This window comes from Chionomys nivalis, chromosome 3 (assembly GCF_950005125.1).
Source record: "Chionomys nivalis chromosome 3, mChiNiv1.1, whole genome shotgun sequence".
In the NCBI taxonomy this organism is placed as follows: Eukaryota; Metazoa; Chordata; class Mammalia; order Rodentia; family Cricetidae; genus Chionomys; species Chionomys nivalis.
The window spans coordinates 48,649,732-48,793,910 of NC_080088.1; the positions used below are offsets into that span (position 1 = coordinate 48,649,732).

General features: G+C 38.1%; 1 protein-coding gene across 3 annotated transcripts; it reads right to left on the reverse strand.

The window, feature by feature from the left end:
- Nucleotides 1–3,449: 3,449 nt before the first annotated feature.
- Nectin3 (nectin cell adhesion molecule 3) lies at nt 3,450–113,414 on the reverse strand. Of its 3 annotated transcripts, XM_057764180.1 has the most exons (10): nt 113,039–113,414; nt 77,900–78,241; nt 72,178–72,474; nt 70,541–70,658; nt 67,243–67,394; nt 50,800–50,938; nt 48,782–48,816; nt 47,943–48,027; nt 9,464–9,526; nt 8,543–8,648 (listed from the first exon to the last, which is right to left on the reverse strand). In XM_057764180.1, the coding sequence occupies exons 1-10, from the start codon at nt 113,196–113,198 to the stop codon at nt 8,639–8,641; spliced, it is 1,401 nt and encodes a 466-aa protein (XP_057620163.1). In that variant the 5' UTR covers nt 113,199–113,414; the 3' UTR covers nt 8,543–8,638. The 3 variants fall into 3 exon arrangements, with proteins under 3 accessions (XP_057620162.1, XP_057620163.1, XP_057620161.1); XM_057764179.1 differs by lacking the exon at nt 48,782–48,816 and having other exon boundaries at nt 3,450–8,648; XM_057764178.1 differs by lacking the exons at nt 8,543–8,648; nt 9,464–9,526; nt 47,943–48,027; nt 48,782–48,816; nt 50,800–50,938 and adding an exon at nt 55,246–61,514.
- Between the last annotated feature and the right edge of the window lie 30,765 nt (nt 113,415–144,179).

Below are 144,179 nucleotides of genomic sequence, written 5' to 3' on the forward strand. Positions count from 1 at the left end.
CCGCCAAGCAGGAGTGGGGGTGTTCTTTGTATTCACAGCAGAGAAGGGTACAGTGGTACCATTTCTCACCTTTAACTACAGCACACAGGAGAGGCTGAAATGTGCAGACGGTGGTGAAGCATGAGGCCGTTTTCTTTTAGTCCCCATCTTCACACTCCCATCTCAAGCCCTGAAGTTTGGAGTAGGGCAAAGGGTGCAGACTCTGGGGGTTGAACCCACTGTAGTGGGGCCTGGTCTGAGAGGCTCCTATGGGGATAAGCAGGCTGATTTTGGAACAACTGGCCATTCCTGGAAAATCCTGGAAGCCTGTTGGATCACAGCAGGGGACGTCTGTGTCAGGACATTTTTTTGCATGTTAGTAAAGGCTCTGCTTTTCCTTTAGCCAGGAAAGAAGTCAGAGAGCTGCTTCACACAGCTCACAATTAGTCACAGCACGCTCAAGTCTCAGTCTCTATATGCCTGTGTGGGAAATCTCCAGTTGGTGATCTGGCAATGGGGAGCTGTCAATATCCATATGCCTTTCTGCAATTAAGAAGACCATCCGTGCCAACCTATACAAGGTAGGGAGGGAGCACAGCAGCATTGCTGCTTAGCAAAGCTGCTGCTTTCTTTGCTCTGCTTGGAGCAGACAGATGCATGGGCAAAGGAGGGAAACCCTCACTGAACTCTGGGCCTTACCACTAGCAGGAGGGAAAGGATTTCGAGAAGAGAGGTGCCCAGGACACCGTGGAGAAGAAAGCACGGATGTACTTAGATATAGTACACAAAGCAATGCCAAGTGGGAAATGTTAGACCAGAATTGCAGGATTACAGAGGGCTATTTAAGGTCCAAGTTATGAACTGCTTATTTTCTGGGTGATTCATCTAAATATAGAAGGGAATCCCCTGTCCCCTGACACAACCCCTTGTATATAATTTGGTGGAAACAGAAATCTAAACTTGAGGCTAAAATTCAGGCATTACTTGGAACCTCTAGAGTGAAGAACAGAGAGGCCCAAACATTTGATCATGCATTGCATGCATGTCTAACCACTGAGACAGGTCATTTGAATTTTGTGTTATCATTTACTGTTTTAAATTTGCACAAGTGGTCCATGTGTGTGGAACATGTCTGTGTCTCGGTTTGCATGACCGCCTCTCAACCACATAACCTCCAGCTAAATGCACTTTCAGGGAACTTTTCTGGGGTGGGTGTCAGAGTGTGGTCCTTCTTGTTTTTTATTCTAAAGCGGATTTTTGTTTGTTTGTTCTTACATTTTGAGCATTATAAATGTTCATGTGATTAAAAAAAATGAGACTAACTGGCTATGATTCTAAGGTACAAGAACTGACTGAGAAACAGTGAAAGGTTGTGATAGTCTAGTGATACAATGAAAGGGGCAAATATTTGCCTTTCCTCTGGGCATTTGTAGAAGACCTAGAATAGCTGTGTAGATATTAGTTGTATTTACTGGCTACCATGGGTCATAAAGAGGCGGGTGACATCAGGGATTTGTGGGAGGAGCTGGCTCCAGCTCACAGAGTGCAGGGTGCAATCTTTCTAACGACCAGGCTCAGCAGCATCACCTCGGGAGCTTAAAATGGGCCGCAGTAACAGTACATACATGTGGGACTCAGGCTGCAGTTATCATACATACATGAGGGAACCAGCAATTGACACAGACAAGTGTTTTGTTTTTTTTTCCAGATAAGCCTTTTTTTTTTTTTCTTTTTAAGCCAATGTCTTGTGTAGCCAAGGTTGGCCTTGAACTTGATATGTAGCTGATGATACCTTTGAAATCCTGATACTTATGCCTCTACGGTCCAAGTGATAGGATTACAGGGGTATACCACAAGCCCAGCATGTAGTGAGGTAACGTATTAACTCTCTTATATATTTTCTTTAATCTTCCACGTCAGTTAATTGCTCACGCTTTCCTCTATGTTCTTCAGCATACAAAGAGTGTGTGGGATGCTTGTTTCCATGCATTCGTCCCCTAAGTCTACACTTCCAGTGAGAAGTCCAATTCTGGCAGGCATATAGTCTGTAGACTTTCTATGCTGTTCATGGGCTAGGAATGGAATTTCCTCCTTAAAGAGTTGCAGTAAATAAGGAAACATTGAGAGACAGCAGGAAAAGCCCAGCAACAAAAACTCTAGGGTTCATATCATCACCAAGACTCAAAATAATTATGGTAGTGAGAATGGTACAATAGCATTGGAAAAGCCAACAATTAAACTACAGAGATCACATGACCTGTAGGTCCACTCTTCGGTATGCATCCAAGGGAAGCTAAACCATTCCACATGGAAACTGTACACACATGCTCACAACAGTATCATTCACAATTCATAATTACTTCCCAAAGGCAACTGCTCTAAATGTCCCATGCTAAAGGGTACAATCTGTTATGGTGACCCTGCTTTAGGAATGAGAGAAGTGCAGGAAGCAACAAGATTATCTTTGGAAGCATGAGGCAAATGAAAGATACGATCACCAAGGACCACCTATTGGATAATGCTGAACATATGTAATGCCCAGAACAAGCAGCTAACAGGGACAGGACAATGTGGTTTCCAAAAGGCCAAGTCAGGAGCTTCTTAGAAGAAAACTCTAATGTGTATAAGTTTACTCTGGAGAGCATGAATAAATTTGAAAATTTACTGTGGTAATGATGGTTCATAACCCTATAAATATACTAAAGCCTATGGAATTTAATACTTTTTATAAAGATGAATTATAGATCTTAATAAAAGGTTACTTTTAAAATGTGGTTCCTAGATTTTGAGATTTTGGAGACTAGTAAGGAAAATTCTGGAATTTACCATAGTTACCCACTGTGTTCATTTGCTTTTGATAAAGAATACGCTAAATAATACCACTTAAGGACCACTAACAAAGGTACTGATATAATTTACTAAGAAGAAAGTAATTTTATTGATTAAAAGAATCAAGAAATGATGAACTATTTGCTAACTGGAATAAATGCAGCTTCATTTAAAAAGTAATATGGGACCTGAATGAATGGCTTAGTGGTTAAAAGCACATAGTGCTCTTTCGGAGAACCTGAGTGTGGATCTTAGCACTCCTAGCAGGGCTGCTCCCAAATGCCTAGAAGTCCAGGTCTAGGGGCATCTGATGCCTCTTAGCCCCCAGTGTACCTGCACTCACATACACATAACCACACTACATACATATACAAATAAAAAATCATGTGATTTTTTATAAGTAACTACAACAATACTAACTTTTCCTTTTTATACTGTTTGAAGTATGCACCGCTCTTGTTATTACTTTGAAATTCTTCTAGGAAGGCCTCAAGCATAGAAATGTTTCAGATTGTTTGCAGTTGTACATTCCATGGTCATGTTAGTGACTTCATATACATTTTGGTAATTTATTTATTGATAAATGAAAAAACCTTAAATGATTAAAAAAAGACTTTATTTATATCTAAAAGGTCATATAATCCAAAACTACAAAAATAAAAGACAATTTCTGGAAACTTAAGGACTGTCTTTAAACCACCACAATAACACTTACTATGTAAAATATAATATCAAAGTCTAAGCAGATATTTATGCTTCTTTCTATAGTCTACAACATCTGAGCTAGAATTTTCTTCTTGGAACTACACTGTTGACTTTCAGTTCTAATGCTTAAATTTATAACTTGGGTCTTTTCTCACAAGCAGGAACACATAGCATAAAACCCTTTCTACACAACGAAATAAAAATAATTAAAAAAGCAAGCAATGGATTTCTACTATAAGAAGACAGAAAGGTATGTTTCTTTTGCAAACATTGCGGGTAAAGGGATTCCAAATCCAGCTAGATCACACCTACTTGAGGGCTGTCTAGATTACCCATTTGAAGAACAAAGTGTAAAATGCTTCCACTATTTATTAGCCAGGAATCAATATCCAGATATTGGGAAGCAATACCTCGGTTTACATATGAGGAAGTAAGGCTTGCTGTGAGGCCTAGACTGAGCCAAAGCGAGGCCTCACTGGCTTCCTGTGGGAAAAGCTAGAGATTTCTTTGCAGAAGACATCATTATTTTTTAATAGCAGTATAAGAGATGGGGTTTCCACTGAGAGACTTAGTTTTGGGTCAGAATAAGAAGTTCAGAGCACAGACAAGGTGGAGATTTCAGGGTGAGGGGGTTAACAGAGGGAAAGTTAAAACCAGGATAAAGCCTCCTTTCAGAAAGAGATCACTTTGCCAAGTAAAAATAGCAAAACAAGAATAGAAAAATATAATAGCTAGAGAGTTTCTCATTTCTAAGCCCAGACGCTTTTGTAAAATCACTTTGAAAGAAGGCGCTCTCTTGAAGATAGTCCTTAGCCATCTTATTCCCTGCGATCATGGGTCCAACCCCTGTGAGGTAGAGAGCACTGACTTGAAGGGACAAAGCTGAGAAGTAGGGATGGTGAGAGGGGAGGGCCACGTGGAGGTGGTTTATTGCATAGCACTGGGTTAGAGGTAGAAACAGTGAAAAAGTGGGCAACAGGAACTTTTACTGATGGACATGTGGAATAGTCCGGGGATCTAGGAGCAACATCAGCTACTGATACTTTTATAGACAATTTGGGATTTCATGTATAAAGATGGTGGACACTGGTATGGATACTGAAGCACTCCGGTCAGGTCAAGGACATCTTTGCAGTTGTATCATAGGAGAGTGTGTGAGAGCCCATGGGTACTGAGCAGTGGTGTGGACTGGCATAAACTAGTGCATACACTACAGACTTGCTGCATCTAGTTAAAATATAGTGAACACTGGGCTACGCATACCATTTCAGGGAGGAGTTTAGTTTGATCAATACACTAGGGTGGATTTAAAAATCCTGCCTGTTCCTGAAAAGAATATTGAAAACCAAAACAATGGTGTCTAGTCACTTGGAAAACTGTGTGCAACTCTGGGCTTCACAGATCTACTGTGTTTCATTAAGGGAAATTAACCTTGGAGGAAGACAAATAGCACATCTCTTCATGGCTGTCAGACACATGGTAGGACAGGGCTCAGTTCTAAGTCACTGTAGCAAATCCAATGTTCTGGGTTCCCATGGAGGATTTCCCTCTGGCTTGCCTTTAATCACCTTCCACAGCCAAATTCCATGTCATGGAGATAAACCCAACCCAGGGTAGGTCACAACACTGGCCATTGTGTTGAGCCTAGGAGATCTGATCCTAGAAACAACAGTGGAGTCATAGGAAGTTCTGTTTGAGAGAACTCAGAGTTCTCACCCACCATTCCCCAGTGTAATTCTTACCTCAGTTCTGAGAGGTTGACGGGGAAGGTCTCTACATTATGGATGGGGACAGCTGATACGCTATATAGTTTGTTTTCCTTAGTTTTTAAAGTTATGGGTAAAGCTGGGTATTGACCTGTCCTGTTGACTCTGAAAACAACGGGGGATCCTCTAATTTCAAGGCAAGCTATATATTATAGTAAGAATACCACCAGTGAATGCAAGAAAAGAAGAGCAACAAACTTTTTGAAATTTAGACTTCTACAAAAGACAACTTGGGGAGAAGGACTTGGTCTTGTTTCTCTGAGCAAATAGGACTTATAAAATAATAATGTTGACAACCTGGTCACTTACTGGGGATTTCTTTTGTCTCCTGTGTGTGTATGGGTGTGTGGGTGCACACATATTCACCTGTTATACAGATGGTTAGCATGGATAAGAGTTTAATATACTCCAAAGAGCATAGAAATGTCTTCAAATATAAAGCATACAAAATGTCAGGCTGAAAGGAACTCTCATAGAAGACATAACAAATCATTGCTGTTTGCATTCTTACTTCATTAAGTCAGACTGTTCCTAGCTAGTACACATGCTTCACTGTAGTGAGATGCAAAAAATCTGGGTCTGCTACTGCAGCCACAATGCTGGCAGGTAAAATAGGCAGTGGAGGCTGGGAGGAGAGTGAGCATGTACCCGTCTCCTTGGAATGCACAGTGGCAGCAGTACACAGGAAATGCCATACAAATTTACTCCTGTTTCAGTGAACTTTGACAGAACAGTTATGGGCAAAACATGAACAGCTGTGAACATGTCCCTCAACCTCACTTACTGACCTTTAGAGTCTAACTTCCAAATTTAAATGGCACCATCAAGTCTTCTAGGCTCCAAATTCAGAAGTTCAAAAATTAGCAGACTAATTTTGGGTGGCAATATTTGGTTGTTGTGGGGACTGTTTAATCAACCCCCTTTAAAGCTGTTCTGTATTTGGCTAACTTTTTAATAGCAGACAGGAGATACTAGAATAAGTTATTATGAAGCTTATGTGACTGTCTGGGGCCAACAACTATCAAACATAGCAGTATGTCTAAGAAATTTCATAGCCAACAGAAAGGCACAGACGATAGTGAACTAGCTGACTGCATGAGAATACCCACACCCTAAAATAGCCTTTTCATAACAATACTAAGATTCGTTGAAAGGTAGCCAGTGGGTTCCTCGTGGGAGGATGCAAAGAAGACAACAAGAGGCGTCCAGATCCTTTTCTCTGGCACGAACAATGCCATTCCCCTTCCCTCCCTCTGGGTCCACAATGAGCTTTTGTGAAGTGGACTCTATGACCTGCTTCCCAACAGGACTCTAGCAACTCTCTTCTGTGTTAAGATATTTAAAGCCTTCTAAAGCAGGGGTGCTCCGCAATCTGGTCCCTAACATTGAGGTCTAATGAAATGTTCACTACCCAAGACAACTATACCATCTATCTAGTGGAAACCCACCCCAAGGAATCCTGTAACTGGAGGTACACTGACTCAGTGCTGGCATCCTGAGCAATGAAGTTGATCATCGTCCTTGCTATAAAGGCAGTAAACTACACCCAGAGCAGCACAGTGGTGGAGCAGTGAAGACCAGGGGAACTCAGGGTGCTTTGCAGCTGTAACCGCTAAAGGCGCCAATCCTAAACAAAGAAGTAGGATGGAATTTGAGTATTCTTGCTCCTAGAACTGCTGATAACGGGAAGTGGGTTGGGTGGTACACTGCTGCAGCAGAAGCACCTTCATGCCTCATCTGAAAGCCTGACAAACAACAAAAAGAAGCACAGGGGAACCAAGGCCAGTGTGGCATGAATAAAGTATCTTTGGTATTTCACTATAAATCTTGGAATGTTCTTATTTCCTCTGTGGTTTAGGCTGGAAATGTATACTGTTTATTCTGATGTTGATACTACTCTTTCTTAATATGTAACAAGTACATAGTGCTTTTTTTTTTTTTCAATTCCTGTGACATGCTCTGACCATCCAGGATACATAGTAAAGTGACATCCTCAAGATGTGCCCATGATCCTTTTGCCTTTAGGTTTCCTCCTGTGACCATTGTCAGTCTCAGTGATAGACAGTTGGCAGAGGGAGATGAGAGGACTCCGGGCAGACATGAGCAGGCATAACAGCATCACGGTGTAGCTGTTTACCCTGGCAGAGAGGCTCTGTATTAGAGAATCTCTTTAGGCTTCTTGACCAGGTGATGTGGGGAGGAGGAATAGAGGACATGCAGACTGAGTCAATATGTCATATTGAAGTAGTATTACAAAAAATAGTTTTCAAATTTTTCTCCTGGCTTTTAAGAGTGGGAGTTATTTTATGGTGATTTCCAGTAGGCTTGCTGGTTTGTTTGTTGAGGTAGATAAAGACAGGGAAGAAAAGTAAAGAATGCAGAAGAGTAGCTAGCTAAAGCCTGCGTGGAGGGAGACTGGCTTGAAATCAGTTTAAGAAGTGAAAGCTGAGCTTGACACGTTCGGAAAAAGAAGGGCAAAGCTAACGGAACTGCAGCCCATTTTGACAGGGATTTTAGGACTCAGTAAGTGGGAAACAGGCTGAAGCAACAAGGACAAAGTAGGAGACGTTGCAGACACAGCTAGTCATGAGGGGACAGAGGGCATACGGCCCTGTGAAGAAGCCCTTGGAGCCTGATGGCCAGGAAGGACACTTAGCACTAACACTGGTTCACAAGCACCCGGAGGCTTAAAGGTTCTCATTGCTTTTGTTGTTTGGAGAGAGGCAAGTCCACCTCTTTCCTTGGCCTCTGTACAAAGGTATTGTAATCGTACTGAAATGTTAGGGATATCTAAATCCCAGCTTAATAATTAGTGAACTGGATTTGGAGCTCCTTTTCCCACCCGTTTAAATTACAAACGAGCACTGCCTGAGACCCAAGCAGAGTGGCTGTCAGCAGCTGGGCCCTTTCTCTGCAGTCATCACAGGCAGATGCCGTGATTTCAAATGAACACGCCATTGTAGGCCAATGTTAGTAGTTAAACACCAGAGTTACAGAGATGCAAAGCTACAGGCAAGTTCACAAACACAGCTGGTGGCTAAGAAACCCTTAATGAAGCTAAGAAATCCACTAGTAGCTCAGAGCCATTCTTCAAGGTTCCAACACATTCAGTCTGAAACTGTTTAGATGCCTCAGTTTCTCTCTCAAGTCTAAGAACAAGCATTTGTTAGAACACGCGTTACAACAAGAGAAAAATCACACATAATGTTCTCGTGGGTGGATGTAGGGTCTCTCAGGGTTGCTTGAGTGATGTTTGTGAGGGCTCGGGTCTTGGTAGCACATCTGGTTGTAAAGGGGGTACATCTGCTGAGTTCCATCCTCTTGTACTGTGTTCTCATCTTCATAATCAAATCTGCTATTTAGTCCATTCTAAAAATTCAAACATTGCTTACATTAGCAGAGAAACTGTTTACATTCTTCTAGCACACTGACAAAAACAAGCAAAAGTTGAACTCATTAAAGTCCATGTCCCTGACTCACTATCCCACAAAGAGCTGGATGGCAAGACAAAGTTGAACAGCTCATCATGTTCCAGGCATTTGGTGTCCACCATATTCAAATAAGAGGTGTAACTACAAAGCCCCAACTAAGGGGGCTGTGAGAAATTTTAGGTTTTGAAATTTGGAATTGGTACCGAACCGATCAGGGTCGGCTAGAGAAGGGCATGGCTGTGACCTTCAGGAGCATTTCAAAAAGGGTCTCAGCTTGGAAGCAATATATGAGATATTCAGAGAATTAAATCAAACAAAACAAAAATAAACATCAAGATTCAGCACTGGGGGATTAGGGAACGGACAGAGCAAAGTGAATTACCATTTGACCATATGCTTGATCAAAGGGAGACTTAAAACTGCTGCCCAGACAGCTTCTCCTCTCCACCTTCCTCTGACTGTCCTGGAGCCGTAACTCACACTTAGTCTCGAATGAACTCCCTCTGATGCTCTCTGGTATTTCTGAAATGGCCCCTTCTGCCTGAGCATTTCAATCATCTGCAGACGACTGAAATGCTTCTGGGATTACTTAGAAGTGTTCTTTAGATTACTTGCAAGAGTAAGAAAGTTCAAGGACTTTTTCAAGTTATGTATAGACATGTAAACAGGGAGCAATGGATAAAATTAACTCTTATGGATATCCGACCAGACTTTCAAATGCACTTGGGTGGGCACAACATGAGCTTTACTTACAGAAGACTGAAGACAACCAGCTCCCTTCTCTTTGAACTGAGTCTGCAACGGCAAGTGTTCAGCCTGGAAGACATTAAAGGATACACACTATAAAGTACCAACCTATCAACCGATCAATACCTAGGAGACTCCTGTGTTAAAAGAGCTATCATGTCTTGTTAAATGTCTACCAATGAAGCAAAATATTCTCAGGAGGATGAAAAAAAAAAGCTCAGCTACACATTCTCTTTTTTTCTTCCCCCCCTCTCCCCTGGCTCCTGGCTTCTTCAGAGAAAAATAACCAGAACATCTGACACACAACAGCTGGAGCAAATTGTATGACTTGAGAGTTTTAGGTGTGCGGGTCTTGTCTTTCCCCAGTTGAACAGTTTGGTATTTTGAATCAGGTAAGAAAGAGTGGGCTGAACTGGCAATGATAAGCCTTTATCTGTGGCCACCCATGTGGCCACTCTTTTCTCCCTGATTTCTACCTCATGGGTCATAAAGGGAGCCATCATTTTGAACATAACCTCAGCTGCAAAGGCTCTTCCTTGGCTCCCTCTGCCTGCTACATTAGGCCCCCATTCAAATGTCACAGCCTCTGTAAAGCCCTGTAACATCCTCAGGTGGAGGCAGCCACCAGAGCATAGACTAGCAGGACCGTTTTCTCATCAGTCTCCTATCTGGGACTGAGAGTGCTGGAAGGAATCTTGTAAGCTTTCTCTTATCTAACCCTTATAATTCTATAAAGATGGTCCCCATTGGGAATTGAAGTTGTTGGGGTCAAGGAGATCACCACACTTATGTTAAAGATATAAAGCCAACAACTGACTTCATGACCACGAGAGTTTAAATGTTACAGACTAAAGTCAAATTATCTTCCTCGACTTTCAGTCACATTGGAAGCTATTCAGTGCTTACTCCTATTTGACTTAACATCCTGGTAGCTATAAAACCTGAAAAATGTATTCGTAGTTTCCCCTAACCCAGGGGATTGTCATCAAATAGTATCTGAAACCACATACATAGGGCATCCACCCAAGCATCTGGCAAATACTTTGATTTACAATTTTCTTCTGTAACCAATAAAATCTCATGTTACTGCTTCCACATTAGAACACAGGTTTGAACATAGAACATATGTTCCCTCATGATCAGGCCATGTGACTCCAGAACCAAGCATCTTTTATTCCCTTTGAAGCACAAACTGTGTTTTCCAATCAATACTATTTTACATGTGACTAAACCTGGGGGTTAGTGTGGTTAGGGTGCCTCATCTCACAGATGGTTAGTAGACTGCTACTCAAGCATAATTTTGTCAGATTCTAAGTTTTTGAGACTTATGCTCCCTGCTTCGATTTCTATGCAAATACAAGAGGAGGAAGACGGAATGTCCCGTGTAGCATATCTACCATGTCTTTGCTCCTGTTGTGCTTTGGTCTGGAGGGTTTGCCCCTTAAGCTCTGGTAGTTGATATCCCCTGCATATACGGTGGCCTGACTAGGGTTATTCTTCTTTTCCATGGAGCTTTCTCGCAATAGTCAATCCTTTTACTCCTACTTTCTCCATTGCTCTCTGCATGTCTGTCATGCTCATGTCACAGTTTGCATTGTCTGATAATCTTGAACATTTGTAATTTTCAACTCCAGTAAATATTGAGGCTGTCCTGTCTACTTTTGTGGCTTGAACATTTGGTTGTTAATAAGGGTTTACTGCTATGGATGCATCATTCTATCATTAAATACCTGATAGTTTCACTGTCACCCCAAGCCCTGGGCTCTGCCACTCAGATAGTTATGAGCCGCTATGTGGGTGCTGAGCATCACCCACAGGGCCTCTAGAAGGGTAGGTATTGAGTTACCTCTCCAACCCCTAATCGTCTTTGTGAAAACACACTCCATTTTCTTCAAGCCTTTTCCTATTGTGCTCTCTTTAGCCGCTAGCCACTGCAACCTAACTTTTCTCAGATTTTTCTGAGAATCCAGAACTGTCTCTGCTGCCATTCCATTGGTTAAGACCATACTTGTCTTCTGACAGAAGATTGGGCACTTATATCAATGCTTTCTGCTCTCAGCCTGTGCCATCATTTTACCCTGATGCTAAAACGATGACATCTTATATCCTCATCTTGCTTTTGGGTCTTTTTCATCATTCCAGAAGTCCCCATGCCTGTGAACATTCCCCCCCACCCTTTCAGATCCAGGCTCTGTAGCATGCTTACTTCTTTTTCCACCCATTTTCTTCAGCTTTTCTCAGCTGTGACCAACAGCTGACAGTAGCAGCTTGAAAGAGGAGAGATACATTTTGTCTCATAGTTCCGTTCCTGGTTGGCAGGATATCTGTTGGTTTGGACTTGCGCAAGGCAGAATAGTGTATGCTTCTGTGAGTGTGTGTCAGAGCAGGGTACTCACACCATGGTAGCCAAAAAGGGAAAAAAAACATGACTCTGCATGAAATCTTGTCTCCAGTTCTGATGGTCCATGGAACAAGAGTTTCAAACACTGGATAACTGTGTTGCACAGAGGTAAAATCCCAGAGAGTAAGCGCGCGCACACACACACACACACACACACAGTGTCTTTTGATAGTCCTGAATTTTCTGTCAGCTTCAGGAGAGGACAACTCAAGATGATCACAGTGTCTCACTGAACTCACAGGGAAGAGCTCCACTTTTAGGAAAGTTGAAGTATCTAGAATCTGGCGACGGGACCCAAAAAATGAGACACAGCTCAGCTACTGACACAGCGGGAGGTCATTTGGCTCAATTCTAGTCTGAGCATACACAAAACAGACAACAAGTGAACACGAGAGAAGGAGATATTCGCAGGGAACTATAATTGTAACCACTGCCAGATCTGGATTAAAGTTGAGAGATGCTAAATTTCTAACCAGCCAGAACAGAAAAGGCCCCTCTCAACATGATACTGAATTACTTCGTTATTGGTTACTACCTCAAGAAAAGAGATTGCCTTTGGCTGTCTTGTGAGTGTAAGAGAGGGGCTGCATGTAATGCTGGAGTTCTCACTGGCAGAGTCCTGAGGTAAACCAGGGAATCATATGGCAGGAGATAGGGAATGAACACAGGGGCATGTCTGGTTCCCCCTTCCTATGAAGCCACCTGTAAAGGATTTAGCTATGGGGATCATTTTTAATGGCCTTCTCTAACCCTAATCACTTCTCAAAAGCCACCTCTTAACAAGATAGTTGCACTAAGTTTCCACCCTCTTAATACAGTAAGGATTAAATTTCATCAAATAAAGTCTTAGTAGATATTGAACATATATTCAAAATACAAAAGAGACAAGACTTAGTCCTCCTTAGGGGTAAGGATAGGCTTCTAGAACAAACCCCCAAACTGAACATAAGCCTCTGGAAGACGAAGTCGAGTTTTAAGTTACCTCTGACAGAAAATAACCCAATTCTTATTAAGGAATAACATTAAAATTAAGTAAATTGATGAAACATTTACAATGTCCAGTGTTTAATTAATATTTATTGACCATGAAAAAAGGAGAAAAAATAAATCAACAGAAATTAACCTGAAAATGATAGATACAGTACAATTTGCTCACCAATACTTTAATATATCTATCATAAGCCAGACATGGTAGTACACAGCTGTAATTCCAGCACCTGAGATGCCAAAGCCAGAACAGTATTATTTCTATGGTAGCCATACTATAGAGTGAAACTTATCTCAAAAATAAAGCAAAATATGGCTATTATAAATATGTTTACAGCTACAAAGGAAATGGAAGTATTAATAATGATGAAAAAGAATCAAATAATTGTGAAAAAGTCTCCATGAGATTGTTATGTAGGCAAACCTGTGGGATATTTTCTTAACTAGTGATTGATGTGGGAGGCCCCAGTTCACTGTGGACAGAGCCCATGGTGGTCCTGGGTGCTATAAGAAAGCAGGTTGAGCAAACCATGAGGACTAAACCAGTGAGCAGCACCCCTCCATGGACTCTGCTTCAGCTCCTGCCTCCAAGTTCCTGCCTATATTCCTGCTCCACCTTCCCTCCGTGAAGTGTGACCTGAGAACTGTGAGCTGAAATACGCCTTTTCCGCCCCAAGTTGCTTTTAGTTACAGTGTTTATCACAGCAATAGACACCCTAACTAAAACAGTAAGTTAAAAATGAGTTTGCTGAGTGTTTGAGAAATCACAAAAATAGTAAAAATAAAAAGTATAATTAATAATTCAACAGAGAAGTTAATACCAAAAGACTCACCTAGTTAGGGAGAAGGCAGGGAAAGGATGAGGGATAAAGAAGAAAAGAATAAGAAACTTAAGATGATGAAGTTAGTCCTATTGTAGGACTAAGAATGGAATACACATAGCAATAAAAGACAGGAATTTATAGAGTGAGTACACTCATCAAACAGCACATGACTGATATACAAAGAGGTTAAAAACAAAAGGAAGCAGTGTGTGTGGGCTCATACCTGCAATCCCAGCACTTGAGAAGCTAAGGTAGGATTGCTGCAAATTCAAGGCCAGCCTGGGGTACAAAGCAAGACCTTGCTTCAACCCTCTCCTCTCTCACACCCACAAAATAAGAGGGGAGTCATACCAGGGAAACACAAGCCTCTAGAAAAGCATTAGAAGTGTTTAAAAACTGGAGTGATTATACTAATACCAGGCTGAGTGATCTCAGGACAAGGAAGGTTACTAGAAATAAGAGAACCTCCATAGATGCTGGCAGGATCAGCACTGTAGGGAATACTGCTCCTTTCAGAAGCTGTAGCTTATTAAACAAGAAGCCGAGTGCCCATGCTACAAGCTGTGAAGTCAGAGAGGCACAGAGTCCCTAAACCAATATGGATTATTGCCATTGCTGTTGGGTGTACATTAGAATTTGATGGTAAACCCTGTTGCTGAAGACACTACATACTCAGGTCACAGGACATGGAAAAATCAAGTTGGAACTGAGCTGGAAGCTTACTTTCCCCGGGCTTGTTTTCATAGTGCTAAAGGATTCCCTCCACAGGAGCGAATTCATACCTGGGACTGTAAACCTGGCTAAGACCCTGGGCTTGGGAGGTCACCCCCATAAAGAGAACCTTCTCTAACTGGTTTGCAAGTGGACATAGTAACAAACTGCTTTCTAAATACTTTCTATTCTTAGATCAGTACAGCTCTCAGCCTTCATCAGAGAAGTTTTTTTTTTTTTTTTTTTTTTTGGTTTCTTTTGTTTCTGCAGTGGACAGTGGTTAATGCAAAACTCAAAGCCAGTTAAACAGCAGAGAACTTGTGACTGTGCAGTGATCAGCACTAAAGGGGACACTGCTGTCACCCCTGTCACCAATCCCATGGCTCAAGGAACATCACGGAAAAGGGGGCAGAAAGAATCTAAGAGCCAGAGTTTGGGGGATTGCTGCAAAAGTGTGTCATCTGGGAAGGACATGGCTGATATGCATGAAACCTACTGTAGCTTTGGTTACCAGCCCAAGCTTAGTGCCCTGCATTTCATATGGAAGCAGGGAAGACTCATGAGGCCCCACTCCCAATAGAGGTAGGGTCTCCCTGAGTCCTATGACCTCCCCAGTCACAGGTTTACAGTATCAGGCAGGTATGAGTTCCCTCCTGTGGACTGAAGCCTCTGGCAGTATAAAGGAAGCCATTAGAGAGAAAAAGAGTAGCATTCATGAAGTCCCACCCCCTGTGGGACTATTGACAGACAACAGTGTCTGGAGGATGGGGTGTCATTTTCTTAGTGGTTTAGTCACTGACAAATTACATGTGCTTCAGTAAAATACCTCCCACCCATGTTCAGGCAGCAACCCTATTTATTTAAACTTAGTGAGTCACACAAACATCAAAGAGTCATGGAAGTAGGAGGGAGGCTTGTTGAGAAGTGTTTTAGCAGAAAAAGGAGTGGGGTAAAAAGAGGGAGAGGGCAAAAGTACTGAAATTTATTATATGCATGTATGAAACTGTCAGGCAATAATAAAAAAGGAGCATGGTATAGAGAAGAGACAGCAAAGCAATGCTCAATGCATATGTACCCAACAGGAGAATTACAAAATACACAAATAACTGACAGAGCTAAAAGGAGACACAGATACACTTGCATACACAGCTGAGACAAATCTTCCTTTCTTATCAACTGAACATCTGTATGTGACTGAAAGACTTGACCAACTCTCCTAACTACCTTGACCTAAGTGACATTTGTAGATGACTACAGTCAACCACACATAATGACATCTGCTGAGTTTAAAGTCTCAACATTAAGGAACTAAAATTCTATAGTCAATTTTATAGCCATTAATTCTCACTGAATACATATGCATATATCTCTAGAGAAATAATGGGAGGCTAATAATAAAATACTTGAAAAATTTACAGTATCTATCAATTTAAAAACATACTTCTAGCCTGGTGGTGCATGTCTTTAATCCCAGAATTTGGGAAGCAGAGGAAGGTGAATCTCTGTGAGTTTGAAACGAGCCTGGTCTACAAAGCGAGTTCCAGGACAGCCAGCTAGTGCTACACAGAGAAACTCTGACTCGAAAACCCAAAATATAAAAAACAAAAACATAATTCATTGATTGAAGGATACAATAAGGGAGACTAGAAACTGCAACCCCCCCTTTCTTTGTGTGTGCGTTTACACACTTATTTGTTGAGGTGCATATTTGGAGGCTAGAAGACAACCTTGTGTATCATCCTTAGAGACCCTGTCAACATTCTTTTTGACAAAGTTGCTAATGGGCCTGAAGTTCATCTATTAGGCCTGTGTGGCTGGCCCGGGAGTCTCAAGGAACCACCTGTCTCCCCATCCTCAGCACTGGGATTACAAGTGCATGCCACTAGATGCAACATTTTTCTTTAGGATTCTGGGAATCAAACCTAGGTCTTCGCACTTATAAAACTAATGACTGAACCAGTTCCCAGCCTCATACTCTGAATTTAATATAATAAAACTGTCAGTTTGAGATTTCAAAGAATTGCCAGTACTTAAGTGTTTATGCTAAAACATTTCTACTTTAAATGCTTATACTAGAAAACTCATATTAGAAAAAGAAAAACATCTTAATCATCTATAGTCTTTCTTTAAGGAAGAACAGCACCAAAATATCAAATTAAGCCTAAGGAATGAAATAGTAAGAATGGAAAATTAGTAAGAATGAACAGAGAATTTATGAAATCATAAACTGCCTCTCTGAAAAATTAGAAAATCCCAGAAAACATAAAGAAATCTGGGAATGAAAACAAATGGTACTAGTGTACTCATCCACATAAATTAATAGGATGAAAAGATACAAGCCAGCAATTCTCAACCTGGAAGTGGTGAACCCCAAAGGGGTTGCATATCACATATCCTGCATATCAGATATTTACATTATGGTTCATAACAGCAGCAAAATTACAATTATGAAGTAGCAACAAAATAATCTTATAGTTGGGGTCATAATAACATGTGGAATTGCATTAAAAGGTCATAACATTAGGAAGGCTGAGAACCACTATTATAAATTTGATCCTAATCAACAACCTAGATGAAATAGACAAATATCTTCAGGATACAAAATAAATCCTTTGCATAAGAAACTCCTATCTAGATGGACTCAATAATACCCGTCTGAACTCCTTCAAGAAATAAGGAGAAAAAAACATAGAACCCTCTTGTGATATTGGCATCAGGTGGGTTCCATAGCCATCATAAAAAAATCAGCTAATGAACTTTATCCACAGTTATTCCCAAACCTTAACTCCCAGACTTTAAAACAAAGCACTCCTCAACAATTAAGTAAATTTAAAAGTTTGTGAATTAGTAAGATATATAGTCATTCAATATGAATGAATCTTAAAAAATCATATTGATCAAGAGTATTGAATATAAAAGGGCACAGACTCCTTCCATGTGTGGGTCTTGACAAAAGACATACCTAATGGACTGCAAGAGAAACCACATCAGCGCGTGTGGAGAGAGAAGGTGCACGTGTGAGAGGTGGCGGTGATGATGGACACTATGTGAGAAATGTTTCAGGTCACTGAAATGGCCTTTGCTGGGGGAGGGGTTACAAAATGCATGCATCTGGCAATGTTTAGCAACGTTTACACTTAAAATGCAGCATTGTTATATAAGTTGTACTCAGTGAAGTTGACTTTTTAAAAGCTGTATTTCTCTTTCATCACAGTTCCCCCACTTAGGAGGAACTCAAGTAAAGAGATGAAGTAGACTGGGAAGTTATTCTGGCATCTGCCACAATAAAGCAAATTCTCAGTTATAACCTTGTCTGACACAGAACATTTTCTGTTAGTGTATCTGAATGTGTATTTGTATTTTAATGACTGAGTTGCTAATCTTTGCAGATGCTTTCTCTATGCTAATAGAGAAATACATAAAAACTAGTTACTATACATAATTCCTAACATACAGACTCTCCCAATATATATGATACTCTCCTGCCTTAAGCTCCCCTCTGAAAGAAAAGAAAACCTAGCTGGGTGTGGTGGAGTACATCTGTAATCTCAGCTACTTGAGAACGTGAGGCAGGAGAATGACTTGAACTGAGGAATCAAGGTTAGCCTGTACGTCACAGGGAGGCTCTGCCTCAAACCCAACAAAAACCCCAAAAAATAACACTGCTAGGAAAAGTTTCTTGTTCATTCCTTTTAGTTTTTACTTGAGAAGCTGATCATTCCGCAGGAGCAATATCCGTAAGGTAAAGTAACCGCTACACTCTCCTGACAGTTACCCAAACAGAAACTTACAGACCATCTCTTCATTTTCCAATAGGCCCTCAGTATCTTAAAGAATGGATGGCATCAGTTGCCAGTGCTCATAAATGATCGTAAGAGGTCTATGCCTGAAGATAAATTGTACTTTTGTTAAGACAACTGGAATCAAGACCAGAGATTAATCTTGATAGGATTAATCAATTAATTAACCACCAAGCTCAGTGACCACTCAATATCCAACCTTAGTTATTATTTTAAACTTTTCATGACATTTTTGTAAATACAGAGATATTTGGAGATGTGGGGCTTCTGAGAAGTTTGTAGAATATCTTCTGAATGTTTGGAGAAGTGTTGTGTTGCTAAGTTTGGACTTTTCCCCTTGTTTTATTAAAATTGCTTCTTGGTTCTTTGGCATCTGCAGGCAATCATGCTCACTGTAGACCGCCATCCCACATTATACACGTTAACTATGGAAAGTTTGTGTGGACTAGACAAATACTTGCGAATTCCTTACATAAAGCCCTTCCTTCTTTCCAAATGTCTGGTGGTTAAGGCTTACCCCTACGTTCATTCTGGAGGTCTCATCTCGTCAGCATTCGCCTTAGTTTTTTAGGAGCTTGGCAGAGGTTTCTCAAGCCTGACACAGAGCAGTGCACAATAGATCCTTGCAGAGCTGCTTTTGAGACACGGAATCTCTTCTGTGCCCCACTACTAGTAAGGGGTCCCCACAGACGACTGGGGCAGTAGACGACAGATAGTACTAGAAACCTTAAGTTCAGAATTACTTTCTGCAAAGATCAGGGGAGATAAAAGGAAAGAAACTCCATAAAAACAGGCTCTCAATCCTTGGTATTCCAAAGTATTATTAAAATAAAAACCAGGAGAGAAGAGAAAACAAAGGCTGGCTCTGTAGTGCCATTGATAAAAAGAGACATCACGAGACTTGGTGTGGTAAATGTACACACATAGTTTTTAAGGAACACAGAAAACTCTTCCTTTACTCTGGTCCTCTCCATTGCAATTCAAGACTAAAGGTTTAAAATGAAAGTTCTACACAAATAATACACCTATGCCAACAATTATGATCAAACAGGCCTTGAAAAAAAATCTAGATGTACATATTCTTACATTGTAGGTAATTAATATCGTTGTTATGTTATGGATGAAGAAATTGAGTCTAGAATGACCAAGTGATGCTTACATTTGTAGAGTAAATATTTAAATGCATTTTGGTGTAATATCAAAGTCTGTATCTTCAAGCATCATACGATACTGCCTGTCTCGAGAATACCTAGCTTTCTTAATTTGACTGCAGAAGACAAAATATGGAGGTGGAGATGGCAAATAATCCAAGGAAAGATCCGAAATGCTCAATCTTCTTTGCCAGTTCCTTACTTTTTCTGGTTCATCTTTATATGATCAGATAGAAGCTATGGCATAAGTGATGTCACAACACCTACTTGGCTATAGTTTCTGGGAGGAAGATACAGACAAAGCTTTTCATGAACAATCGTGAGCCTCATCCCAGGGGTAAATACAGAGTGGTTATCTGTTGTAGGCTAATGGTTTACAACAACTGGATTGGGGAGCATTTCTCTCTCTCTCTTTTGGACTGTTTGCTTATACCAGGAAGAGACACAGTTATTATCTTAAAGTTCAATACTCAATTCCCTAACTCAGGATATTACAGATTTTAATGAAATAGTAAAGGAAGAAATGACTTCATGGAAATATTTTTAAATATAAGCTTAAGTCATGAGGCTTATTTTCAAGATAGAAGTACATTATCACAGATGGTGGCATGGGACTTTTCTGAATTTGTCATAGGACTCTAGGACTTTAGGAGCTTCGTTGCTGCAAATGTCTTATCTAGAAGGAAGGCTGTGCTCCCACTTCTCTAGGGTAGATAAGTACACAACTTCTGCTGAGTAGACACCCTAGATTTTAATTTTTAAAGTAAAATTTGATAAGACATATTTTAATGAAATTTCTTATCTTGGGTTATAGTCTCAATCCTTGCATGAAAATACACAAGAGAGCAAAGAGTTTACTTAAGTTGCAATATGTATGCAAAGCAAAGTATCTGACTAAAGTGGACAGACTGGAAAAAGAGATAAAAAATTATTTGTAAGTAAACTAGTCACCCACATGCAATTCTAAGATGTCCTCCACCCAGGAACCCTAACCATTTCTAGAGAACAAATCAAGAGGATTTGTGTGCCCAGAGACTAGTTCTGACAATCAATATACACCACACATTTACATCAGAATGCTCTAAGATCTATGCTCTGAGTTGTTTTGCTCTTCATCCTCATATGCTAATCATATTCTTAATAAAGCATATGCCCCAAGATATGTCAGAGATGGCTTATATAGAATGGTGAAATTCTCTAACCTAAAATTAGAAATGACATCAGGTCCTCTCTGGAGATCATCAATTCATTAACATGAGCCTTACTAAACTTCACATATAACCAAGGATCTAAGTGTGCATATTCATGGACCCGAGTCAACAAGCCATACACTAAGACCAGATGTTTCCTCATGGTTCCTGAGAGGAACCATGTGCTGGAAGTTAGCTCATGAGTTAACATGAGACAGCAGCAGTGACTTGCATGAGAATACATACAATGTGGTTCAGGAGAAAAGTGACACCAAGGAGAGGAATTCTAGGGGACATAAGCTGTTTAGTAACAACAGGAACAAGTCAAGCAGTCTTACTTATCTTTGGCTCACCCTACAGCATTCATACTTGTTACATAGTGGCACTACTTTATTAGGTATTATTATTGCTGAGGCAAGAAATCCTGCATGCCAAGAATAAATGACAGTTTTTCCTTTTCATGCATACATCATTCATATGACCAAACAGTCAGAGTATTTCACTACTGGCTTCTAAGCGAGGCTACACAGCAAATAAGATCATTCACTTAGTCTGAGACTAGTAAATGCCCTTGCAAGATGACATTCCATTACTTGAGAGGAAAGAACTCAGTCATTCTGTTAGGATATAAGCATTTCCATTATTTAACAGAGAACTCTGAGCAACAAGTCAAGAATGCTTAGCGGAATACTCACCAGCAATTCAGTGCACCCCATTCCCTGCACAAGCTGGAACAGCCCTAGCCAGCAGATGACTCTGGATAGTATTGACCACACCAGGAGGCCTCCTTTGACATTAGGGATCCTGAAGCAGAAATAGCCCGAGCCTTAGTCCTATGCATATAGTACAAAAGACAAATGCTGGGATGTTTAGGGAATGGAGCTTGAGATAGGATATAAATGTTGGTTTTGTTATCTGTAAAATGAAAGCAATGAAAGGGAAGTAGCTTGAAAATTTATAGTTAATTGCCTACAAAGCCACACATTTGTAACATTCTACTAAGAGTGTTGAAGAGAACTCATGGGCCTGCGATCACCAGGAATGTATTAATCTGATTCTGATTCATGTAGGTTTTTTTTTTAAATAGTTATCAAAGATATTGTGGAAGTAAGCAATATGCTATTGTTATGCTCCTTCTTTTCCTCATTTATGATAGTACTCAGAACACAGTAAACCCATGATATCTAAAGCTATTAGGGCCAGATGTAATTGATAACTAGAAATATGTATATGTAACAATCGAATCAGTGCAATTAGTCTTTGTATTTAAATCTTCAAATGATTCAAACTTATAGTTATTTTTAAATATATACTACATTTTTACAAACTGTTGTTGCTCTGTTGTTCAGCAAGTGAGAACTCATTCTTCTTACCAAACTTCATGTTGGTACTGTTCAACTTTTCTTTTCAACTACATTAACACATCAACTGTTTTATAGTCTACTTATGAAATTTTGTCTTTCTGTTCCTGGCTTATTTCTCTTAATACTGTATAAAATAATCCCTGAAGGAGGCTGACCAATATTAGCAAGGACCCATTGGTGGAAGAGAGAAGCACTGGAAGCACTGGACTAGGTACAGTGGGCTCAGATCACACAGAGAGAGACTTTGAGACCCAAGCCCCCAGAATTACTCACATAGGGAGTTGGGGCAACAATCAGAGTAGGACCTGAGACTCTAGTCTGACTGATGTTGAAGATGATAATGGTGCTAATGGTTGTAACAGAAATAATTAGGTTCCCATCATCCTTCAGAATGCAAGATTGGATCACTAACAGCTGGGACTGGAGAAGGGAAAATAAGAGTAAGAAAACAAAAAACACCAAAGAACCTCAACCAACCCATGCAAGCAGGAGCCAAAGGAATGTGGAAAAATACTGACAAATGCAAACCTTTTAGTCTATTAAATAAAGGTTTACAGGGTCAAAGTGTATATATCAGTGTATCAACATAACAGAACTAATACTACAGATAAACTTCAGAGTAAGCAGGGTCAAGTTCCATCAAGGAACACAAAGGGAGAATGCCAGGTCAGTTGGAAGAGGGCTTGTACTGTGGGGCCCGGCTGCTGGGGAAATGACTAGTTCTCAGGAGGAGACAAAGGTGTGAAATCCCTGGGTTATGTTACAGGTACTGAAATAACTGTGAGGTTTAGAAGGAGGGGTAAAGGTCTTAGGCTGCCAGTGTATGAAAGAAAGAGTCAAGGTTTTATGGGCCCCATAGAAAAATCCTAATGAGAAAGATCACGTATGATTATAAGTGAAAAAAAAGATCCACAAGAGGTAAAAGCTGCCCACAGCCTGAAACATATCAGAATAGGTGAGGGCCTAAGTGTTATCACATGTGAAGAGTAGGGGCAGACACAGGTCCAGAAATAGACCTTCCTTGTTAATGGAGACAAGCATCTTGGACCAAAGAGTGATGGGTCTCTCCTTCCTAAGAGACCCACAGTGGGAAACACATCAAAGACAACATGCTCTATCTACGTACTGAGGGCATCATGCTCTGGCCAGTTGTTTCCCATTCTGCACCACTCCCCACAGAATATGGCATCTGTGGGCAAGCTGTTTGGAGCAGAGGAAGAAGAGGTCATATTCAATGTGAGAGGCTTTGAAAGTCACAAAAATTATCACCCTTCTCTCAAAATAGCTTTGAGTAGTTCGCTGAAAACCTGCTTTGGGAGTTGGAGAACATAATACAAGGACTCAGAGTAGTATAGAATTTCACCCTGGGATGCAGAGAAAACAGGAAGCTACTACCAATGTGTACGCAGCAGGGCAGATCACCAGGACAGGAGAAAGTGAAAAACATCCCCTGATGACTTGTGGGTGGAAAATTTTCTAATGAATATTACGGGACTATTCAGAATGAAGCCAAGTGATGCAAATATCTTTGTGTTAAATACAATTCAGGCTAACTTTGGACTCTTTTACTGTGTAAACATGAGAGGAAATAATTTTATTTTTGTACTTATGCTTCCTAATAGAAAATTTAAACATGTTCATGCTATCTCAATGTATTTTGATTTAGCAACATTTAAGATTCTGCATCAGAGTAATGAGGAGCCTGATGTGGAAGTCCCCTCTGTGTGCTGTGACTACCATTAATGAATAAAGAAATTGCCTTTGCCTGTTGATAGGGCAGAACCTAGGTAGGCGGGAAGACAGAACTGAATTCTGGGAGGAAGAAAGCAGAGTCAGAGGGATGCCATGAATCTGCTGCAACTTTGCTGGTAGGCTACAACCTCATGGTGATATACAGATTAATAGAGATAGGTTAAATTAAGATGTAAGAGTTAGCCAATAAGAAGTTAGAGCTAATGGGCCAAGCAGTATTTTAATTAATACAGTTTCTGTGTGGTTATTTCAGGGCTAAACTAGCTGAGTGGCCACAGTTTAACACAGCTTCTTGCTGTTTGCTGGCAGCTTGCCACAGTTCCTTTAAGAGAGATTTTCCTGATTCAGCCATAGCAGGAAAAAAGCTGGAGTCGTTTTAAAATGCTGGCTTTCTGACTATGCTGCCAGTGTGACCTCTGAAGCTTTTAGGAGACAGAGAATTTGAGTGGGGTTTATGAGCAGACTGCTGCAGCTTGCATAATGGCAGCATGTGCCTAGAGATGGGGCACTGTGAATGTCTCTCAGAGGCGGGAGCAGCTCTGCCAGGCTGGACTGTGCTGAGCGAGCAGGCAGTACCTTATATATCATAGTAACAGTGCTGCTTAAGTTTTAGACTGGGCAGGCAAGCAGGAAGTACTGTATATATCGTAATAATGGTGCACTTTAGGTTTTAAGAAGCACTTAGCATTTTAAAAGTACTTCTAGACAGTAAATAATTACAGGTATGCAATAAAGACAAATCCAGATAAAAAAGGCATATAAATGGGTCACAATGTTGGATAAGTGTACGTAGGCTTGGTAGAGAGAATAAAATGAGTATAAAGAGTTATAAAAAGAAGTAAATGGTTTTAAAAAAGACAAAGTCTTTAAAGAGACAGAGTACAGTTACAGATTAAAAGGAGTAAAGAAAAATAAGCCACGTAAAAATGGAAAATTCAGAGTCTGGATTATGTATATTATTATGTTATCTTTGAATTTTTTGACTGTGAATAAGCTAAGTACAGAGACACATGTCATTGTATGGGCTGTTAAGCTAAAGCAGCATGTATATTATAAAAGTATCTTGATTCCAAAATTTGAGTCTAAGGATATGTTGTTTTGGAAAAGAGGTTCTTCTTTTGTTTTCACAGAAGATGAGAACCTGTGGATTGCTTCCAGACCAACATAGTTTCATGCAAAAAGACCCCCTAAAAGGTCGCTGTGAACCCCCCAAAAATACCCTAAAAAATTACTTCACCCAATAAACAGCAGGAAGCAGTTTGGAGAGAAATAACTACGCCCATATTCCCAAGTACTGTCTATAAATGTTTGTTTATATTTAAAGGGTGATATGCTATAGAGATTTGCATTAGTATGGATCCTGGTTTACTGATACAAATATAAGGTCAATGTTTTGCTTAGCTATAATAAAAGAAAAAGTAGATATAAATATAGTAACTGTAATTATTGCTTGATATCTCTTTTGTTATATGTAATTTTTCTATGTTAAAGTTATAACCTTCCTTTTTAATTAAACAAAAATGGGAGGTGATGTGGGAATCCCCTCTGAGTGCTCTGATTATTATTAATGAATAAAGAAACTGCCTTGACTTGTTAATATGGCAGAACTTAGGTAGGCGGGGAAGATGGAACTGGATGCTGGGAGAAAGAAGGGTGGAGTCAGAGGGACGCCATGGATCTGCCATGGGAGATAGACGTGCTGCAACTTTGTTGGTAGGCCACAACCTCGTGGTGATATACAGATTAACAGAGATGGGTTAAATTAAGATGTAAGAGTTAGCCTTAAGAAGTTAGAGCTAATGGGTCAAGCAGTGATTTAATTAATAAAGTTTCTGTGTGGTTATTTCGGGGCTAAGCTAGCTGGGTGGCTGGGAAGAACAAGCAGCTCCCTCCAACAGGAGCCTGCATGATATTTAACATGTGTATGTGAGCAGCTCTGTGTGCTAAGCAGGAGGTCTAAGAGTAAGGGAGTATGGAAAGGAAGAAAGGAGATCATGGCAAGAAGCAGCTGCTACATACACAAGGGAAAGAGTTTAGGATTTAAAGCATCTACTGTAGGATGCATGGAGAAGCTCATAAAATACAGCCATGTAGCCAATGAGGCCTATAACAAAAACCTCACTATCTTCGCCACATTTTCTATTTCTTTCTTTCTTTTCTTTATCCCTCTCTTTCTTTCTTTTCTTCCTCCTCCTTCTCTCTCCACCCCCTTCCTCCTCCCCTCCTTCTCCTCCTCTCCTCCTCCTCTTCCTCCTCCTGCTCTTCTTCTCCTTCTCCAGATTTTAAATGCAAGAGCACACATATACCTGAATATATATATATAGCGTGAACATGCTTTGAGGACAGGAGAAGCCACCTGGAACTGGAGCTACAGGCAACTGGAAGACTATGGATGTGGGTGCTAAAAATTCTTAATAGTTAAACCTTCCCTCCAGCTCTGTCATTTTTTTTAACTTTTAAATGTTATAGTTACCCTATATTCAATTCAAAGAGAAAGCACCACAAAACATTAAACGACTAAATCAGAAAATCCAGAAAAATGCCTGTTTCCTAATTTTTTGAAATATATAAAATAAATAGCCTTAAGTATTTCACTACAAATCTATATAACAGACCTTTACCAAGGCAAGGAGAATGACCATGTGAATTTTTCTAAGAAAGTATGTGCCTTTACACTGGAACAGATGTCACAGACATGCATAGACAATTATACTGAATGTGCATGTCCACATGCATACATGTCAGTGTATTTTTAAAGAGTTTTTTTCCTTATGAGGGTCTATATTTGTGAACAATCAGTCATATGACATCCCTGACCAAAGAGCTTTCAGTGCCAACACACACAGTTACATAGAGCTGTGTCCCACAAAGAAGCTAGCCATGTGATACACTGGGAAAGGACATGCATTAAGTTGCAGCAGGAGGATATATTCTGGGGACAAACTCAGAAGGTGTGGGATGCACAGCAGCAGAGGTTCACAGCATCCTCAGTTGATGAATCAGAAGGTGCTCTCTCACACTGACCTTTTCATCTTGGCAATTCTAAAATATCAGTGCGAGAACAGCAGGACTTGCCTAGAAATGCCCCCAAGAATTACCTAGAAACAAGCGCCCTTTCTTCTTGTATGAGGAAATGGAGTCCCCGAGAGATAAAAGCATTTTGCTCAGGGTTCACCTCTGGAGACTAAACAATGAATCTAAATCCATATTCTTTGACTCACAAGGCAATGATTACAGCGTGGGCTCTGGCTGGGGTTCTACTCCCACTCTCCAGGTGGCTGACACTGACGAGATGGTATAACTCTAGGAGCTCACTCCTCTTAATACAATGGTCTGTGCTACACAAGGTGGTTATGGGGATTATGAGTTAATACATTTAAAGCACTTAGAACAACGCCTTTCATTTTAAATTGCAACATAAGTAGATGCTATAATTAGGATTAACATATGTTCTCTCAGTTGGTAGGTAGTAAGCACAAGAAAACCTCAAGCTCAGGAACTATCTCTTAGAGATGACCTTGGAAAAACTAACCCATCAGATTTAGCTTGACTAACCTTAAGCCTACTTTCTGAATCTTAGCTTACGTTTCTTTGTGTATGTCCGATATAATCCAGTTCTTCCATCCTTGTTAAGATAATCAAGCAAAATTTCTCACCCACTAATGAAGTGGTCCTCAACCTGTGGGTCATGACCCTTTTGGCAAACTTCTATCTCCAGAAATATTCACATTATGATTCATAACAGTATCAAAATTACAGTTATGAAGTGAAAACAAAATAATTTCATGGTTGGGGTCACCACAACATTAGGAACTGTATTAAAGGGTCGCAGCATTAGGAAGGTTGAGAACCACTGCTCTATTGTGTTAAATTGGATAGTCAGGTCCTCACCCTCCTTGCCTGGTTGTGTTTGATCCATCACCCATGCCTCACTTGAGCAAGAATCTCCTTGGGTCAGCTTTGCTAGGATCTTCCTTGTGCCTGTTTTCTCACAGTCACTTCCCCCAGCCTCTTCTTTCCTATGTTTCTCACCCTACTGTATTCATATTTATGCTAATTCTCTCCCCTGCACATACAGTTATAGTGGGACCTTCACATTCTCGTTGTGCTACCTAAACCTCTCTGTGCCACGCTTTAACATCTATTGCTGAATAGTTTTCTTTAACAGTCCTCAGAGTCTCAATTTCCTTACTGATAGGAAGACAATAATTCTGATCTGAGGATAAAATGAGACAGCTTATGTAAAACGCTAAAAAGAGTACCTGCTATCTAAGTAATACTCAGTAAACAATATTGCTTGCAATAAAGCAATCTGAGAAAAGCTTTTAGCTTTAAAATTTTTATTGCTTGAGAATTTTACCTAAATATATAATATGCTTTGGTCAGGTCTCTTCCCACATTCTCTCTCCTCCGATTTCTCCCTTATCACCAATATCACTATTCCATAACTTCAAGTGTTTTTAAAAAATAAAACATATTGAGCCCATTAATGACACCAGTATGTGCATGACTGTAGTTGTTTAGGAGATGGAGGGGAGGGTAGCAGAGTAATAACTAATGCTTTGTACTTTTTAATCACCAATTCATCTTCAGTTTACTTCCACCTTCCATCATTTCCCATGCCAAATTAAGAACATGATGTCTCGTGTGGCAGACATTAATCTAGATAGGATCTCAGAAATTCTTAGATCACATAAACATCAAGTAGGTACCAAAAACCCCAGCAAGGTAGGCAATCTCAACGATAGCTCAGCGACTTTACTTGGTTTAGGTTATGCCCACATCTCTCTAAACAACAGAGCTGGCAACCCAGGGAACACACCTGCACCAAACTGCAGATGCATTCCACTTTAAATGATAGAATAAGTTACTATTCCTGGCAGCCTTGGTACTCCCATCTTGGTGGCCAGTTTCTACTCAAATGCATCCAGAACATTTCAGGATACTGGAGGCAGGGAAGTGACCTGGCTCTGAACTAGTTTTAGATACATTCACAATAGGCAAACTGTCCTCTGAGTGAACTTTTAAGGAAAAGCCCCATGCTAAGCATCTTAAGCTTATGCATAATCAGGTATGCATCTAATTAAAATCAAATGCATCATGGGAAGGGACATGCTCAGTGAACAAAGTCTCACATAATCAAGCCAGCCAATCAAAACAGATTCATCCACATACACTCCTTAGAAACTAACTCTTCCTGTTTCTGGATCCTTTAAAACAAAGCCCCAAATAAAAACAGCTGAGGCCTTTGAGTGCATAGCTCATTTGTGGTATGTCTGACCTGAAATATCACTTGGCTTTTTAATAAACTTTACTTGCCAATTTGTAATGTGTGTGCTCCTTGGATAAGATATGAAAAACCTGAAAATTACCAACTCAGAGAGAAATCCCCAGTAATACAGGCACAATGTCAGCTGATTCCCTCAATTCCAGTTTTGGAAAGCAGCTGCAGTGAGTGGCCCAGTTCAAGCCAGATGAGATCTTTCTAAATTTTCTACAAAGAAAATGGGCTGATAACTTGTTTTGAGGTCAGACTGAAGATAACTTGTTGGCGGGTTGTTCTTTTTGTTCTTCATGGGTCATATTATAAAAAAAAAAACGGGCAAGGATCAAAGAAGGAGCCCGGCAGACATATATTCTTTACTGATATGTGGGTCACTTCTTTTTCTGGAAACTTTTATTTCATTCTCTCATGCTCTTGAAGTTATGTGATAGGTATGCACCACACAAGCAGGTAAGGGGGAATGTACCTAAGGCTGCACTGAATCATGGGGCAAAGCTCCCCCATGCTCCTGGGTGAACTCCAGTAACTGCAGAATGTGTACCGTTGTGTAACGGAGCTGGTCAACAGAGAGCTGCCTTGAGTCACCGCCAACACCTGCAGCAGACCCTGAGCAGAGCTGTAAATGCTTGTCATCTCAAGGTCCAAATCAAGAGCAGGAGACAGAGCACGAGCAAGGAACTCAGGACCGCGAGGGGTGCACCCACACACTGAGACAATGGAGATGTTCTATCAGGAACTCACCAAGGCCAGCTGGCCTGGGTCTGAAAAAGCATGGGATAAAACCGGACTTGCTGAACATAATAGACAATGAGGTCTACCGAGAACTCAAGAACAATGGCAATGGGTTTTTGATCCTACTGCACGTACTGGCTTTGTGGGAGCCAAGGCAGTTTGGATGCTCACCTTACTAGACCTGGATAGAGCTGGGAGGTCCTTGGACTTCCCACAGGGCAGGGAACCCGGATTACTCTTAGGGATGATGAAGGAGGGGGACTTGATGGGGGAGGGGGAGGGAAATGGGAGGTGGTGGCAGGGAGAAGGCAGAAATCTTTAATAAAAAAAAAAAAAATGCTTGTCTTCTATCAGCTCCTAAAATCAGAGACTGCTGGTTCCCTGGAATAACCAAGCTTGTCCCTAATGCTGGAGGAGCCACATGTGGTAGCTCAGGAAGAGCTAGCTCCTTTGCAGGATGAGTTCAGGCTATGGTTTCTGAGTTACCAGTGGAATTCAATTATCTGTATTTTACTGTCTTTTCACTATGGATAGCTAAGAACTGGTTATTGTAGCAAGTGAAATAGGACCATTTATACAGTTTTATAACAATTATTTAAAAGTCTATATAAAATAATCTAATAATTTTATTTTGTTATATTATATACATTTGATATATGTAATTTCCTCTCAGAAGAGAGTTTAAAGTCAATATAACACATTTGGCTGCAATTAAAACCTATTTCCCAATACTTTTCTAGAAAAATACAATCATTATTAATTTGTGATTCCATAACTAGAGTCTCCCATTATGCTTGTGCAAAGTAGCCACATTAATTACCTCTCACGTAGAAAGCATCCAAGTTGATTTTAAGGGAGTTCCTTGATTCTCTGTGGCTGTCACATAATAGAGGGATAGGGATCGCAGGAGACTGTTTTAAACATGGAGAGGACAGTACAGATTCCATTTGATAATGAGCCAGCTAGGTCATATCGTCTCCTGTTTTTTGCTTTGAGTTGGTTTCATTGTATCTCATACTAACAAAGGCTTTAAAATCAGTAAGAAATCTAGAGTCTTGAGTGTAAATGAAAACTTGGCAACATGCACTCATCTAAAATAAAGGTGACATTTGAGGGAGAAAAGATAATTAAATTAATAAAGTATGATGACATAGAGTTTGAATGAAGAGATAAAATAAGGATTGTAGCAGGTTGTAGCACACATGCACACACACACACACACACACACACATGTGCACCCATACAAATGGAAGTAGATCAATTAGCTAGAAGTACAGGGAGTAGGAAAGGGGAATATAACTAAATTACTTTAGCTTTACCACACCATTTTTTTTTCCTTTTTGGTCTTTCGAGACAGGGTTTCTCTGTAGCTTTAGAGCCTGTCCTGGAACTAGCTCTTGTAGATCAGGCTGGCCTCGAACTCAGAGATTCGCCTACCTCTGCCTCCCGAGTGCTGGGATTAAAGGTGTGCACCACCACCGCCTGGATCCACACCAATATTTTTCTAAACAAAATATAACACGACACATACGAAACCTATTTTGATAGTTGGTCCACAAAAAGAAGCTATGTTACATTATATAAGGAATGGGGGACCAAAAGAAACATTTCAGGTTTTTTTTTTTAAAAAAAACCAACAACTGGTTAAAAAAAAGTCCATGTGGTGGTGGCACACACCTTTAGGCCCAGCACTAAGAGGCAGTGGCAGGTCTCTGTGAGTTTGAGGCCAGCCTAGTCTACTGAACAAGTTCAAGGACAGGCTTCAAAGCTAAGCTACAGAGGAATCCCATCTTGAAAAACCAATAAAATGCCAAAGGGAATATTATCACTTATAACAAATGATAAGGGTAACTCCTGAAATTAGAAGGGGCTGGGAATGTAGCTCAGTTGGTAGAGCACTTGGTCTAGCATGCAGGAAGCCTTGAGTTTGGTTCCCAACACCAAAATCAAAATGTGGTAGTGCAGGCCTTTAAGCCCAGCACTTGGAAGGTGGAGGCAAGAGGATCAGAAGTTCAAGGTCATCCTTAGGCTATATAGACTCCATCTAAACAAATTAAAAAAAAAAAACCTGAAAGAAAACTAGATTTCCAATTTTCTAGTAACTTTTATTTATATGCATTGGTGTTCTGCCTTCATGTTTGTCTTTGTACCATGAGGTTGCCTCATGCCCGTGGTAGTCAGGATAGCGTTTCAGATCCCTTGGAAGTCAAGTTGTAGATAGTTATGAAGCACCACATTGGTATTGAAAGAGCAGTCAGTGCTCTTGACTACTGAACTATCTCTCCACATTTTTGAGATGAATAATAGAATGGAAAGTCCTGGGAGGCAAAATATTATTTTGTTTTAACTAATGCATGATGACTAGCTTTTGAGATGGGGTAGTGTTAGAGGAATTTTTACCTAGAGAGAAAAGACTGGGTTATGCAATCTCAAATGGTTTCTGACTTTAGAGCATGGTTCATAATTGCCAATATGTTCTAAGTCCTTTGACAAACCTGCTAACAGTCCTATAACAGTTTTCATTTTAAAAGAGTGGATTATCAATAGCTAGCTAACTATAGGAAACTACCAGGAAGGACAAGTTTACTCAGTAATAGAGAATGGAGTCACTTTGTGAAGTCCCAAGCCCTGCCCATTTAGTTCTTTGGTGTAAGAACCATAATGGGAGAAGGGGTGAGGAAACCCCATTTTAGTTACTTTACTCTCTGACAATGGCAACCAAAGAAGTGTAGTGTCATTTGATTTGTATTTTAATAAATACAGCTTGCCCGATGATCAGAGAGTAAAACAGCCCCACTGGTCAGCCTTATAGACCAGAGAGTGATAACACACACCTTTACCTCCAGTAACAACAATAGTTTGCTACCGAAACCAAGTAGTGCACGCCTTAAATCCTAGACCTAGAGAGGATTATAAAATGGGAGGAGACAGCTCACAGTCACAGTCTGATTCTGAGATTCCTGGAGGCAGGACCAGGTAGGACATGCTGAATCTTCCCGGTAAGCGCACCTTGGGGTGCTACACACATTGTTAGAAATGGGCTAGTCCAGATGCGAGAGTTAGCCGAGAAGAGGCTAGATATAATGGGCCAAGCAGTGTTTAAAAGAATACAGTTTGTGTGTTGTTATTTCGGGTAAAGCTAGCCGGTGGCTGGGAGCTGGGAGGTGGGAACGCAGCCCGCAGCTCCTTCAACAGGACCACCAATTTGGACTGAGGTCAAGGTAAGAGCCAGTGGCTGGCTGCTTTGCGTTTTGTATCTTCAGGCTGAACCCCAATATCTGTCCCTGAACTTTTATTAATTGTGCTTCAAAGAAGCATTTAGTTGGGCATGTGGCTTGAGGGGGATCAAGTCCTTAGGGGTGTGGAAACAGGAGCATGAGATGACATCAAGTTCACAGGAAAGAGACGTGGATGCTGGTGCTCACTGTTTTTATTCTGCCTGGGAGCCCAGGTCATGGGATGGTGCCAACCACATTCAGGGCAAGCTTGTCTATTCAGTTAAATCTTTCTGAAAATGTTTCACGGAAACATTATAGGTAAGGCTTCTAGATCAGTCTAAATCTAGCTAAGCTAATAACGAAAATTAGCCCCTATAAGCCCTGAGAACAATAACCTATGGCTTCCAAATATACGCACTTCTCTAAGATAGAATTGAAAATAAGAATAATGCACATACTTGCTTAATAATAATGGAGGAGATCAAGTATAAATTGTTTTATATAAACTAAATGAATAAAAGAGCAAACTTATAAAAGGTAAGTCGGGAGTTATTATTATGATAGTAACCCCTAGCTCAATCAATCATTTTAGCCTTAGCCATTCTAACTGGAGTGACACAGATATCCATTTCAATCAGTTGGCTTTTCATTTTGATTTAATTTTTGTCTCTGATGATTAAAGATGCTGAATAGCATTTACTATAAATACATTTATTTCTCTGATAAAATAGCTACATAAATTTTTCCATTTCTTAAAAATGGAGTCACCCTGTCTTTGTTATTGAGTTGTATGATATTGTATATAATTATTTTGATATATATCAAAACAATTCTGATTTTTTTTTGTCTGATAGTTATAATATTCTTACTAACCTTTGTTTTACTTTTGTTTTCTTAAGGGTGCCCTTTAAAATAATAATTTTTGATTTTCAGTTCAATTTAATTATTTTTCTATTTTATGTTTCTGTGTTCTAGTATAATTAATTAATTTGGTGTATGCAAATACACACCTTACACCCAGTCATATTTTAGTAAAATGAAACCACAGCAAACATATTCAACCTTGTAATTATCTTTTCTCAAATATAGCCTATGATGTCTCAGTTTCTATAAACAAATAAAGCTAATATTTTACAACATTTTTCTAAAGAAGTTTCAAACAAATGCATTTACATGCCATTTCTTTTTAATAAGAGTGACAGTCTACAAAACTATTGTCTATTAAAAACCTGAAGTTGAGATTACCTTCTGTAAAGTGCCCCTAACTTCAAATAGGAACTATCACAATGCTAAGTATTTTATTTTGAATACTTTTACCTTCTACCTCCTTCTACATTTACTGTAAAAAATATTCTGCACCTAACAGATTTTATACTTTATGTAATACTCGTTGTTAAAGCAATGGTTAAGGTATGTGGCGTGCATCTTCAGCTTTTCTTATCTATATGAACAGAATTAAACTTGAAAATTGTAGTGGTTTGAATGAGACAGGCCCCATTGTCTCACATATTTGAATAGTTGGTCTCCAATTGGTGGAACTGTTCGGGAAGGATAAGGAGGTGTGGTCTTATTGGAGGAGGTCACTGACTCTTATCCTCTGAAAGTGTAAGCGAGATCCCAATAAACTCTTTCTTGTATAACTTCCCCGGTTATGGTGGGTTGCCACAGCAGTAGAAACGTAACGAAGCATAAACCAATGCATAAACTGTATTTTAAGACGAAAGTTCTTTTGTTCTTGAAAAGGGCAAGAAAAAAAAAAGCAACAACCTCTCCGAAGCAACATTTGTTCTCTAGGAAGACCCATTAGTATCTGGAATCAACAAGCAGCTCTGGAAATTAGGCAGAATAAAAATATGCAGAGTCATGCTGATACTGCAGTTGGCAACTCATGAGCTAACTATTCTAGTTTGGATTGTGAATGTCCCTGAAAGCCCATGTGTTAGAGGACTGGTCCCTAGGATGGTGCTACAGAGAGGAGGTAGCCTAGTGGAAGGAAGTTAGCTAACTGGAGGTGTGATATGGAATTATGCGACCTCTCCCTCTCCTTTTCCCCTTTTGTTTGCTGTCCATGAGAAAAGAAGTTCTCTTCTGCTACCCTCTCCATGCCATGGGAACCACCACCAATCAAGGATCCAAATCTCCACAACAGTGAGACAAAATTCAGCTTTTGTCATTATAACTTAATTTGGTTATTCAGTACATGAGAAAATCTGTATTATTTCCTCATAGGAAACAAAGGTTCAAGTCAAGAAGGAGTCTTAAAAACTCAACTTTAGGGTTAGAGAGATGGCTTGGCAGTTAAGAACACTAGCTTCTTTTTCATATGACCTGATTTTGGCTCCTAGCAACCACATGAAGGCTAACAACTGTAACTCCAGTTCCAAAAGATCCACCACCTTCTTCTCACCTCTGCATGCATGTAACACAAATACCTTAAGGTAAAACATCTATATACAGACGTAAAAATAAGTGAATTAAAAATATTTTATTCTCATTAGAGAAGTGGCTTCTTTTACCTAGAGTTAGGGCTATAAACATTAACACCATCACCTCTTATGGGATCCACTTGCCCCTTCCTCTAATCACTAGAAAGTCTTCTTTAAAGCGCATGCTCAAGGAATCTCTCCCTGCATCTTCACCTTCAGGTCTCAGCCCTGTGTTACAAGACAATACAACAATTATTCTAAAAAAATCAAGAGAATACAAAACAAATGTCAGAGTTTGGCTCTATAGGATAAGACAGATAAGCAAGAATGCCATTCTTCCAAATGTTAAAAGACCCAAGCTGGGTTTCTTAGAAAGTTACAAAGTCGAGTTACAATAATTTGACAGAAACTCTAAGTTATTGTTTCATTGCCATGGAAATCATCACAGGAGATGATCCTGATGTAAATGTGTTACATATATATTTGATAATAACACAAAAGGAACAATGGTGGGTTGTGACACTTTAAAAGACTTAACTCATTCAACAGTTCTGAAAATTATTTGTTAAGCAACACCAATGACTCAAACTAAAGAATCACTCTAGATCACTTTCCCCACCTCCAAGTAGTTGGTTTTATTAACTCATCAATGATAAAATGGTATTCGTCTGAATTACAAGATTAATTTTTAGGACCAGCAAGATAGCTCTGTGGGTGATGCAATTTGCCATTAAGCCTGATAACGTTAAGTTGGATCCCCAGATGGTGTTGAGAGCTAATTTCTCCAAGCTGGTCATGGCATATGACTTTTCATAAATAATAAAAATAAAATTAAAAAAAGATTAATCCTTTAATCTGCCTGGTAACAGAAACATGTAAGTTACTTGTGGCCTAATTGATTCTTAAAACAAGATTCAAAAGAAAAAAAATTGACTCACCGATAGGCTAACTGCTTGCTCGGAATATCTCCTGTTCAGCAAATGCTAATAAATCAGTAAACTACTGTGTGTGAGACTGAACTGTGTGTGTCTTGGTTTACCAATGACACAATGAAATTAATTTGGAACCATGGCGCATCAAATGCAATCAGTGATGAGAAACACATTGCTGGGACCTAGTGTGATAACCTATGTCTACCACTATGCTTCAGAGCACGAAATTTGTACCATGCTAGTTTAGTAGCTATGAAAACTCATCTGACAGGTTGCCTAGGGAACAAGGTGGAAGACTCCCAAACCCATATAAGAAAATAGAATAATTCAGTGTTTGTAGATGAATAACAAAGGACAATTTACTCACAGATAAACTGGTCATGACCACTGTACCCTAAACAAATGTTCCCTAGTTTTTCTAGCTATTCGATTATCTTTAATTTTTCTTACATTTTGGTGTTTTAAAGATTTCTCAACCAATATATGTATTGAAATTAATTTAGTATAGCTAGTTTCCCTTTTCTGCAGACTCCACATTCACAGATTCAATCAACTAAGTCTGAAAATGTTAAAGTAATTTCAATAATACAATTTTTTTATAAATGCCTACATACATACATTTATTTCTTCATATTGCTCCAAACACTACAGAATATTAGCTATTTATAAGCATTTATGTTGCACTAAGCAAACCAGAGATAGCTTTGTTTCTTAAATTAACTTATTTATTTTTTTCTTCTTTCATATATTATATCCTGACCACAGTTTCCCTTTTCTCCTCTCTTCCTAGTCCTTCCCTTCCAACTTCCTTCTGCCCCAATCCACTCCTCTGCCATTTCCCTTCAGAAAAGAGCAGGCCACTGAGGGATATCAACCAAATATGGCATAACAAATCTAGGGACATATCAAGGTTCAACAAGGCAATCTAGCAGAAGGGTTCCCAAAGTAGTCAAAAGAGTCAGAGATAAACCCCACACACACTGTTAGGAATCACACAAGGAAAACAAGCTACACAACCATAACAAATATGCAGAGGACATAGGTCAGATCCACACAGGCTCCGATTCTTGTTTCAGTATCTATGAGCCCTGGTTAGTAGATTCTGTGGGCAATGTTCTTGTGGCTCTCCTCTGGCTCCTGCAATCCTTCCTTCCCCTCTTCCTACGATTGCTTGAGCTCTCAATGTTTCACTGTGGGTATCTGCATCTGCTTGCTCCCTTTGATATCTTAGCTGGTAAGGCCGAAGACTTTAGGGTTCATGTTTTGGCATTTAGACAGGATTCTGTTATCTATGACAGACATCCAGAGCCATCCTAGCATGCACACAGTCTGTGGGTCACAGGTGAGACACAAATGAATTAAAGTATATGGAAGATCTGTAAAACCCTGTGTCTTAAATTTCATGTTAGGACTCTAAGCGTACCAGTATCTGTGGAGTCCTTGAATCAATCCTTTTCAGGCACTGACTGATATGTTGATTCTTATTTCTAACTATGGCTTTGTTGAAAATTATAGCCTTTGTTTTAACTGCTGGCATTTTTGTACTTATTTATTTGTTGGGATGGGGCACGATAGTGTCATAGTATGTATGCAGAGATCAGAGGACAACTTGTACTTGTTAGTTCACAAGAACCTCAATACAACAATTTGTCTACATTATACCAATTCTTAATGACCACATTCAAGATAAAACTGATAATGTATGATATTTCATTTATAAGAAATCTACTTTTAAAAAGCAAGCAAAAAACAAAAATCCCCCAAACTTAATCACTCTTTCCTGAACATCTAAACTAGCCCAGCTCTGGGTCAGCAGGAAGGTTCAGTGGGTAAAAGTGCTGGTTGCCGAGCGCAGGGCCGGAGTTAGATCTTTGAAATCCATGTGAAAGAAAGAGAGCTGACTCCCTCCTGCTGTCCTCTGTCCTCCACATACAGACTGCAGCACATTCATGAACTTGCATGCACAACACACACACACAAATAAGTATCAAATCAAATTAAAACAGTCCACTTCTGTGTTCAGAAGTGATGTTTCTGAACTTGAAATAAAATTGTTCCCTTTAAAAAGGATCATGTGTGCTTTTTGGTAAGGAAAGGTATTAGGTCCTTTGATATCCAGGAAGAAATCCCAACTTACATAGCTTCCAGGATTTAACTTCAATCAGTTTCTTACTGCCTCTTACTCATGAGTCAACCAAGTCACCTCTAATTAAGACTTACAGTTCCCTAATGGTAGTGTGAACTTAACACAAGTCTAAAATACACCACAAGAATTTAATGCTCTGATTATATTTCAAGTAAAAATAATCTAAATTTGATTCTTTAAAAGTTAAAAACCACTTAGTAAATTATTGGTTCAAATAATACCTTTCTATGAAAGTTTCTAAGTAGCATTGAGTTATTAAAAATTTTTTTGTTTCCAAAGTTTTAGAATTGCATCTGTGTTAATTCAAGTTTTTACTATGGCTTATGCAATGCTTTAGAATATTTTTATGAGGCTGGGATGTGGCTCAGTTGATAGAATGCTTGCTTTTTATATATGGGCAGTGGGCTGGATACTATCTTTAGAATCTACCTGAGATACATAAGACCAGGCGCTACGGTGCATACCTCTAACCCCAGCACTTTGAAGATAAAAGGCAAGAGGATCAGAAGATCAGAGTCTTCCTCAGTCATACAGCAATTATCAGATTAGTCTGGGATTCATGAGACCCTGTCTCAAAAACATTCCCATCTCAAAAAAAATTACTAATAATATTAAAAAGCAGGTCAGTCTCTGCTTATTATGAGTTGACAATGTTAAAAGCTTTTAACTTGACATGACCTAGAAACTGGCACCTATTCCAAAAGTTACCACTTCTTTTTCAAAAACCATCCACTATACAATTAAAAATCAATTACACAGGGAGAAGTAAAAAGCGAAATGTAAATAGCTTTCCAAGCATTCCCTGCCTCCATCCCAAATCTCTATCATGTTCAGCTGGATTGGGTACTGATTCTATGAACAATGAACTTCACTATCACTGTAAGGCAGCAACTATAGAGTAACCATGGTATAGGGCAGTTTAGTAGATATGAAAACACATGCTACAAATGAAGTAACAGTCAGTTTCCTCTTGTAGAGCTGAGTAAGAATACAGAGAACAAGGAAGGAAAATATCCAAATATAGGAGTACAAATAGTCAGATTTTTTTTTAAATCATCCTATAACTGAGCTCTAAAACTCAAAAGGAAGAAGGAGGCTGGGGGATTATAATGTAGACAGAACCACATGGAGTTAGACTAAGGAATCTTAAGGAAAGGTAAATTAGATGTTCTGAGTTGTTCAGAACAGACTTAAAAGGATGATTTCTATTGCTTTGCTTTTAACCATCTGCTTCATTCTGATATTGGATACTGGTGGCTAGAATGAAGTCAGTTTTTTTCAATCATTAATTATATAAAAGTGTAATTTAACTATTGTTAGATATATTTCTGAAGAAATCATTACAAAGCCCAACGTTTATTTTACTTTCTTAAAATAGTGCTAATTAACCTCCCACTTGGAAGCAATCCAGTTACAAGCCAGAAGTGACTATTGCAGTCAGATTTCAACTCCTGTACCTAGTGCAGGTATGTGTTCAGTCTACAAAGCGTCCCTGGGTTCAAACCCCAGCACCAAACACAAAACCAAACTGATAAACGCCACATATTTAGTGTGTCAATACTAACAATTTCCACATTACTAAGGATTCCACATTAATAAAATATTAAAAAATCAATGAATGTGGAATCTTTGCCTAGAAACCACCACTGTATAAATAAACTGAAAGAAAATAAACCATATGATCATCTCATCAGATGCTGAAAAAGTATTTGACAAAATCCAACATTCCTTCATGATAAAGGTCTTGGAGAGATCAAGGATACAAGAAACATACCTAAACATAATAAAAGCAATAGACAGCAAGCCAACAGCCAACATCAAATTAAATGGAGAAACGTAAAGCGATTCCACTAAAATCAGGAACAAGACAAGGCTGTCCACTCTCTCCATATCTATCCAACATAATTCTTGAAATTCTAGCTAGAGCAATAAGACAACAAAAGGAGATCAAGGGGTTATAAATTGGAAAGGAAGAAGCCAAACTTTTGTTATTCATAGATGATATACTATACATAAGTGACCCCAAGAATTCTATCAGGGAACAACTACAACTGATAAACACCTTCATTAATGTGGCAGGATACAAGATCAACTCAAAAAATCAGTAGCCCTCCTAAATACAAAAGATAAAGAAGCTGAGAAAGACATTAGAAAAATATCACTATTCATAATAGCCACAAACAACAAAAAATATCTTGGGGTAACACTAACCAAACAAATGAAAAACCTGTTCAACAAGAACTTTAATGAAGAAAGAGATTGAAGAAGATTCCAGAAAATGGAAAGATATCCCATGTTCTTGGATAGGTAGGATCAACATAATAAAAAATGGCAATCCTACCAAAAGCAATCTACAATGATTAAGGTAACCCAGACCCAGAAAGACAAATATAACATGTATTCACTCATAAGTGGCTTTTAGACATAAAGCAAAGAAAAACCAGCCTACAATTCACAATCCTAGAGAACCTAGACAACAAAGAGGACCCTAAGAGAGACATACATGGACCTAATCTACATGGGAAGTAGAAAAAGATAAGATTTTCTGAATAAATTGGGAGTGTGGGGATCATTGGAAAGGGCAGAAGGGGAGGGAGGAGGAAGGAAGGGGAGCAGAGAAAAATATATAGCCCAATAAAAACAATAAAAAACAAGAGAAAAAAGAAAGAAAAACAAGAACAACAAAATCCAAAAACACCAAAAGACCCAAACCCAGTGGAAGGCAAGAAATAGTAAAAATGAAAGGAGAAATTAATGAAATAAGAACAAAGAAAACTACACAAAGAATCAGTGAATCTAAGAGTTGTTTCTTTGAGAAGATAAACAAGACTGAAAGGACCAATTAATCAAAAGAAAGAGAGGACCACAAATTACTAGAATCAGAAATGAACAGAGAACTATCACAACAGACACCAGAGTATATTAAGGGAATACATTTAAAAACCTGTACTCTAGTATGCTGGAAAATCTAAAGGAAATGGATGAATTTCTTGATTCCTCCAAACTACCAAAGTTAAACCAAAGAGATTAACAACCGAAACAGACTCATAATAAAAGAGGGGATTTAAATAGCAATAATCATTGCAGAACTCTACTAGATTTTCAAAGAACTACACCTAATACTTCTTAACTACTCAAAATTGTATATATATATATATATATATATATATATATGGATCATAGCCAATCTCGTCCTGTGGACCCAGTCTTACTCTAATATTCAAAGCAGGTAATGACACATAAAAAAACAAAACTACAGCCAATATCTCTGATGTTGTTCATAGATGCAAAAATAGCCAATAAAACACTATCACAAAAACATAGGCACATACCAAGATCATCCACTATGAAAAAGTTGGCTTTATCACTAATATTCCAGGATGGTTGGTTCAATAAATGTAATAAACCATATAAATGGACTTAAAGACAAAACTCACAAGATCATCTTAATATATGCAGAAAAAGCCTTGAACAAAATCCAACATGTTTTCATAATAAATGTTGTAAAGGAAGCTGGACTGAAGGGAACATACCACAACATAATAAAGGCCACATATAACAAACCCATTATCTTAAATGGTGAAAAACTGAAGCAATCTTATTATAATGAGGAATGATCCCAGGCTATCTGCCCACTATCCCCACTGTTTTCAATATAGCACTAGAAATACTAGCCAGAGCAATAAGAGAAAGAAATTAAAGGGATACAAACAGCAAAAGGAGAAGCCAAATCACACATAGTTGCAGATGAATGTGATATTACATATAAATGACACCCAACAAGTTCAGCACGATGGCAATGTAGAAAATTAAGTTACAAAACGCAATAGTTACATAAATGCTAGGTAGTTGTGAAGGTTCACCTGTAATTTGAGCCTTGAAAGGCAGAGACTAGATTCTGGAGTAAGATGGCAGTGAAATCACCAAATCAGAGAGTTCCGAGCTTGACTAAGAAAGAATAATGTAGACGAGCCATTAGGAGAAGAGGATGCCCCACATTAATATTGGGCCTCTATATTATGTGCACTCTCACACATGAAAACATCTATATATAAATGTGTGTGTGTACACACGAGTGAAAGAAAAAAAAATCAAGGACAAAAAAGGACAACAAAATCAGGAAGAAAACTAGATATTCCTATTAGCTACAGTGTGTTAACTCTGTTGTAATATGCCCTTTAGGTGAAGAGCATGAGGGAAAATCAGCAGCACAGAGACATGCAGGGAAAGGAAAGCCTATTTCAAAAATTACTTTAGGTAAACAGAAAAGCTCTGCAGTACTGCACCAAAACTGTGGATCTAGTTTCTTAAGGTTACTTGCTATACAGAATCTTTAGACTCATCAGTAAAATCCACATTCTGTTTCCTAAGTACAGAACATCTATACATATGCCCCCTCACACCTCAATCATAGAAAATGTTCTCTATAGTCAGTCTTACAATAGAAATGTACTACACATACATTATTTTCAGTACTGTTAAAAGTTTTGCATTTGCTAAAGTCATCTGACAGATGACAGCTTTACATGTATACTACAAGGACTAATATTAAAAAAAAACCTATGTGGTTTTAGTATGAGTCTTTGTACATGTTAACAACAGCCCTCTAGAAGGAGCCATGGAGGTAGAGACAGGGAGCACCACTGGCGATCAAAATGCTTAATCTGTGTACAATAAACCTAAAGAGAAAACCAAACACGTGCTCCAGAGAGGAAATGTTATTTCAGTACAGAAAGAAACACCAGCATGAAGGCCTCTGTGATTTCTTGAGTTGTGTTACCACACAGTTGTCAGTTCGCATTAAAGTAATCCTTAACTTCAACACATGGTTTTATGAAGTCTGGGGAGTAACTCATAAAGTCAAAAGAAAAAAACAAGAATATTTGGCAAGGAAAAACTGACAAAGAAATTTGTTCCAGTGAATAGTAAATCATATCACCAACTCATGGTTTAGGAAGAGAACACAAAAATATAACATACTTAGACAAGATCTCAGAAATGTGAACGACTGCTCATCTCACTGGTTAGAACAGGTCTCTACCTGAAATCCCAAACACAAAATTTGCAATAAAACCCATCAGATATTTCTAAGATTTAAAAATATACTCTGGTCAGGAGAGATAGAAAGGAAACTTGTTCAGACCAAAATACAACCTCCCAATAAATACAAGAAATTGATCTGGCTGCATAAATCCTACACAACACCACGAAATTAAAAAATAGGAAATAATGTAAGACAAAGGACCACATTTACATCAGAATTCTTAAAAAAAGAATCAATCAAAAACTCAAAACACAATTCAAAAATGGGGGGGGGTGCAAATAGTAACTGGTAACTAGGTTCCACTTCACCCAAGAATCCACGGAATGTTTAGTTATAGCGCCCACAGAACACCTCATGCTACAGCACAGAGAAGGAAACAGGTTTCATATGCTATATGTAAGAATGTATATTGATACTGTGGCTGATAATATGACACACCTTTTGTAAAACATACAGTGATTCTACTTCTTGGTATAATTCTCATGAATACATAAACACAACAAAATGCAAAATATTTTCACTATAATTCTGTAACAAAAATAAGGATGTCATTGGATGAATTTTATGTATCAATGTAATGGAATATTTTGAAAGTCACCCTGAGTGGGACAGATATACACAAACAGCACTTAGTCTTGAATTCCGTTAAAACACACCTAGTTCGCAGGGGCATGCCAACTGTTAACAATCCAAAGTAATTGAAGCTGTGTTTGTTAGTACCCATTGAATAACCCAGAGTATCTTGATAAAGCCAACTGCACTGGTCAGTCTGAAAAACACATTACCATGGAAGACATAAGAGAAAGAAAATTTTCAAAGAAAATATGTACTTATAGCTCCACCTGTTTTAAAATAACCATTCACAGGTAAATATGAACATGTATGAAGTTAGGTCATGGAGAGAAGTGTGGGAGAAGTTTAAATCTTCAGCAGCAGTGTTGTCAAAGGGAAAGGGACTGGGATCTTTGAGGATGGGGGGATGAAAACAGATTTGCACAATTGATCTTTTAAATTTTTGTAAGATTGTAATTTATATTTTATATGACGAGCATCCTTGTGTATGAAACATACAAGGAAAACAGACCATCATAAAATGGTAAGACACAGTTTAGTGTTGCAACCTTGTATGTTTCATAAATAAAGATCACTTCTGTCAGATGTTCATTTATGAAGAAGACACACTGGTAGATTTAAGTGCTCTTTGCTTTCAGACAAAACATCTCTTCTGATTTCCTGAATATGTGCAAGGCCCCTCCAGACATCTTCTCTGTATGAAAACAGTTCCCACTCAAGAAAAGTGTCTCTTCACACTTCCAGGGTTCATTTTCCTGAATACTTGTATCTGGAGGAAAAGCTCTCAGGGATTAATGCAGGCACTGCCACCGAAGTAACTACTATTCATAACTGTGAGCTAGCATACATGGGTAGGAATCATTTCTTTTCCATAGGTTCTCAAGGAAAACCACCAATGAAAAGGTCAGCACAAACAAACTCTCAGAAAAAGAATCGCACTCACTGTAAAGATTCAACAACGCTGACTGATGGATCAGAATTTGATTGTTGGAATGCTCCAGATCTAAAGTCAATGGTTAGTCCCCTTAACAGACATTCACTGCCACTTCAGTGATAGAAGTAATGTTTTTGTGTTCACGTGGTCAAAGTTCTTATAATACATTAACATAACAGACAAGTAGCTTCCACCAACTGAAAAGGTATGAACACCAACACATAGCACGGAACACTTACATTAGAGAAGTCTGCACTCTGCTGGAGTCTATCCGCTTCATGATTCCACCAGTGTGTTTGAGACTGTGTCTCAATTTAAGATTTTCTTTTGTTCTAACCTTGTGTCTACACTGGCGCATGTCATTTGAGGCTACTCTGTTTCTGGGCTGTGGACATCCATATTTGACTCAAGAATAAACTGTCTTTTATCTTGTTTGAGGAAAGAGTGGTTTTTAATGTTGACATCAGGCTCTTCCTTAAAGTTAGGCTGGCCTTCAGGGAACTTGAGACACATGTCATCAGGCTGTTTGTGAGAGCTAAGTAATGAATTCAAGTAGAAATGAGTAAATTTAAAGTTGTTATTGTTTGAATAAGAGCATGGCCACCATAAACTCACAGATTCCATAGTAACCAAGAAACGTACATATGCTCCGCATTTCTTTTGTAAAATAAACTCAAACATATGCACACAAACAGTGGAAGACAGTATTTATAATAGGAGAGTCACAATAATAAATTTTCTAGAGCTTTAACTCTTATCTCTAGATGCACCTTTAAAAGAATACAGAATACGACTGATTTCATGTCCAACTCACGTTCTGATTCTCCTGTATTTTACAGATTTGGCTTTAGATTTAGAAGAAAACATTGGTGACTAATGCTTTTCACTGCTTGATTTGAATGAGGAAAAAATTGCAATGCTAACTGGATGCTTACTTCTTAAAAGCCGACACTGCTCATATGTTTATAGGTGTTTTCCCATCAAGTTTGCTTTGACAAAAGGTATTGACTACATTTTAATGTCATCCTTCATCTGCTCAGGATTATTCCTGTACTAAACTTATTACAATTGAATTAATTATTTTTTCCGAGTACTTTATCTTGTACCGTCCCAGCTGAGCCATCCTGGAGGCCCTCTGCTTTACTGCCAGTTCCAGTCATGCAAGATAGTACACCTTCCTTTTGGTTTTATGCAGTGTCTTATAGTATACATGTAACAGTTATATTTTAACTAAAGTCCAATACATATCATCTGAACCAAATAATTTTTTCTAACTCAAGCTTCTATAAAGTCATCTTGAAAATATAAATAGTAAGTTTCATACTAACTGATTTTCCTGATAACACTTAAATTATATTCAATTAAGCTTATTCTAAAGACTAATAATAATATCTGTAGTAATATGAGCGGTGGGGCTGCGTCCCCGGCACAAAAAAGCCGAGTCAGGCAGTCACCATGATTCTCCCACCCGACACAGACGCAGGTAAAGATCTTTCCTGGTAAGCCACCTCGTGGTGCTACACAAAATATTAAAAATGGGTTAAATCAATATATAAGGGCTAGCCAATAAGAGGTTAAAACTAATGGGCCAAACAGTATTTAAAAAAATACAGTTTCCATGTAATTATTTCGGTGTAAAGCTAGCTGTGTGAGAGCTGGGCAGTGGGAAGTGGCCCGCTGCTCCTCACTACAAATATCCTAAGAAAATCAGCACAACAGAGTCTGGACACCCACAGATTAACATAGCATTTAGCAGTTCTGGCCAAGGTCTCCACAGGCATTTCATGCTATTTCCCACTTTTATTTATTTGCTAAAGGCTGTACTTTGTGTGAAACAGAGCTCTGGATAGATGACACATCCCATGTCCCGGAGGACAGCGAAGCAGGAGTCACTGCCACTGTTACATGGCAGGTGTTCCACACTCCTGCCTGCCTCACCCATGCTAACAGCGGACTGACTGTGTGGTGAGTGAGTGAAGGAACACAAGCACAGATATCTTCACAGAACCATTCCTTTGAGTTCCCCACCAAATTAAGTGCTGTATGTATTCAGACAATATTCAGGGCGAAGGTCCAGGGCATACCTTTTAAGGAAAATAGACTAATCGAGGCAAATCTCAGATACAAGGTGAGAACCCAATACACTGTCTAAACAACAGAGAAAATGGTAGCAAAATAAACTAAAACAGTAAACAAAGAACAAAAACACAGTTGAGAATAAAAGAATTCAAGTATGTTTTAATCTTTCTAAAACATCAAGCAAAAATATTAGCCCAGGTGTAGACACAAGATGACAAGTATTGAACCTGCACATGGGCTACTGCACAGACTCCAGCAGAAATGCTGAAGTCACCACAAATGCAGCATGAGGATCCAATACTTGTTTTCACTGTTTTAAAATGGAACATACACCACCTGTTTCTCAATGAGGGAATGCTAAAATTTAGACCTTTTCTTATAAAAAGCAAGAGTAAACTGCGGGGCTCAAAGAAGAGCAGATGTCCACAACAATCTACCAAAGACACTCAGGGTCTTTACTTTTTATTCACATAAAAATGCCTGTTGTTTACAATAAATCTGTGGGTCAATACACTGCATCCACAACCAGTCTCTAACTGCAGCTTTTCGGAAGGACCAGTACAGCAGTGACTTCCTGCCACATACTAGCCGTCCCGTTTCTCACTAACGCACACACTAAGTCTGACTCATCACTCACAGACTTCAGAGTACATGAACATGTTAAAAAGAATGCGCCATTACAAAATAGAAAATGATGCTTTGAAAAATTAAATACAGATGGAATAGATTTAAAAAATTTATTCACTTCAATTTTCACAATGGGGTCTCCTGTAGGCCAGGCTGGCCTCGAACTCACTGTGTAGCCAAGGATGACTTTAACTTCCGGTCCTCTTGTTCCAGTCTCTCGCGTGCATGGGTCACAGTTGTGCACTGCAACAGCAGGGCAGATTTTCAGAAGATAGTTCAGGTGATGTTAAGTGTCTTCACAAACACGTACCTGACACAGAAGGCCTTTTTGAGGCAGAGAAGAAACTCGTTCTTCATACACAGGGGGCGGCTTATGTGTAGGTGGAAGGTCAATTCTGTGTTCAAAATATTAAACAGAAGTGTGTGAGGAGGTTCCAGGAGGAAAAACAAAGAAAACAAGGTTCTCACAAATCTGAAGGATATTTTCTTCATACCATAATACATAACCATTCTACTCTGCATGCTTAATTAAGTTATATTCTGTCAATGTGTCAGGAAATAAAAAGTTATCACTACTTCCAATACTGCAACACCAAACTAACTTATTTACATTAAAGAAACAATTAAAATAGAAACACTGAAAATTTTATTATTAAACAAGTATCTTGTGCATGAGCCACCTGCTTAAGTTTGGCATATTTTCACCTCTGATTACAATGATAAACATTTCCAAGGTAGTATTTTTAAAAGATCTTTATTTATGTATATGTGCACATGTCTATATGTCTGTCACATGTATGTTGATGCCCACAGAGGACGGAAGAGGGGTCAGATCCATGCAGTCAGAATTACTGGTGGTTGTGAGCCTCCAGGAGTGGGTGCTTAGACCCAAAATCAGAGCCTCTCCTGAAGCAACAAGCACTCTTAAGTCATTAAGCCATCTCTCCAACCCCCAATGTGTACATTATTATGTTTCTCCAAATGGTCATAGAAGTGACATGGAAAATTGACAAAAGCTTATAGTATGGAACTGCTTTCCAAGATGGATTTTCAAAAGAGCCACCTTGGGGCTGGAGAGACTGCTCAGCAGTTAGCACTGCTTGTTCTCCCATGATAAGTTTCCGGCACCCACATGATGATCATAATCACCTGAAAGCCTAGTTCCAAGGGATCTGATTTCTTGTCTGACCTCCATGCACATCAGGGAGAGCATGGTATAGAGACATACATGTAGATAAAACAAACATGCAGAGAAAACAAAAATCAATAAATCTTTTGAAAAGTTAAGTTTTTCAGGTACAATTCACGATAAATTATGCTATCTGAAATAGACAAAGGGCCACTATTTGCTTAAAGAACATATTTTTGATGATCTCATCTGTAAAATTCCCTAATATTCACACATTTGTTAAATGGCAGATTTTTAAAAAACATCTATGAGTCTATAGATGTATGTTTCACAGAAAATAATTTGTCATATATTTCAATGATTTGAAGACTAGAGCTGTGTTTCCAATACTTTTGATTAGCAAATAAAATAAAAATTAATCTATATTAATAGATAGAATGAAATCTTTAGATGCTAAATAATAAATGTGGCATATCAACTCATTTCTCAATATGGGAATAAAGTAGCATTTTCTATTGAAAATAATTCAATAAGTACATAAAACATTTTACTATAAAAGAACTCCAATTTTACAATTATCAAATTAAAGCAGCATTTTACCATCTTTTACTCATAAGCAGTAACTTTAATGAAATTGCAAAAAACTTATAGCCGCATTTAAGTAAGAAACCCAAAGCTATGCTCATGGTGACTGTTAGCATTCAGGCATTATGCTGGCTGACCTGTCACCTGGCAGGATGCGCTTGCCAGTGTTCAGGCAGTATTCTGACCTACACAGGCCCTGACAATGTCAGTAGCTATACTGCTACAGTTACATCATCTTTGACAGCAATGACTACATTATGACAGGGTCTATAGTCCCAAAAGACTAGTGCAGTGACTCTCCGATTGAAGAAGTGGAGGTCTACCCCAAATCACTTTAAAGGAATGTATAAGTTGAATACCAGCCTCATGCCCTCACACAACAACAGCTTGCACAGGAAGATCCACTACTCAGTTTAGGAAATAAAGTCATTCTGTTCCCAACACAGCCATGTGAAATATGGAAAGTATCACACAGTTAGAGATAATGACAAGATTAAAATGAAAGGATGTTAGTCATTACATTCAACAAGATACAATACTTATAATCTAATTTCAGTGATTAGGCAAAAAAATTATTTAAATGAAAAGATGCTTATTTTATAATTAAATAAAACAAAACTTCTTTTCTTAAGAAAAAAGCTTTAAAATGAGTGTCTTCAAAAATAATTCTTGGTAGTTTAGTTATATCTATATATAAGACAGACATAATCAATTAAACCTAAGATGTTTCTAATACTGAAATTAGCACTTAGTGTAGGTCTGAATTCTATTCAGGTTGGACAACATAAGTTATCAATACAATGCATTTGGAAAGATGTCTAATGGTGTGGGACAATTCTGTATTCTGTCAATTGTGTTTTAAATAAACACTGATTGGCCAGTAGCCAGGCAGGAAGTATAGGCAGGAGAACCAGACAGGAAGTGTAGAGGCGGGGCAATGACAACAGAGTATTCTGGGAAGGAGGAAGCTCTTTCTCCAGTCCTGTCCAGACACCAAATAAGCAGGATGTGACCTGCCCCATTGAAAAATGTATTGAGCCATGTGGCTAACATAGATAAGAATAATGGGTTAATATACATTACAACAGTTTATAAGAAGCCTGAGCTAATGGGCCAATAAGTTTATAATTAATATAGACCTCTGTGTAATTTTCTTTGGGGGTTACTGGCTGTGGGAACTGGGAGGACAGAAACCCCAACAAGCAGGCCCTCATGTTACAGTCTAATGCCTGTGGATGACGAGCAGCCTAACATGTTTGCTTTCAGCAGTCCTGTGACGACTCTCATTTACTAGGATACAGTGTAAGATGTTCTGATGAAATCAAGTCAACGTGGTCCAACACTATCCTTATTTCCATCTGTTGAACACTGACTATAAGTAACATAAATGTGGACATAAAGGCTAATGGATAATGGATGCTCACAGCTGAACACAAGTAAAACTGCTACCTACACTTTGTCAAGATAGGAAGGTCTCTTCTTCCGAGGTGTTAGCAACACGGTCACAAAGACAGCGATGATGAAGAGGGCCAGGACAGCTCCAATCACAGCTCCAGCTACTGCTATGGATGAAGTCTGCTTAAGTGGGATGTCTGTTAAATAATAAAAAATTAGACTTTTCAAACAATTTTTAAAAGTTGCATGCTTTAACTTTTACAGTGCTCAATGGCCACTGGAACTATTTACCCAGCAATTAATTTAGAGGACCCCAAATTTAATCCATCCATTTTAGAAACATCATGTTAATACCCTTCTATTTTCCTTAAAGCTCCACAACCTTGTTTAACTCAAACTACGGAAAGAATATCTCCAATAAAGCATTACTGAATAAATCTATTTTCTACAGTCAAATAATGTCTAAAGATAAAAAAGATGAAGATAATGTTAAGTTCTCATTAAAACAGGCAATAAAAAAATCAGTTGACTAGTAATACACACACTTACCATTTTATTCTGTTAAAGTGAAGGAGAAACACTATTAAAATAGGACTATATTCGATAATAAAAACCAAAAAATCATACCACAGATGCAGTATAAAAAGTTACAGTGCATACTTTAAAAACTTTTAAAAATGTTTTAAAATAGAGAATTTCAAAAACAGTAGACATGCCAACAAAAGCAGTTCTTTCCTACGTGGTAAAGGCTACATTTCAATATATTTTTATGCAACGTTTATATAAGTTCTGAGTACTAACTCATTTCTCAAGCTGAAGGACACATTTTGTTAAGAAGTTAATATAGCAGCATCTCATACAAAAATTTAAAAGACACTACCATTCATAAACTCACAAATGGAACCACTGCAATTCAAATGTAATGACTAATATTATCTGTTTAACTTTGTTAATTCTAGCCATATGAAATCCAATAGTCCAATTTTGTGAAGTGACTCATAAGTTATAAAGTTTAGTATTATTTTTTGTTTTGAGATTGTGTACCATGGCTTTTTTCCAGGCTATTCTGGCAGTTGCTGTATAGCCAAGGGTAACTATGAACTCACGATACTAAGTGTGAAGCCTTGTAAGTGGGGGTTGCAGGCATCTGCCATGATGCCCAGTTTATGTGTTGCCAGGGAACCAAGCCAGTTTTGTGCCTGGTTAAGAATATACTCCACCAATGAACCACACACTCAACCCATAAATTTCATTTTGTTTCACTTTTCTATCCAATAATGTAGACAATGGGAAATGCCACTTTGATGACCAGACTCTAATTCAGCCCGCCCATAGTCACCCAGCTAATGAGCAGTAGAGGACAAAAGCCAAAGCCGTGGCAAAATCCAAGTCTCCAGCCAGTGCTTGTGCTCCGATTTGGGGGCTGGAGAGAGAGGCATCAGCTGATACAGCCTTGCCCTTTTGCTCCCCATGGGAAATCAAAAACTGTTTTCATTTAAATGATTTAGTCGCATGTCTTATTCACAATTATTTTTCAGATCAGACATAGCAAATTGAAATAGAACTGAAGCATTAGAATGTTTAAAATGTTTTACCTATCAAAGTATTCTTACATTTATAAAAATGTGGTTTGGAGCTGGGCATGGTGGCATATACCTTTAATTGCAGCACTAGGGAGACAGAGGCAGATGTCTATGAGTTCAATACAAATCTTGTGCACACAGGGTTTTACATGGCTGAAAAGTTTTTACTTTCTAAAGTTTTCTTTAGCAAATTAATAAGACAGTTTATTAGTGGGTCATTTCATTAGCTTCATTTTAGACTCAAACTCTTACCCTTTAGTGCAAGTCATTTACTTGAATAAACTGTCAATCAATGAATAAAATCTAGACAGTGTGGGCATGTAATTACAGTCAACCTACAACTTTCAATTTTAACACAACTGAGATTATCAGTCTAATCACTAGCACATTTGTCAGAGCAGTAAAGAGGATTTAGTGCTTATAAATGTGGGAGAAAATGGAATCATTCCACAACTACTTTCTTCAACATATAAATCCTATTTTCAATCACTGCAGCAAACTATGATGTGGTGGTTTAGTGCTAGGCCAACTGAAATCGGTCCTATTAATCAGGTCCGTATTAATCACCTGACCAAGCAAGGTCAACCACCTAACAGCAGTGCCCAATTGTCAATTTTGCTATTTATTACACAGTAGCTCTTTTAAATGTCTTTAATCCAATCTTTCATCTGATAAGAATAAAATGTCCCTAGCATTCTGCCCAAGTACTCAGAATTTAAATTTGTGAGCTTTATAATGATGTTCACAGTATAGAACAGTAGTACTTGTAAACTGTTTCTCAACAGCTCAGGTTACTCTTGAGTATGAGTGCAAACTAAGATTTTCAACCCACAGAAACAGTTCACTTCACACAGGCAAGCTGATCCTACACATGTATGTGATGTATCACATTTCCTTTCCTGATTCTTCTACCAATTATGGAAAAGAAAAGAACACAGCATATTTAAGGATAGTCCAGGGCTTTAGAGAGGTAAGTTGTTGAGTGTCAGAATGAAATACAAAGAAAGCTGTAAAGTCTTTTGCATTCAAATTGAAGTATTTTGATAGAAATTTGAAAATTTGCTCCAATAGTAATACTGTTGTCTCAGATAAACACACACACACTACAAAAGCTCTTCATACAGCACAAGTACAAAAGTTCAGTGAGGAAGTGAAACCTGGCATTTAAAACCTAAGTCAGTGACTTGAAGAAAGATGAGATTACCGAGGGAGATGGTCTACAATGTTGAAAGTGACAGAGAGTAAGAAGCACTGTACCACGACAAGGTGGTATATGAATCTCTATGAACAACTGATTGCTGTCATCGCAGTACTTACATCAATCAACTCACATACACTGGAAACTCACCCTCCCACCAAAAAAGAAAAATGACAATCCCCCATATGCCAAAAAATATCATCTGCAATTATAAATACCAAGTGTACATCTTCTAAGAAAAATATTCAAAAACAAGTTATCAGTCAACCAAACAATGTATAATGAACTTCCCAGAAAACATGCACATAGTAAAGAGTATAGATAGCAAATACAATTAGTTTTGTTTTTATTACCAATCTTATACTTACTCTCATTCTATACAGAACAGTCATTACCACTTTCCCAATAAATAATCCTTGCACATGACAAGCATGTGATCTACTTCGGAGCTACACTGCCACCCCTCCATCTTCATTTTCAACAGCTCCTTTATGCTTTCAATTTGATACCTAAGCTTGTAGCCATGAAAAATTTATCTCACCTTTTTTTTTTTGTTTCCTGTAAGCACCATATTTAGCTCAGGTCATTTTCAGTTGTTCATTTAATAAATTACCAGATATCTACGTGAACCACTGCACCACTGCTAGGAATACACGGGTGAAACAGGCATAATCCTGATCCTCACAAGAAAGGGAAAGGGTCCCAATGTGAGGTTACAAATTCACACAATGTAGTCTAACCACATTACAGAAATAGAACTTATATTTAAAACATATTTAATAACTCAGCGGTAGAACTTATCTAGAATTATCAGCAAATTACCTTCTCCGCCAAGGAAAAGCACAAATAAGCAACACCGGTTAAAAACAAATGGTAACTAGCATAAAATACACAAATTGGCACTGTCAGCCTGATATGATCCAAGAGTCCGCTGCTCACCCACCACTTGGGGCTGTACATGGGAAGAACAGAGTGGAACACTCCCACAACAAATGTAAATTGAGGTTCTTCTTCTAGTCCTTCGATTATGTGTTCCTTCTCATATAATCAACACCATGACACATGGGAGTTCAGCCTACTGACCCAGTATTTAATTTTAACACTAATGGATCCTATATGTGAGGTAAGCACCCAACCAAATGAGGTTACCAAAACTCATGTGTGACACACACTAGATAAGCAATCATGCCTCGCATACGCTATCTTGCGAAAGAGGTGGCATCATGAAGGTATCACCCCATTCATATAAAAGCAGTGCCAATATCCTACTCAACACGTGAACTTCCACCATTAGTTAGAGTATGAAAGTAAAACCACAATAACCTAGTGAGCTATGATATACATCAACCAAACATAGTTCAAGTACATCAAGAGACCAATTAAAATACATTTATATTTTCTTAGTATCAATTACACTCATAATAAACCTACATAGGGTCAAAAGCAGAAAGTATGTGAATTTACTGCAATTTTGCAAGACACTGAAAAACAAACATCTTGTACACAAAGACAAGCTCTCAAACTAGAAGCTGTGACAAAATAAAGTTCTCAACAATGCTCTTCTTCCAAGCCAATCAAGCTGTCTTTGAGAGCACCACATTAAGTACCAAAATATGTACTATAGAATGAATAAGGTCTTTTTAAGTTATTGAATCAACAAGTCTAAAAACCAAGATTTTTAAAATGAAGCACATTTAATCTTTTTTAAATACCAATTTGTGAGAAAAGAGATTAACTTTAAAAGTGAAGCACATTATGCATCCCAAATAGCGACAATGACATTGACATTAAAAGCATTTATGTTATCAGAGTTAAAATGTCCACTTTGGACTAATTTAAAATACATACAATTGAGTTGCTCTAGTAGCACAAATATATACGGAATACACACTAATTTTTTTTAGCTCATGTTACAATCCAGAGTTTTCACTGATCTACAAAAGACAGGCAAAAACAAGAATAAAGTGTAAACATACAAGATGACAGAAAAGACCATGGTTGGCATTTTTTAATTCTGCTGAAGTATCATCAATCTGTCATTTCAGATACACTTACATGGACTGGCCTTCCAGTGTGGAAAAGGGGAAAAGGAAGTTTTCCATAAAGGAGAAGCATGGGTAGACTTATTCATGTTTCAGGCACACCACATATAAACACACATTTAATATATCTGGACATGAGAACGCCCTCTGTTACTGTGGCTCAGCATTGAGGACCAAATGATTGCTAGTGTCAGAGCAGAAAAGCAAGTATTATGAACCTCATGGTGGAAGAATGCATCATTTCCTATGAAGTAACCCTGTCACACAATGAAATTTGAATGAAGCAAGGCTTTAGACCTTACCAACATAAACATGCAGAAGATGCATTCGGGATGCAATGGGACAATCCACACAGGAAAACTGTAGGAAAGTGAAGCCATTTTTAGAAAACAAACAAAAGGAAGGAGGGAAGAAACTTCTGGCATGTGAGCCAGAACACATGAAAAGGTATTTCTAAAATTACAATATACAGATTATACTTGGCATCCTGATTAAACCTCCTAAAACATGAAGAAATGTGAATACTTACTGCTTGAAATTTGAGAAATATTCATTTTTGGTATAATAAAGATACTATGAAAAGTTTTTTAAAAGATTCCATAGCTGGTTTTTAGAACTATTTTTATCTTTTAGAATGAATGACGACGATTTGCTGTCAATGAGGTAATGGCAGGAAGGTGATGTGCTTAAATTTTGACATTAGTGACAGTGAACAAGCAATAACCAAAGTAAGTGGATTCAAAATAAAAAATAAAAAAAAATCTCCAAAGTAGGTTTTCCCTGAGACATTTCTGGTAATTGGAATGGTATAATTTCTGTACTAATGTATATCTATTGAAATAGTATGCATGTAAAAATATGTCTTTGGATTGTTCTGAAGACTTAAAGATTACTTCTGCTGTAATGTGACCACTCTCATGTGTGCAGCTAGTGAAATGCTACTGTCTTCCCACAAAGAAATATGCTTTCCTCTTCCAAAGTCAAACAGACATAATCAGTACCAAGCTTCAATAAATGGCCCCTCCATAAAATAAATATAGTGCAATGTTTTGTAAAAGTAGCCTTAGTTTCTTTCACTACTCATCTTCATGTTCTAAAAATGTGGATGGAACATAACAGAAGAAAACAGAGACATTTAAAACTTTAGGGATACTGTCGACATTATCTAAATATGCTTTCATGAATCAATTTTTATTGGTATACCACGAGGTGAACAAAACAATCCAAAGTGTATGCCATTTAAAGAAATGGCTACTTGTTCAAAAATAGTTTAGAAAAATATATACCACTATTAGAAATAACAAGCAGTAAACAGGAAATTGATTATAAAGTGTGATTTCTACTCAAAACAGTTCATAAGCAGTAAGTAAACACCACTAAAAGACAAGTTAAGATTCCTTTAAAATGAGCTGATATGAACAAAAACCAACTGGTATCTATACCAGGGTTCCAGGATCCCAAGATGCCAACATACAGCAATGTTCAGATCCCGAGTACACTATGAGATGAACATAACCTGTATAAATCCTCCTACATACGACTCATCTTCATATCATTTAAAATGCCCAATAACTTGTAAATTAAGAAAAGGTGAGACAAACAGGCTGCACATGTTTGGTGAAGATGCAATTTTTTAAATATTTCTGAATATCTTGATGATGAACACACAAGATAAACATGTTAAAAGCAAACTGTGTAATGGCTAGCTTGTCAATGTGGCTAACATGTCCACTTAGAGGCACTGTCAGAGTTTCCTTAACTCTATCTTTAACCTGATATTAGTAGTTTGGGAAGAGAAATAAAGTAGATCCTAATTCCTAAGATTATTAATTGCATTTTAATTAATTGAAATGAAAATGGGTTATACATACATGACCATACATAGTAGCCAATATGAGGAGCAAGAAAAAATACAGAATTTCATCTCACTTTAGAAATATACCACTGAGTGCTCGCTTCGGCAGCACATATACTAGAAATATACCACTGAAAAAGCGCTTTTTTTTTTTTTTTTGAAACTTTATGAGTTACTACATGGCAATGAGAGCTAAAACCTAAAAACCTAACTTGGTTTAAATAAGAAATGGGGCGGGGGGGTTATTGATTAAAAACTAAAATTGGAAAGTGAAACCCAATCCCACAATGTCAAAACAAAAAAAGCTGAGAAATAGAAATAAAATCCCACCCTTTTTTTGACAGGACATCTCCAATTAACAAGTGGGGGGATAAATCTCTACTTTAGACCCTGTAAGGTTAAAATCTCCTTCTGTGGACCATTCTTTCCTTTCTCGAATTTCATGTAAACTACTGCCATGTACAAATAATATATTTATATAGACTTTAACACTATCAAAATCACACTGACTTTTTTCTCATATGAAATGACATTTTTGTCAAATTTTGCACTTATTCTAATTCCTATAATCCTATAATGTAAAACGTGGAGCTTTAGCTTCTTTTTAGAACTTTCTCACATATGAATGACTATCAGAAGCAGCAGTTACTACTAAAAGAACCTTAACAATTTCTTTATATATAGCTTTGTATGTATGTGTGTATGAGTGTGTGTGTGTGTGTGTATGAAAGGGGATCGGCACAGCAACACACATCTCCTATCAGGCACATGGTTAAATACTAAATATTCAAACACAGTCAAAAGCTAGTCTATAGCTAACTTCTAGCTTATGGAAGCTTTTATATTTTAATAAAACTTACAGGAAAAAACAATTTGTGTTATTGAAATATTTTAGCAGTAGAAAAGAAACCATGAGATAAATATAAAAATGGAAAAACAGTTCAAAACATATCTAAGTAACAAAAGTAAACATGGTCTCTATAGGGTAAAAATGATCTTTCAAATATTCCACAGAGATAGATTTGTATATACCTGACAATCAGCTGTGCACATCACTAGTATTCACGTGAATACTCATGTTCACAGACAACTCCCTATGTACAGTGTGCATACACAAAGCTTTATCAACAGTGCAATGCTCTCGAAAAGCCTTAAGCACCAATCTAAGATTCCTAAAACCTGCCAAGCTCCCAGGATGCCAAATAATCCAGATTATGAATACAGACTATATTACATACGTCATAGATTTCCAGATTGCCTTATGCCCACAAAACCAAACTAAATGCCTAAAATTAGCCACATAATAGGCACAGCATGAGAGGGAGCTCATCATCAGTAGGTATCTGTACTTTAGAAACACAATTCTTAAGCACTAATTTCTTTTGAGTTATATATTCAAGTCAAGACTTATATAGAATCCTAAATGTGATCACTCTGTTTGGACTCATACAGCATATCAAAAACTTCCTTCTCAAAATAAAATTTTGATCAAAAGAGCAATAAATTCTTATCTTTCATGGAAAGAAATCTTAGGCCTATCTTTCTTGTGGCTCATAGCACTACTCATACTTAAATGGACATCAAGTTAAGTTTGTCACAGTGTATTACTACTAAGGAAGTGACTTCCAATGACTCGAACTAATGTGTCTTACTATTTGTATATTAGGGGATTAAATATATTAAAACATATTTTCAATGAGATATTGATAAACTAACCATCTTTCTTAATCTGATATTATTGCCTTATAATACATGTTAGGGTAGATCCTCTAATTTCTACAACAGTGCTAAAGAAAAATAGTATCTAATTATTCAGAATAAAGCTTTCACTACTTGTTATATTTTAGGAGTATGCCACAATTCTGTCTTCTATATGAAATATATAGAATGGAATTTTATATTATATAATAAAATTCATGTATACATATACATATATATGTATATATGAATAAAAGATGACTGGGAGTAGGTGGCTGGTGAAGATCACCTAATTTACATTTTTATTAAAAATAATTTATCTATTCTGATTTATTTCATAACATCTTCACTGTCTTTGCAAGATACTTGTTCTATACAGTCCTTTTTCATTATCAATAGAAAAACATTCTTTGGGCCTTAAAACATTTGCCATTATCACAATTTTAGAACTCGACTGCAGCATTAAGTTACCATACAAAGATTAACATCTGAATATTTAAATAACATGTCTCAAAAGTTATATGATACTGGAAAGAATATAGTTAATGAGCTATGTGATACAAATGAACAAAATAAACCCAAAAATTCTCATGATATGTTTCCAGTTTTAATTTGAAAAAAAAAAACAAAAATGAAAACAAAAAAGTTTGAAACATACATACATTTAGGGGGACATGGAGAGAAAAGGGATGGATTACCAATAGTCATCAGCAAGTATTATCAACAACTGGTTCTATAATTCAATTTCTCTATTTAAACCTCAAGCTTCAAAGTTTATTTTAATTGTTTTTTACAGTTACCCGTTTAAACAACACCAACATTAAATACTAAATCAAGATTATCTAGAAAATTCTTTGCGTAGATTCCTAGCTGAAATAGCTCATGTCTAAACCTGGCACACGAATATACTCAAATACTCTCTCTGTACTTATCTGTGTACCATACTTTCATCACTATTCACATACTTAGCAAATAAAGCATTAAAATAAGGCCAATGCTTCATATACCAAAACCATGTTCACAAAACAACTTAAGAACTTTCTTCCAGAGATGAAAAAATTAATAATTATTGTGTTAGGAGGCATATATTTTACTACTCTTGCATGTATTGTGGACAAAAATATTGACCAGCTAATTATGCTCTTCCAAACATCATATTCACTGAGTTTATGGCCATGGTTTTAGTGCAACAAAATATCTTTGAAAAGCCACTCTACAGAAGTCATGGCAAGGTTCATTAAAATTCAGAGGTAAAGATTCTATTAATATAGAAACTTAGAAAACAATGTTTGAAAATGAAAGATACTCCATCAGAATGAATAATTTTAGTATACTAAAAATATATAAGCATTTCTGAATTAGATTTACTGTCAATTTTGATGGAGCACACCTAGTGGTGATACGCTCTGAGAGGTACCATGTTACATGACATTATACTTGAGATTATAGTCTTAGGTAAACATTTAATACACAATGCCAAGGTAGTTTCATTTTTTTCTGTTTTTAATTTTTGTACCAAAACGGCATACATTTAACGTTGACATTTCTTCTTACCTGTGTGCCTCAGACCAATAAAGTACTCTGCATTAGAATTTAAATCTTGAGACAGTAGTACAGCAGTGAAAAAAATTGTAAAGCAGCTCAGATACATTGAACCCAGATTTTACATTTTCATTTGTCAGATCAGAATATAAAAAGTAAGCTTGAAATCAACTTGGAAAAGCTTATTCTTCCTCAAGAAAAAGTATGAACAATCTGAAAATGATCAACTAGTATGAATGAAACATTGTACATAGTGAAGTCACATTAGTGGTTGTTAAACATACCACTCCCTCCTGGAAATTACGGAGCCATCTACATGGGAAACTAAATCATCTTCATTTTCATCGTAGCGTTCATCACTGACGAACTTCATTCCCAATTTTAGATCTTCGTAATAATCCATCGGTCTTTCAAACCTAGTGAGATTGTCTACATTATTCCACTGTGTTTTCTCAGGCTCCTCTAAGTAGTCTTTACGTATTAGATTGTTCACTGGATTCTTGTTCTCTTTTTTTACACTGTCTGGGTAAGAATCAAGCTCATCTTGTTGAAGAACATCGATTTGCGATTCTTTTTGCATGTCTGATGGTGGAATGTAGTTTTTGGCAAAGTAGTCTCCACGAAACGTCCGTCGTCTCCTATAGCAGAATATTCCAGCCAAAACACTCACAAGCACTATGAAGAGAGCCCCACCCACTACACTAGCAATGATGGTGCCAATTGTGTCATCCTTAATTGTTGCCAAAGTTGACAATGGAAAGGGTAATTTTTTAGGTTCTGTTGCTAGATCCTCGATGTCAGCAGTTGAGGGATGCCACTGAACTGTAGGCTGAAGGGTGGTGGTAGTAGGAGGATCTAATGGAAACAGTAAAGATAGACAAGACACAGAAAGGCAGAGAATGTCAATGAGGCTGATCCAAGAGCAGTGAACAGGCAGCACAGTTAATACATATTCACAGTAACAATAGTTTTTCATTCTTAAGATTAGAAAGTAGTGCCACTTACAAATACTGAAAATCAAAACAAAACAAAAGAACTGACACTTAGTCAGCTGTCAATGAAGTGAGAAGAATGAAACCGACAGGGTAAGTCCAGGGTATTCACCCACGTCTGAGTGAATACTGTGCTCTAAGAACGGCTACTGTCTCAATGTAGATTATTACTTAAGGCATCTATATATGGCTGGCTTAAGAATGATCAGACAAAAATTCAATTAAATTAAGTATTAAAGTGTATCTTCTTAGCCAGTAGCAAAAGGAAATAAAAAGACAATAAAAATGAAATGTTTTCTTAATATGTATCTTTACTTAATCTGTAAGATAAGAACTTATCTTTTAAAAGAATGAAAAACCATAGAATCTTGTTTAGTGAGCATACTATATAAGTTGTTGGTTTAATAATTCTCTCAAAAATATTTTAAAATAAAAAGTACTAAAACTCCTTTTATTAAATATTTTTAATAATAAAGACTACTATTTGGTAATCTTAAAACTCAAAAAGCATATATTTAAAACTGTGTCAATCAAATGAGCTACAATCAAATGAGACTAACACACAAATTTAATGTAATAATCGCCTCTAATAACCAATGAATAGTATATATGAACATTTGTAAAATGAAGGAATTTCAACTATATTTGCAAAATTCCATGCCATTGTTTTAAGACTGACTGTCAAAAGAAAATAGCTAATATTTTAGAGAGAACATTCTAATAATATTTAAATATTAGATGCAAATGGACTATTTATTGACATTATATTACAGAGTAGCCGTTAATATTAAAAAGCAACTAAACATAAATAGTAAAAATTAAAGAATGGTTAACTGTCCATTAAGTAGTATCTGTAGGCCAAGTTACATAAAGTTCTAGATTAAAAAAAAAAAGATGAGTTAAAAAATGTTGAGTTTTTTCATTGATTAAAAAAAATGACCCAATGGTAATCTCCTAAAATTAATTTTTATGTGAGTGGGTCTGACAGAGCTTTTTAAAATGATTGTTAGAAAAATACTAAATCTACATGGGGTAAGTTATTCTAACATCACAAGCTAAAGAAATGTACTTACTGAAACAGGTTTCATCACGGAATGCCATATGTATAGAATGTGGTAAAAATTTAGCAAGTACAATATTAAAAAAAACAAAAAACAAACAAACAAAAACCCCAACAAACCACCAAATACCATAGAAGTCTTATTCCTATGGTTTTAAGCTATTGCTGGGTGCTATCAAATGCTACATGTATGTGAATCTAGGAAGACTTTGTAAGAGTCTTCTCTAGCTGAGCAAGTTCATTCTGCAGGAAGCAATTGTAAGATTGATGGATTCAGTTCAGTGGAAAGCAGTAAAAGCTTCATGTGGTCTAGCTTCAATGAGTTTAGGTTCTACAGAAATAAGTCAAACATCTACACTCCTTTCTGAGACCAGTTATATGTTTAGGGGAGTAACGGGTTGGCCAAGTCACTGAATAGTACATAACACTGCAAGAAGAAATGTACCAGTACATTGAAATAAAAATACAAACTGCCTACATTAATTATTTAAATATATGATGTTAATATATATTTATATAATATAATTATTTAAATATATATATTCGTCTGTATACATGGAGATTTCCAAGGCTTATGACAATTCCTGATGCCCTAGTTTTCTTAGAGCAATGGATACATCTGTGCAACAACCAAGCAGAAAATATGAAACTAATGGTGTTATAATATATTGTTAAAAATTTGACATTTTTATTTCAACTTGCAAAGTTCTTTAAATGTACACAAATCTGTATTTTCTCATATTTAACAAAATAAAGATTTCAAAAAAAACTAACAAAAATTTTTAAAAATTAGTGGCCTGAGAAAATTTTCAGTTCACTGTTCTCAACTAGTGTTAAAGGTAACATAGCCATGTTATACACATAATGAGTTAACACTTCATTGTACATTTTAAGCAGTGAATATATAGAATATATAACAGACCTATCTTTTTATTTTAATCTAGAATGAATCAGAGTTCATGCATGGAGTCAAAGGTTCTAATAATCATCAACAGCTACTTATCAATAGTGATCAACATCCTTATTGTTTCAATCAGACATCTTTATATTCTTTGTTAAAGGTTGGACATATGAGAAGATGATAAAGATTTGCAGTTGATTCTGAGATTGCTACCAAAAGAAGGGCCTTTGAAGTCTGTTTCACCAACTAATTATAATTAGTTTTGTCAAGTAGTACAACATATAGTACATACAAGAATGTCCTTGTAGCCACAAGGTACAAGTCAGCCTAGTGGTAACAGTGTTAAAAATTACACATATTGACTTTCATTTCTTTATACTATATATAGGTTGTTTAAACTAAAAAAAAATCTTAAAATTTACGCCTGGATCCTAAAATCAATAATATGACATTCACCTTTACAGAGGAGTAAGAATGCTAAGCATGGGGTGATGATCTGAAACGTCACAATGTGTGGTTCTATTTTCAGAGAAGTAATGAATCAGTTATGTGAAAGTACACACAAACAGCAACCCAGAAAAGTACCATTTCCAGCACTCAGCTAGCCTTACCCTAAGAGTTGCTTGAGAGCCAGGAGAGTGACACTATGCTAGAATACAGTGCAGCAACCTAAGCTGAGTACCGCAATCATGAGCCCATGGCCTTCTGTTCAAAACCTGATGGCCATTAATGTGAGAAAACATAAAGATATTAATAATAACTTCAAATTTTCAGAGTTGTTAACTCTATTTTTCTAAGCAAAACTTTGACTCGACATAAGATTACATATTTTTTAGAAGTTCACTTAACGCTGAGATCTTACTACGTCAATTACAGCCTCTTACCCTGATAAGAACCCAGGAGGCAGCTGGGCGGTGGTGGCGCACGCCTTTAATCCCAGCACTCGGGAGGCAGAGGCAGGCGGATCTCTGTGAGTTCGAGACCAGCCTGGTCTACAAGAGCTAGTTCCAGGACAGGCTCCAAAACCACAGAGAAATCCTGTCTCGAAAAACCAAAAAAAAAAAAAAAGAACCCAGGAGGCTGATGACAAAGCAGCTCTGTAAAAGCAGCAGCACATCTAGAATGCTAACACAGCACAAGCAGCAACGGCCCCCGCACAGAAATCAGACCTCAGACTCCACAGAGAAAGGTAAAATCTAATTCTTGATTACTTGGTAAACATCAGCACTACTTTGAGGTAACTGAACTGACTTTTTATATTTACCTAAAGTTTTCACCCCAGTTTATAAAGCTTAATAAATTTTAATTTTAAAACAGGATTCTTTATCAGTTCCCTAACCAACGAAAATAAGGTTGCTGTGTTACCAAATCTAATTTTTTTTCACTCATACAACAAAAGTGTAATGAAAAGCTATTGTATGTCACAGATTATTGGGCATGGCAGCAATATAGTCATGATTAAAATGGATACAAGTCCATGCCCTCTTAAGAGTTAACTTCTAGTGGGATAAAAAATAGATAAGCATATGGATAAAAATATACAGTACACCATACTGACAAGTACGAAAACAAGGATAAGGCAGAGGACAGGAGGTAGTAAAATGGTACGGAGAATCATAGAAAGAGGAGAGATTTTGTTGGGAAACATGACATTTTGAGAAAGCTGCAAAGATACCTGAGGGGAGCTACTCAGGTACAGAAATAGAAAAAGCCAACTCTCAGACAGAAGCATACCTGTTATGTTCAGTGAAAATGGAGGCCCGTGTGATGAAACCATGAGCAAGGAACACAGATGATGACATGACATCATAGAGTACACGCGGAGCCATCACTGTGAAGATCTGTTTTTTTACCATGCGTAAGTAAAGTTGAGGGACGGTTTTAAGGAGGAGTGATATAATCTAACGCACTCTTTAAAAGGATGACTGGTTGCTTATCTGATTAAGGACTGAAGGGTGACAGGTCCAAAGAGGGAGATCAACAGCTTTCTAGGTAAAACGTCCTGGTTGTTCTGGATCCTAACAGTAACAGCAGGAGAGGTGTAGAGTGGATAACACTCCATGCTGCCTCACCTCTAAGAGAGCTAAGACAGGTCTGCTGAAAGACCGAGTGAGCAAAGGCAAAGAGTGGAAAGGAGGTTGTCAAAAGGGCTGTTATCTTGAGTGACCATGACAGAACTCACAAGCACTGAAAGGAGGAACGGACAAGATAAAAAGGTGTGGATTAAGGGACAGACCTTGGTTTTGAACAAGGTAAGTTATAAATGCCTGCTCAATTTCTGTATATATTTAATGATTCTAGAGAAGCAGCTGAAACAAAAGTGGAGAATTCTTAAATAAAAATAAATAAATGAAGTCTAAGTTTAGCTATGACCAATGGACTCAGTATACATATGTAAAAGACCAATTTGAACCTGATATGTAAAGATAAAATGGTAACATTTGAGCTAAGATCAAATGCCCCACAGGAAGCTGTGTAAAAGGAACAAAATGTAAAAATACTCTCCAGGAAACTAAAATTTAAGTTTTTAATATAATTTAAATTTACACTGACTGGCTTGTCCTTGGGGGAAAAAGCAACTCATATACTTTAATTAACTTCCCACTGAAGTGCTGTTACTAAAGAGCTGTATGTGGATTTACACAGCATTATGTTCCTTGTGAGGATCATACAAAAAGAAAATGGGAGCCTGTTGTATGCCAGACACTAACCCATGTCCTGAGCACAGTTGAACATCGACAGAAGCATGCCACTAGCCTGCAGTGGTGCTGGGGACAAGCACAGGTTCATACTGCACTGAAAACATAAGCACAATGCTTTCTAAAATCCATAATTTATTCATACAGCTGGAGAGACTGAGCTATAACTATCCATTCCATAATACAAACCTTCATCTCAAAGTCCTCCTTTTGATCATCCTCATTTTCCATGTGTTAGATGTGAAGATTGCTATATCCTTCTGATCATTAGGAATTACTCAAATATTTAATGTATTTTTCCTACATTAATACTTCATGGGTAATTTATAGCTATTAATAAAAATTGTGGATTCTGTTCATATAGTCTGTGAATGCTCAAATTTATACTAAGCCAAATTAACAAAACTTTCATAGTGAAACAAACAGTATATGAAAAACAAACTCTTTCAGGACTGAAAATAATGACCAAAAATACCAAATTTTACATCATTAAAACACAGTAGCATTCTTACTTCACCTCTCATTAACCTAAAATGGCAGTCTCATTTCCAATGGCAAACAATGTTATTTCTGAAGCCAAACTAACAAAGTTAATATTCCATTTTATTTATCAGACAATTACATGCAGAGCGGCAAATAAAGAAAAAAAAAACAAAAATCAAAAACACTTTATTAATTAAACACCAAAGCATTTAGAAAGGCATGGCACCAAAGAAATGTGCAGAATTTGTTGTATACACATGTTGACACTTCTTTAAAAAAACTGCTACTGTGTATACATATTTAAGATGCTATAACTTTCATGTGTCTTGTATTATCTTAAAACTATCAGTGAATCTAAGCTGTTGAGTATAAATGATTGCACAATATTACACTGTAATTATTATGATAGCACTACTTTAACTCATCTTGGAAGTAGGCAGGAGCTTACCTGAAATGTAGATGATTTTTTGATCACTTCTTTGACCAAGGGAATTTGTCACCTTACAGACATAAACACCAGAATAATTGAAATTCAGTGGATGGACAAAATGAAGAGTATTGTCAGAAGCCAATAAACCATCAGGCCATTGTCCATCCAACCTAGATGTTTAAGAAGCATGATGTTATTTTAAATAGCTTAAAATAGCAAACACTGACAATTATTTAAACTGTCAAACTTTTAAGATGCCAATAAAACTACCTATGTGTTGGATATTAGTTATGGATGTATATAAACTTGATTCCAACTATTTCATCCTTAACTATCCAAGCCCATTAAGTGCACCCACTTCTTTAGAAATTTAATCTATGTATGTTACACAGGTCAACATAATGAGAAGGAAGATTTTCATAGCCTTTATTAAATTTCTTCCACAATTTCACCAATTAAATATATGTTGCATATATATTTGCTGATAACTGTTATCCTCAACATCTCTGAAGTTCCAAACCCTTTTTGCCTGACCCTTGAAGAGTTGCTTTTCCTATTCATGTCTTTTTGTGTCACACTGAGTTGACCAAGGTTATTGGTGTGACCATGGATTTAGAACTATTCCCTGGAACCTAGTGGGCTCATCTGTGGGTACCTAAATGAAGACAACACATTTCATCCCTCTCCCCAGAACACAGGATATCCAACAGTTCAAAAAGCAGGGGTTGGGTCCTATGAGTCCCTTCATGAACAACTATTGGCTGGAGACAGGTCAAATCTAGTGCAGCGTCACTAGAGGCTGCCACAGCCTGCACTGATTGTGTCAGGGACAGAAGACAATACTTCACAGCTCTCTCCCCATCTTCCTGCTTTTTATTTCCCTCCCACTCTTCAAAATATTGCTCGAGCATTTGATGGGTGCTATAATGTCCCATCCAGGGTTGAGCACTCAACTATTACTTGGTCTCAGAACCTTGAGCAGTCATGGAGCCTGTATTCAACACCACTCACTGCAGAGGAAACTACATCTCTAGAGCTCTCCTGGCACAAAAAAACAACTCTAAATGGATGAAAGATCTCAGCATAAAACCATTATGTTAGAGCGAAAGGAAGCTGATGTGCTACAAGATGCAGCCATAGGCAAGGCCTTCTTAAACACAATTTGAGTCTCTTAAAAAACAAAGCCAAGAACTAACAAATCAGACCTCATGAAATAGTTTGTGTACTGCAAAGAAAAGTCCATACAATGAATGAAAAAATCTTTGCCAGCTACTTGTCTACAGAGTTAATGTATACAATACACACATAAGAAAATAAAACATCAAGAAAAGAATCTAATTTAAAAATAGGCTATAGAGGGAGCTAAGTCCTAGTTTGCTTTATCTACCAGTCTGATAAAGCTCCGAGTCCCATAAGAAAAGACTCACAACTGAAAGATTGCTCAGATCAGACTGGATTTATGGGCATGAATGGGGAGATGCTTTGGCATTTAATTGACTATTAATTGATATAGGAAAACCCACCCCACTGTGGGCACTACCATCCTTAGGTAGATGGACCTGGGCTGCACACAAAAGTTAGCTTTCTGCTTCAATTTTTGTCCCAACTTTTCTCAATGATGGACTGTGATCCGTAAATGGGAATAAGCCATTTCTTCCCTTAATTTACTTGAGGTCAGTGTTTTACCATAGAGATGTATTTACCATAGAGATGACACTAACAATATAAACAGATAAATCTCAAAGGAAAAACAAAAGAAATACTGAGGGCTAATAGACATTTTTAAAAGTTAGATACTGTTAGTGATTAGGGAAATTAAAACTACTTTGAAAGTCTATTTTACTGGAATGGCTATCATCAAGAAATCAAATGAAGGGCTGGAGAAATGGCTCAGCAGTTAAAAGGATTTGTTGCTCTTGCACAAGACTTGTGCTTGGTTCCTAGCACCCATATAGTCCCTCACAACTGTCTACTTGTCTATAGATCCAGAAGATTGTAATGCCCTTCACTGGCCTCCATAGGCTCCTATATGAAAATAATATACACATGCAAGCACACACACATAAAAACCAATAAATAAAATGTAAAAGAAATCAATTGACAACAAATATTGTCCAGGATGTCAGAAGAGGAGAGCACTTATTCACTGTAAGTGGAAGTGCAAAGCAATGAAGATACTATGGAAATCAGTTCTTCAAAGGGCTAGGAGCAGAATTATCATATCACCCAGTTAGAAATATACTCAAAGGACTTATAACTTACTACAATGATATCTATTCAACAATGTTAAATAATGCTCTATTCACAACAGCTAAGACAAGGAATATTGATAAATGGATAATAAAAATGTAGTGGACAGATACAATATAATTTTATTCAGCTGTAAAGGAAATAAGACTTACAAGTAAATGGAACTAGAAAAAATTATGAATGAGATAACCCAGGACCAGAAACAAAGAACTCCATGTTATGTCTCATTTATAGACCCTAGTACTAAATCTTTAGATTTGTGTTTAATCTGGAGTACCTGCAGAAGCCAGTCAAAAAGGGCCACTGGGATGGGTGTGCTGAAGGGGTGTAGCAGAACGTGAGTGATATGCAAGTAGACAGAAAGAATACTAGAGATGGAAAGTTGAAAGTTAGGGTAGGGGATGTAGGGAGGCAAGAGGAAGGGAGTAATCTCAATGACAGGAATGGGTAATCTCAGTGAAGTATATATGAAAAGGCCATAGGGAGCCTCGCTAAATTTAAACATAGGCCAAAAACAAGAGTTAGAGTTTGAAGGGTGCCATTCTGCAGGGCGTGGACAGTGCTGCTCTTAAAAGCCAGGATCATTAAAAGCCACAACAGCACTAGATAGGAGATGCCTCTTTATAAGCCACTACTTAGCTAGGCACTAGAGGGGCCAAACTATATAACTTCTTGCCATTTCCTGGTTGTCTACCAGAATTAGATAAGACTAGATCTACTGCTGAAGATATCACACACCCTAATTATAGGGTACAGAGAAATCAAGGTGAAACTGAAGTAGAAGCTTCCTCTCTATGAGCTAGCTTTCATCAGACCTATGATAGCAAATAGAGGGAAAAAAAGAAAAAAGCTAAAGTCTCTAACATTGCTGCCAGTAAGGAACAGAAATGCTAGGACAGGGTGGTGAGAGATAGCAAGAGGGTAGAAAAAGACTGAGAAACCTTTTGCTTAATTTCTTCAGCTATTAATTTAATTACACAATACACTGATTAAAATTAATCTTAATGCATTCAGAATACCTTTCTCCTTTTAACAATTGGCTACTGTGCATTTAACTCTGTATTACCTGCTCCACACGGACTTGAAGGGTGGAGGATTTGCATCAGCATTACATTTGAGGTTAACACCTCTTCTTCCCACAAACCAATTTCCATCATATCCTGTAACTGAAACTTCAGGAGCATCTGGAAAAAATCAATGAATGCAAACACAATCATCCTTTGTTAGGAGTACATTCACTATACAATAAAAAAACATTAATGCAATAGGTAACCTTTAGAAGAATGGAATTTATTTTTCCTTATTTTCAACATAATCACCTGGGAAGACAATATCCAGTAAACAGTAGTTGACTAAGACAATGAATGGATGGATGGGTGGATGGATGGATGGAATTCAATATCAGATAAAATCACCTATGGCTTTATTTAGCAAGGATGCTGAATGTAAGACTTCATAACTCCTATTATAAAAGAGTAGACTCATAAACAAAACAAACATAGTACATTACTTAATTAAATATGGAGACGTGGTATGTAGGTACTGCCTTAGTACCAAGTTCCTTATATAACCATCTGGAAAAGGATGTTTAATCTAAGAGGAGTAAATTCACATTACAATTAAGTAATATTCACTGTAAATATAGAGCTACGGCACATACTTTTTGAGACTATATACAAGTACAATAAATATCTAGAGCTTCAATGGCAACAAAACAAACTATTCACTATAGCCAAAAGGGTCTTTAGTATATGCACAGCATAATCAATTTTAATTGTAATGAGTAGTGTAATCTAAACCCCTAAGCATGGCATTTCACCAAAAAGTAAAAACAACAGAACTTCAAAACCCCAGCATAGATGACTTCATTCTGCATGTATGAAAATGATAGCAGACCTAAACACTTGCTGTTGTTATCTCCAATCTGCCTAATGTTAAGTCACTCTTGAAAGAAAGCAACAACCAATTTTACTCAAAAATTTAAAATTTCAAACAAATCACAATGCATCAAAACCAGAAACTGATGAAAAGTGAAATGCGGGTACGCATGAAAATATGAGAACTCCTCAGTACAAAGGAGGCAGCTAGGACTCTCGTATATAGTTTCTTACTATTCCAAATCATAGCTTTAAAATATTTTAACTACATAATAATTATAGTATCAGTAAGATCAGCTTAGAACAATACTGAAGAAAGATTTTCAAACTAGCTAAAATGTACCTATAAAGTAAAAGATAATCTTTTTTGTTGTTGTTTTTCAAGACAGGGTTTTCTCTGTGTAGCCCTGGCTATCCTGGAACTTGCTCTGTACATTGGGCTCACCTGGAACTCAGAGACCCCTTCCTGCCTCTGTTTACTCAGTTCTGGGATTAAAGGTGTGCACCATTACTACCCAAGTAAAGGATTCTTACTGAAAACAGTAGGACCCAGGGGCAGGGTCAGCAGCCCAGTTAAACACAATGCAGTTGTTTGTCTTTTAAGTAGTACACATCTGAGGTACAAGTTTCCACAGCTTCCTTAAGGTTAGCTTCCTTTAAAGCCTCAACTTTTAGTTGAGCATCACTGCATACTCAGTACTCAAACCAAAGGCGATTTGACGAAGAACTCTGACTACAGGAGAAAATGCGGTATGTAGCTTAAGCTGAACGTAGACACTGGTGTAGACACTGGATGTCTAGTAAGCAGACCCTGGTGAGTACTTACATTGGATGTCTAGAATGAAAGAGTATCGGACATCCTTTTCTAAAGCTGGATGTTTGACAACACAAGTAATTCGCCTTCCTCTAGCAAATCTCGTGGGAAAGAGCTTGTACTGGCTGACAATCGTGGCTGTTTCATTGGGAAAGGAAGTTGTAGTAGATTCCATTTCACCAAGATCACCTTCCCAGTCAATACGTGCAACTGGTTTTCCAGTGGCTGCTATACAAATGGCTGCTACTGTTTCATTTCCTCCATCAATTAAAGAGTCTGGCCCTTTTATCAGGCTCACCGTAGGTTCAACTGTTAAAATGAAAAAAAAATGTACTTCAATTAATAAAGTATTTACAATTTCTAGAAATAATTATAGTCTTAGGGACAAATACAAATAAAATCATACAAGTATATTTTAAGTAATGCCAACATCAACTGCATACCTGGAATAGGAGGTTAAGTTTTATATTATCATCACAAAGATGGCTGTCCTGATAAAGTTTCACCTTTTGAGATGAGTGAAATATAATCAAATTAAAAGATTTCTATGACCCTGATCTTTATATTAATGTTATTACTTCCGAAATAAAAATAGCTTTATACATTAAATACATTATATGTATGTATATATTACTTCATTCTAAGTGAAGTTTAAAGCAAATAGCCTTTAAATAAGTCACTAGTTTTGTCTGTCTCTAATTCATACCTAGCTACTATTGCTCTCTATTTTACCTTAAAGGCTATTAATATTTCCTTAAGTATTTCTTCAAGCAAAAGGAAAAGAAACCAAGGGAAGGGGAAAGAAACATACATAATGCATATACAGAGCAAATATCCACGTAACCACCACCATATGAACTAAAAATATGAGCAACTTGTAAGTTCCTTGTCTCTCTGTGTCTTACCCTATCAACTTTAATGTGGAACCATAACTCAAACCTGGTAAATGAATTTTTAAGTATCTTCTCAAAAGAATCAATAGGGCAAATCCAAACCAGAAAGCCTTACTTTACCTGTACCTGGAGTATATAACAGAACTGCTGTTAATTCTATGTTCCGGTGTTTTATTTTTAAGACATGGTTTCTCTGTAGCTTTGGATCCTGCCCTGTAACTAGTTCTTGTAAACTAAGCTGAACTCAGATCCACCTGCCAATGCCTCCCAAATGCTGGGATTAAAGGCATGTGCCACTACTGCCTAGCATCATGTTTTCTTTGAGTCAACAGATTCATTTCTTTAGCTTTATTATTTTAAATTCACTTCAACTATTCATTTTCCCATGATTTAGATCCATGTGGAATGTTATTATCATAGAACTTATTTATACAATAAGTCATTCATTTATACCAGAATTTATTACTGGTAGATGACACTAGGGTTTTTCTCTATTTTTATAACTCATTCATATACATATCTTGGTGTATTTATAAACAACTTCCTCTGATTTGTCCCCAAACTAGAACTGCTTCTATCCTGGTTATTTTCAATTTTACCCAAAAAATTAAGGTGTCAATTAACTTGCAATCTTTAAGATATGTATCCATATATTCACCAGCTAATGTTATTAAACTATTCAGTATTCCAACCTCGCATGTCATGATGCATCATTAAGATTTACATTTCTCAAGTTATGAATGAAGGTGGAGGGTATCACATATGCTGTAGGGTCATTTTCAATTTCCTTTTCTGCCAAATGTATTTTGAGGTGAGGTATTTTTATTTCCCCCTTTTAACTGGTATGGACATAAATCTTGGAAAATAGTTTCTCCTAAGTTAGATGTAGCACAGATTATTTTCTATCAGTCTCAAGCTTATCTTTCTTCTGCTCCGTGTCTTGTTTCGTTTGAGATGTTCAGGTGCTGGACCAAGGTCCTCTGAATGGATGTTAGACACATGCTCTGTGGCTGAGTTTTATCATCACCAGTCCATTTTGAAAAAGTTAATCCAAATGTATTGAGCTATCTGTTTTTATTTACTTTGACGGTTAACTATGTACCAAGAAATACCCTATTTCTCCTATTTGAGGCAAAATATTATGTGATTTCTATTTTTTTTTTATAAATTTAGAGATTAATGAATTTCCCCAAATGCTACAAGCAATACTGTTTAAAAATTTCTGGTATTGCCAGCATCTTCTGTTTGTGTAGATCCATTTGGGCATTTTTTAAGGCATCCAAGGCTGGGCTCAGACTCACTCTGTATCCTGATATAAATGAGATTCACTTTGCCTGCCTCCACCTCTAGAATGCAGGAATTATAAGAATGTGCCCCCATGCTGTGGCAAATTTACATAGAGCTGGGGGTCAAAACCCCTTTATGCTAGGCACTGTACCAAGTGAGCCATACCCCAGACAGGAGTGTTTCTGTGGTCTTATTTGTACAAGGAGTTGAAGACTGAAACATATCCCCCCCCCCCCCCGCCCCCGTTACTTGTAAGTGTTGTTCCTTTTAGAGACAAGGCCGAACATGCGCAGGACATTCTCCTAGACGCACCTGGATTCCTCTGGACTACAAATCCCAGCAGCCCAATGGGAAGCCAAGCATGTGCAGGACATTTTCTCCCAGACACACCGGGAGTCCCCCTTAAAAACCGGGGACGCCTTAACCCGCCCTCTCTTTTTTCTTCACCCCAGTCCCTTACCTGTTGTTCCCCCCCCATTAAAGTTTACCCACGTGGAACCCCGCGTGTCTCGTGTTTCCTTTCCAACCCCGCAGGAAGAATAACAGTAAGACTGGTAGTCCTCAAGCAGAGGACTATTATCTGAATTATTAATGTAGAAATACTTAGAGACTAAAGATATTCCCTTAAAAAATATCTTTCTTTTGGCCAAGCTCCTACAAACTAACCAGGCCAGGATTTTCTCAAGTTCTTAAATTATATAGCCTGGGTCTATGACTCTTCAAACACGACTTGCTTTGAGTTTACTACTACTCTGAAACTGAGAATCTTTGAGATACAAAGCAAATGAAGTAAGACACTCCATACTGGACAGAATTACACTTGAGACTTTGCTTCTTGCTTCAGTTGATCTTAGCCCAAAGGCTAAGAAGCCATCTCTCCCTTGTAGAAGTTCTAAATCTCCTCTGGGCATCACAATGTTTCTTCAGGATGAATCAGCTTTCAGTACAAGGTTATTTCTATGCCGTCGTCTCCTCCCAGTATTAATACAATCATGCTCCTCACTATATACTTTGGGGTTCCAAACACCCCAGTTAAAGAGCTGGTCTGAAAAACTTATATACGCACTAAAGCTTTCTTTTCCTCGAGAAACATATATGTTTAAAGTCAATTTTGAATGATATTATTTACTTTTTTAGAATTGTTTTTATTGAGCTCTACATTTTGTTCCACTCCCTACTTTCCTCCCCTCTCTGCTTCTACCATCTCCCATGACTCCCAAACATGCTCCCAATTTACTCAGGAGATCTTGTCTTTTCCTATTTCCCATGTAGATTGCATTCATGTATGTCTCTCTTAGAGTCCTCTTTGTAGTCTAGGTTCTCTGGGGTTATAAATTATAGGCTGATTTTTTTCTTTGCTTTATGTCTAAAATCCACCTATACATACTATATTTGTCTTTTTGGGTCTGGGTTACCTCACTAAATATATTTTTTTTCCCAGATGTATCCATTTGCCTGCAAATTTCAAGATATTATTTTTTACCACTGTGATTGGGAAAATAACCTTCACCAACCCCACATCAAACAGTGGACTGATCTCCAAAATATACAAAGAACTCAAGAAACTTGACATTAAAGGAACAAATAATCCAATAAAAAATGGGGTACAGACCTAAACAGAGAACTCTCAGCAGAGGAATCTCAAAGGGCTGAAAAACACTTAAGGAAATGCTCAATATCCTTAGCCATCAGAGAAATGCAAATCAAAACACTTCTGAGATTCCATCTTATTCCTGTCTGAATGACCACGATCAAAAACACTGGGGTAAGGGGAACACTCTTCCATTGCTGGTGGGAGTGCACACTTGTAGAGCCACTTTGGAAATCAGGCGATTTCTCAGAAAATTAGGAAACAATCTACCTCAAGACCCAGCAATACAGCTGTTGGGTATATAGTTTGCTGAACTATGTTCATAGCAGTGCTATTTGTAATAGCCAGAACCTTGAAACAACCTAGATGCCCCTCAAGCAGAAGAATAGATAAAGAAAATGTGGTACTTGTTATTTTTCTTGGTAGTTTTATCCCTTCAGTTGGCTTCTCTGTACAGATAGATCCCTCTGCTAAGCAATCTTCCTGTTCTGTCACCTTGGACCCCTTACGACCTTGCTAAACCTAGTATTGAATACTATTCAATAAGCTACAAAGAAGCCTCAAATGCTGTGTCTAACACACTTCCAAGTGAGACCAAGGCTGCTGGCCTATGTACTACACTTTAAGCACCAAGGTCTTGAGAGCAGATGGGCAGGAGCACAAGCTTACATTTACTTTTACAGTAGAAACAACAGTTTTTCCATTCATTCAAGTTATTTTCAGATGCTCCAGATTTAAAGTGTCTTATACTTCATACAAATGCTTTGCACAACTGATAAAATTACTTTTTCAGTAGTCTGTTTCAACCATTTAAACTCCTTCTATTCTAGACTTTCCCAGAGATCAATTGTGTGATGAGAGATTGCCATTAAAATGAGGAAGTGTTACTGGCATTTCATGGGTTGGGGCTTATGGATCTGCAAAGCACTCTATGATGAATAAACAAGAGTCCTCAACAAAAAGAATTCTAGCTCTTACATTCAAAAATTGAGAATTAAAGAAACTTTACTTTAATACCTCTCAGATTTGGTTCTCTGCCAATTCAGTAGAAGGGCCATGTGTCAATCCCAAACTACCCATTATTTAAGGACTAACAACCATTCCTTTATAAAATATGTCTTGAATTCTATGTTCACTTAATCTTACTAAAGAATTCTTACAGGCCTTGGGGAAGGTGTTAGCTCCTCCAGCTGAGCAATGGGGCTTTCTGAAGGAGGAGCTGAGGTGCTTCTCCACCTCAGCTACAGATTGTGGTTGCTCCTCTATCTCTGATCTGGGACTACCACAGTATTCCTCTACATTTCCAGATTGCTTTACATCCTACTTCAGGAGTTACCACAATGCTAACAGGTTTAGTTCCACCTTAAACTCTAACAATTTAGGTAGCTAGTATATGATTCAAACAAGTATACAAGTCTTCAACAGCAGTAATAAAAACCACTATGGAAAACTGAAATACACAGTGGCAAAAGGTTCCAAGAAGTCCAATGAGAGTCACTGGAGAAAAACAAACAAACAAATAAAAAAGCAGGAAAAACTAAAAACAACAAAAACATCACTAAATTTTAATACTGAAGTAATAAAAATGTTATAGCAGTTCAGTTTTTAAGAACAGGATTTCATTCTGTAGCCCCAGTTAACCTGGACTATATGGCAATAACCTGCCTGAGGCTCTCAAGAGCTGGAATTACTGGTGTGAGTCACCATGGCCAGCTGAAAATCACATCCGTTATTACAGTGCCACCTATTATGAAAAGAGCCAAAACTGTGTGGCGTTACAGGCAGGTACACAAAGGCTTTGCTTACATTAAGAGAGCCTAGAAACACAACATTAAGACAGAATTTGAGAATGTATATCTGAATGTTTTTAATTAAATCATATTTATAGAAATCCTCATTTTATATGATTGAAAACATTCTCAATAGGATATCATAGTCTCAAACTCAACTCAAGCATACCTACCTAACACAGTCACAGTTGTAGAGGACTGGGCATTTCCAAGTGGGAACGTAACAGCTTTGCATATGTATTTTCCAGAGTCTGAGAAGCCTATGTTATGCAGAGTAATTGTTGCATCATTAAGTGAGTAGTTTTTAAACAAGACTCTTCCCTGATAATCTCCTTGAACAGAGAATCCATATTGAGGATGATGAACTGCAACAGTCTGTGTACTTTTGCCATGTATCTTCTCCCATGAAATCTGTGTTATAGTTTCATTCACTTCAATTAAACATTTCAACGAAACATTCTTTCCCCACACTGCTGTGACATGTGGCTCCACGATAACTGATCCAGCTAAGGCACCTATAAAGAAAACAAAAACATATGTAATACAGTTTTGATAATGGAAAACGTATGCTAACATACAGTCACTCTCCTTCTTTCTCTACACACATACACATATCCACCCACCCATCCCACGTACTCACACACACACACCTGAACAATAAGAGCCTGAAAAGAGCTGGGATGGGGGCCAGCTGGAAGTCAGATACAAATGACCATCAAACCATTCAACAGTGAGCTCAGCAGAAAGGGAACTACACTGGAGGCAGATTCTCCCAAAATCAAGACTTCACATGAGATTTCAGATGTAGCTGCCACCTTGACTGCAGCTTTGTGAGAGTCTAAAGCAGGGTGCAGCTGAACCATGTCTAGATGCCCCTCCCCACTGAACCAAAGAAGAGTAGATGTTATTTCATAGTTAACAAATTTTAGGTATTTTTTAATGTAACAATAAATAACTTGTTTAAGATCTAAGATCAAGGTAGTTTCCTGTGGAATGCTAAAATTCTCTCTAAAAAAAAACAAAAACAACCCAATCTTTTGAGATAGACCAATTTCAAGAAAACACTAAAGAAATATTTACTATGAATATAAAATTGTCTTTTTTTCAGCAGAGTGAAAATACATTTCACAAGCAAGTTTAAAATGAAATAACACCAAACTTCTCCTAAATGCCAGAGAATCACGATTGTCCTGAAGGAGACCAATACTGATCAATGTACTGAAGACACTGCTCAGTAAATGTTTTAAAACATAAACAAACTGCCCTCAGAGAGCTCACCACACACCACCTGACAAGGAAACAACAAAAACTATGAAGCCAAAATAAGTCCTCAAAACATAAATTGCAAAAACATCTTTAAAACAATGTCATTTCTAACATTTTATTTTTATTTATTTATTTATTTATTTATTAAAGATTTCTGCCTTCTCCCCGCCACCACCTCCCATTTCCCTCCCCCTCCCCAATCAAGTCCCCCTCCCTCATCATCCCTAAGAGTAATCCGGGTTCCCTGCCCTGTGGGAAGTCCAAGGACCACCCACCTCCATCCAGGTCTAGTAAGGTGAGCATCCAAACTGCCTAGGCTCCCACAAAGCCAGTACGTGCAGTAGGATCAAAAACCCATTGCAATTGTTCTTGAGTTCTCAGTAGTCCTCATTGTCCATTGTGTTCAGCAAGTCCGGTTTTATCCCATGCTTTTTCAGACCCAGGCCAGCTGGCCTTGGTGAGTTCCTGACATTGTCTCAGTGTGTGGGTGTACCCCTCGCAAAGGGCTAATCCACCCAATTAAAAAATGGGGCACTGAGCTGAACAGAGAATTCTCAACAGAAGAAGTTCGAATGGCCAAAAGACATTTAAGGTCATGCTCAACTTCCTTAGTGATCAGGGAAATGCAAATCAAGACAACTTTAAGATACCATCTTACACCTGTCAGAATGGCTAAAATAAAAAACACCAATGATAGCCTTTGCTGGAGAGGTTGTGGAGAAAGGGGTACACTCATCCATTGCTGGTGGGAATGCAAACTTGTGCAACCACTTTGGAAAACAGTGTGGCAGTTTCTCAGGAATTTCGGGATCCACCTACCCCTGGACCCAGCAATACCACTCTTGGGAATATACCCAAGAAATGCCCTATCATACAACAAAAGTATATGCTCAACTATGTTCATAGCAGCATTGTTTGTAATAGCCAGAACCTGGAAACAACCTAGATGCCCTTCAATGGAAGAATGGATGAAGAAAGTATGGAATATATACTTATTAGAGTACTACTCAGCAGTAAAAAACAATGGCTTCCTGAAGTTTGCAGGCAAATGGACGGAAATAGAAAACATTTCTAACATTTTAAATGAATATACAAGTGCAGAAGGAATGAAAATAATTTTTTAAATGCATTAAATTTTATTCAAACACTATTTTTTTGCTGTTTTGTCTTGACAAGGCCCGCTACGTAGAAAGGCTGGCCTTTAGCCTGATGACTCTCATAGCCCACAGCTTTCTTCAATCAGGACTAGACAACAGTCTTAAACAATATTATCTCTTTTCGGGGGGGAAATATTGGAAAAAAGTCAATAAAATGGAAAAAGGACCTTCTAACAGATGACTATAGGAAGGGACTAATGTTTATTGTTTATAGGAGGAAACCAATGATTTATAACACTAACTTTAGCAACCACAAAAGAAAATGTTTTGGTGTTCTTTAAACCATTGCTCGTTATCAAGAACCCCTCAATTCATCATCACTCATTATTGACTCGAAATGTCAAAAGTAACTACATCAAGATGTACAGTATTCAAAGGTATTTTAGTATGAAGTAGTGTAAAGTCAGGCACTAAGCCAGAAATTATGCAAACTCATGAAAAAGTATCATGAATATTGACTTGACTGTAAGACAGAAACAGGACTATCAGATGGGAAAGGAAGGGAACAAGTGGGTGAGGGAGGGACAGCTAAAACTAAGGGCCATTTGAGAAGTCATATGGAAGTTTAATATAGTAGAATCCTAAAATATATACATAATTGAAGGTCATCTAAATGGAATTGTTAAATAACGGGGAGACAGAAGCAACTGGACATCTCTCTCATTACCAAACAAAGCCTCCAGTTCTGGGAATGGGGTTACATCTAATCAGTTGTTGGCCAAACAACCCAAGCCACTGTCAGGGCTACTGGTTCCGATCCACAAACTGACAGTAAGGCTCCACAACTCTTAAAGAGAAAAGGAGAGCTGGCACTTACTTTAGAGCCTTCACTCCTATGGACTAATGTTCACGGCACCAGAAGGGATTCTGTGTGCACAAAGGCAAAAAGGTAAACACCAACCCAACTACAAATCCTTCGATCTACAATGATGTTCCATCTGCAAGATTCTCAAATGTAATAGTGGAGCTACCCAACCAATAATATCTGATTGGACTTAAGACCCACTCCATGAAATCGAACCCTTTCCCAACCTTTGGGTAGCCAAGCCAGGGACTAGGGGAATATCAAATACCACTGCTTTGCCAAGGAACATAGCAATAAATGGTAGAACAAAATGTTCTACTATACTCATAGATCAGGGTTTTGCTCAGTCATCAGAAAGAATAGAGCCATCATCAGAAAAACCTCCTCCTGCAGGAAATGGAACACATACAGAGAGTCACACCTGGACAATAGTGAATACAGAGTAAGACACCTTGAATACTCAATCCTAAATGGATCTCCATCAATTCCTTCCCCCTCAGGACTCAAGAAACCCTAAGGAAGAGAAGATGGAAAGATTCTGAGAGCCAGAGGAACATAAAGGACTCCAAGGTATCAAATATGTATGTACAAATGAACTCATAGAGACAGTGGCAGCATGCAAAGGACCTCTATAAGTTTGGGTCTGATGGGGTCCCAACACTGAGAAGAAGTGAATATAAACACTCATTCCTAATCCAGAAGCTAATTCCAATTGATAACCACTCACAAATGAAAATATATATATATATATATATGTTTTCTTCATTAGAGTCTCTCACTGAGGAAACAAACACTCTTAAGGCCAATCCCCATGCCCCATAACACATGGCCAACACAGAACTAACTCAACGGCACCTTTGAAGGTTCTTTGTCTCATAATGTTTTGCCACTTATTTTTTCAATTGTTTTTGTTTTTTAACTTTTCTTTACAGGTCCTTTCCATACATATTATGGTTTTCAGTTTTTTTATTTTTATGGAATACCTGTATGTGTACATGTGTCTTGTCTCAGTGTCTATTGTGTTTCCTGAGCTTTTTCTTTGGCTCTTTTTCTTTGGAGTTTGTTTACTTTGTCCCATTCTGGTATGTTTTTAACCTAATTTCATTTTATTATTATTTGTTTTAAGATGACTGTTTGTATCTTAATGAGGGAAAGAAAGGGTAAGGATTTGAGTGGGTGGGTGGGTAGGTGGGGAGGATCTGGGAGGAGCTGGGGAAGGTAAAATCACAATCAGAATAAGTCATACTAAAATTTTTCAATAAAAAGGTTTTTTACAATAAATGCACATATCATTATGATACATTAAGTTCTACATTTTACACATAAAATATGATACACAGTTGAATTTTTTTCAAGAATATAAAGATACTTTTGACTAATAATAATGAAAGCTGACATAATTTTCTCATTTGATACCAAAAAAAGGAAATTTAGTAACAATGAACACTTATTGCCTGTCTTCTGTCAAAGAAAAAGCTAACTTCTAAGAAAACAAAACCTCCCAATAATAAAGTTTGCAAAACAGTCGCCATCATCATTTGGGCTTGAGCACAGTATGGTGCATACATAAGTGTCTCCAAGCTGTGTAGAGCTCTGCATAGCAAATTTGGCTTTTACTTACATAGACAAAGAGAGAGGGAGAGGGTATACTGTATATATGTTTCTATTCTTGTTTATAAGATTTTTGTATATTGACACAAATTTAATGTCAATTTTGTTATACTACATGTTTATTTCTACTCTTGTTTAAAGTATTATGCTTATGCAGTCCATTTAAAAATATACTAGTCATCTATAATAGTCAAACTTATAGACATGTTCGTTAGGTTTTCTAGATATGCAGAGATATATTTGAAATGGAAAGGTAACCTTCAAAACCTTCAAAGACCTACAGAATATGGCATTTAAGATATTTTAATAATTTAAAATTTTTTCAATGTGAGACACTTGCTCCTGGCAGTTCCTATTACTTCAAAGAGGGTGATGAGCATTGAAGAAATTTGTTAGAGATTGCCTTCTGTGTGGCAAGGCTAGTCATTTGGGCAAGAGACTGCTCTTGCCTGAACTGCTTGACTATATGCTATATAAACTGGACATGCAGGACCCAGGGGAAAGTGACTGCTGAACTTGAAGATGGGACAGTCCTTCAGTATTCCTGATTCATAGGAGATTCTTCCAGACATTCTATAGGACACAGAGGAAAATAACTGACAAACTGTCAATATAGGCAGGACAGTTACAAACTTCCTGCTTCACTGTTGTAGAAGGCCTTTTGTTCAGTCTCAGCCACTTAAGACCCAGAATAATCACAGAGAAACTATATTATTTAAATCACTACTTGGCACATCACTTAAGCTTATTTCTGGCTAATTCTTATATCTTAAATTAATCTATCTGCATTAATCTGTACATCATCATGAGTTCATGGCCTACCGGCAAAATTTCAATGGGCGTTTGTCTCTGGTGGGGCTACATGGCTCCCTCTGACTCCACCTTCTTTCTCTCAGCATTCAGTTTAGTTTTCCCGGCCTAGCTTTGTTCTGCCCTGCTATAGGCCCAAAGCAGTTTCTTAATTAATCAACGGTAATCATAGCATACAGAGGGGAATCCTATATCACCTCATTACAAAGTCTGCCAGACACTCTAGGCCTATAGGCTGAAAATGGTTGCCCCAACATTACAGAAAAACTTTGGGTGACTGTCCAGACAGCCAGACAGCTCTGTCATTTCTAGAGTTTTAAAAGTTGCTTATAATGCACGTCCTGTTTACTTAGGTAGTATTATATCCTTCTGTTGTCTTTGATGAGCTGAAGACAAAATAGTTATAATTATAGGTTTCCTAGTTATGATAAAAGATAAATTAGATATGAAACTTTAAATTAATAATAAGATAGAGTCCCTTAATTTTGTCAAATATAAACTAGGTATTCTATCTGTAATTCTTGCTTAATAACTGTTTTATTAAATACAATATGTTAAAGTTAAACCTTTCTTTTAAATTAGATAAAAGAGGGAAGATGATATTCTGTATGCTGTGAATATGTCTTTCTCACTAGTTGATGAATAAAGCTGCTTTAGCCAGTAACCAGGTAGAATAGAGCCAGGCGGAAAATCAAGAAAAATATATGGAGAAAAAGAAGGCAAAATCAGGGAGACAACATGTAGTTGCCAAAGGAGTAAAATGCCAAAGCATCACAAGTAAAACACAGCAATGTAGTGATGTAGACTAGTAGAAATGGGTTAATTTACAAGTGAGAGATAGTAATATGCCTAAGATATTGGCCAAAAAATTAAAATTAAGCTTAAGTCTTTGAGTGCTTATCTTATAAGTGGTTATTGGGACCAGAGGTGAGAGAAATCAGTCCAGTGGGTCTGGGTGAGATGGAGAAAAGTCTCCATTCACACAATAGTACTTAAAATAAAAACTCTGTTTGACAACAAAGATTTAAAAAAAAGAGATCAAGAAAAAGTCTCATATACTGATACTCATGGTCAGAAAAAGTAATCCCCAAGTACATGTAATGTTAAACTTCTACTTGTGTCTGTTCTATTAGTGGCTCACTGCCCCATAAGGAGTCAGGACAGACTAAATGCAGGAGAAAAAAAATCATCTGACTATCTTGATGAAATGGATAGCAGTACACATATAAAGATTAATTTTGGTGTTTCTTTGCTTAAAGTCTTAAACCTCTGAGCAGGCTCTGCACTACCCATCAAACAGTACCCTCTGGCTTTCCTTAAGGTTCTGTGAGGTTAAAAATTATAGTACTTTTGTTTGGGAATAGGGTTTTTGCTTCCTTCCAAGTAAGACTTTTACACGTTTCCATTACTGGATTAAACCCACAGATTATAAACTTCTGAGTAAGATTTTCTCATTTGGAACATAGAAATTGTGGAGGAACAGATTTTCTGTTCTAGTTCTTAAGCCAAACACCTCTTTCCCCAGAAAAGAAGCCCCCATTGCCACACAGTAAACCCACTCTCTGTCCCTGTTTTCTCACATGAAGCTAGATTTAACTAAAGAACAGAGGAGTCCTTGAAACACACAAAGGTTTACTAAGAAATACCTTAATTCTTAAAATTTATCATTATCTATAAGTTTAGAATATGAGTCTAAGGAACAGCAAACAATTTTCCTACCAAGAATGCTAGCTTTGTCATAGGTGCTTCTGGCAGGAAAACCATGCTAAAATACACTATTTCTGCTGTATATCTCTTCGTGATTTACAAGCTAAGTTGTGTACCATTAGCTAATTAATTAAGTTGAATGTACTATTATTTCAGACAGAGGAGTACCTGTTGACCCATGAAAGCACTACAACCACAAAAAAAGTAACTTTTGCATATTCTTGTATGTTTGAAAAGTCAGTCAGTATTTCATGTCCCCAGATACAAGGCATCTGGAAACTTGCAGCTGAAGAGAAACTAAAATACCACATACCATAACCAGACTGGATTAATTCTTCAAAAGCAAGCATCTGTGCATATGCACTGAGGATTATATTACAGGGTCGAGGAAGTATGAAGAAAGAAGTAGCGGTTCACTTGTTTCTCACCCGCCTGCAGAAGTACAGAACGTCTCACAAATTTGGTCATATATTCTTTAATATTATCTGATATCAATTTTTACCTCTCATCTACAACCAACTTACACATATCAGGTCCCACTTTCTTTCAAATGTCAACATTTATAAGGTAAGTATATGAAAATATTCTTTAAATAAAAAGTTTATGTCCAAATTAAATTACTCCAAAGATCATTAAAGAGTCTACCAAGGATGCCAAGAATTTAGAGTAATTTTAAGAGGTTTACTGAAATTTGTGTATCTCATCAACTCCAGTAGGCTCCAAGAAACACATTCTGAATGAATAATCAAAATTATTTTAAAATGATAAATATCATATCAATGTCAAACTTCTAATAAAAAGGGCTTCTCACAGAGATTTCCCCCAATTACTTAAACAGAATATTGGAATAATAAAGTGAACTAAATCACTCTTTATATACTGCAAACTAAAATATTCTGACAATGGGAAAGAATGTCCTTTTTTCATTACTAGAAAAGATGAACTCTGAGGTTCTATTCTTAGGAGAAACTTGTGCCACATACAAACATTGAGAAAACCAATCATTCTTGCATTCATCAATATGTATGAAACATATACTTTGGGCCTGGCACATTTCTAGGTACTGGGAACACTTCTGGAGCAGAGAAATCCCAGTTTTTAATGAGTTCTATATCCTGATTCAGAAGTAATATTAAGGAAGTAAAATCACACACATACATATGTTAACTAGACCTTTGGAGGGGAATGAAGCACGACAAGAAGGTTCACTTCAGGGCAGATGAGACAGAAGGGTGATGGAAGACAGCTTTAAGGTAACACTGTAGCAAAGACTTTAAAAAGTGAGAGATGCAAAGAACAATTCAAGTTAACTGAGTACAGTGAGTGCAAGAAGTGCAATGAAGCCACCAAAGGAGCAGTGACCAGATCTTCTGGATTATTTCTTGAGTGATATGGGAAACCACTAGGGAATTTCTAGTATGAATATGCACAGTTCAAGCATCAGTTACACAGAATACAGAAGGCGGGCTTGAACTACATTCTGAAAAGCACTGTAGATAGCATGAGCAAGAGAGTTAAGGAAGCTGATATGGCAAAATTCCTCCATGGTTTCTGGTCAGCACATGTATAATGAGAGGAGATTACATCTATCAGACAGAACCAGCAGGTATAATTCTTTGAAGAACAAGAAGACAGTTACAATGCACAGTTTTTAGACTTCTTGTATTTGCGACGTCTATTTTATAACTAGAGGGACACATTGGGAAAGCAGCAAGATCTATAACAGAATGCTGTTCTGGATAAGCTGCCAGATTTCATGCAGATTCCTAGTATCAATTTACTAAGACCTAGGTCTATGAAGACATGAGATTGCTTGAAATCATTTAAAGTTAGTAAGAATAAAGAGGAAACATAACGACCAGTATTGGTAGCCCAGTAAAGCCCAAGAAGGTGTGAAAGAAGAGGAGAATTCTACAAAGATGACAGAAGAATGGATAGGGGAGATGGAAGAGTCAAACATTCTGTATATCAATTTAAAAGAACCAAAAATGAGTGCTAAATATTCAAATGCTGCTAATACATCAAAAGGAGGACTGATAAGTAATTACTGCTTTAGCAACTGTGATGAGTATAAAACTCTGATTGGGATACCTTTAAAATAGAGTCGAAGACTTTTGTTTTCATACAAAAAAAGTAACAAGATCCACCCTCCTGTATGAAACCACCATTTCTGAGAGTAGTCAACAGTTAAAAGTATAATGGGCCTTTTGTCCACTTGTGGATTCTTTATCTGTGCACAGAAATATTGAGAGAGAAAAAAAATCCTTTAAAGGTCCCAAAAGCAAATATTGGCCTTGTTGTGCATTGAACACCATGTTAAATCCATTAGTGATGGATGTGTAGGATACTCTGTGCTATGGTTCTTCCTCCACTTCACAGGTTCTCACACACAATCTGTAGAGATAATCTGATTTTTAAAAAATATACCAAAACAAGCAACACAGAGACTGTTTAACAAGGGCAATGACCATCTTTATGAAGAGTAAAGAACAGTGTACATAACTGACTGAATTTCTACAAACTAACAATGAAAAGCCAAAAGATAAATATTTTAAATACTACTATCATTGGTAGCACCAAAAAAAAAAAAATGGTGATTAAATATAACCAAAAGCACCAAAAGCACTGCACCAGCTGAAACTAATAACAAGTATAAAGAGAAATGTAAAGATCTATGTAGAGCGATAGACTCTAGCCATGAGTCAGAAACTGTACAGTAAGATATGTCTCTCTAAATTGATCTATACACTCAAGCAATCAAAATCCCACTAGAATTTTAGAAAGAATTGACACGATGTTTGTAAAATTCACATGGAAATATAAACGTAATCTTGGTTAGGCAATAATCTCTTAGTTATGCAACTTGAAGAATATTGGTGAACACCATCAATAAAGTTCTGTTTGGTATGACACTCTTGGAGAAGCCACCGACTAAAAGGTCTTACAAAAATATATATCTAAAAGAGATTATCTGAAAAGGGCCAAAATGCATAAAAGCACAACAGTTACTCCATAATTTGAAAGGCAACACTTTACAGGTGCATCTGGAGAGAAACAGCACCAAAGATAAATGTCAAGGTACAGAGTGCTGATTAGCATTACTAGAAAAATACAAGCTGAGGTCACAACAAGATGATCACTCTATTCTCACTACTGTTACAAAAATGAAGAAGAATGACTACTCCAAATGCTGGAGAGACCGTGGACAAACAGAATCCCTCACACAATGCTGCCTGAGTATAGAATTATATGAACACACTGGAAGCATGGCTTCTACATAAATGTACACAGCAACTTAATCCAAACAGCCTCAAACTGGAAATAGCTCATTATTCAACAAATAAACAAGTTGTGATACATTACACAATGAAATATCACTCAGCAATGAAAGAGGAACCCCCAAATAAGAACAAGCAGCAGGAACTTCCTCAACTTGAGAAAGGACATCTACAAACCAAACAATATAAACTCAGAACCCACCTGTCAGAATTTGCAACACAACTTCGAGTGTTGCTCTGGAGTTTAACTGAAAATGTTACGTCGATTTGTGAAGAGTGAACACCTTGACTCATCATGTCTTCCTATCCATGAATGTAGCAAATCCCTTCATTTACTTAGTTCTTTACTTTTGATCAGGATTTTCACAGTTTTCCGCATTAGAGTTTTATATATGAAACTTTGTTAGATTCTTATATGAACATTTTATTTTAGAGATGTTCATGTAAAATACTTTCCCCAGTATATTCTAATCAGGTTTCCCCTTCGCCAATGCCAACTTCTCCGAGATCCTTTCCCCTCCTCCCATCCAATTCTATGTCTTATTTCTTTCTCTTCTTAGAAAACAGATTCCACATGTTCATCGTAATTCAGTTTTTTAAAAATGCAATTTTAACAAAAGCAGTTTGAAGGATAAAACTTTATGGCTTGATAATGCTACTCCTAGGAGTTGTGGGTTAATACTAAAAAAATTCTAGTGCGAACTGTAGTGTATCTCCATATGACAACTGTGGATCAGAGAGGTCCTATGTACACCCAAAACAATGCACGATGGCATTTCCCTTGGTTTCCCACCAGAATTAGAGATGGGATCCTATTTCTGATAACACAACACACCTTGAATGAATGATACAAAGAAATTAACCAGGAATAGCATTAAATACTTCTTCCTTTCTGGCAGTTTTTATAATATTCAAGATGTTATACAGGCTGCTGGTGGGGAAGGAGCACCAATGATCATATTTGTTGGATTTGAATCCAACAAATGGAATATGAACTACCCAGACTGGAGGAGCCTACTTGTGCAGCAGTTGCATGACTAGGAATAGCCAACAACTCTGGGTTTGACATCTGCTCCACAAAAGGAAATCCATGCATGGCACTATACACCTGGTCAAAAACCCATGAAAGGGAAGTGAAAGGTACTTGGTGGGAACTTACTGCTATTGTTCATCTAAACTAGTACAACATCAAACTGCCTTCAAAATGTTCATATTTAGACCCACAGTCAAATGCTACTGCGACCCTTAGATAGTCTCTCTGTCAAATGAATAGCAGTGAAAATCATGGATTCTCAATGTGTTCAGAGTGAGTGGCAGCTGACTATTCAGCCTTAAACAGAAAAATTGGTACTACTCCCTTGGATGTTTAGGTAACATTGATGAAAAGAGGGTGAACAAGCCAAAAGACAGTGAGAAGGGCTGAACACTGCCATCTTCTGGGCAGTAACAGTCATTGTAACCCTAACTCCTGCATAAGAATTGGTCAGTGAACATTCAAGCATGAATAGGACCCTATTCCCCTCACTACTGAAAATTTGGTTCCTGACTGATGCTGGGAGAAGGAGTCATTGTCTTCAGTTGTGTACCTAACTGGATGGTTTTAGGCCCATGATCACACACAGACCCTAGTTAGACTCAACAACATGAATCTTGGAAAGAAACTAGTGTGGGTTTGATGAGAGGGATAAAAGGAAGGGAAGGGGGATAGAGTAATCAAACTGCACTCTGTGTGTGTGTGTGTGTATGAAAGTGCCAGAGAACACATTTAATTAACAGTAATAGAAAAGTATTAATGACCACATAGAAAACTAAAATAGATGAAGGAAAAAATAAATTCATAGCCTACTCATGAATATTATCAAAAGAAATGAAAAGATCACCAATGTGAAGGAGAAAGTTAAAACCATAGAAGAAAACTTCAGCCCGGAAAGTGAGAGGCCGAGATAGAAAACAAATAATAAACAGTGAGTCATCAACATGAAAGATTAAGTATAAGAAAGAATGAAGCCAAGACAATATCAGTTAGTCATGTAAAAACAAAAAAAATCAAGATCAAACTTAAGAAGAGCCCAAACTTAAAAATATAAGAGTAGAAATGTTCATATAAAAAGTAGAGGAACAGAATCTATTAAATAAAATTACAGCAGAAAGCTTCCCAAACCTAAAGAATTGACACCTCCCACAAGGTACTTAGAACCCCAAATAGTCATGACCATAGAACAACCACTCTATAACAGTGCAATGAAAATTTCCAAAAACATTTAAGAGAAAAATGTCAAATCACTTACAAAGGCAAATGATCTTATTAAAGATAGCTTCCAAAAACATAAAATACCTAGAACATCTTAACAAAGGAATGAAGGATCTCTACAATGAAATTTTCATAATATGGAATAAACTTGCTTAAAGATAGAAAGATTCCATGAACATGGGTTAGCAGAATTAATATTGTAAAATGTTATCAAAAACTATCTTCAATGATATCTCTATTAAAATTCCAGTGACGGTATTTATATACAACTACAAAAACAATCCTAAAATTTCCATGGAAAAACAAGAGACTCCAAATAGGCAAAGAAATCCTAAGCAATAAGAACAACTCTGGGGGTATCAGAATATCTGACAACAGACCCTCATAGACACACAGTAACAAAAACATCATGAAGTGGGACAAAGGTAGACACTTAAACCAATGGGGTAAGACAAAATGACCCACAAAAAACAGCTATAACCTTATACACACACACACACACATACACACATACTTTTGTGTGTGCACCAGGAAAGTATAAAGGAAACTGGAAGCTGACTGACTGATTGGAGAGGAAAAACTCAAAGAGTCAGCAATGGGATACTTGTGAGATGAAAGAGAGGAGGGACAAACAGAGAAAGAAAGAGGACCAGTCACACGGGGAAGGATGGCCAAAGAATGGAGCTGTATACAAATAAAATATGAGATTTTAGTATGAAATAATGAAATCAATTCTTTCCTATGCTAAATTTAAAAATAATTAGCAAAATAAAAGTATAAAGCCTTATCATTCACATGTAATAAAACCTTGAGAGTTTGCATATCTTTAGCCATGATCTAACACTTAAGGCTTCCACTTCACTAATGCTAACAGGAAAATTGAAAAGTGATTACCAAATATATTTACAACTACTGAAATTAGTTTACCTTATTCCTCTGAACCACTGAACACTCTTTATTTACCTCTGAGACCATTTCTGTATTTTCTTACTGCATAAATATCTGCTATCACAAAATTTGGACTAAACCATGAAAGGCCAAAATAAAATTCAGTTTCTAAACTATTAGTATCAAAAGGAATTTTTCCAGAGAATATCATCTAACTTATTTTATAGGGTACTAGGGTGTTCTTCCCATATGCCCAGTTCAAAAACAGTCAGGAAGCAGCATTTGGGATCTGAAAGGACATTTTGCCACCCTCATCATGTTGTGCATAGTATGTATGAGAAAACCTGCAAAGTTCTGCAGAAAAAGAAACGCGATTACTTATCCAGTTTTCCCAAACTTCGATGACTTCCAAAACTAAAGGCAGAGAAGGGTTGTGGCCCACAAGTAAGCGTTACTTCCACCACAGGCAAATGTGTAATTAGTACAGTAATTACTAAGACTCTGCCCTTCTGATTTCTGAGATGGTTAATACTGTCAATTTGACAGGTCGTAGAGTCACCATGGAAACAAGTCTATGGGCATAGATTAGGTTAAGTGAAGGGAGAAGAACCCACCCTAAATGTCAGTGGTACCATTCCACTGAAGGGGCTGTGGGTCGAGACTGTGCATGAACACTAGTTGAGATCATCTCTTCTGCTTCCTGACTCTGCAATGTGACCAGCTTCCCTGAGGTCCTGCTGCCATGACTTCCCCACCATGATAGGACTGAGAGCCAAAATAATTTCTTCCTTCCTTAAATTGCTTGTGAAGATATTTTGTCTCAGTAATGTTATATTTTTAAATAATGAAATTAGTTATAACTTTCAAGTTTTACTCATAATAAAATGTGTAACTCACAATACTTCACTGATCATAATTAACAACAGTAAACGATTTTCAACCAAATGAATTGTCTTTCAACCACACTTCAGAATTCACTTCTGACTTCTTCTGGTTCCGTATTTCTGATCTTAAATGTATGGCAGGTAAAAGGAAAGCAGGAACTCATAAGCAGGCAACTGTCATCTCAGAGCACAAACACTATCTTTCAAGACACTAATCTACTCTCAAGTTTCATATATATTAATTAGCCTTCGATATAATTAAATACAAAATTTTGTATACAAGTTAATATGAAGAAATAATCTTAAAAACCTCACTTAGTGTTAAGGGCAGAATCCCCAAAGCAGTATTCAGAGCTTACAGCTCAGTGGTGTACTTTTCAGTTATCAAGCAGAGATACAAAACTACTGGTGCAGATCAGCAGGGTGAACCCGAATAGCAGCACTTGCCCCCGAGCCTAATGGCCTGAGCTGAACTTCTAGAGGCCACATGGTGGCAAAGAGAACCAACTCCACAAAGTTGCACACAGGTGCCCACACACATCCACACCCACATATAACACCCACTTTCTACATAAATAAATACAAAGATTTTAGAGTGTAGGCAAGTAAGAGGGTGGAAATACAAAGACATAACTTTGAGCCAAACTTTGTGTATTCAAGAACACAAAGATTCTCTAAATTATCACTAGTGACACTCAGGATATTTAAGTTTACCTTGCTACTTAAAAGACGCCAAAGTTACCACCTAACTAGCAAAGTTTCGGCAAAATAAAAAACAAAAACAGAACAGAACAAAACCAAAACCAAGCAAACAACAAACAGAAGTACTAACTAAGCACTAGAAAGAATTAGCAAAAATTTTTGAGGATCAGATTAAATTAGCTCGATTCTACAGTGCACCAACCCGTTTTCCTTCTGAACCTGGAATTTGGGCATCTGGTGCAAACAAGAGTCAATGGTTACTGACATTTAATATTTGCCAGCACAGCTTTTCCGGGGAGACTAGGGGAAAAAGTACTCTGGAAGTTTGTGCCTGGCTTTCCCCAGGCTGCCTTATGACTTGTTGCTTCTAATGCTTGTACTGTTTTGCTGTATGAAAGTATGTTGAGTCCCAAATTCCTGAGAAACTTTCTAACATAGAAAACAAACACCAGGGCTGGATGGCTCTGCAGTTAAGAGACTGGTGGCTCTTCCAAAGGTCCTGAGTTCAATTCCCAGCAACCACATGGTGGCTCACAACCACCCATAGTGGGACCACTTATAGTGAGATCTGATGCTTTCTTCTGGAATAAAGGTATACACACATAGAGTTCTCATCTATATAAAATAAGTATTTCAAAAAAGAAAGCATCAGTTTGTGTGATCTTCCCTGGAACCTGAAAACATATCCATACAAGTAACATTATACAGGCTGAACAGGTTGTATTTAGAAACATGCCCCCCTCCACAGACACACCAAAAATAAAAAGGAAACCACAAATCTGAAAGACAGCAAGGAAAAAGGTACACAGGAGGTCATGGAGAGAGAAAAAGGGATAAGGGAAATGATGTAATTAAACTACATTAGAATATCAAAACTAAGAAAAAAATTAAAAACCATCAAGGAACTATTTAGAGCACTGAGATAAAAACATGATGTATAGAAACAACAAGTAACAAAAAAGATACAATGTGAAGAAGTATTAGGAAAACTTTAAACATTTCCAGCATGAACCTTGCTCTTCATAAATTCACAAGTTTTTTTTTAAGTATGTTTATGGGCAAGATATTCATAAATGTACAAGTCCACTAAGTTTAAGTCCATATGTATGTATGTACGTATGTATGTGTGTATGTATGCATGCATGCATGTATGTATGTACATTCCGTATGGGGTGTGTGTGTCAGATTCAGTGAAGATTTAGAGCTAACAGAAGCACAACTGATGAGATCTTCACTTTAAGGTAACTAGCAGAAAAATATGAAGAATCTGGAAAAGTCTTATATGTCTGTTACATCAACTTCAGGAAGGTATTCAATAGCATTTGTAGGAAAAAAACTTTGGGAAACAATGAGGTTCTACAGGTACTCAAAGAAAATCATAAGAATTCTAGAAAATGCCTATAAAGATACCTTTGCTTCAGTTAAAGTCTGTGGAGAATTAAGTGATCAGTTTAAGAAAATTGTAGGAATATTACAGATATTCTCTCACCACTACTCAATATATCCCTAAAATTAATAATAGCAACGACCCTGGAGGATGAGGAGATAGGTGTGCAGATAGGTGGTGTGTGAATCCGTAACCTACATTTCACTGACGATACAGCACTACTTGCTAAAAGTCCAAATGAGCTGCAGGCCATGGTAAATAGAGTGAAAACTTTGTTATGAAAGTAAACATCAAGAGACTGAGATACAATCATGCGAAGGGTGCACAAGGATTTTAACACTGTAATATTGAATCAGAACTTCAGGAAAACAGTCAACTTCCATCTGAAAGGAAACCTCAGTTCAAAGGAGGAAACTATTTCAGACATCAAGAGGCGGATAGGAAAAATGAGGGATGTATTTCAGGTTCTAGGAGAGGTTTGCTCAACAAGAGACACAATGACAACAACAAAATTACTAGTATATGAGACACTTGTCTTGAGCTGCCTTTTTACAATCTGAAACCTGAAACACAAAACAGTCCTCAGATCAGCAGCTCAATGTGTTTGAAATGGCATGTCTCAGGAGGATTCTAGGCATCACAGAAAGATATAGAAATAGCCTGCACAATGATGACATTAAGAAACATCTCCACCTACAGAAGGAAGTAAACTATAGGATATGGCAACAGCACTTAAGATACTTCAGTCATGTTATGAGAATTAATGATGACAGATACCCGAAGATAGCACTGCTTTGCAGAGTGCACGGGACAAGGTGAAGAGGAAGGCCCCCAAAACGCTGGATAGACAGCATAGAGGAAGACTGTGGGGCCTTGGGTATGGCAGCAACACAAGCATCTCGGAGAGCCCAGGACAGGACAACTGGAGAACCGCCATGGACAGGCTGCCCATGCACGCTGAAGCATTGCTAGGGCATAAATGATGATGATGATGTATGTATACTGATAATAAAATATTACCATGAGGGCAATGGTGACAGTAGATAGCCAACAGAAAATAAAATATGGAACCTAGTAAATATAACCGCAGAAATAAATTCCATCTTTCTAAAGGCTAATCTTTTATGATACTATATTAGTGAAGAACATTGATTTTGATGACCTGAACAAAAGTCAAATTCCATTTGTGAAGACTTCATTAGGAGGTGAAAAGCACAGAAAACATTTGTAATACTAACAGAGAGTTCAAATCTAGCACATGTAAAAGAGTCCGACAATTCTAAACGAAGACAACCCAATATAATAAAATAAGAAAAAAATGAACACACATTTCACAAATAAGTATTCACATGGACCAAAATTCTGAGAACCCAGTCACTAGGGAAATATTAATTAAACTCATATTTTAATATTACACAATTAGAATAGCTAAAAGAAAACATGCTACTATAAAGGAAACTCTCATACTCTACTGGTAAAAGTATAAACTGTTAGAATGCTTTTCAAAACAAAGCATGCTTAAGTGTGCCCAGAAATTCTACTACCAAGACAGGTAATGCGAATGCTTATAGCAATACTATTCATAAAAGTCTTAAAAGTGAAAACAACTCAAAGAAACATCAGAACCCTAATAACTCTTACACAGTCAGGACAAAGAAAAACATACAATGGTTTTAAAATAAACGGTACTATATAATAATGTGGGCCAACCCAATAGTAGCAGTAAAAAAGTATTTTGTAAGTTTAGATGCAATTTGGTGCTAACAGAATTGTGGTTGTCTAGAGACCTGCGACTGAAAACGAGTTAGAGGGACCTCTGGAATGCTGCCAATGCTTTATTTCTTGGCCAGACCTGTACTTTCATGGCTATATTAACTCTATTATAGTCCATGCAAAGGCATGCTTCCATATTTAAGTTTTAACACCTCATTCATCTGTCTGAAAATTTGTCTAAGCCAGCTCACATTTCGTATCTTCAAAATTGTAGTGGGGGCTGCAGGCTGTGTTCCTGTCGCCCCAGCTCCTGGTCGCCTAGCTAGCTTATGCCCCAAAATAACAACACACAAATTGTATTCATTTAAACACTGTTTGGCCCATTAACTCTAGCCCTTACAGGCTAATTCTCATATCCCGATCAACCCATCTCTAATAATCTGTGTAGCATCAGTCTTACCGGGAAAGATTCAGCATGTCTCACCTGGCAGCTTGCTTCATGGCGTCTGCCCAGGAGAGGGGAGCATGGCCTCTGCTCCAGAGAGCAGAGCTGTCGAGTCTGAGCTCACTTCCTCTTCCTCCCAGCATTCTGTTCTGTTTACTCCACCCACCTATGTTTTAACTTATGAGGGCCAAGCAGTTTCTTTATTACTTAATCAATGAAATCAACAGATTGATATATGACACTCCCACATCACTTCCCCTTTTTCTGTTTAAACAAAAAAAAAAGGAAGGCTTTAACTTTAACATAGCAAAATTACATATAACAAAACAGTTATCAAGCAAGAATTACAGTTACAATATTTATATCTATTTTATCTTTTATCATAAAGGAAAATAACTATAACTATCTATCTATTCTTCAACTGCATCAAAGACTCCAGAAGGATATAATATTACCTAAGTAAACAAGAAATAAGCAACTTCCAAACTCTAGAAATGACAGAGACATCTCGCTGCCTGGACAGTCACCCAAAGTTCCTCTGTACCATTGGGGTATCCATCTTCGGCCTACAGGCCCATGGTATCCAGCAGACATTTCCATGAAGCAGGAAAATTCAAAGGCAGTTCAGTCACTATCTGTGTCCTGCAGAATGTCTTGCAGACTCTTTCATGAATCAGGAACCCCGAAAGATCATCTCACCTTTAGGCAAATTCAGTAGTCCTCTCTCTGCGGGTTCTTTGTGTCCAGTTTATGCAATAGTCCAGGCAAGAGCAGTTTCTTGCCCAAATGGCTAACCAACTCCCTAAGGAGCCTCTTCGATGCCCATCTTCCTCTTGAAGTAGATTGGTGCTATCAGGAGCAGATGTGTCTCATTGTCATGAAAAACCCTAAGTTATTAAAACATTTAAAATGCCATATTCTATAATCTTTGAAAGATATGAAGAATGCCTATCTAAAATATATCTATGTACATCTAGAAAATCTAACTAACATGACTACAAACTTGACTATTGTTGATAATTATCCATTAACAACCTATATACATTACATTTTTAAGTAAACTACACAATCACAATACCTTAATCAATATCAGAAATACATATACATATAACAAAATTGACCTTAAATTTAAATCACTAAAGCAAAATCCATATCAATGCAAATTATTCATATCTATATCATATCCCCCTTTAAATGTAAAAGAACATTTATAAACAGTATTTGGGAATATGGGCGCAGTTATTTCTCTCCAAACTGCTTCCTGCTGAATCGGGGCACTGTTATTCAGGTCTTTTATGGTGTAACCTGTCTGTTAGGTTCATCTCAGTTGGCAGTTGAGCGAAGTAATTTTTTGAAGGTGTTCACTGCAACCTTTCAGGAAGGCGTGGTCTATCATACCATATTGGGATGGAAACAACCCACAGGGTTTCATCCTCTTTGAAAACAAAAGAAGAAACCCCTTTCCAAAGCATCATGTCCTTAGATCCAAATTTTAAAGTCAAGGTATTTTCAAAATATCTATGCTGGATTAGTTCAGCAGCATTTATAAACAAATATCTTTTAGCATCTGTTGATCTTTCCTCAGCATTCAAACAATTCAAAAAGAGCATAATAGCGTACAGTAGCAAGATTCTCTGTGTATTTTCCTTCTTTGTGCGGCTTTATTTTAACTCTATTTCATTTATTTTTACTTTTAACTTTTTGAGACAGGTTCTCTGTATATCTTTGTCTTGGAATAACTCTGTAGACCAGGCTGTCCTTGAACTCTCAGAGATCCTAAGTCTCTGCCTCCCAGGCACTGGGATTAAAGGCGTGTGCTACCACACCTTGAAGTCACAGAGGTCAATCTCCCTCTGCCTCCAAAGTGTTGGGATTAAAGGTGTGTACTACCACACCCAACTAAAATATTGTGCTTATCTGGCACTTTGACTTGAATCAAACACCAAATCTCAGTTCATACTTCCCAAGAAAAATCATCACACTTTTGTTATGGATTCCCCTGTGTCCTAGATAATGATATGCTGAAGACCTAAGCCCAAGTACCTGCAAATGTGACCTTATTTGGAAATAGAATTGTCTACACATGTAACACGTAACTTAAGATGTGGTCATACTGAAGTGGGGTATGCCTTTAGTATAACAGACTGTTGTCCAAAATTCCTATGACATATGTTCAGAGTCAAATGATCACAGAGGCAGTTACTCTAGTGGTGTAGCTGCAAACAACGAAGACTGATTACAAGAAGGATTCTCCTTTGTCCTAGAACATGGCTTCTGACTTGCAGAGTCTAGAACCTAAGAGAATACACGCCTATGGTTCACATAACTGCGTTTGCAGTGCTTACTGTAGCATACATAGGAAGCTAATGCACCGTCCCATATAATTTCTCATTCTCAGTTCAACTTCCCACTCACCAAATATTATACTACTCTATTATTTACCCAATACAAAATCGAAGTCCACTTATTTCTTTGCATTTTTCATATCCTGGGATCATCAAGACATTTTTTTCTTCTAATAATCTCTTATTTTAAGCCTTTCTCTTTCATTTCTCTTATTACCATCCTAATTCTAACCTAGAACATAGTTTATGATATGATATAAGTTTCCTTATATAAACCCTCTCTTCCTTAACTGTCAAAGATTGTTTTTCTTATATTATTTCTCTTGTCCTAAACTGTCAGACATTCCTTTCATAATAATCAAAGAACATGCAGTATTTGGGCACTATATCCTATTTCCTTCAAAAATACAGTAAGCTCCACTGTGCCTATTTTTATTCCTTACTAGCTAGCTAATGTGTATGTTTTCATAGTACCTAAAATAATCTCTGGGAGATTCGGTTAAATATTTGTACCTACCAAGATAAAACTATTATTACCACACTATCATTTATAATGTACAAATTCAGGTTCTGTCAACTTGGGTCTTCAATGCTGATTCATAATTTATTCTTCATTATGTTTTACTCTAATTTCCTCCAGCGCTCACTAATACTGACTTATCCTCAAAATATATCATTAAAATCATTAAAGATCAATTTCTCCCTATAACTTTCCTCTCTCCCTGTGATTTATTCTCATCTACTTAGAAGGTGCTTTCACTACTAAGGTCTCTTTAAGACTAGCCTTCCCCATTTTTCTTTTCCTGAACCTTGCTATACCCTATGTGTATCTCCCATGTCTTTCCTCCACATTTAGAAGTCATAAAAATTAACTGACGAAAAAGGGCTTTTCTTATCATTGTCTGTATACATGGACAACTGCGGGTAGTGTACTTTCCTGAGCTACAGCAAAAACATCAAAGTCTGGGGACAGAGTTTAGATGGTAGTAGCGACTGAACCTACAGCCTTCTGCATGCTACCCAAGTACTCTATGATCAAGTCCTATCTCTAGACTTTTTGTTGACTTTTTTCAAAGTCTAAGTTGTCCTAGAAGGCCTTGACATGAATGATCCTCCTGTCCTAGCCTCCCAAGTAGCTGGTTTTACAGGTCTGCACCACCAAATCTAACATCCAATTTCAACAAATTCAGTGTCAGAGGTAAAGCTAAATTTCAATGATTTTAAGAGGCAGCAAGTCTGAGGAGATTGCCTTCGTGATGGTATTGGCATATACTTCTAGATGCCCAAGTGGCCTCCTTCTGTTCTTCATTTCCATATCTGCACCACTCAGTATCCTTCCATCATTTACTTTAGCCAGAGTCAAGTTCCTGGCAGTTCTTAACCGAGAATTCTCAATCTTAATGTCTTGTCTTGGGCTGCTATCGCAAGGGTGCCAGCTTCATTCAGTCCTACTAACAGATGATTATTACTTTCCTGCCGTGCTACCCTTCCAACCTATCCAAACTCGACCATCTCCTGATGAACTCACCACTAACAATATCACGGTGGGAATTAGAAGTCAACATGAGACACTCATTCTTTTTCTCTCAATTTGATTTTTCCCAAAAGTGGGTCCTAGCCTACATCCTCACTAGATAATTCATTGCGATTTGGCATTTTCCCCCAACTGCTAGGGCTTAGAGAGAGGGCTCCGAGGTTAGGAGCACTCACTACTCCTAAAGGTCCTGAGTTTGGTTCCTAGCACTCATGCTGAGCAGCTTACAGCCACCTGCAACTCCTGCTCCAGGATGTCCGGGGGAGCCAATGCCCTTTCCTGCACTCCATGGCCATACACATGCACACCTGCACACACACAAATAATCTATAAGATAAAATTGAGTCTTTGATGCTTCGATGTCTTCTTTCTAACTAGTAAATCTACTTGTCTATTTTATTAAAAGCTTCTTTTATTCTTTCTTCCTCTCTGCCCACCAAGTCAGGATCTTACGTATTTCAAATTGGCCTCAAATAATGACTCTTGATCTTCTGATCCTCTTGCCTCCACCCTCCCATGTGCTAGGATTACAGGTGAGTCACAACATAGAGACTGCACAGGGCCCACGTATGCTGAGCAAGCATTCTGCCAGCTGAACTATGTTTCCAGCTGTAGGAGAAAATGCAGGCAAAAGCAGGCAGTCAGTCTCCCAGGCTCACTGTGCTTCTAAAGAAGGGGCATGGCACACTACACTCCTAAAGTCAGAACACTGAATTCTGAATCAGTGTATGTAACTGGGAGCTGCCGTGTATATAACTGGGAGCTGGCTTGCTGAAGAGTCTGCATTCTCCACATTTCTTTTAATGTGCTTCTTCCTCATGGAGTCCCCGGTAGGAGTAGTGCTCACTATTCAATCTGAGGTGATGTGCTAACAATCACAGCTGATGGACTTCCACTATACAAGAGCTTGCTAACATGCAACAAAACAAGACACCGTTGCCTGAAACCATTTCCAAAGTGGTTTATCTCCACACCCTTTACTGTCCATGGGCACAGCTGTCCTTTCCTGTCTGGGACATCCTAGTAAAGACAGCATATAGCCCCTCCAGGTTATCATTGCAAGATGTCTCACTTCTTTGGCATCTCCAAAAACCCAGGCTTCACCTTCATAGCTTCCCAGGGCCTTCACTTGAGAAAATTAGCCCTGTCATACATTACTTGGACTCAATGGCTCTCTAAAACTGGAATAATAATCCACTACCTTCTCTCAGTCTTTAATCGTGCTTGTTTCTAAACACAGCAGGATGTGAGGACATGCCAAAGTCTGCTGCCAGCTTGGGATGGACCCTGCCCCACACAGACCACATTTACAACAGTGTCTGTAAAATGAACAGAAATTTTCACAACATGCAAAGGTTTTCTAGGAACAAGAAACCCCTTGGATCTTTTTTCACACACTGGAGGCATAGCTGGGTGGGGTCCTGCCCCCCAGGAAACCTTCTCATACTAGTGCAGAGAAGACTTCTCTTTAAGGCCCTACTCTCCTAACAATTACTGCACTGCCTTTTCGGCCCACGACTCTACTGCAACCCTAAACTTCCCAGTGTTCTGTTCTTTAAAACACCCTTTGTTTTTGCCCCATTTGCTTTTGTTGTCATTGCACAGTTGCCTAAGAGTAATAACCATGCCACAGACTCAACATCAAACATCAACTATCCTCAAATTTTCTCTGCCAATAAAATTAGTTTGTTACTTTTTGATTTAGCTTCATACAAGTTCTCAGCACAAGGGTATAATGCAACCAGATTATTTGCCAAAATATCAAACAAATGGCCTATAGCCCAATTGCTAACAAGAGCCTCTATTCCTCCCCTGAAACCTCACAAGCCAGGCCTCCCCTGCCCACATTACTCCAAGCACTATTGCTTTGCAGATTCTCTTGAGCTCTGTTTTTGTCAGTCCAATTCCAGAGTTCTCTGAGGTCCTTCAAAAAACAATGTGGTGCCGGGCGATGGTGGCGCACGCCTTTAATCCCAGCACTCGGGAGGCAGAGGCAGGCGGATCTCTGTGAGTTCGAGACCAGCCTGGTCTATAAGAGTTAGTTCCAGGACAGGCTCCCAAACCACAGAGAAACCCTGTCTCAAAAAACAAAAAACAAACAAACAAAAAAAAACCAAAACAAACAAACAAAAAAAACAATGTGGTCAGCTTCTTCATACAACACTCGTTTCCCTCTGGTACCAATCTTGTTAGTCGCTTTTCTATTGCTGTGAAAAAGTGCTGGCTAAATGCAATTTAAGGAAGAAATTCGTTTATTAGGGCTTATGGGTTCCAGAGGGATACAGTCCATACTGACAGGGAAGAAAAAAGGTATGGTGGCAGGAGCAGGGAGCCGACTGATGATGGCATCTCCATCCATACACAGAAGGGAGGGACAGGAAACAGAATGTGATGGATTTCCTCCAGCAAGGCCATTAACTCCTAAAGTTGACATAACTTCCCCAAACATCTATTGGAGATCTAGTGTTCAAATACATGAGCCCGTGGGGGACATTTCTAATTCAAACCACCATAGCTCCTAATTGTCTGCCAGTCTAACATCAGGCAAGATAATAATCACTTGCCTTCATAAAGTTCATGTCTGAATGCCACAGTGATACTGATTCCTTCTGGGATCCTCACGCCAGTGGTCTTTTCAACCTACTAGCTTCTATCTTACTAGATTCCCATTACTAATAGTAAAAGGAAATGTAAATATCTCTTTCAGAATTCAGCTAAACTGTTAGATTCTCCTCCAGTCTTCCTCTATCAGCAGTAAAAATATTCCTTCTGTAACCCCACAAGCTTAACTTTCATTTATTTTTATGGCGCTGGAGACAGAAGCAGAAGCCGCCTGATAGTTACACATGTGCTCTACCACTGAGCGATATGCTCAAATCTCTTTTTCTCGCATTTTCCTTAGAGGCAAAGTCTCACTGTGCTGCTAGGTGGGTGGTCTTGAACTTGCCAACTGAAATCCTCCTGTCTCAGCCTCCTGAGTAGCTGAGATTGTAAACTGCATCACCAGGGCCTGTTGCACAGACTTTACACTGGGTTTGTGTAGACCTAGAGTGCAATTTGACTTTCACAGCAATTCTGTGAATGAAGTATAATTTAGTCAATTTCATAGATTTTGAAACAGGCATAAAGTAACTAGCACTCTCTCCTCTCTCTTCCCAGCCCCTCTGAAGATCTCCTGACACTTCAGTTTCTTAGATGAAGGGCATACAGCTTAGTGGTTCACTGGGAGAATGTTTGTGTAGCATGTTCAAAGCCTAAAGTTTGAGCCCTAGCACTACACAAAGTAAAAAAAAACAAACTGTACATGTCTTAAGGGGAGTATTACAAAGGCATCTTCTATGTTCAACAAAAGGGAGGAAAAGTCTTTTTCCTATTTGAAATAACAGCTTTACCCTTTTAGACCTTACTGATCATATTTTAAGCTATACCTGGTATGTTTTTACAGATATAACATATTTGTGTGTATATATATATATATATATATATATATATATATATATAATTAGTCTTACTATTGAGTTTATAAGCCTAAGAGTAGCTATCATGAATCTACTATGGAACATGGATGATTTCTATTGTGGTTTGATTAATAGTGAGCAGCCTACATCCAGCTCCTATTTCTAAGCTCTTCGATTTTTGCATAACAAGATCAAGTGTTATAATTACCTAAGCCTTATCGATAAAATATTTAATACATACATAATATTCAACCCACTCAAGAAACTTAAAGTTCACAAGTCAACAAGGATGATGTTCTCTAACCATGTCCCAGGAGAAATAGTTATGAATACAGACACAGTCACTGCTCCATGCGACGGTAGAGGGCAGCAGAGCAACAGGAGTGTCCTAAAGAAAATCTGCTTCTTAAAATACAACTTCAAAATTAAAGCTTTGGAGGACAAGAGACTGTTTGATTATTATAAAAAAAATTAGCAGATATTTATATATATATATAAACATTTCATATACATCCAGATCCATGTATGTGTGTTTATACATACACAATTAGGTTTGATAAACAATGCATGGCTTCAAAATAATTACAATAATAATTAATTACTTAGTTTTCTCATTAAAACTATGAAAATTATTTCTGAACTATCTTCTTAAATGCAAGAAAGAAACAGTTTAGCCAGACAGCTTTATTTTTCTAAGGAAGTTGTGTTCATTACGATAGCCAACCCTACACTTGATAGACCTTTCAAATTTTAAAACCAGTCAACTACAGGGTCTACAACAGCTTAACTAAAAAGGTAACCCTTTGACATCTACTAATATACAACACACAGAAGAAAACCTGTGAATGAACTGCAGCTCTACTGCCATTTCTATGTCAGATTTCCTTCTGTTTGAGTATTGCTTATAAGAATGGGGAAGCTACTATGAAAATTGGTATCTAATACAAATACATAACTCACATGTCTCTAGAATCTTGTGCTTGGGATTTGTTTACCTCTTTCAGGTTTTACAAGAATTGCAGAGATTCAGAGTAGCTATGCCAGCCATTAACACATGTACCAGTTAGTGAAAATATGCTGTTGAAGCATACTTAAACCAATGTACAACTGTTCTGTGTGCATTATCCCCTACCCCACCCCTGAGATATAATCTCTTCACAAACAATTAAGCAAAAGGTATTAAGAAACATTTTTTTCTAAATAAGCATCCAACAGATTTCTAAACCAGCTGAACTCAGAACTATAAACAATCATCTCTAATTCAAATCAAATTAAACCACAATGGTAAGACCATTATGAAATGAATTTTTAACGTAATTCAGTGTAGCTATACCTAAGAAATGTTATTCTGCTTTCAATAACAATAGTCCAAAATATTTTTTAAAGATAGTCATTGCTATCACGCCCAGTTCACAGAAATAATTCATGTATAAAGTTGATCTTGTCACAGTTTTCCAATACTGCATTCATTAATACTTTTTTTCTCTGAACAATGCAGCTCATTCTTAATTGTAATTTTTTCAGTGACTGAGTTAAAGGGCTAGCTCCATAAACCTATTTTATATTTTTCACTTGATACTATCATGTCTCCTCAACAGCAGCTCTGGCATGTTTCTATTGTAAGATAACATGCTATCCACTATAAGTGCACCCACTTCAGGGCACATCATAAAGGTATGCCCCCACTGGAAGCTGCTTAAACTACATCCACACTAGCGAAATACACAGCTCATGTTACAATACCACTGAAGAAAATTTACATTTCTTCAAAAGGTTAATTTTAAACCTCTTTAAATTCAAAATAGGAATACCAATGAGAAATCAACACACAAAACAAAACAAACCACAATGCAAAAATCATCTCAGTTAACAAAGCCAGGCCTATCAATCTTCCCTGTTTGAACCTCAAATTTAAAATACATCTCAACAGTTTCTTATCTCCCATAATGTGTTTTTATAGCATAACTTTTACAACATAATAATAAGCATTTCACAAAAAAGTTATAATAGAATATCTCACAAAACAATTTCTTAGACCACTATAATGCACACTGTGACTTTTTGTGTGAGGGGTATTAATTATATAGTATAAACCGTTTCTCATTCCCAAATACGTATTTTCTTCCAAAGAAGAATGTTCCATAGAATACTCCTATCAACACTATTCTAAACATAAAACCTTTGGAAAATGGATTTATACTCTCACTGCATGTGTAAGCAGTGGTGAGGGACACCTTAATGAGGAAAGCCATTCTTAGAGCAAGCACTTTAGGATTTAAGTTGGTAGAACAATATGATTATAAACCCAAAGCACATAACCTACCCCAGGCTTCACTAACTACTAAGAGCATCAAATGTAGTATCCAAATTGAAATGGCCCATGAAACTTCAAAAAACGTAATATGAAGCAAAATACCAATAATTTTACTATCAATTATATGCTGAAATGGTATTTGGTTATGTCATGTCTACTTTTCAAACCCTCTAATGTAATATTAGGAAAACAAAATTATGTGGGTCCTATTGTACATATGCTCACTTAAGACTAAACTTGATCTTGTTGCTAAACGTTTGAAGTAAAAAAAAAAAAAAAAAACTTGAGTGTCCCTACATGACATGTACACAAGAGTACAAAATAGTGAAGAAAACGGTAAGTATATTTCTTTCACAAAGTATTCACATCCGGTCAAGTTGTAAACAAAGGCCATAATGATAAAAGTCGTCTGGGAGACAAATATGAAAATGTCTCTCAGAATACCTCAAGTTCTCCAAGCCTCCTGAAATCTGTTGACCTCATGTCCACAGCAGAGTCTAGTGCAGTGGGATTTACAGTTTCCCTGGTAACTGAGATTTGCAACCATCCACACATTCTACTCTGAGCCTGACCATCTGAGGAATTATTCATACTGGACTTCTCTCCTTAATTTAGCTATTTTATTTCTTCTGGGAAGAACCTAAATAGCCAACCTATTTAAAATGTTTTTTTTTTTTCTGAAGCATTTTTAAAGGAAACAAAATAACATTATAAAAACTGCCATCTCTTTTTAATCTATAGAATCACATGCATAAATTATTTTAAGCCTACAAAAACAAAATATTGAAACCTTTACTTCCATTTCTAAGCTACCCAATCCAATTACAATACAATCCAATACAATACAATACATGTCTCTTATTCCATTTTAGGATCTAATCACAACACAACAGTTCTTCCCTCATCCCCTGGTTAGCAGAATGATGACAATCAATCAATAGGTATACAGGAAAAGTAACCTCCTTGCCACTATGCTAAGCACATGAAATTCACAATATAAGCATAAATTATTATCCCTTCTAATGTGCAATATAGATGAACCAAGACAAATGTGAAGAACCTCTCACTAAAAGTTCAAGTTGATGGCTTTTAAGAGAGCCATTTAGGAAAAAACTTTAAATCCACCCTGAACAGGTTCCAAACAAACCTAAGTTAATGACTTAACTGTCAGAACGTGCTAAAACTGAAAAATCATGCAGGGTTTGGGAGAAGGCTCAGTTGTTAAAGTGCTTACATACAAGTAAGACAGAGAACTGGAGTTCAGATCCCCAGCACTCACATAGGAGAAGGCAAGCAGATCTCAGGCTAGCCAGACCGGGGTTCAAGTCTGGGTTCAGGTGGGAGACCTCAATGAATAACAAAGAACAGACCAAGACTGCCAATCTCTACCTCTGGCCTTCATATACACACCCATCTTAAATATCTCTGCATACATATGCATGCATACTGCATATACATAGACATGAAAAAATATATAAGCTGGGTGTGGTGACACATGCCTTTAATCCCAGCACCTGTGGGAGAGGGGCATCGGAACTCTCTTGAGTTTGAGGCCAACCTGATCTATGCAATGAATTCCAAGTTCCTCACAGCTACACACTGAGACTGTGTCCAGAAACAAAGAAAATAAGTACTTTTAAAAAATCAACATCACAAATTTAATGGAATTCAAGAAAGTTTATGTGTTTAAAGCTTAAAATTAAAAGGCAATTTTAAGCAAATATATTTTAAAAAACCAAAAGTATGACAAATGGTGTTTGGACAGTTAATTTTCTGAATGTTGGTATGAAGAATGTTTAAAATTCCATTATTGTCTTAATGTTATTTGATTTTACCCAATTTACATACTACTAATAATTATTAATTAAATGCCTTTTGAAAATTATATAGCCCTGTCAATTTTTAAGACATTAAAGTTAACACAACAATCTATAGAAATACACTTACTACTTTTAACAGATCAATTACAGAATGTCAAAATAATTTTTATTTAAAATAAGACTATCATAGCTAGCTTCTCTTCAATTAGATTTTAATGAATACCTGGAAAGTTTTAGTTCTCTAAGTATACAGATTAAAGATACATATCACAATTTGTAAGTTACTAATGTGTGTGTATGTAAATGTATGAACCATTAGCCAAATCCATTAACCAAAAAGCTACAATTCAAATTGTTCCCCCAAAAAAGTTCTTTGCACATAATGACTCAAGTCTAAATTCCCATACAATGCACAAATGCTGAAGACATATAAAGTTACTGTAAAGCCAAGGAGCATATGAAATTTGAGCACATTTCCCTTTTGGAACCTCAGACCCATCATGATGGAATCTACATCCACATCACCTACGCGTATAACCCAATACTCAACTCTCAGAGACTAGAGAGATGGCTCAGTAGTGAAGAGCATTTGCTGCTCCTGTAGGGGATCCAACATCAGTCCCCAGCACCCACAGGAAAGTTCACAGCTATCTTATCTTCAGTGCCAGGGGACGTGTCACCCTCTGCTGACCTCCATGAGCACCAGGCACACATGTGGTATTCATAAAGACAAGCAAGCAAATATTCATACACGAGATAAAAATCTAATTTTCTTATCTTAAATCTGAAACATACTTGTTCTCAAGCATTTCAAGTAAGAGATTCTCCTAACATAAACATGGCATGCCAATAAATACACCTTATACTAGCACATGCATCCAACTCTATAGCTAGGCCCCTTTCCGATGCTATAGACAGATGTGAGTTTATTTTATTTGCATCTAAAAGTGGTTAACATTCCAATAATTCATGTTTTACAATATAGACTCACACAGACCCTAACTTGATGGTATGGATTCTACGGAAAGTAGAATCCAAATTGTGTCTCCCTTCCATTCTCAAGCCCTACATGTTCAATAGAATCACTGATTTTTCTAAGTGAACATATGAAAAACTCCAAAATCTTAAAATACAGTCAACATTGCTGAGGAAGGATTTAAGTAGTTTCCACACTAATACACATTTAATTTGACTATATTCTAATATTTGGAACTAGCTACATCTTTATAGAAAATATATCTAATAAATATTTCTGAACTACTGATTATATTACACAGTCATAAACATGCAATTGTCAATTAATTAGAAAATTCAACTACTTAGGATTAAGAGTCAACTAGGATTGACAGTTTATAATGTACAATGTAATAAAAGCTAGCATGCAGGAGCTACCACACCCATGTACTCTAAGTGCTTTAGTTTATTCTTTCATTTAATATCCTAAGAACCCTATTAATAAATGATATAAGTACACTACCAGTGAGTGATTCACTTTAGTAAGTGGCAGTCTTCATTCAGAATCAGACTGACTTTTTAGTGATTAAACCGTAAACTGCAGGAAGAGAGAAAAAATGAGAGACACAGATGTCTTATATCATTAAACTGTCTAACCTGAAGAAGACTAACTCAACTGATTTTGAAGTTAATTTTAAAGTCAGGATTTTTAAAGTAAATCTATCTACTTGCTGAGAATATGCAACTCCCTGGATTTCATCCAGACAAATGTTCACACACCCGTAAACATATACCCATATACACAGACAACAGAACAACGAAGTGAATTTTTCCCTCATTTATGTCTTTTAACCTAATGAGTTGCATTCTCCTATCCCATGAAACTCACAGGATATCATACACATTTCTACAGAAACACCAAACTGTCCTGGAATCACCTACTTCCTTCCTGTCTATCAGCACACTGCAAGCATGATGCCGGCAAGACACTGCCAAGTGTATTCCCAAGTGTTTATGAAGTCCCTAAAATAGTCAAACTGTTCTTACAGAATTGCATTATGTGATAGCTTATTTTCTACCATCTTCTAAACATTTATCCTAAGATAAAGTCTTGGTACAAAGGCACAGGCAGTGTGGCCAAATCACAAAGACAAATAGGGCCCTTGAAGGGTCAAAATTTCTATCTTCTAATTCTTCAATATTCTCAACCTCTCAGGAAAAACGTAGGAAGAAAAAATGAGACACAATTGGCAATTATATCAAAAAAGAATATGGAATTTCAAAATTAAATTATGTTTCCTGAGTCAAGTATCATATAAACTTGGTCCCTTCGACCTTCTAACTAGAAATATCTTGGACTTTAAAAAACTGGCAATTTCTTGACCTCTGAAACTCTCATTCTAAAAACTCAGCTCTCAAATCAGAAATGGGTTTGCATCCTTAAAAATCCCAGAATTTAGGAGAGTGAAAGAATTAGATCAGGAATTTGAGGCCACTCTCAACTACACTGTATGATCCTGGCTCCTCATCCTGGAGAGAAAAAGTTTAGTTCTTCAAATTCAAGTAAGATAGTACAGAGTCCCTAAAATAACAGTAACTCTGGTATACATATATATTCTAAAATACAAGTTCTACCAGTGATGAGGAACATTTTTAACAGTCAAATTAACATGATGATGTCAACCGGACTAGTTAATGCAATAATTTATAAAGAGAAAAACAAAACTGCAAACGGGATAAAAACAAGCACAGCACTATGATTAACAACCAGGTAGGGTCATCATTTTAAAGTCTAAAGTCTTTCAACTCTAAAACTGAGTGTACGCAATCAAAGAGTGAGTATGAGCCAATCCTGTTAGTACTATGGAATGCTAATACTACCATCATTCATGGACCAACAGGTTGTGTGGGGGGGCACTTACACGAAGAAAATTCTGTTTCCATACTCATTAGCATCCCTAAGTCAAGACAACTGTGCCCTATTCAAAGACTGTTTTCTAAAATAGAGGCCGATTTTTAAGTCATAAGGGCTCATAAATTAGGATATTATAACACAAGTCCAAAAGGCAGCCCTTTAAATGAACAGCACATATTAACATAGCTACTGCCTATGTCTACAACAGCAAGCAAAGCTGACTAAAAACTCCAATGTACACTTCCTCTAAATCACAGTACACTTCCCTACACCGCTTAGTTTTATAGGGTTCTAAGATAAGCTATCATCCTCCTCCACTTGAACACTATACAAGCTCTCCTTCAAACCTATTTCCTTCTCCTATGTAAAAATTAATGTGTGTTCCTGAAACTAATCAACAACTCACTCTAATGCTACAATGAAATTCCCAAATGTAAACTATTTTGGGGATCGACGTTTACATAGCTTTCAGTCTCCTATTGGATTTGGTCTAGACAAAAAGCCCACTAGACCTACAAATACTCCTTCGGTACTGAACATAAACTAAGTCATGGCAGTAAAATGCTTCTATCACCCCCAGGATATCCAAGTATCCCGAAGTCATACGCACCACCTACAATCCTCCTTAATGGCTCCTAAGAACAACATACCAATTCAGTCAAGAATCTCCTATTAACAGAGGTAACTGGGCTAAGAACTGTCTTAGAACCAAATATTTGCAGAGTAGGGATATGCAAACTATGGATTAGATAGCATAGCACTTATCACACTGCATTCCACGTAGATCAGAAACTTGCCTTCCAGCACTGGAAATGTACTGAAATTCTCAGTCTGTAAGTGGCACTCAATCTCAACATAATTTCGTCTCCCTCAGAACCAACTACCCTGACTCACCTACCAATTACAGGATTTTCTTTCTTCTGCATTACAGTACAAACATTTGCACGTATCTAAAGAAATTTGCACATATCTCTCCTTTTTAATAAATACCTGTAGAATATCAGCTTTATAAGAACCAGTGTCTGAGCAATCTAAGATTTATTCCTCAACATTTCCCATCAGCAATCCTTAAATGAACAACATCTTGCAGCATTTTGATATTACCCAGACATTTACTCTCCTAGACTGGTGGCTTTTCTTTTCTTTCTTTCCAAATCAGTGATTATCACGTCTGCTTCTCTTGCATGAAAAGGGAATTTATCATTTTTTTTTTCATCCTCTTTAGAAAGTAGGAATCTAAACTAGACTCATATCCAGGGAACAAAACTTACAAAGAAATTAGTAGCTCCTAAGCATGGAGTGAAAAAAGACACACGGGAGAAATCCGAGGCTACTTGTTTCAACAGCCAGGGGACAGCAGACGCAATACGTATTTCAAAGGTAAATCCTGGGTCCCCGAGAACAAGGTTTTCTAAAATAAGCAGGGGCAGCGTGAAGGACGTCCAACAACTGGAAGGCTGTGTGTGGATAGCATCTGGGCTCAACCCAAAGATCCAAAGGTTGCCAGGGCACAAATGTGGCTGGAAGGGGATGCTGCCGCAGGGTGGGTTTTAAGATGGTGCCTTCTCCCGGAGGCCAGGAGGCGTGGACCCGAAGGCTGCAAGGCTCCAGGCTAGTGTCCGAAGGGTTTCCGGACTCGCGGCTCAAGTTTCAACGGAGAGAAAGGAGGAGGCGGCAACGTGCATCCCGGCATCCTAACCTCTCTCAGCCCACAAGTCCGCGCTCTCCGCTTCCTCGGCGCACCAGCTCGGAACTAACGGTTCCCAGGGCGAGCGGGGCTCCGCGCACCGAGCTCCACCGCTGGCCCCGGGGGCCCAGTGCGAAGATCCGCGCGGCCTCGGGGGCGGGAAGCCAGCGGCCGGCGCCTCGTTCGCTCTCCCTTCTCTTCCCGGGCCTCGCCCGGGGCGCGGCGAAAAGTTTTCCAGGCAAAGTCCGCGGCGGCCGCTCGCGCAGCCAACCGCCCGCTACAACCGCCTCGCCTCGCCTCGCCTGGCCGCCCAGACGAGCGGCCCGCGCCCGCCCGCCCCGCCGCGTCTCCCTCTGCCCCGCGCCCACTCGCTTCACTTACCACAGAGCCGGGAGAAGAGCAGCAGGGGGATGAGCAGCAGGAGCAGCGGCGGCGGCGTCGGGGCCGGCAGCAGCAGCCCGGCCGCGGGAGGAGAAGCCGAGGAAAGTTGTGTTTTGCCGCCTCCAGAACACAACGGGGCCGGGCCCGGGGTCCGCGCCATGCCCGCCCTGCCCCGGCCCACCCGCTCGCCCGCGCCCCGGCGCCTCTGGCTCTGGGTGGCGGCGGCGGCGGCGTGGAAGGGCCAGCGCGCGTGTCCTCAACCCCCGGCTCCTGCGCCGTCGCCGCCCGCCGCCACTCGGCCGAGCGCTCGCGGCTGCCTCGACTCCGCCGTCGCCGACGCCACTGCCGAGGCTGAAGCGGGAGCCGCCCGCCGCCCGCCGCCCGCCGCCGCCGCCGCCACTCCCCTCCCCGCGGTCCCCGCCCGCCGCGAACTCCTGGGAACTCGGAACGCACCACCCCGCCCTGCGGGAGGGGGAGCCGCCGCCGACCCTCACCGCCGGGACGAGCCCGCCCTCCTTCCCCGCTGCCCGGCTGCCCGGACGCCCAGCCGCCCGCCGAGGCCCCTCCCACCGCCCTGCCCTCACGCTCCTCCCCTTTCAAAAAAAAAGAAAAAAAACTTCATCCACTTGGAAAACCGGGCTTTTCCCGAGGCAGAGCTATCTGGACCAGGGTAGGCGGCCCCGCCCCTCGGCCCCGCCTCGTCTCCCCCCTTCGCAGCGCTGGAGATGGTCTCTCCCACTCCGCCCCTCTCGGGGCAGTGGCGGCCGGGGCACTCCGAGGCTCACCCGGGAGGAGGGCTGCGGGACTCCCAGTCCTGGCTCCCTTTTCTCCCGAGTGGTGCCGTTCCCCAGCCGGACCAGGGACGACAGAGGGTGGTGTGGGGAAGGCAGGATTCAGATACCCACTCTCCGGGGACCGGAGCGGGAGGTGCCTGTTTGGGAAGCTGGATGCCTGCCGCCCGCTGGACCAGCCAGCATTCTCCCTCTTCGCCCTGGCACGAGACTGAAGGGATACACTCCAGTCCTTCCTCCTGCCCGGGGCATCCCGGCTCTCCGCTGTCCCGAGCCTGCGTTAGCCCAGGCATTTAGCCTGCTCCTTTCTCTGGGAGGGCGGTTTGGTGGAAGGGTCAGCGGAACTGGCGGAGGACACTAGGGGCCCCGGAAGGTTTGCTTTCTAGCTCTTGCTTCTCTCGGGCCGCCGGGTTGTCCACTTTCTGCGCCAGACGACCGGCAACAGGAGGCCATGGATTTCTCCCTTCCGAAGGCTTCGAGTGCGGTCGTGTTTTTTCTTTGATCGTTTGCATGTTCGCACGTGTCATTTTATTTTCTTGCTTCTTTCTCTTTGAGCTATTCGCAGAAAAGTGACCTCGGGGAGTATTAAACATTTACCCTTAAGAGGAGCCTCTTTGAGTCACCATAACCCTCCCTCAACCCCAAATAGTTGTCTGCCTGCCCTCATCTATCCAGCACAAACACAGCCAGAGTGACTTGACCTTGAAGCCCCAGCCACGGTAGCACCTGAGGAGGAAGGGGAAGGATGGACGGTTTGTGCCCTCTGCAGGGGCAGTGGAAGCGGAGGACACCGTCCCAAGGCCTGACACCATTAATTTTCCTTAGGTCCTGAAATCTCCACCAGATGCGCTCTGATGAGAATAAGAGCAGCCACCAGAGATGAGCCTGTAGCAGCTAAACTAAAGCTTGCATTGTGCCCAAGAGAACACTGTGCTCAGACTTTGAATTACGGGATCTCCTCACCTTCACACACTGATTTATGATGTTTTACTCACCTCCAAGACCACACAGCATCCTACCCAGTCAGTCTCTCAGTCTCCCATCCCCTTCCCCGCCCCCCCCATCTTCCTCCACACCTGTCTCCTATGCTGTCTCCCAGCACTGGGGCTACTTCTATTATTCATTATCACCACCCTTTCCCCTTTTTTCTCCTTCCATCTGCTTGCCCCAGCCTTCCTGCAATCATTCCTTTCTATCACCTATCCTCAAGGTTCGCTTATGAATAAACCTTACCCTGCATTGCTGGGGAGTTCCCCTGATGATGCTCATAATTGACAAAATGTAGCTATTGTGACATTCCTCAGCTGTGCTGACACCACTGTTTCCCTTGAGAACATTTCTTTCCCTATTTTCACATTCCCTAAACCTAATTTCACTGCTAAATTTAGGCAGAGCCCACTGCTGCAACTACTAGCTAATTATCTGTTTAGATAGCACTTTAACACGTTGTTGCGATTCAGTTAAATGTTAAACAACCAAAATTTTAATATTGTTAGCCAATTTCATTTCCCCAGTCTTTCCCTGATGGGTCCAGATTCCAGGAAAAGTAATTTAGCTAACATTTTCAAAGGTGCCAAAGGCTTAATTCAGGGGCTATTGTGCAATTTGCTGCAAAAACCATAGGAAAGTAACAGGTTGAGGATATCTCAAAAGGATGATGTGGAACTTCTAAACTATTTCCTCCATATATTGAGACAGCGAATAGTTGCTTGCTGTGATCATATTCTCTCCCCTAAAATGAAACGGGAACATGAAAGAACAGTACTTATAGGCATGATGTGAGTAAAAAGAGCATTGTGCTGGTGTTTTGTGTGAAAACATATTTTGTGCTCTAATAATAATAATCTGTGTTGCTGTGGCATCTCCAGCCGGAGGTGTCAAAGCTCATGTTCATGTCACATGGAAGGTGGCAATTACTATTATCCCAACTTGACAGCTGGAAGAACCTAGGCGCAGAGGTTAAGTGTGCTCTGCAAACCCTGCCAGGCATGTGCACTGTTTTTTTCTGCCAGACTGCCTTCCTGCCTTCCAGTGGTCACCACTGAGCCCTCGGGATACTCTTTGAAGTAAAACTGTAATTAGGTGATATGATTTTCTGTCTTCTAGATGGCCAGTCTGAGATGACAGTCTTTTTACCAAACTCTATTTTTCCTGATGGAATTATTACTAGGCACACACACACACACACACACACACACACACAAAGATGCTACATTTCATAGTAAAGCTTCTCCCTCCTCCCGATTAGAATTACTGATTTTTTAAAAAACCTTTCACATGAGACCATTAATGGGCCTTATAAAAATTTTAGTTGTCTTTTCCAGATAAAATCATATTAGGAAAATGGTTGAAGAAATAATCACAACTAATCCATTAAAGTTTTTGACACCATTGCATATTTAAATATGTATCTACATGTTAGGAAGATTATCTGAAGAGAAAGTAACCCAATTCTAATGCCAACAGCAGTTTCGTTGTTTCACATTAAGTATTGATGGGGTTCAAGCCCACTTTTAGTTTTAAAGTCTGTTTGCCAAACATCAGAGTTCATTCACTATTAACTTAAAAGCAAAGATTGTTGTGTAAACAATGAAGTGACTCTGTGCAGTGAGGTGGATTTTAAATTGGTTCAGAAGTTTGAGACTAGTAAACTTCCGTGACAAAGTCAGCCATTTGTAGAGCAGGTTGGACAGCATATGCATTAACTAATTGTCCCTACCATCCACAAGCTTAACCCATGTAAAGAAGCATAATATTTCCTTAATGGAGGAAATGAACAATGGTTTATGGAATGTTTGAATGTTAGTACCATATATGACACTATAGGAGATGTTAGCCACTTAGACTTCCAGGATTCTCAAAAAGAATTTTCAAGCTACAAACCCACAAAGGAGTCTACCTCTTTGAGAAGTTTCAAGCTCATGTTATAGCAAATGCAATTCTTCTTATTAAAGAGATCATTATTTTGTTTTCCCCCTCTTATTTCCTTTGTTTGGGTGTTTGCTCAGATTATCATTGAATTCTTCATGGACCATCTATCTGTGTGAGAACTACCTCCATACCACTCTGTTTACTTAATTTACATTTATTTTCTCCAGACGTGTCTATCGTCTTTCCCCCTTAGAGTGAAAGTTTTATAAAGGCGCACAAATTCCTTCCTATTTTTTCACTACTAATACAGAAGTTCTTAAAAGAGTATCATACAGATCCCAGATTGGATGGTTCTATGATCACTTTAACAACATGGCATAACATACTCAAGTTCCTGTATAATGGTTAAAAACTCAATAGAAGTTCATTAATGTTTTTCAAGACTTTAGCATGTATTGATCATGTTGCATATTTAAGCTAGAAAATGATTATTCTGATCATTGCTTAAGACTTTGATTTAATTTCCATTAGTGATGCTTTTCTTTTTATTTAGTGTGTGTGTGTTTGTGTGTGTGTGTATCACATCAGGGGGTGAGTATATGAGTATATACATGTGAGCCCATGCATGTGGAGGCAGGGGTCAGTATTGGATATCTTCCTCAACACTTTTGTGGTTTTTGTGGAGACAGGACCTCTCGCTAAACTGGAACACATCTAATAAGCTAAACAGCCTAACCAGGGGCCTCTAGAGATCCTTCCGTCCTTCTATGTTTGCTCCTCTTGCACTTGGAGAAAACATTTGGTTCTTGGCTTTCTGGTGTGGGTGGTGATCTAGATTCACGTCCTCATGAATGCTCAGCGAGCACTTTACTCTCCTACTGTTTTCAACCATTGTCTCTCCACCATGTATTTACAATACTCTGTACTTTAGGGGCTGTCATACCAGGGCTGGAATTCTGCAGTCTACACGTCTCCTTGAACAATGGGCTTTCTGGTAGATTCTACTGCTAAGTTACTAGAGTCCAAGACTTGTTTCTGTGCACACATTTCTTGCCCCTAACAGCATCACCTTGGTGGTTATACACTATCATTCTTGTCATTAGGATTTGTTTCCAGACTTTCAGTTTTATACTTTAAATATCAGACTTTTCATGACCTTCCAGAAATACCAGCTCTAGCTAAGCTATTCCCATTCCTCAGAGGGCCAGTCCTGAGCTCCTCATTTCTCCTCTGGAATTCTGAGTTCTGATAACAAACTTCCCCCTTGTTCCCAGAACTCTAAAGGTGATAATAACTACCTTCCTAGCAGATAAGTCCCCGTCTTTAGGAGATTTCACACACACACACACACACACACACACACACACACACACACACCTCTTTTTTTTTAATGTAGAGACTCCTTTAAACCCCTGTTCAACATTTTCCTCTATTAATTTATTGCATTTAAATAGTTTCTGCCTTCCTCATTAGACCTCAATTGACCCTCAGGTTTTCTATGATTATTTCTTTATATCTGAACTTATAACAGCTGTTTTTCTCTACATAAAACTGAATACTGCAGTGCCAACATTAATCCATCAATAAACCAATAGATGTAAATAAAAGTCACAAATCAAAAGGGTAAAACTGTTTCTACTTTCTTGGCAGTACACTACATTTTTCAGAAGTGGTCTTGAAAAGCATTGAAATTATGTTGCTACTATGATATACACGTAGATCTTGGTTCTTTTTTTTTTTAATCCAGATAACGTTAAAAATCAAATACACACTTCTCAGCTCAGTGATTTATTTCCTTTATATATCTTGACTGCATTTATGACTCATTATTGAAATAATAAATTATTTGGAAAACATTTAGATTTACCAAGTCAACAATAACAGCAAATGTTCATTTCACACATCTGACTACTGGTAAACCATACTTATATTTTGCTACACTTCTGTAGTAATGCTAGCATTTCAAAAAAATATAGCTGGAAAGGGGATATATTCGAGCAGAAAGAAGAGTTATGCCACAAGATTGTTAAATAATAAAGTAGGTTTGATTAACAGACATAGTTGAACTAGCCCTAATACTAATGATAGTTTTCATTTAAAGATGCGTACTATAAAGAGAACAGAGAGGGAAGGCAAAGTTCCACCTTAAAAAGACTGGGAAAGCTTCACAGTAAAAAACGTTTGTACAGTCTTAAAGTGTGGTCAGGAGTTTGTCACAAAAATGAGAGAAAGAGGCTGGGTGGTGGTGACGCACACCTTTTATCCCAGCACTCGGAGGCAGAGGCAGGTGGATCTCAGTGAGTTCGAACCTAGCCTGGTCTTCAAGAGCTAGTTCCAGGACAGGCTCCAGAGCAACACAGAGAAACCCTGTCTTAAAAAACAAAAAAACAAAAAAAAATTTTTTTTTTGAGTAAGAGAATGACAAGGTTTTATTTGCTAAGGAAGTGAGAGAAAAATGGGAAGGAGGTAAAGATGCATGGGGCATCAGGTCATCTGGGGGAAATTGCAGTTGGGAATTTGGCAAGGGAGATTTGAGGAGCAGCGAGAGAATACACTTCACCCAGATGAAGCAGAGCTGTTTAAATTAAGACAGTAATGGATGCACAGGCCTTTAATCCAACACTTGGGAGTCAGGTGGATCTCTGTAGATTTGAGATCAGCAAGAGAGAGAGAGAGAGAGAGAGAGAGAGAGAGAGAGAGAACTGTCTCGAATAATTCAAGAAAACTTGAGTGTTGTAAAACAAAATTCTGGCTCTCCATAGAGGCTCAAGTAAGATATTAGTAGATAGGAAATAATACTATAGACGGAGAGAAACAAGTGAAGGGACAAAGAATGGAGTGGGGAGAACAAAAGGGATAGCACTGAAATCAAGTAAGAAAACCCATGTAAAGGTGGGAGGTGGTTAATGATCAGAGAACCTGGAGAGGAAGAAGCTACACAAACTAATGCCATGCAATGAATGGATGGTTTCATGTATTATTAGGCAGTTTTCGGGTAAAATTTTATCACTTTTAAGTCTTAATTTATTACCTTGCATATTGTACAGTTTCTTCCCAGTTGCCAATAATCAATAGGTATTTTCTCAATAGAATGGAAAAAGAGAGAGACTAGACCTGTTGGTGCTTTGGCAACTGTCTTTCAATCATACTGAACTAACAAAGCCCACGTCATCATCATCCCTATAGGCTATGTAATGAAAAGTCACTTTGCTCTCCCTTGGGGTTTCACTAGTTCGTGCCTAAGCTCAAATATTGTTTCTAAATTGTCCTCTGATGTCTAATTCATAATGATATTCATCAGTGACTCCATGTACACCAACCCAGAAAGATGCACATAAGGATATATAATTGTAATTGATGTTAAAAGCAATTGCTGCAAGAGATTCAGTTCACAGTCTCCCAGTTTGTGATCTTTGGTAAGTTACTAATTCTATAAGTTTCCTCAAGTGAAAGTTAGGAAAATGATTATTCATTCCTCAGAGTAGTAAAGCTGCCTTAGTTTGTGTAACACCTTAAGAACTGGTCTGACACAAAATCCAGGAGACATTAGTTCTGATTGAGGTTGAGTTGTTATTAGCCACTGAGGTATTTTAAACATAAACTTGGGGATTTCTTGGTGATCATAGCAAACTTGGAGCAATTCTGATCAGGTTCCTGTTCCCAGCAATGCCATTTCGATCTTGAAAACTATTCTGATAAAGCTCTACCAGCTATTATTAATAACAGTATGCATCTTTATCTTTACGATTTACAAACCTCATCAGTTTGCTTCAGGTAAAATCTCCAATCACGTGACAATCTTCAAAACCTAGAAACACACCATCTTCTAAACCTAGAAACACAGAAGGTTACATGGCAAAGGTGAAAGATCTTTGGATGGAATTCAGGTTACCATTGGCTGACTTTACAAATGGTGAGGTGCCCCTGCACTATCCAGGTGGGTACTGTGTAATCACAATGTCCTTAAAAGTCAAAGAAGACAGAAAACAAGAGACAGAAGATGATGCCTTAGAATGATCAGAGAGAGGCTGTGTCCTTACTTCGAAGATAGAGGAAAGAGACTATGCACCAAGAAATAGTGCACGACTAAAAAGTCAAAACAGGCATTACTCCCAGGGACACCCAAAACAAATCCAGCCCTACCACCTTGAGTTTAGCCACATAAGAACCACTGTTGAACTAATATGCAAAGGTATAATTCATTGTTGAAAGTTGTTGTACCAATTATAATGCTACTGGACCTTCCACCTCCTTTTATTCCTTTAAACAGTGTTCAAAGAGTCAGAAACTGCAGCTTGTTTCTAAGCACATCTACCTACCAGCATACTCTATGCCATCTTTGCCTTTGATCCCTTTAGGACCATTATGCCACTAGGAACAAACATCCTCATGTCTTTGCCTTTACTATTCCTTCTCTTCAAAATGAAATGAAGCATGAATTAGTGTCTCAGAAATTTAAGAGATCTTTTGTCTCCTATCCTCAAAGAAAGCTTCTGGTTTATTTTCCATTTCCTTCAGGCACCCTAGAATAGGGCTAAGTCTATTGAACAACCACACTGCTATTGTAATGCTGTGTAATTCTCCTATTCTGCTTCTACGAAAACTATTTAGCTTTAGAGCTTCCATACCTTCTCACTGTGTGAACCTTTGGTCTTTAGTAAAAATTTCTGATTTAAGATCTAATTCTGACTTAGTTCTTCCTTTCTTGTCAGTCATCAATGCTGAATTGCTCTTTATCTTCTAGGGTTTGTCTTCTAATGTATCTCGATGTTCTTATTCACATTCTTGCTTGTCTGCTTGTTCATGGACATCATGGCAAATTTTTCAAAAATGCACTCAGCAATGTCTATATATTTCACTATCCCTCACTAATGGCATTCAACATTCCTGACCTAGGTCAAGATGTTTGATAAAAATCTCAAGAGTATGCCAGGTTTAATTCCTGAGGTTTTGTGTTAGCAAACTTCCACTTCAGTTCGCAGAGCTATGCAATCTATTGTAAGCATAATTGAGACCTTTGCAGATCATCCTAGATTCTTTTTCTTTCTCCTCAATCCTGCATGTGCTATCCTGAGTTCATGTTTTTCCTCAAATTTCTTGGAAACATATCAAGATGCTTCTAGATGATCTAGCTTTTGCCTTTTAATTTAACTTCAACCCTTTCTTCTCTGAAGTAACTGAAACATTCACTACTGGGAACACCATTTCCCACCTCCCCTACAAGTCGTAAACTACAGATAATCATTGCTTCTGCAACTGAAGAGGAATGAAGAGTATTGGTGCAACTCACGTGTTAAAGATAGATTAACCATTTGAGTGCTAGAATTTTCAAAATATGTAAGAACCTGGAATCCAGACTCAAAGATAACAGATTGTTAGTAGTTCAGCTGCCCTAGGATCTTATAAAAATATAAAGCCCAAGCAGCTGGTTTCATGAATAGAACAAATTAGAGAGGTACCGGCCGGGTTCTTAAAGCCATCCGTGCTATTTGTTTCATGAACCAGTAACTTCCTGTTTAGCTGCTACCATTTGGTGGGGAGAAATATTGTTTTGGCATGAAATATACGTAAATATTTCACATATATGGATATGTGTATATCTGTAAATGACAGATTTTGTCATTGCTGTGATCAGTGGATATGTGGAAATCTCAGTGGTGTGGGAGGTCTTCTGTCTATGTATTACTTTCATTTATGAATAAAGAAACTGCCTTGGCCTTTTGATAGGGCAGAACTTAGGTAGACGGGGAAGATGAAACTGAATTCTGGGAGGAAGAAAGCAGAAAGAGCAAGATGCCATGGATCCACAGCCAGAGTCAGATACAGAACCTTGCTGGTAAGCCACAACCATGTGGCAATACACAGATTACTAGAAATGGGTTAAATTAAGATGTAAGAGTTAGCCAATAAGAAGTTAGAGCTAATGACCCAAGCAGTGATTTAATGAATATAGTTTCTGTGTGGTTATTTCAGGGCTAAGCTAGCTGGGTGGCCAGTAAGAATAAGTGGCCCCCTTCCTACTACATCTCAGGATTTGTCTTTGTTCTTGAATTTTCTTTGTTCCCTTCAGATGGGTGGCAGAAATGCTGTCTAACCCTTAAATTTGCCTCCACACTTCAATTCCATCTTCACAATGACTTAAATTATGGTGAAGCATATTAGGTTCTCAAAAAAATCCATAGATGTTTTACTTTAAATTCACGTACCCAGAAAAACTAAAAGTCCTTTCTGTTTCTGAATTAATAATGTGAGAGAAATCCTTGAGGACCTGACCTTTTTGCCTAATGAAGAGTAACTGTACTGAACTAGTAAATGTTTTGCCCCTAGAAGAACCATTGACAATTAATGAGAGAACTACTCTTTCAAATTCTATGATAAAAGAGACACTTCATGTGTTTAACAATATTTAATATAGACTGAACATGCTTCATTTGGTAGTCATGAATAAGACACATAGACCCTTCTCTTCAGTGACTTTCAGGTTAGCATGGGAGACAGATATTAAATGAATAATTATGTGATTCATTACTTGGTCTTAGTTTTGTTAAACTATAAAGACACAGGATGGCAGAGGGTATCTATTGATGAATCAAGATTAATGTGGGCCGAAAATGGCATTACTGATGAACTGTTATTTACCTTAACACCATTATAATACATTGGCCTTAACTCTTCATCAACAACAACATCTTGGTGTACATGTGCATATCATGAAAGGGTTGATGTAAAAGCCAGGAGTCTGATTAGTTTGAAAAGTTAAGAGTGGAAACATATGCCTGTCACCTCTGTTCTTGACTGTGCTCTCATCTCAATCGCATGGGCTGGAAGTCTGCAAATGGAAATTTGCAGATTCCTCTGTCAACACATTTTCTGTTGATATCTGACACTGGGCAGCACTGACAGAGGAATCAGAAAGTAAAAACACATTTAACCTTTCAGATTTCTAAGGAGCCTTTGGAGCTGAACAAGAAGTGTCATGGTCAATAGAGAGTTTTAGAAGCCTCTCTAGAAAGGCATGTGTCTATTTAGCTCCAGCAAAGGTGAAGCAGACAGCAACTCTGGGGAAGAAAGGGGAGAGCTATGAGTACCAGTCCAGGGAGGAAGTGGCTTCCTGGTCTGGGTGGTGTCTTGGTTGGCCAAATATTTCTTTTATTGCTCTACAATGACAATACAACATAAAACAATGGCATAACTTATTATTTTTACTAATCTTTTCTTTGTAATTGTATACATGTATCCAAGTCTACAACGGTGTACACATTTATGTTTGGGTCACACTTCCTGCTCTCCTATCCTCCTCTCACCCCCACCAGTCTGCCCCTCCACAGTCCCTATCCCGTCCCATTATTTCACTTACTTGCTTTCACTTTGTGACTCACTGGGTTTAACCAGGGCCCCTCTCATGAGCATGAGTATAAGAATCTGTTCACTGGAGTATGAGTCACTCAACAGTGGCTCCATTAAAGAAGAGCGTGACTTCCTTGGCTACAAAAGCCTTCCATTGCCATTTGCTCGGGGAGATGAAAGAGTGGGGATGTGGATGGGGGTGGTTAATCACAGTATATTATATACAAGTATGATACTGCAGAGACAAAAAGTAATCAAAACAATTTTTTAATGCAATGTACTGAAAGACTAGCGAGGTAGAAAGGAACTAGGTAAACAAAATTCTTAAAGGTCAGGCTAAGCATTTTGGGTTTCAGCCATCAGTAATGGGAGGCAACCCTTAAAAGAACTCTCAGCTGAGAAAGAGCATCATCAATTTCCCGTTATAACCATTTATACCTGACTTCTATAGAGAGTATGAGCACCCAGGATAGGAGTCCCCTCTGGGAATTGAATTAACTAGATCAGGGATCAGTTAAGTGAGTACATGAATTGAAGTAAGAAGTGATGGTAGATCACGTGATCACTCAGAAATTAGATCCAAAGTTACTCAAATCTGAAAAGGATTGGTTGAACTTAGATGCTGGAAAGAAAGAAGTCCACGATAGTTATTATAAAGTTCCAATCATGTAAGTCTACGAGATCACTTATGAGCATGAGCATGCCACAGAAAGATAAAGTTTTACCCGCAGACTTTATCTTTATGGAAATATTTGAATTATATGTGGACAAAGAACTTTATTAGTAAAAGAGACAAGGGTTTGCCAAAAAAATTAAATGTGGCATTATAAAATTTAAACATTTGAATGTTTTAAGAAAGAATGACCAATTAGAATGACCTGAAAACATTGGTAATCTCAAGAGCAACACCAAAAATGGCTTAATAAAAACAGACACTGAATGTAAAGAATCACCTGTGGGAGGAGTAACAAACCAGAGTGCAGTCCAGCAGTCAAAGACAAGGCACCAAATCGAGCTGTGGAGAGAACCCAAAGGATAGTATTCATGCAGACACTGGACATGAATTGCCACATCTGGCACTAAGAAAGCTTGGGCAGTACTTTAGTCATTATCCCTTACACTGATGCCATTGTGTCCTCTGGAACTTGGTCCCTTCCAGTGCAACTCATCTGCCAGTGGTGGGGAAAGAAGCTGGATGGAAAGCAACAGTGAATAGAAACAGAAAGGAGAGTAGAGGAAGAAGAATAAGGTGGGTAGCTTTGAGAGAGTGAGTAGTCAGGCAATGTATCTCAGAGCAGTAGATAGAAGATGTATGCTCTCTCAGAGGAGTGGATGGAGGATGTGTGTTCTCAGAGGAATGGATGGAGGATGTGTGCTATCTCAAAAGGTTTTTGAAATTAGAAGGTGCTAGTGAATAGAAGGAAACTGATAATATTAAAAATTAGAAGACTACCTAAAATGTAAGACATCCCAAGTAAGAGAAGTAAGAGGCATGAATGCCTACCAGTACATGATTGTCTAATTCTTTTCCCGAGGTCCTTAAATACAAAACACACACACACAAAAAAATTTCAGGTTTAAATATGAATTAGGAAGAGGTTAAGTTGTTAGGACTTAGAGATGATACAACTGTACATGTGAAAATCCCAGGACAATTAATTAAGAACACACCAGAGAATTCAGTGAATGACTTGAAGATTAATATACACAAATTAATAGATTTCGCAAGTTAAAGCAATAAGTTAATTGATCTAACAACAAGATCCCTTTACAATAGTAATAAAATGATAAAATATATAAAAATAATATAATAGGTAGTAATATATATATTCTGCATTATAATGTGTATATTATATATAAGCAAACTTTAAAACAAATTTTTAAAAAATGGAAGAAAACATATGATTTTCTTTTATCATCTTCATGTGGAATAAAGTAGAGTGAAAAAGTGGGTACTTTCTAAATACATTACAAAAACCAGAATCCACAAACATGACACTTATCATATGAAAATATATTTTCTGCAGGGCCCACAAGTTGCAATACATATCACAGGAGCTATCCTTACATATGAAAAGCTTCCAAAAATTAATCTTTAGAAAACACACTGGTAGGACTTGGCAATGGTTGAAATCTGTGTAAAAGAAGAAAAGGAGAATATAAGAAAATAGGAGAAGCATAAGAACAAAGAGATCACAGCAAAATCATCATAAACAATTCGTAAATACTTGAAAATGTTGCATCTTGTAACAGGAATTACAAAGTTCTGAGCAACTCAGAAGAAGTTTTCTTTAGGATGTATACTGTCAAGCGCCGGAATGTTGGTGAAAGTACGATTCGTACACATCTGTTAAGATCACACCCACATACCATTTATGTTTAAAACCTGCTAACAGGAACTCATTGAGCCCATAGGGTGAGCATTTACATATGTGAACTGATGTATAAATACAGCAATTGCAGTGCTACTTACAATAGTCAAAGTTTGGAGACAAGCTAGTTGTCCATCAGTAAGTTCAGGTTACATTATGGGGAATTCATAATTTACGCTATGTAATTGCAAAGGGAAAACATAACTCTTTGCTACTTCATATTATGCCTAAGAAACAATTTTTCAATGAGCTTTTTCGTGTAAAGTTTTGCTGTTTTTTGAGATGAGAAAGAATGATTGTGCACTTGTTTATGTGGTATGTCTAAAATATCTTTGGCAGAACTTGGTCCTAGGAGGTGACTGGGCCTCAGAAGAAACAGGCTTTTCATCATATCTTCTTTTTGAACTTTTAATCATTTAAGTTTATCACTATGCAAAATGATTAACACTTGAGACAATAAATGCTTGCGTTTTAAGATCTCAGCATTCCAAAGTCACAGAAGGATGAGAAGATGAAACCAAAGGTCTGCCCTTGCAAATGGAGCAAGAAGCCAGGGCCTGGTCAATGCAGGGGTAAAGCCCTCTCAGGAACCACAGAGTGTTGTGGAAATATATTTTAAGTAGGCAAAGATGTGTTACATTTGTTTATGCTGTGAAAGTTACTTTAACTGTGTAAAGATGTGTTACGTTTGTTTATGCTGCATTTGTTTAACTATGTAAAGGTGTGTTGCTGTTTCACCTTGCCTGCCTAAGGCACCTGATTTCTCTAATAAAGAGCTGAACAGCCAAAAAAAAGAAAAAAAAAAAGAAATGTACAAAAGCAGAATGCATAGAATGAGTAGGCATATAGGTTTTAAACAAGAAGAAATGTTTCTTCTTGTTCTACAGACCATACAGGGGAGATGCAGCATTAACTGACTGGGCTCAGGTTAAAGGCATTTTCCATGAAAGGGGTTTTTGGGGAGCGTTTGCCTTCTTCTGTTTTCTTAAGGGAGGCTGCTATGTCTGAGGTCTGCAGATAAGCAGAGGATTTGGCTCTGGGAAGAAAAGGTTGCAGAAATTGTGACTAAGGAAGAACTGATTGGTCTTAGGTACTTGATATTGAGCAACCCTAACTGCTCAGCCTTCTTTCTCCATCAGCTCAGCTGGTTGGGATGAGACAAAACAATCAATGACAATGAAAGTCACGTGTTTAACCCGACTTTTTTTGTGTTATGAGGAAAACTGAGGACTAAATAAATGACCTCTATGAGTTACCAAAGACGATACCAAGGAAGGGGTGATTCAACCAGGGGAAAGTGAACACTTCCCTGCTAGCCATCACCTGCCAGAGAGGAAACAACAAGCCAATAGGGATTTGCTTCCACATAGGAAAGGCAAATCCTGGCTACTCTCTTAAGTTCTCTGAAGTTGTGTTTGCTACTCAGAAAAAGCTCAGCTTCCATCTCTGAAACTACAAACAAAATGTCAGACTGGCCATATACTAAAGCTCTTTTTAAAGTGTCACTTGTGGCAAATTTGACATAATACGTCTGTTTTAAGAGCTCTTTAAAGAAACTTGGAAAAATATAGTATACAAAACATTTTTTAATTAAGAATTCTACCGTTTAAGCCAAATGTAAAAATAGACTATGACCCTTAATCATGCTATTTGCAATTATTAGAATATTAACAATAGAAAGATGATGTGTATTGGTTATTCGTGATATATTTACTGTTAAAACGTGAAATATGTATATTAATGCATTATTATTTTTAAAGATTTTACCTCAAGGATAACACACTCTGCTCTTTAGAACTACTTTATATAATCCTAATTTTATTTTATTATTGTTATTATTTTGGTTTTTCGAGACAGGATTTCTCTGTGAAACAGTCCTGACTGTCCTGTGAATTCTAAATTTTAGGATTGAAAATGAAGGTGATTTCAGTGTCATTTAATATTTAAATATAGCTGTGGCCTTTCTAGTATTTTTAATGCAGAAAAGTGTATGTGAGGAGACACAGCAGATTATTTTTGTGATGACAGCATAGACCCCTATTGAAAATGAAAGTAATATTTATTTCCTAAAAGCCTGTTGCAAATCTACTTAAGAAGTGCTTTCAAAGGGCCCTGGTTCATGCTTATGACTTGGAAGTAGTTCATTGTCAGGGCCCAAGAATTGCTCCCCATAGAGATCTTTAAATAGTAACACTAAAGAGCTTTGTCTCAAGAATTGTCATCAGAAAGGTATTTTCCTCGTGCTGGGCTGAGAGTAAAGACTTGATTGACAGGTCTTTTGTAATTAAGTTTTAGTTCTCTTCAAATAGATATTCTTCAGTGATTGGACAATAGTTTTATATGCATTTGTATGGGGGAATTTAAGTTGTACATTTTTATAGAACAAAAAATTACTTAGCTTTGTACAAAGGTAACAATGGAAAACTCCCCATTGCATTGATGAGGGTTCACAACAAGGAATCGTGAAACACAAGTATTCTGTTTTAAAAGTATATAACCATTTAAGTGATAAATAAATAAGAGCAAATATCTTTAAAGTATATGTTGTTTTAAGTCCGCATTGGACACTGCACAACTAACGCTATTTATACAACTTAAAACACAAACTTGAAACATGAAAGTGGCTTTCTTTCTGAATGCAATAAGAATCAGAGAATTTTTACATCTAAAAGGGTTTAGTATTTTCCTACGGTATGCACAGAAAAATTCAGTTTCTTTTTTCACTTGTTGCTAAGTTCGTGGTTGAGGCTCCTATAACAAAAGACAAATTAAGAGAAAATCACATTAATGTTTTTAATATGAATTTTAGGTCACATGGAACCTTCTTGGGAAATACATACCCAGAGAAAGAGCTGATCTTGTGTGTGGTTGATGCTCAACTTGATGGAATGTGAAGAGTCATGCAGAAGAATGATTGGACAGAGGATATGATGAAATGGTAGCTAGCAGGGGAATTTGCAGAAATTGTCCAGATCATGTTCTTCCCTGTCCCTGAGCGTTCCCAGCTAAGAATTTTCTCATTCTTAGACCCCTCCCCCACCCCACCACCGTAGTAGGTCTCATGACCAACCCTAGGGCAAGACCTGGTGCTCTTTTATGGCCTGCTTCAGGGAAATGAGTGAAAGAAAGAGGGATCTTGTTGGTTCTGCTCTTTTTGTAAATGCCAAGTTGTTACAATTTGGGGTACTGTATCCTGAACCCTGTCACTTACAAGTTCTTACCTTCTCAGGCCTCCTGTTTTCCTTTGCACTCTTCTTCCTGAAGGAGACTCACCGCGGAAGTACTCTCCAAGACAGCGGGCTCACCTCAGACAAGTCGGCTGTTGCAGGAGCTAGTGACAAAGTGCAAGGAAACCTGGTTAAACATTAAGCTTTATCTTCCTTTTGACTCCAAAGGTGAGAATCTGTGCCTTTTTCAGAGTTCTAAAATCTGCTTTAGATTTTAAACCTCAAGACAGTGTGTGTGCAAATCATCCACCTGTGTTTTATGTCTCCAAGCACTGCTTATAAGAACAACAGTGTGATCAGAAGGTTTGAGCATGTTTACCAGAATATGCAGCTCCCCTCTCTCACTCACATTGCAATTTTCAATGTCTTTCCCAGAGCTAGGGGAAGATATATCTTCCTACTGATGTCTTTTCTACTGTCACTATAGTAAACCCTATTGACATCAAATAATAAAGTATTTACTTGGGTTTTTCCTCTCATAATGCTTAGCAGACGTGAGTTTGCTGGATGACATTGGTTTTAACCCTAGAAATATTAAAATTTCTATTGGCAAATGTTCACACTTATCTACTACATTTATTTTGCATCTATGCAGATATATGCAGAGCTATTTTTAGACGAGAAAACTTGGCAGACTAGTGCACCCAGAATATTGTGACTAATATTCAATTATTTTTTAGATATTTATATTTTTTAATCCCTAGGAGAAGTCTTTCTGACCCTCATTTCTAAATTATGGAGTCTTGATTATTTCTTACCAAAGCAACGTTTATTTGACTTAGTGGCTAATTCACAAGAGTATAGGTTTCCTTAAGAAATCTAGTTTATTCTAACACATACAATATGTACACTATACATGGACATACAACACTGCATGCATTGAATATTACTAACAGTAATAAAAAAACAAACATCTTGTCAATGAATATATTCTATATTTATTCATGTATTTTCCTCTTCCATGAAGCACCAGGGAGGAAAAGAGAGCAATTAAAGGCCAATTGTGAAGGATTTCTACCCTAAGGTTTTCTTCTATTTTTCAAGTTTCAGATCCCAAACTTGAAAAATCCAGTCTAGAGGAAGTGATGTAATGCTGCTCAAGAAAATCTGGTTTACCTTCCGGTGTTTATGGAGAGATTGGAGGTGACTTTTTTGATGTGGGAGTGTCATATATCAATCTGTTGATTTCATTGGTTAATTAATAAAGAAACTGCTTGGCCTGATAGGTTAGAACATAGGTGGGTAGAGTAAACAGAACAGAATGCTGGGAAGAAGGAAAGTTAGGGCAGATGCCATGCCTCTCCTCTCCAGGGCAGATATGATGAAGCAAGCCGCCAGGTCAGACATGCTGAATCTTTCCCTATAAGACTGGTGCTACACAGATTACTAAATATGGGTTAGGCAAGATGTGAGAATTAGCCATTAAGAGGCTAGGACTAATGGGCCAAGCAGTGTTTAAAATAATACAGTTTCCGTGTAATTATTTCGGGGCATAAGCTAGCCAGGCAGCTGGGAGCCGGGTGGCAGGAACGCAGCCCGCAGCTCCTTCTACACTTTTTGGCTGATGGGTGCAAGATTCGCAGAGGGAAAAATGCAAAGGCAAACCTGGAGGGGGTGGTGAAGCCAGCCAGGCCAAGTCTGCCCTCCTTTCTCTTCCCTCACAGATCAGGCCAGGCAATCTCAGCTTCCACTCTGCCCTGGTGAGGACAAGGGCACAATCAACCTCACACAAGTGCTCCCCAAAGAACACAGATGCTACTAACTGGGAAAATGATTGATATTTTTGTAGCTTCCTACTGCCTAGCCCTGTAGCCAGGCTGTTATCTTGAAATATGTGTGTATTTGAAGCACACTTCCTCTCCCCCCTCTCTCTTTCTCTCTCTTTCTCTTTCTTTCCACTTTTGCTTGTTTGTTGAGCATGGTGAATTAAAAAAGAATTCATATTTTTTCAAAAGTTAGATATTTACTGATAAAAGCCATAACTTGGAGATACTCTTCTATGTTTTGTTAAATAAACAGTATCAGACATGCTGGTCATTGCGTCTATCCCAATATGGTATGATAGACCACGCCCTCCTGAAAGGTTGCTATGAACACCTTCAGAAAATTACTTCACTCAACTGCCGACTGAGATGACCCTGGCACACAGGTTATACCATGAAAGACCTAATTAACGACGCCCCCATTCAGCAGGAAGCAGTTTGGAGAGAAAAACTGCGCCCATGTTCCCAAATATGGTTTATAAATGTTCTTTTACATTTAAAGGGGGAAATGATATAGATATGAATAATTTGCATTGGTATGGATTTTAAGGTCAATTTTGTTATATGTATATGTATTTCTGCTCTTGATTAAGGTATTGTGATTATGTAGTTCATTTAAAAATGTAATGTATAATTAGGAAATATAGGTTGTTAATGGACAATCATCAATAATAGTCAAGCTTGTAGTCATGTTAGTTAGATTTTCTAGATATATAGAGATATATTTCAGTTAGATAGGCATTCTTCATATCTTTCAAAGACTACAGAATATGGCATTTTAAATGTTTTAATAATTTAGGGCTTTTCATGACAATGAGACACGTCTGCTTCTGGCAGCACCAGCTACTTCAAGAAGAAGATGGGCATCGAAGAGGCTCCTTATGGAGTTTGATAGCCATTTGGGCAAGAAACTGCTCTTGCCTGGACTGTTAAACAAAGAACCCGCAGAGAGAGGACTGCTGAACTTGCCTAAAGGTGAGATGTTCTTTCGGGGTTCCTGATTCGTGAAAGAGTCTGTGAGACATTCTGCAGGACACAGCAAAAAGTGACTGAACTGTCTTTGGAATTTCCTGCTTCATGGAAGAGTCTGCTGGATACTATGGGCCTGTAGGCTGAAGATGGATGCCACAACGGTACAGAGGAACTTTGAGTGACTGTCCAGGCAGCGAAATGTCTCTGTCATTTCTAGAGTTTTGGATTTCTTGTTTACTTAGGTAATATTACATCCTTCTGGAGTCTTTGATGGAGTTGAAGAATGGATAGATAGTTATAGTTTTCCTTAGTTATGATAAGAGATAAAATAGATATAAATATTGTAACTGTAATTCTTGCTTGATAACTATTTTGTTATATGTAATTTTACTATGTTAAAGTTAAAGCCTTTCTTTTTGTTTAAACAAAAAAAGGGGAAATGATGGAGGAATTACTTTCGTTTAATAAAGAAACTGCCTTGGCCCATTTATAGGCCAACCCTTAGGTGGGTGGAGTAAACAGACAGAATGCTGGGAGAAAGAAGCCGAGTCAGGAGTCGCCATGATTCTCCCACTCCAGACAGACGCAGGTTAAGATCTTTCTTGGTAAGCCAGCTCATGGTACTACACAGAATATTAGAAATGGGTTAGATCAATATGTAAGAGCTAGCCAATAAGAGGATGGAACTAATGGGCCAGGCAATGATTAAAAGAATACAGTTTCCGTGTAATTATTTCGGGGCATAAGCTAGCCATGTGGGCGGCCGGGTGCCTGGGGACGCAGCCCTGCCGCTCACACTTCAACAGTGGAGTACTACTTAAAATGGTTTCTAAATAGTCAAAGATTGTACCTCCAATTTTATTCTTCCATAGGCACTGGATTTTCTATTATACTCTACAGTGCAAGCATTTGAGAAATACCTTGTTAATAAGATTCCCTTTTACATTCTTTCTTTCAAAGAAAAACTAGAAAATACATACATACAAAGACATTTTCATAGGGCCAGACAACCCACAGTGACTTAGTCTGCCACTTTTTCCTTTGATTTAGAGGTACACTGAGAGGTTTGAACCAGATTCCAGAAATTGTCTGTGGGCCACAGGGCAGCAATTTGGCTACTGGCAGTTTGTTTTTGTCCAGATTGGAAAACTATTGAAAAGGAGTTTCTCTTAGATGATGAAGAATATAAGTCACAGAAGTTGAGGCAGGTACAAAAAAATAGATTACCAGACTTCTAAAACTTCTTTCCGACCTACCAAGGCCAAAAGGAAGATGAGGTTCTGTTATTCCAACTGAACAAGATAAGACAACTATAAAGCAGTGATTTCAACAGTACTAAGAAAATTACCCAAATTGCCTAAAAGCTACAGTCAAGCAAGGGAGTATCAGTCGAGATTCACGTACTACTCGAGTAAAACCACAAACAAGCAGAACTTGTAGACTGAGTATTCATGAGCACGTGTTTATTTGTGAGCTGAAACGCCTGGAGAGTAAAGGGTGGGAGGTGGAAGAGTGAGCAGGTCTACCCATAAGGCTGATTGTGAAAGTTTCCAGACAAGTGACAAACTGATTTCCATGGACAATTGAGGTCAGACAAATTCTCTTTCCTTGTTTAGTTTATGGTGATAGGGAAGAAAGAATGGCTAAAGACAAACCTTACCTGCTGACTTCCCTTCTTGCCTATTCCCACGTGAGCACACAGATTCCCACAGGCACACACAGATTCTTACATGTGCACACAGATTTCCAAATGTGCACAAAGATTCCCATATGTGCACATGGATTCCCACTTGTGCACACAGATTTCCACAGGCACACACAGATTCCCACATACACACACAAGTTTCCACATGTGCACACAGATTCCCACATGTGCACACAGATTCCCACATGTGCACACAGATTCCCACATGTGCACACAGATTCCCACATGTGCACACAGATTCTCACATGTACACACAGGTTCCCACATGTGCACATAGATTTCCACAGGCACACACAGGTTCCCACATGTACACACAGGTTCCCACATGTGCACACAGATTCCCACAGGCGCACACAGATTCCCACATGTGCACACAGATTCCCATAGACGCACACAGATTCTGTGATAGCAGATTCAGAGAACCTGCAGGGGATTCGGATCATTCCTATCTTATATATATTCTGTATGAGTGTTTTGTTTTGTTTTAAACATGGGCCAAAGGTATATAGAAGTACAAGTGCTGATCTAAGAAAGTAATATATGGCATGGAGGTTATACAGAATGGCAGAAGCAAATTCAAGTCTAGAATTTACCATGAAAGACTTTAAGCAAATCAATGAGAGTTAGTCTCTTTTGGGATTTAATTTCTTCATCTTAAAATGAGGAGTTTGAATTGCTGCAGTGGGTCTCCCAGGTGGACTGAGTGGGTATGAGTTTCCCCCGTTGAGATGGTTAGAATGATGCTGAATTGACTCCTTGAAGTTCTAATTCTCCAATATCCTAAAGGCTTAGTGTACCAAGTCTATGTTTGAATCATTCTCAGCCATGACCTTGTTATGCAGCAACACTGTTTTAAACAAATAAAGACAAAGGAATGAGAACAAGTGAGGAGGCTAAGTCCTAGAGTGTCAGGAAAGAGCAAAGACCAGGGACAAACAAATCTTCTTGTTTAGTGTGTGAAAATGCGATTACATTAAACTGAAAGGTCATTCTGCCCACGCTGATTGAATTACTCCTGCTCTAACAACCCAAGTAATCACTATCTAATCAGTATAGCGTTAGAGATCAGAATTTATTTCCCAAGAGACTGGAACTTCTGGGTTGGTGATGATATGGCTGGTGTAAGTGGCCTTGCCACCAGAAGGCTCTGTAGGTTGGCTTAGTACTCTACTGTCAGCATGTTGAAATTCTTTGTAACTTATTAACAAAGAACTCCACATTTCTTCTGTAGGAGGACTCTGCCCATTACAAAGTTAACATAATCTAAAATTACCTTTGTTTCCATGTGATTTTCTAAATGTTACGTTGTTTATGTTTTATATAGGAATGCTGAACAAAATCAAGGCACATCTCATCCATTATTTCAAGTTTACTCACTGTCATTGATTACCTTTGGAAAAAAATAAAAAAGAAAAAAATTCCTTCAAAATTCTACCAGATCTAGTTCCACGACAGGCTCCAAAGCTACAGAGAAACCCTGTCTTGAATCCCCCCCCCCAAAAAAAAATTCTGGTTAGAAATGACTCCTTAATGTTGAATTCTAAACTTATACAAAGAATCAAACATGAGGGTAAAGAGAAGAAAAACTATTTCCTGTCATCAAAGAGTCAGAAAACACTGGCGGTAAAAATCAGTGAGTAGAGAGAAGCAGTGGCTACAAACCAGAGTAGACAGGAGTGGCCCAGGACAGCAGAACAGCATCTGCAAAAGAATCGGAAACTTCCTGGGGTTGTGTGGAGGAGAGAGATGAGACACTTACTTCATAAATGTCTGTTATGAGTGACTTCAGCATAAAAAGTGTACTGGCTGGCTTTGTGTGTCAATTTGACACAAGCTAAAGTCATCAGAGAAGGAGCCTCACTTGAGGAAATGATTCCGTGAGATCTAGTTGTAAGACATTTTCTCAATGACCACTGGGGAAGGGCCCAGTCCATTGTAGTGGTGCCATCCCTGGGCTGCTGGTCCAGGGTTCTATAATGTTGTAATAGGAGCAGCGGGGCTGCGTCCCCGGCACCCAGCCGCCCACATGGCTAGCTTATGCCCCAAAATAATTACACGGAAACTGTATTCTTTTGAACACTGCCTAGCCCATTAGTTCCAGCCTCTTATTGGCTAGCTCTTATATATTGATCTAACCCATTTCTAATATTCTGTGTAGTACCACAAGCTGTCTTACCAGGAAAGATCTTAACCTGCGTCTGTCTGGAGTGGGAGAATCATGGCGACTCACTCACTTGGCTTCTTTCTCCCAGCATTCTCTTCTGTTTACTCCACTCACCTAAGGGTTGGTCTATCAAGTGGGCCTAGGCAGTTTCTTTATTAATTAACCAATGAAAGCAACAGATTAATACAAGACCCACCTCCATCATTTCCCCTTTTTCTGTTTAAAAAAGAAAGGCTTTCACTTTAACATAGTAAGATTACATATAGCAAAACAGTTATTAAGCAAGAATTACAGTTACAATATTTATATCTATTTTATCCTTTATTATAACTAAGGAAAACTATAACCATAACTAACCATTCTTTAACTCCATCAAAGACTCCAGAAGGATATAATACTAACTAAGTAAACAAGAAGTAAGTAACTTCTAAAATTTTAGAAATAACAGAGACATCTTGTTGCCTGTACAGCCACGCAAAGTTCCTCTGTACCGTTGGGGCATCCATCTTTGGCCTTCAGGCCCATAGTATCCAGCAGACTTTTTTATGAAACAGGAAATTTTAAAGACAGTTTAGTCACTATCTGCTGTGTCCTGAAGAATGTCTTGCAGACTCTTTTATGAATCAGGAACCCCTAAAGAACATCTCACCTTTAGGCAAGTTTAGCAGTCCTCTCTCTGTGGGTTCTCTGTGTCGTTTATGCATCAGTCCAGGCAAGAGCAGTTTCTTGCCCAAATGTCTATCAAACTCCATAAGGAGCCTCTTCGATGCCCATCTTCCTCTTGAAGTAGATTGGTGCTGTCAGGAGCAGATGTGTCTCATTGTCATAAAAAGCCCTAAATTATTAAAACACTTAAATGTCATATTTTGTAGCCTTTGAAAGATATGAAGAATGCGTATCTGAAATATGTCTATGTATATCTAGAAAATCTAACTAACGTGACTACAAGCTTGACTATTATTTATGATTATCCATTAGCAACCTATATTTCCTAATTATACATTACATTTTTAAATGAACTACACAATCGCAATACCTTAATCAAGATCAGAAATACATATACATATAACAAAATTGACCTTAAAATCCACACCAATGCAAATTATTCATATCTATATCATATCCCCCTTTAAAAGTAAAAGAACATTTATAAACCATATTTGGGAACATGGGCGTAGTTTTTTTCTCCAAACTGTTTTCTCCTGAATGGGGGCGCTGTTATTCAGATCTTTTATGGTGTAACCTGTGTGCCAGGGTCATCTCAGTCGGCAGTTGAGTGAAGTAATTTTCTGAAGGTGTTCACAGCAACCTTTCAGGAGGGCGTGGTCTATCATACCATATTGGGTTAGATGCAATCCACAGAGTCTCATCCTCTGTGAAAACAAAAGAAGACCCTCTCCAAAGCATCATATCCTTAGACCCATATTCTGAAATCATAATACCCTTATATCTATTTTGGTTTAGTTTGGCAGCCCATATAATGAAATGTCTCTCTGCATTTAGCTCCTTTACAGTTAAAAATTTTAAAGAAAACATAATACAAAGAATCCAGACTCTCTGTGAATTTTTTATTTTTACGTGGCTTATTTTTTTTTATTTTTTTAATCTATAATTATCTGTAGTCTGTCTCTTTAAAGACTTTACCCTTTTTAAGACATTAACTTTATTTTTTATATATTTTTTTCTCAAGCCTATGTACATTTATCCAACAGTGTCTGAATTTGTACTATTGTGAATCTGTAATTTTTTACTATCCAGGAGCATTTCTTAAAATGTTAAGCATTTTTTAAAAACCTAAGTTGCATCATGTACAGGTAATATGGTACCGCCTGTGTCCTGCTCAGTCCAAACCTTAACTGTGCTGTTATTACGGTAATTATGGTAGTTCCTGCCTGAGACCAGCATAGTTCAGCATGGCGGAGCTGAGCCGCTCCTGCCTCAGAGCCATTTGGTGCCCCTGAGCCACACACAGTTCCAGGTGCACAGCAGTCCACATTGTCATCAAGCAAGCCATAGCACTTTACTCCAAATGCTCCATTTAAAGACTCTGTCTCCCACAGGAGCCAGACAGAGATCGCAGTGGCGGCACAGCCCAGAAAGCAGGCAATTTTAAAACAGCCAGTTTTTTCCTGTTGCTGAGTCAGGACAATTTCTTTGCCACACGCAACCCACAAACAGCAAAAAGCTGTCTTAAATTTTCTCTGTGTCCTTTTTAAGCCCTCTCAGGTTTTACGTGGAGTTCATTAGCACGTTGGGTGCCACTCTGATGTAATAGGAGCTGCGGGGCTGCGTCCCCGGCACCCGGCCGCCCGCATGGCTTATGCCAAAAATAATTACACGGAAACTGTATTCTTTTAAACACTGCCTGGCCCATTAGTTCCAGTCTCTTATTGGCTAGCTCTTACATATTGATCTAACCCATTTCTAATATTCTGTGTAGCACCACGAGCTGTCTTACCAGGAAAGATCTTAACCTGCATCTGTCTGGAGTGGGAGAATCATGGCGACTCCTGACTCAGCTTCTTTCTCCCAGCATTCTCTTCTGTTTACTCCACCCACTTAAGGGTTGGCCTATCAAATGGGCGTAGGCAGTTTCTTTATTAGTTAACCAATGAAAGCAACAGATAGATACAAGACCCACCTCCATCACTATAAGAGAGAAGGCTATGCAACCCAGAGGATACAAGCCAGTAAGCAGCATTCCTCATGCCCTCTATATCAGCTCTTGCCTTCAGATTCCAGCCCCACTTGAGTTTCTGTTTTGAATTCCTGCAATGACTATGATTTGAAAGTATAAACCAAATAAAGACTTTCCTCCTTAACTTGATTTTTGGTCATGTTGTTTCATTACAGCAATAGAAACTCTAACTAAAATAACAAGTAATGATGATTAAATAAAGAAACTGGAAAAATGAAATAGTTAGAAATTCTAAGAACAATACTATGTATATAAGAGAATCCATAGCCATAGAATAGCAATCTGATTAACTATTCAAACCACTTGACTCTTTTTTTTAAATTTTAGTACCATGGAATTTATTGCTAAGATTTTTCAATTACTGTATTCTGTTTTTAATTGTTTTGTTGAGCTATATATTTTTCTTCACTTCCCTCCCTTCCTTTCCCTTTTCTTCTACTCTTTCCCATGATCCCCATGCTCCCAATTTACTCAGGAGACCTTGTCTTTTTCTACTTTCCATGTAGATTACATCCATGTATGTCTCTCTTAGAGTCCTCTTTGTTGTCTAGGTTTTCTGGGGTTGTAAATTGTAGCCTGGTTTTTCTTTGCTTTGTGTCTACAAACCACTTATAAGTAAGTACATAAATATTTGTCTATCTGGGTCTGGATTACGCCACATAATATAATGTTTTCCATATCCATCATTTTGCCCACAAATTTTAAGATGTCATTATTATTATTATTATTATTATTATTATTATTGCTGTGTAGTACTCCATTGTGTAAATGTCCCACATTTTCCTTATCTATTCTTTGAACAAGGGGCGTTTAGGTTGTTTCCAGGTTCTGGCTATTACAAACAACGCTGCTATGAACATAGTTAAATACATGTACTTGTGGTATGATTCAACATCGTTAGGGTATATACCCAAAAGTGGTATTGCTCCGTCTTGAGGTAGGTTGTTTCCTAGTTTTCTGAGAAATAGCCATAGTATTATCCAAAGGGGTTATATCAGCTTACACTTCCGCCAGCAATGGGAAAGTGTCCCCTTACCCCTCAACTTCTCTAGCATTGTTATCAGTGTTTTTGATCTTGGCCATTCTTGCAGGTGTAAGATGGAATCTCAGAGTTGTTTTGATTTGCATTTTTCTGATGACTAAGGATGTTGAGCATTTCCTTAAGTGTCTTTCAGCCATTTTAATTTCCTCTATTGAGAGTTCTTTAGGTCTGTACCCTATTTTTTATTGGATTATTTGTTCTTTTGATGACCAATTTCTTGAGTTCTTTGTATATTTTGGAGATCAGTCCTCTGTCTGATGTGGGTTTGGTGAAGGTCTTTCCCATTCTATAGGCTGCCATTTTTGTCTTGTTGACTATGTCCTTTGCTTTACAGAAACTTCTCAGTTTCAGGAGGTCCCGTGTTGTTGAAGGCTGATCATTGGTTTCCCAGCCACTCATACCTGAAATAAGTACACAGAAACTATATTATTTAAAATACTGCTTGGTCAACTGCTTAAGCATGTTTCTAGCTAGCTCTTATATCTTAAAGTAACCCATTTCCAATATTTTATATTCTACCACTAGGCTCATGGTTTACCAGTAAAGTTCCCAGGCATCTGTCTCCTTTGGTGGTGGCTACAAGGCATCCCATTTACTCTGCCTTCTTTTGCCCAGCATTCAGTTTAGTTTTCCCTACCTAGATCTATTCTGCCGTACCACAGGCCAAAGCAGATTCTTTATTAATGAGCCAATAAAAGCCACACATATACAGAAGGACTTCCCACACCAGTCCCATTTATTAATTGTTTCTCTCAGTTTCTGTGTTGCTGGGTTTATATTTAGGAAGTGGTCTCTGGTGCCAATGTGTTTAAGTTTTCTTCCCACTTTCTCTTCTATGAGGTTCAGTGTGTTTGGCTTTATGTTGAGATCTTTGATCCATTTGGACTTGAGTTTTGTGCATGCAATAGATATGGATCTATTTTCATTTTTCATGTTGATATCAAGTTATGCCAGCACCATTTGTTGAATATGTTTTCTTTTTTCCATTTTATATTTTTTGCTTCTTTGTCAAAAATCAGGCATTTGTAGGTATGTAGGTTGATATCTGGGTCTTCGATTTGATTCCATAGGTCCTCCTGTCTGTTTTTATGCCAATACCAGGCTGTTTTTAGTATTGTATCTCTGTAATAGAGGCTAACGCCAGGGATTGTGATGCCTCCAGAAGTTCCTATGTAGATTGTTTTGGCTATCCTTGGTTTTTTGCTTTTCCATATTAAGTTGAGTATTGTTCTTCTGAGGTCTGTGAAGAATTTTGCTGGGCATTGCATTGAATCTGTAGATTGCTTTGGGTAAGACTGCCATTTTTTTTCTATGTTAATTCTACCTACCCAAGAGCATGGGAGATCTTTCCATTTTCTGGTGTCTTCTTCAGTTTCTTTCCTCAGAGATTTAAAATATTTGTCATATAGGTCTTCCACTTGTTTGGTTAGAGTTACTCCAAGATATTTTATTTTATTTGTGACTTTTGTGAAGGATGATGTTTCTCTGATTTCTTTCTTGGACCATTTATCATCGGTGAAAAGAAGGGCTACTGATCTTTTTTGAGTTAATCTTGTATCCTACTACATTACTAAGGGTATTTATGAGTTGTAGAAGTTCCTTGGTAGAATTTTTGTGGTCACCTCTGTAAGCTATCATATCATCAGCAACTAAAGTTTGACTTCTTCTTTTCTGATTTGTATCTCCTTGATCTCCTTTTGTTGGCTTATTGTTGTAGCTAAAAGCTCAAGTATGATATTGAATAGATATGGAGAGAGTGGACAACCTTGTCTTGTTCCTTATATTAAGTTGGATCACTTTGGGTTTCTCTCATTTAGCTTGATGTTGGCTTGCTGTATATTGTCTTTACTATGTTTAGGTGTGTTCCTTGTATCCGTATCCATCCCTGCTTTCTCCAAGACCTTTACCATGAAGGAATGTTGTATTTTGTTGAAGGCTTTTTCATCATCTAATGAGTTGATCATGTAGTGTTTTTCTTTGTTTATTTGGTGGATTTCATTGACAGATTTTCATATGTTGAACCATCCCTGCGTCTCTGGAATGAAGCCTACTTGATTATGTTGGATGATTTTTTTGATGTGTTTTTGGATTCAGTTGCCAGTATTTATTGAGTATTTTTGTATCAATGTCCATGAGGGAGATTAGTCTTTAATTCTCTTTCTTGGAAACGACTTGTGTAGTTTAGGTATCAGGGTAATTGTAGCTTTGTAAAAAGAGTTTGGCAATGTTCCTTCTGATTCTATTGGTGAAACAATTTGAAGAGTATTGGTATTGATTCTTCTTTGAAAATCTTGTAGAATTCTGTGGTAAACCATCTTGTCCTGGGATATTTTTAGTTGGGAGACTTTTGATGAGAGTTTCTATTCCTTTTGCAGTTATAGGTCTATTTAATTTGCTTATCTGGTTTTGATTTAATATTGGTAAGTGATATTTATCCAGAAAATTGTCCATTTTTTTTAAGTTTTCCAGTTTTGTGGAGAACAGGTTTTCAAAGTATGACCTGATTATTCACTGGATGTCTTCCATGTCTGTCATTATGTCCCCCCTTTTCATACTTGATTTTATTAATTTAGATGTTCTCTCTCTGCTTTTTGGTTAGTTTGAATAAAGGTTTGTCTATTTTCTTGGTTTCCTCCAAGAGTCAAAACTTGGTCTCATTTATTCTTTTATTGTTTTCTTTGTTTCAATTTTGTTGATTTCAGCTCTCAGTTTGATTGTTTCCTGCTGTCTAGTCCTCTCAGTGAGTTTGCTTCCTTTTGCTCTAGAGTTTTCAGGTGTTCTGTCTGTTAACTTACTAGTGTGGGATTATGCCAGCTTCTTTATGTAGGCATTTAATGTTATGAACTTTCTTTTTAACACCGTTTTCATCGTGTCCCATAAATTTGGGTGTGTTCTGTGGCCATTTTCATAGAATTTTAGGAAGTCTTTTATTACATCCTTTATTTCTTCCTTGACACACTGGTGATTCAAGTGAACATTGTTTAATTTCCATGTGTTTGTGTGCTTTCTGAAACTAGTGTTGCTGATGAATTCTAATTTTAAGCCATGGTGATCCGATAAGATACATGGCATTATTTCAATTGTTTTGTATCTGTTATGATTTACTTTGTTACCTAGTATGTGGTCAGTTTTTGAGAAGGTTCCGTGAGGTGTTGAGAAGAAGGCATATTCTTTTATGTTTGGATGGAATGTTCCATAGATGTCTGTTAAGTACAATTTGCATCATAATATCTGTTAGAAAGTCTCTGGCTGGGACCTGCTCTCTTGGCGGTCACTCCTTCCTCAAACCTGTTTCTGAGGAAGTCATTTGCTTGGACCTACTCCTGTGAAGGTTGCTGAACCACTTGACTCTTTAATGAATATATTGATCAATTTTTTTTAAAATGTAGGTTATTTAACTAAAAATTATTTTTAACTACACTTTCAGGAATTAGAAAAGGATAGTTGTTTCTCTCAGTGTCTGTGCTGCAGGGGTTATATTTAGGAAGTAGTCAACTATGTTCATAGCAGCTTGTCATAGCCAGAACCTGGAAACAACCTAAATGCCCCTCGACCCAAGAATGGATAAGGAAATTGTGGCACATTTACACAATGGAGTACTACACAGCAGAAAAAAATAACGACATCTTACATTTTGCAGGAAAATGGATGGAGCTAGAAAACATTATTTTGAGTGAGGTAACCCAGACACAGAAAGACAATTACCACATGTACTCACTCATATGTGGTTTTTAAACATAAACCAACCTATAAACCTACAATCTCAGAGAAATTAGACAACAATGTGGACATTAGAGAGACGTACATAGATCTAATCTACATGGGAAGTAGAAAGTAAAAAAAAGACAAGACCTCCTGAGTAAATTGGGAGCATGGGGAACTCTGGGGAAGGTTGAAGGTGGGAGGTGAAAGGCAGGGAGGGAGCAGAGAAAAATGTAGAGCTCAATAAATATCAATAAAGAACTCAAGAAACTAGACTTTAAAATGCTAATTAACCCAATTAAAAAAATGGGGCACTGAACTGAACAGAGAATTCTCAACAGAAGAAGTTCAAATGGCCAAAAGACACATAAGGTCATGCTCAACCTCCTTAGTGATCAGGGAAATGCAAATCAAAACAACTTTGAGATACCATCTTACACCTGTCAGAATGGCTAAAATCAAAAACACCAATGATAGCCTTTGCTGG

Bases quoted from the DNA above. Each gene is read 5' to 3' on its own strand.
- Nectin3 (XM_057764178.1), bottom strand. From the start codon at position 113,198: ATGGCGCGGACCCCGGGCCCGGCCCCGTTGTGTTCTGGAGGCGGCAAA. The intron at 67,395-70,540 runs GTAATACAGAGT...TTAAACATCTAG, and splicing joins TTCAAGTCCGTGTGGAGCAG to GTTGGATGGACAATGGCCTG. The intron at 61,515-67,242 runs GTAAGCTCCTGC...TGTTTCCATTAG, and splicing joins AAAAATCATCTACATTTCAG to ATCCTCCTACTACCACCACC.